This window comes from Oncorhynchus keta, chromosome 34 (genome assembly GCF_023373465.1).
Source record: "Oncorhynchus keta strain PuntledgeMale-10-30-2019 chromosome 34, Oket_V2, whole genome shotgun sequence".
Taxonomy (NCBI): domain Eukaryota; kingdom Metazoa; phylum Chordata; class Actinopteri; order Salmoniformes; family Salmonidae; genus Oncorhynchus; species Oncorhynchus keta.
The window spans coordinates 35,833,456-35,977,634 of NC_068454.1; the positions used below are offsets into that span (position 1 = coordinate 35,833,456).

Sequence of the window (144,179 nt, forward strand, 5' to 3'; positions counted from 1 at the left end):
GGCCGGGAGTCCGCACCTTGGGGGGGATTCTGTCACGCCTTGGTCTTAGTATTTTGTGTTTTCGTTATTTATTTGGTCAGGCCAGGGTGTGACATGGGTTTATTTTTGTTGTGTTTTCGTATTGGGGTTTTAGTAGGCATTGGGATGGCGGCTGAGTAGGGGTTTCTGGCATAGGTTGGCTGCCTGAGGCGGTTCTCAATCAGAGTCAGGTGATTCTTGTTGTCTCTGATTGGGAACCATATTTAGGTAGCCTAGGTTTCACTGTGTTTGGTTTTGTTCCTGTCTCTGTGTTTGTTGTCACAAGATAGGCTGTATAGGTTTTCGCGGTTCATTTGTTGTTTTGTATATTATTGTTATTTCATGTGTCGTTTAATTTGATTAAAGAACATGAGTAACCACCATGCCGCATTTTGGTCCGACTCTCTTTCAACAGACGAACGCCGTTACAGTGGGATTGACCCCAGCCGGGACCTGTTGAGAAGGGCCTACTGCAGACAACTGCATTGCACAATCAGTGGGCCATGTATATGTAGTAATATATTTATATGGTATCCAATACTATATAGATCATGTAGGCTGAATAAGCATTTCTGTACAATGAAATATCTTTGTGAAATAGCATCATTAAACTTCAGTGGGTGGCTAGATGTTCTTACCCTCAGATCGACCACAGCATTTGAAAACTCCACGGAAGAGGAGCGCCAGATCGATGTCAAAGACTTTGACAGCCACAGCAGCTAGCAAGAAGAAGAGCAGTAGCACCACACATAGACCCATAAACATAAACCCTATTGGGGGGGGGAGACAGGGAGAACACAACACCAAGAAAGTTACAGAGTTTGCATGTGTGATTTTGTGTGTTTGTGTGACATGTGTCTGTGTGATGTTTGTTTTAGAGTGTGTGCACTTACCTCTTAGCTTGAGAGTAACCACTGCATTATCCCATTTCTGGTCGTTCATTGCAACACATGTGAACTTTGACTGGAGGTCCCTCATAGTCACTGTGTTTATGGTCAGGATAGCTGTGAAGATACTTCGCATTGAAGATACCTCCACCTCGCTACAGTAACACATACACACAAAACATTCACACAGCAAATTCTCAATGTTGAATCTGGGGTCTTGCTTTCAAGGAAATGTGGTAATTCTGTTACCTTGTTTTCAAAAACAAGTGTGTGTGTGTGCTTGTGTGTATGCATGAATCCATGTTTGTGTGTGTACATGTGTGTACCTACCTGGTGGTGTTCACTGAGTAGCCTTGCTGCTGCCAGCGCACTTTCACTCCATTTATCTCCCACCACACGTGACAGTTGTCTTCAATGTTCTGCCCACAAAACGCTTCACACCTCAACTTCTTACTGGTGTCTATGAAGAACAAGAGATACTATGAAGACAGAGAGATATACCGGGCAAACCATACCAAGCACAACACAAGTATTTGAGCCAGGTTTGATCCCTACACAGGTCAGTGGTCTCTGTGCTTCCGTTTCTAGGCAGGTTGATCTGAGGAGGATGCGAGGCAGAGGGAGCTGAAGGAGACAAACACACAGTTTAGTCAGAAAGATATTTTTGGATATATTCAAAACGTTGTTATTGATGATTGTTGCTGCCACAAAGACCACATGTGATATGAGGGTCACTTTTGATGTTTTTGATTCTGTTTGTTTGATATGAATGGAGCCTAATGTACCTAGTGTAGCCTAATAACCCGCTGTAATGTAGCCTAGAGTTTCCATGTTTTCTGACCCTGCTGCCATCTTGGATGAGGTTTCAGCAAAGCTAAAATCAAATACATAAACTGCTGAGAGGATTGACAGAGCTGTCATCAAGTCACAACCTACATACCTTGGATCTTTAGTCTCCTGGATGCAGAAGTGTTGAGAACCGTCCCATTGTGCTCCCACGTGCACACACACGTATAGATGCCCTCATCTGCTTTGGAGGCGCCATAGACCCACAGATTTCTCTCAGACTCGTTTGGAATGAGACTGAAATTCTGAAGTTAAAGACAAACAATTTGACAAACTTCTTTGCTGAAATAGCAGTAACACTCCTGATTCCACTAATCAAGAGCCGGTGCCACCCTTAGGAGCTTTAGGACAGGAGTTGAGAACCAATGTTGAATAGTTTTACAGGCTTGAGGTTTGTGTTATTCTGGTCATGTTCAGTACCTTATACCAGGCTAAGTTTTCTTTTCCATCCCGGCACAGTTTTTCCACGGGTTCAGGACATGGGATAGCAATGTTGTCTGCTGACTCTGAGATATCGTTAAACAGGACTGAATGATCGAACGGTTGGGCTTTGACCACAATCACCTCTGTCACAAAAATTAGGCAGGTGTCTGCTGCCTTTCTCCTGGAACATAAGCATATACAGTGTACCAGTTATCCAAAAGGGAACCAACAGGGTTCTAACTGGGGGCCAGCTGAAGAACCTTTTAGGCTGTAGAGAGCAAATGTTTTTTTTCTAAGAGTATATATAGCCTGAAACTAAGCAGTATAAAAACGTGGAAAGTTTCCTTATAAGCCAGAATGTTGAATACAATTGTATTACATGTTACCCTACCAGCTCTCTGTGTGGTTGGTCCTTCAGTGGGTCAAATATTGAGACAAAATATCCACAGGAAAGTATTATTTACCCAACTTTTTAGAGTGCCAGAACTGCCGTTGAAATTTCTGTCACCTGGCACATGCTCAAAACCATGTAAACACCTGCAGAATTTCCGTCAGTATGCATCATTGTGCATGTCCTTCCGTCTTGTGCTTGGTCAGGAGCAAACATCTTTATTGCCACACACAGAGTTCCGCGTTTTGAAGTCGGTAATAATAGTTTTCTGTGGATATTTTAGGTTTGTTCTTTGTAAATATGCATGCCTACCCTAGCCCTATGTACACATCCAGGTTCAACACTAACCCTAGACTCAACCCTCACCCTCCCAAACAGGGCTCCCTCGCTCTCAATTACCAATGTAACCCCTAAACACACACACACAGTTGTTGTATTACCAGTAGGTGTAGTACTGATCAGAGTCGTTGATTAAAAGGGGGAGGAAGAAGAGCACCGGTCCATGATGATGCACACGCTCTTCCTTAGAGGACGGGAGCTCTTGGGTTCTGTTTCTGTACCAGGTAAACTCAGTCACGCTGGCCCAAACCAACTCACTCAGGTCATAGTAGGCTGGCAAACTAAGGGCCTCCCCCTCTGTCACAGTAGTTTCATACTTGTCAAATAGTTGACATGGGGATTCTGCCAAAACATGAACATACATTACCCGATTAAGTTGCATGTGAAGGAAAAGAGGTCTATTGTTCAAGGTACAATATATTCACTATGCCTTGTAATAATGGGATGTAGAAATGTGTGAAATCTGAAGATGCTGCTATACCTGTGTAATGACCTATTGTAGTGGGGTTTAAGGACATTTCTCTCTGGGCAGAAATCCTAGTCAAACTGAAGAGCAGGAACATGAGACCACCATCCACCAACTACAAGACAAGGGGAACAAAAAAAAATAATGTTACCTTATTGTAAAGTCGGACAGGAACTATCATTCCACACAAGACCCTATAACAAAACATCAGGACCATGCTTTACTTGTTTTTACAATAAATTACATACTTATTTTCAAGAGGGAATAAAATACATATGCAGAAAAAAAAATTAGGTTCAGAGTGAAGAATTACTGAAAGAACTTACTCTGAATGTGAAGGAGCACATTTTCTGCAAAACAGGAACTTGCATCCACTGATAAGAATAAGAGTCATATATCTCATTCAATATCTTTTTAGGATATCCTGTTATTGATACTGCAGAAATTATGAAAACTAAAATGTTGACATAATGTGGATTATTGAAATGGCCATGTAACATATTAAGCTTGAATGAAGAAACCATGACATGCAACAAGATTATGGAAAATAACCTGTCTTTGCTTAAAAAATTTTGTTCAAATCGCTTTGGTGCTATTTTCACAAGCATGTGGTACATTTTCAAAACTCTTAGTACAAAACTCCAAACTGGTAACACTTTTAATGCAGAAAGTACTATATTCTTACACTGTTTTCACATTAGAAAATACACTTGCACTACCCAACAAAATGTGCTGAAAATCTTATTGTCATCATTTCTATCCCATGTGCGATCAAAGGTGTGTTCACTGAATACATATTACACAATAATTGATGCAAAATAGAAATATATTGTTCAGATATAATTACAGCTAGAAATTAATATTTTGCCCCAAATCTACCAAGTTTTAGTACAGGGAATAATTCATATTTATCCAGTGACCATTTAAAGCATTTAAAACCAAGATATGGTCTCTATGCCAGGCTTCTCCCCAAATAAGAGAGCGCTGAGCCACCTTGTTGACTTGGCTGCGTCACTATGTAATGATTTCAGAGCAAATTAAACTGATATTTAGTCATGAGTATATCTTTGATCGCCAATGACATTGTTGTGAATTTTGAAACAGGCTGTTTATAAATTCAGAGTGTTATCATGTTCCTCAATTAATTCCATCCAGGTCACCCATGATACATGTCAGTATTAGACATAAAAACTTTGTAACAGTAGTCAAACAAAAGTCAAATGAGCAAAGTTGCTAAGCTTGCCAGCGCAACCAGGGGTGGTAAAACCTTGGATCATTGTTACTCTAACTTCCGCGACGCATATAAGGCCCTGCCCCGCCCCCCTTTCGGAAAAGCTGACCACGACTCCATTTTGCTGATCCCTGCCTACAGGCAGAAACTAAAACAAGAGGCTCCCACGCTGAGGTCTGTCCAACGCTGGTCAGACCAAGCTGACTCCACACTCCAAGACTGCTTCCATCACGTGGACTGGGACATGTTTCGTATTGCGTCAGATAAAGATATTGACGAATACGCTGATTCGGTGTGCGAGTTCATTAGAACGTTCCCATAGCAACGATAAAAACATTCCCTAACCAGAAACCGTGGATTGATGGCAGCATTCGCGTGAAACTGAAAGCGCGAACCACTGCTTTTAATCAGGGCAAGGTGTCTGGTAACATGTCCGAATATAAACAATGCAGCTATTCCCTCCGCAAGGCTATTAAACAAGCTAAGCGTCAGTACAGAGACGAAGTGGAATCTCAATTCAATGGCTCAGACACAAGAGGCATGTGGCAGGGTCTACAGTCAATCACGGACTACAAGAAGAAACCCAGCCCAGTCACGGACCAGGATGTCTTGCTCCCAGGCAGACTAAATAACTTTTTTGCCCGCTTTGAGGACAATACAGTGCCACTGACACGGCCTGCAACGAAAACATGCGGTCTCTCCTTCACTGCAGCCGAGGTGAGTAAGACATTTAAACGTGTTAACCCTCGCAAGGCTGCAGGCCCAGACGGCATCCCCAGCCGCGCCCTCAGAGCATGCGCAGACCAGCTGGCCGGTGTGTTTACGGACATATTCAATCAATCCCTATACCAGTCTGCTGTTCCCACATGCTTCAAGAGGGCGACCATTGTTCCTGTTCCCAAGAAAGCTAAGGTAACTGAGCTAAACGACTACCGCCCGTAGCACTCACTTCCGTCATCATGAAGTGCTTTGAGAGACTAGTCAAGGACCATATCACCTCCACCCTACCTGACACCCTAGACCCACTCCAATTTGCTTACCGCCCAAATAGGTCCACAGACGATGCAATCTCAACCACACTGCACACTGCCCTAACCCACCTGGACAAGAGGAATACCTATGTGAGAATGCTGTTCATCGACTACAGCTCGGCATTCAACACCATAGTACCCTCCAAGCTCGTCATCAAGCTCGAGACCCTGGGTCTCGACCCCACCCTGTGCAACTCGGTACTGGACTTCCTGACGGGCCGCCCCCAGGTGGTGAGGGTAGGCAACAACATCTCCTCCCCGCTGATCCTCAACACGGGGGCCCCACAAGGGTGCGTTCTGAGCCCTCTCCTGTACTCCCTGTTCACCCACGACTGCGTGGCCACGCACGCCTCCAACTCAATCATCAAGTTTGCGGACGACACAACAGTGGTAGGCTTGATTACCAACAACGACGAGACGGCCTACAGGGAGGAGGTGAGGGCCCTCGGAGTGTGGTGTCAGGAAAATAACCTCACACTCAACGTCAACAAAACTAAGGAGATGATTGTGGACTTCAGGAAACAGCAGAGGGAACACCCCCCTATCCACATCGATGGAACAGTAGTGGAGAGGGTAGCAAGTTTTAAGTTCCTCGGCATACACATCACAGACAAACTGAATTGGTCCACTCACACTGACAGCATCGTGAAGAAGGCGCAGCAGCGCCTCTTCAACCTCAGGAGGCTGAAAAAATTTGGCTTGTCACCAAAAGCACTCACAAACTTCTACAGATGCACAATCGAGAGCATTCTGGCGGGCTGTATCACCGCCTGGTACGGCAACTGCTCCACCCTCAACCGCAAGGCTCTCCAGAGGGTAGTGAGGTCTGCACAACGCATCACCGGGAGCAAACTACCTGCCCTCCAGGACACCTACACCACCCGATGTTACAGGAAGGCCATAAAGATCATCAAGGACATCAACCACCCGAACCACTGCCTGTTCACCCCGCTATCATCCAGAAGGCGAGGTCAGTACAGGTGCATCAAAGCTGGGACCGAGAGACTGAAAAACAGCTTCTATCTCAAGGCCATCAGACTGTTAAACAGCCACCACTAACATTGAGTGGCTGCTGCCAACACACTGTCATTGACACTGACCCAACTCCAGCCACTTTAATAATGGGAATTGATGGGAAATGATGTAAATATATCACTAGCCACTTTAAACAATGCTACCTTATATAATGTTACTTACCCTACATTATTCATCTCATATGCATACGTGTATACTGTACTCTACATCATCGACTGCATCCTTATGTAATACATGTATCACTAGCCACTTTAACTATGCCACTTTGTTTACTTTGTCTACATACTCATCTCATATGTATATACTGTACTCGATACCATCTACTGTATGCTGCTCTGTACCATCACTCATTCATATATCCTTATGTACATATTGTACATATTCTTTATCCCCTTACACTGTGTATAAGACAGTAGTTTTGGAATTGTTAGTTAGATTACTTGTTGGTTATCACTGCATTGTCGGAACTAGAAGCACAAGCATTTCGCTACACTCGCATTAACATCTGCTAACCATGTGTATGTGACAAATAAAATTTGATTTGATTTGATAACATCCTTCAAAGAATGACAGAATACAGTGCATTATTCAGACCCCTTGACTTTTTCCACATTTTGTTACGTTTCAGCCTTATTATAAAATGGATTCAATTTTTTTTTCATACAATACTCACAACACCACAAAATGACAATGCAAAAACCGTTTTTTAGAAATGTTTGCAAAGGTTTGCAAAAACTTAAATATGAGTCTTATTGGGTATGACAGTATGACACCAAGCTTGGCACACCATTCTTCTCTGCAGACCCTCTCAAACTCTATCAGGTGGAATGGGGTGCTTCACTGAACAGCTATTTTCAGGTCTCTCCAGAGATGTGTTCAAGTCCAGGCTCTGGCTCGGCAACTCAAGGACATTCAGAGACTTGTCCCAAAGCCACTCCTGTGTTGTCTTGGCTGTGTGCTTACAGTCATTGTCCTGTTGGAAAGTGAACCTTTTGCCCCAGTCTGAGGTCCTGAGCGCTCTGGAACAGGTTTTCATCAAGGATCTATCTTTCCTTTGCTCTGTTCATCTTTCCCTTGATCCTGACTAGTCTCCCAGTCCCTCCCACTGAAAAACATCACCACAGCATGATGCTGTCACCACCATACTTTGCCGTAGGGAAGGTGCCAGGTTTCTTCCACACGTGACGCTTGGCATTCAGGCCGCCAAGTTCAATCTTGGTTTCATCAGACCAGATAATATTGTATCTTATGGTCTGAGAGTCTTTTAGGTGCCTTTTGGCAAACTCCAAGCGAGCTGTCCTGTGCCTTTTACTGAAGAGTGGCTTCCGTCTGACCACCCAAATGCCTGATTGGTGGAGTGCCCCAGAGATGGGTTGTCCTTCTAGAAGGTTATCCCATCTCCACAGAGGAACTCTGTCAGAGTGATCTTTGGTTCTTGGTCACCTCCCTGACCAAGGTCCTTGTCCCCCGATTGCTCAGTTTGGCCAGGTGGCCAGCTCTAAGAAGAGTCTTAGTGGTTCCAGACTGATTCCATTTAAGAATGATGGAGGCCAATGGGTTCTTGTGGACCTTCAATGCTGCAGAAATATTTTGGTGCCCTTCCCTAGATCTGTGCCTCGATACATTCCTGTCTCAGAGCTCTACAGACAATTCATTCGACCTCATGGCTTACTTTTTGCTCTGACATGCATGATTAACGAGGGTGAAGAGTGAAAATAGTTTAAATATCAATCTATTTTAACGGAGACCAACTCTGTCTAAAAAAATATCCCTAACCTGTCATATTGTTTGATGATCACATGTTCTCTACCAAAGGTATCATATGGGCAACAAATATGAGACATTGCAGAGAAGCGTGGAAAATGTTATAGCTGTATTTTGACATGCATAGGCAAGAGACGTGATTTGATAATGCATCCTCCAGTAGGCTATATGGATTACAGAGTTATTAAATTAGGAATTTTAATGTGAGAAAGAAGATTTTGGGTGTCAGTGGGATTGGGACTGGATAGGAAAATAGCCTTGGTTTTAGGTCAGGAGAAGATAGAATCTTACCTCATGCCTCTCTGAATTGTTAACAGACTTTATGTCTGTGACAGAGGTGCCTATCTAACAAATTGTTTATGGGTCTGTGACTGTCTGTGACAGCTCACAATGACAGCTCAAAGAGGCACATGTTATTTTATAGGCTATACAGTGGGGGTTTCCAGTGGGGTTTATTAACTGCATGTGGGTCGCGTGTGGAGTCCAGGAGTGTCAATTATGCTTGTGCTTTCAATTAATGACGACTTTGTGTGTAAACACCCTAGGTTAAAGGCTTCAATGTGATAATCTGTTTGGAGAATTTGGCCAAAGGTTCTCATTGACACAGTAACTATCCTGTGTATATTGTTCATGAACCTGGGGAAAAACCTTTTGTCATGGCGAATCCAAGCTGTAGGTCTGGATTAATGTCATTACATGCTACATCCATGGCCTGAAGGAGGATGGCTCATGGGGATGGCAATCATACACCTACTACCTGTATTCCAATCCTGTATTGTATTTAACAATACCATTCAATTTAAAATAATAATGGATTTATAAGAGGGAAACTCACTTCATCTTCCACAAATGTGTGGCACCAATTTGGGTGATGATGCACAGCAATAATTTTGTGTCAGAACGCTCACCATACATTAACTAGCATTGTGGACAGGTGAGGCGTGATATACAGTGAGTTTCAAAAGTATTGGGACAGTGACACATTCCCTGCTGCTCTGGCTCTGCACTTCAGCACCCCAGAACCGAAACGATACAATGACCACCAGGCTAAAGTGCAGACTGTCAGCTCCAACCAGAGAGCATTTCACTGTAAGGTTTACAGCTGTTGTATTCGGCGCATGTAACTAATACAATTGGATTCGATTTGATTTTATCCACACCAGGCGAACCGGCCATAAACCACAGCACCGTCTGTACGTAGTCCCCCGACCCCAGGGGAGCAAAAGCACGGGAACAAATTCACCCATACGTGCACTAAAGTAGTAAAATATTCAGCACCTGGACCCACATTCCCAGCATTCAACATGGTGGTCCTGTGTGGCTCAATTACTGAGAGCATGGCACTAGCAACACCAGAGTTGTGGGTTAGAATCCCACTGTGGTCACATACAAACATGTGTGGATTCACTGTTGTCACTTTGCATAAAAGTGCCTGCTATGTAAATGGCATATATTACAATAGTACAGTACTGTACTGGCAATGACATTTCAGTAAAGCAGTGTGAAACCTTCCCTTCATAAAGAAAGGGAAACATAGAAACATGTTTACTGTTTAGGGGATGCATTTGTTACATACAATCAATATCATTTTTTAAATCATAATAGTTATCATCATAATAGTATATATATATATATATTTATTTATTTCATGCTTTATATGTTTATACCTTACATTTAATTATATAGTGCTCAAAATCTGCAGTAGACAAACCAGTTTAAAATCTATAAATTGACCAAACAGTGAAGTGATTATCAATTTTGAGCAGTCGGATGAATTAATAGTAAAATGTATTTGAACAAATTAGAAGATAATCATAATCAATAATGATGTGAGCATTGTATTGTAAAAACAATGACTTTATTTGAACATGTATTGCAATGTGAAACATATTCTAGATGGAACACTGATCAAGTTTGGTGAAAAGGTGTCTGTATTATTTTGACAAGCTTATTTTATACTTAGTCAATTGAAAATGTGGTTAGAATTTTGAAACAACTGCCTTTTAAATGATCTCTTTTGAGTTTTGTACATAGCGTTGTGAAAACTAACCACATTCGCAGAAAAAGTCATCTGACAAATAGCATATTTTACAATAGTTTTTCAAATGTTGTACTGCACTGCTGGTGCACTGTAGATGCTTGCTGATGAGACAAGCATGAACCATATTCTGATGACAATATTTCAAACATTGGAACCTAAACATCCCATAAACAGCACAATTTCAACATAGATGCATACATTTCCACATAGTGCTTGTTGAAGCATACTCAGCTTTGCACAGAAAAAACACACTTAAACTGATCTGTAATCTAATCAAAGAATTGCAAGCCTTACCTACGCAGCAATCCTCCCTCAGTCTAAAGTGGCATCTGAGTAGAATTTACACAGTAGGTGTATATCTGGAACTGGAATCTGCTAAATATGAGCAAAATGAGCAGTGTAAACTTCTATTGTAGGCCGGAGTATGGGTAGTGCTTTCTAGCAGGTATTTGCATATTTCCATTAGGGAAAGCCTATTCTGTGACGTTAGCTTGTGCAATAACTCAATTCTCCCTTGCAGTCTTTCTTAACAATGCAAGTTTTTAAGACTCTGGCAAAGGGTGAAATCTACAAAACTTAGTCCACTCTGTTCGTATCAGATTCCGGTTTGGGAACAGAAAATTTGTATTGAGGTCAAACGTTTCATCATTGAGACAATTAACATAATGTGATTCCATCTGACTCCATCTTCTCCCACTGCCACTGGGCTTCCTCTCATCACCATATTTGGTAGTGAGTGGAAACCCCAACCGGATGCTTCACACTTAAATATATATTTTATTTAACCATTATTTAACTAGGCAAGTCAGTTTTATTGCAATACTGACATTTGGTCATACTGTAACGCCAAAATTCAAGTGTGTTATTTTTCATATAAAATACACTCTTCTCTCTAATACGGGACCAGTATAATCTCCCTGAGCTAAGAATCATCCTCCTGGGTAGGGATTGGCTGGAGAAGAGACAAACAGGAAACACCATCCTGGACAGGAGGGACGTGGAGATGTGTATGAGGAGAAAGGGTTTAATAGACGGCTAGCAGGTCACTGTGGTCAACACATCAGACAGATGCATCCAGTACTCTGTGCAGGACCCTCTCCTTGTTCACCGTAACATAGAAGACAGCATATCCATGTGTCAACCAGGTCCCCATGCCTTCCTCATGGTCATCCCTTTGAACTCACGCAAAGGCAGGGAATGGACAGTAGAGGGCCCCCTCAACCTTCTCAACCACATACTCTGGAGACACATGATGGTAGTGTTTACCCAATGTGAGAAACTCAGGGGAATGTCACTAGAGGAACACATAGTGAGACATGGGTTTCTCCAGGAGATGGTGGAGAAGTGTGGGCATAGGTACCATGCTTTAAACACGAGGGCCAACACATGGGGTGATGATGTCACTCAGGTCCCAGAGCTGCTGAGGAAGATAGATGAAATGGTGGCAGGAAACAGGGAGGGGAGTGAACGTGGTTACCTTGTCATGAATGAGAGGTTTTCGATGGAGACTGAGGTGAGGAGGAGGAGAGGGTGAACCTCAGATAGATGAATATTCAGAGACATAGGGACACACTCAGATTTTGGCCAAAACCCTGGATAAATCTCGAACCCTAGAGGAACCAATACGGCACCGACCAGCAGTGTGACCTCTGCGGCCACAAATGGTACACGTGAGAGCCCCTCCTCCAGTCTCCCTGTGCGCAGTACCTCCTAACTCCATAGGCGCTGGGAAAATGAATCGACAGAGCCCTCTCTGGATGTCCGCTGGTGACCAGCAGGTCATCCAGCCGAATAGACATGACCACCAGCTGGTCGAAGGTAAGTGTGGTATCCCTGCAGGCCAACTCCCGACGGACATCAACGTTAATGGTCGATGAGAGCCCTGTCGTTCCATCCCGCTCCAGCGGCCAATGTCCGAAATTCCAGTGAGAACTCCTGGGCGCTCCTCGTCTCCTGCCTTAGGTGGAACAAACGTTTCAACTGCCGCTCTACAACTGCCGCTCTACAACTGCCGCTCTACAACTGCCGCTCTACCTTCGGGAGGGTGGTCGAAGAATGCCCGGAAGCGGCGGGTGAAGTCTGTGAAGTCATCTCCCTGTACAGCGTTGTCCCACTCCAGAGCTTTCCTTGAGAGGCACGAGACGAGGGCTGCCACCCTCACCCTTCCCGAGGGAGCTGGATAGATGGTGCTCAGGTAGAGGTCTGTAGCAGGAAGACCTGGCACCATCATACTCTCTGGGAAGAGCGAGACACATCCCACTGGAAACGGGTACAGGAGGGACGGTTAGTGAGGACTCCTGTTGTACTAGAGGAGGTACTGGAGGACCTCCTTGTCTCTACCAGTGAGCCATCATCTGAACTATGCGATCCTTAGCGATGCCGAGATGGTGAATCAAAGCCGTGTGCTCCTGGACACGCTTCTTGACTCCGCTACTATAGGTACCTGTCCCTGCTGACTCCATCATTGGTGTGGTATTCTGTCAGGTATGCGTAAGTGGCTGCAAGGGAGTCAGGCAGGTATTTGGTAGCACACAGACCCTTTTATTCAGGTGAACCAAAAGCACATGGCACAATGAACACGAAATACAAAACAGGTATACATAACCAGACTAACGTACTCACACATCAAAACAGATAAACAATACCACACAAAGACATGGGGGAAACAGAGGGTTAAATACACAACACATAATGAGGGATAATGAGAACCAGGTGTGTGGGAATGCGAGACAAAACAAATGGAAAATGAAAAATGGATCGGCGATGGCTTGAAGGCCGGTGACGCCGAACACCGCCCGAACAAGAAGAGGCATCGACTTCGGCAGAAGTCGTGACAATAAAGGGCACACTCACAATAAATATTGATATAGATTTTATTTCATTGACTCTTTCTGTAGAACATAACATTATACTATAATGTGTATTTATTAATGTTTTCTCATAGAAAAACATAGTGGAAGCTTAAAAGTCTGGGTCAGGGACAAGGGCAAAATAGTGAAATTGAGGTAAAAAATGCATCTGAAAAGTAGCTAAATACTTGATAGAGAGGTGTTTAAAAAAAGTATGGGGTGATTCCAGTGTGAACTTAACATACAAATATTGTTATGATTATTTTTTACATAAAATTCCCAAAATTGACCTGAGGACATGGAAGTGCCCGTAGTTACAGAATCACCCGTATATAATTGTCCAATGAGAAGAGATAAACAATGTAACATGTTTTAAAAGCAAATGCAGTTGCAGTGCCTGAGCCTAGTGTTGTGTCTTTGGCTATGCCGGATTAAGTGAAATGACATGCTATTCTATAAAATAATTTATCCGTAATTAATATTACCTGATTGAGCTAATCATGTAAATATAATTAACTAGAGAGTCAGGGCACCACAAAATAATATTTATAGAGTTGTTATCTTCCGAATAAATTCTTAAAGACCTAGTAATATTTTACATCAACAGTAGTCAATATTTATCGTCATCTTAATTCAGTCTCATCTGAAAGCTGTAAATTCTTGGTTATCTGCACGAACCCTGGCTAACAAGTTGAATCAGCAATGCAAAATTGGGTTTAATTATTTATTTACTAAATACCTAACTAATCACACAGAATTACACATACACATAATTAAATCATAACTTGATTACAAGTTACGTAATAAAGGAAAATGTCCCTAGCGGGCGGAACAGATATGACAGCTTGTTACACAAAAGAAAAGGGCCTGGGTTTGAGTGAAATAGCGGGAAGACTGCGGAACAAAGGGCGAAGCTGTGCTATCGGAAATACACTATCTTATGCATTCTAAATTACCGCCCATTTGGAAAAGGAAAATGCAATAAATATTTACTCATGTTGGAGCTGACAGTCTGCACTTTCACCTTGTGGTCATTGTATCGATTCGGTTCTGGAGTGCTGAAGTGCAGAGCCAGAGCAGCAGGGAATGTGTCACTGTCCCAATACTTTTGGAGCTCACTGTATATCACGCCTCACCTGTCCACAATGCTAGTTAATGTATGGTGAGCGTTCTGATACAAAATTATTGCTGTGCATCATCACCCAAATTGGTGCCACACATTGGTAGTAGATGAGATGAGTTTCCCTCTTACTATATAAATCCAATCCATTATTATTATTGTTATTATTATTAAAATATATAAGTGCAACACAATATTGTTAAATACAATACAGGATTGCAGTACAGGTAGTAGGTGTATGATTGCCATCCCCATGAGCCATCCTCCTTCAGGCCATGGATGAAGCATGTGATGACATTAATCCAGACCTACAGCATGTCAGGCTTGGATTCGCCATGACAAAAGGTTTCTCCCCAGGTTCATGAACAAAAAGGATAGTTACTGTGTTGATGAGAACCTTTGGCCAAATGCTAAAGACAGGCTTGACGCAAACTAGTGCCTGCTGAACTTTATGTTTGCTTTATTTTCATTTCATTTGTTTCATGTGATTACAGTACACCTATTCTGTAATTAAGGGTTAACATGGGTAACCAGGATTCCGGGGTTGTCATGGGAACCCCTCATTTTCCTCCCAAAAAAATGTAATGACAAGACTCAGGAAGACGCAACATTTCCCCCCGATGTCAGCAATAATGCAATAATACACAACATACGCAGCATCAGATTAGCAAAAATAACAGCACTTTCTCCAAACAGATGATAACAATGAAGCCTTTAACCTAGGGTGTTTACACACAAAGTCGTCATTAATTGAAAGCACAAGCATAATTGACACTCCTGGACTCCACACGCGACCCACATGCAGTTAATAAACCCCACTGGAAACCCCCACTGTATAGCTTATAAAATAACATGTGCCTCTTTGAACTGTCACAGAGAGTCACAAACGTGATAGGCCTATAAACAATTTGTTACATAGGCACCTCTGTCACAGACATAAAGTCTGTTAACAATTCAGAGAGGCATGAGGTAAGATCTTCTCCTGACCTATAGCCAAGGCTATTTTCCTATCCAGCCCCAATCCCACTGACACCCAAAATCTCCTTTCTCACACTAAAATGTCTAACTTCATAACTCTTTAATCCATAATCCATGTAGGTTGCATTATCAAAGCACGTCTCTTGCCTATGCATGTCAAAATAAAGCTATTACATTTTCTCCGCTTCTCTGCGCTGTCTCGTACTTGTTGCCCATATGAGAGCTTTGGTAGAGAATATGTGATCATCAAACGATATGACAGTAGATAGGCTATGGATATTTTTTAAGGGGTCTGAATAATGCACTGTGTCCTGTCATTCTTTGAAGGATGTTATCAGGCAAGCTTAGCAACTTTGCTCAATGGACTTTTGTTTGACTACTGTTACAAAGTTTTTATGATTCAACAAAGCTATACTCGGGATGTGTTCTGCACTTCCTGTGGGCATGCTGTGTTGAGATAGCCCACTGCTGAAATGCGCTGAATGCTGCAACAAGTATTAGACGTTCATTCATGTTTCTCATACGCCAATTTCGAAGTTGTTCCAAACGTCAAATTTCGAAGTGTTTAGGGTTAAGCTTAGTCATTAACTCCAAAATATTAAGGTAAGGTATTAGCTCAGAATGGTTAAGGTTTGGGATAGGCTTAAAACGAAATATGCAACCTTTTACACCAGAAGCAGATGCTTACGCCCATCCACAACACCCCAGCATAACTGAAACCTACTTGAAGGTAACAGCGCTCACTGTTGCCCCTAGTGGCCAGTTTCCACATCTCCCGACATCCTCAGACATTGATGGACGTCTAATACTGACATGTATCATGGGTGACCTGGCTGGAATTAATTGAGGAACATGATAACACTCTAAATTTATAAACAGCCTGTTTCAAAATTCACAACAATGTCATTGGCGATCAAAGATATACTCATGACTAAATATCAGTTTAATTTGCTCTGAAATCATTACATAGTGACGCAGCCAAGTCAACAAGGTGGCTCAGCGCTCTCTTATTTGGGGAGAACCCTGGCATAGAGACCATATCTTGGTTTTAAACGCTTTAAATGGTCACTGGATAAATATGAATTATTACCTGTACTAAAACTTGGTAGATTTTGGGGAAAAGATTCATTCCTTGCTGTAACTGTATCTGAATACATTTCTATTTTGCATCAATTATTGTGTAATATGTATTCAGTGAACACACCTTTGATCGCACATGGGATAGAAATTAGGACAATAAGATTTTCAGTACATTTTGATGGGTAGTGCAAGTGTATTTTCTAATGTGAAAACAGTGTAAGAGTTTGGAGTTTTGTACTAAGAGTTTTGAAAATTCACCACATGCTTGTGAAAATAATACCAAAGCGACTTGAACAAAAATTGTAGCAAAGGGGTTATTTTCCAAAGAGGTCTTGTTGCTTGTTATGGTTTCTTCATTCAAGCTTAATTTGTTAAATGGCCATTTCAATAATCCACATTATGTCAACATTTTAGTTTTTATAATTTCTGCAGTATCAATAACAGGATATCCTAAAAAGATATTGAATGAGATATATGACTCTTGTTCTTATCAGTGGATGCAAGTTCCTGTTTTGCAGAAAATGTGCTCCTTCACATTCAGGGTATGCTCTTTCAGTAATTCTTCACTCTGAACCTAAAAATGTTTTCTGCATATGTATTTTATTCCCTCTTGAAAATAAGCATGTAATTTATTGTAAAAACAAGTAAAGCATGGTCCTGATGTTTTGTTATAGGGTCTTGTGTGGAATGATAGTTCCTGTCCGACTTTACAACAAGGTAACATTATTTTTTTTTGTTCCCCTTGTCTTGAAGTTGGTGGATGGTGGTCTCATGTTCCTGCTCTTCAGTTTGACTAGGATTTCTGCCCAGAGAGAAGTGTCCTTAAACCCCACTACAATAGGTCATTACACAGGTATAGCAGCATCTTCAGATTTCACACATTTCTACATCCCATTATTACAAGGCATAGTGAATATATTGTACCTTGAACAATAGACCTCTTTTCCTTCACATGCAACTTAATCGGGTAATGTATGTTCATGTTTTGGCAGAATCCCCATGTCAACTATTTGACAAGTATGAAACTACTGTGACAGAGGGGGAGGCCCTTAGTTTGCCAGCCTACTATGACCTGAGTGAGTTGGTTTGGGCCAGCGTGACTGAGTTTACCTGGTACAGAAACAGAACCCAAGAGCTCCCGTCCTCTGAGGAAGAGCGTGTGCATCATCATGGACCGGTGCTCTTCTTCCTCCCCCTTTTAATCAACGACTCTGATCAGTACTACACCTACTGGTAATACAACAACTGTGTGTGTGTGTTTAGGGGTTACATTGGTAATTGAGAGCGAGGGAGCCCTGTTTGGGAGGGTGAGGGTTGAGTCTAGGGTTAGTGTTGAACCTGGATGTGTACATAGGGCTAGGGTAGGCATGCACATTTACAAAGAACAAACCTTAGGGTCCCTTGTCTTGCATGAACGTTGAATAAAATTATATTTGAATTGTCTCTGCCGATTCAAATTTGAGACAAAATATCCACATAAAAATATTATTACCGACTTCAAAATGTAGAAGTCTGTGTGTGGCAATAAAGATGTTTGCTCCTGACCAAGCACAAGACGGAAGGAAATACACGATGATGCATGCGGACGGATAGAAATTCTGCAGGTGTTTACATGGTTTTGAGAATGTGCCAGGTGATAGAAATTTCAACGGCAATTCTGGCACTCTAAAAATTTGGGTAAATAATACTTTCCTGTGGATATTTTGTCTCAATATTCGACCCACTGAAGGACCAACCACACAGAGAGCTGGTAGGGTAACATGTAATACAATTGTATTCAACATTCTGGCTTATAAGGAAACTTTCTAAGTTTTTATACTGCTTAGTTTCAGGCTATATATACTCTTAGAAAAAAAACATTTGCTCTCTACAGCCTAAAAGGGTTCTTCGGCTGCCCCCCAGTTAGAACCCTGTTGGTTCCCTTTTGGATAACTGGTACACTGTATATGCTTATGTTCCAGGAGAAAGGCAGCAGACACCTGCCTAATCTTTGTGACAGAGGTGATTGTGGTCAAAGCCCAACCGTTCGATCATTCAGTCCTGTTTAACGATATCTCAGAGTCAGCAGACAACATTGCTATCCCATGTCCTGAACCCGTGGAAAAACTGTGCCAGGATGGAAAAGAAAACTTAGCCTGGTATAAGGTACTGAACATGACCAGAATGCTAACACAAACCTCAAGTCTGTAAAACTATTCAACATTGGTTCTCAACTCCTGTCCTAAAGCTCCTAAGGGTGGCACCGGCTCTTGATTAGTGGAATCAGGAGTGTTACTGCTATTTCAGAAAAATAAGTTTGTCAAATTATTTGTCTTTAACTTCAGAATTTCAGTCTCATTCCAAACGAGTCTGAGAGAAATCTGTGGGTCTATGGCGCCTCCAAAGCAGACGAGGGCATCTATACGTGTGTGTGCACGTGGGAGCACAATGGGACGGTTCTCAAAACTTCTGCATCCAGGAGACTAAAGATCCAAGGTATGTAGGTTGTGACTTGATGACAGCTCTGTCAATCCTCTCAGCAGTTTATTTATTTGATTTTAGCTTTGCTGAAACCTCATCCAAGATGGCAGCAGGGTCAGAAAACATGGAAACTCTAGGCTACATTACAGCGGGTTATTAGGCTCCACTAGGTACATTAGGCTCCATTTATATAAAACAAACAGAATCAAAAACATCAAAAGTGACCCTCATATCACATGTGGTCTTTGTGGCAGCAACAATCATCAATAACAACGTTTTGAATGTATCCAAAAGTATCTTTCTGACTAAACTGTGTGTTTGTCTCCTTCAGCTCCCTCTGCCTCGCATCCTCCTCAGATCAACCTGCCTAGAAACGGAAGCACAGAGACCACTGACCTGTGTAGGGATCAAACCTGGCTCAAATACTTGTGTTGTGCTTGGTTTGGTTTGCCCGGTATATCTCTCTGTCTTCATAGTATCTCTTGTTCTTCATAGACACCACTAAGAAGTTGACGTGTGAAGCGTGTTGTGGGCAGAACATTGAAGACAACTGTCACGTGTGGTGGGAGATGAATGGAGTGAAAGTGGGCTCGCAGCAGCAAGGCTACTCGGTGAACACCACCAGGTAGGTACACACATGCACACACACACATATGGATTCATGCATACACACAAGCACACACACACTTGTTTTTGAGAACAAGGTAACAGAATTACCACATTTCCTTGAAAACAAGACCCCAGATTCACTGTTGAGAATTTGCTGTGTGAATGTTTTGTGTGTGTGTGTTACTGTAGCGAGGTGGAGGTATCTTCAATGCGGAGTATCTTCACAGCTATCCTGACCATAAACAGTGACTATGAGGGACCTCCAGTCAAAGTTCACATGTGTTGCAATGAATGACCAGAAATGGGATTATGCAGTGGTTACTCTCAAGCTAAGAGGTAAGTGCACACACTCTAAAACAAACATCACACAGACACACGTCACACAAACACACAAAATCACACATGCAAACTCTGTAACTTTCTTGGTGTTGTGTTCTCCCTGTCTCCCCCCCAATAGGGTTTATGTTTATGGGTCTATGTGTGGTGCTACTGCTCTTCTTCTTGCTAGCTGCTGTGGCTGTCAAAGTCTTTGACATCGATCTGGCGCTCCTCTTCCGTGGAGTTTTCAAATGCTGTGGTCGATCTGAGGGTAAGAACATCTAGCCACCCACTGAAGTGTAATGATGCTATTTCACAAAGATATTTCATTGTACAGAAATGCTTATTCAGCCTACATGATCTATATAGTATTGGATACCATATAAACATATTACTACATTTAGTTCTTAGTCACCACACTAAAGCATGGCCCACTGATTGTGCAGTGCAGTTGTCTGCAGTTGGCAGTAGGCCCTTCTCAACAGGCCCCTGTTGGGGTCAATCCCACTGCAAGAGTAGAAGTAGTGGCCCATTTATTATAAAATAACTCAATTTCAGTTCAACTAGAATTTAATAAAATATCTTCAATCTACTCCTTTCCTGCTGAGGTTTGACAGAAACCTCTTTTTCTGTGTTTTCAGATGGGAAGGTCTATGATGCTTACGTTGTCTCCCAGATGGATGGCGTAGACAAGGAAAGGGAGGAGAAAGTGTATCACTTTGTGAGCATTGTTCTGCCCACTGTCCTGGAGCAGAAGTGTGGCTTTAGACTCTTCATCCACGGCAGAGACGACTTACCTGGAGAAGGTTGGTTCTTTCCGACTGTGTCCTACCCTCTAAGAAGCAAATGTAACAGAAATATACATTTCTAAAGTCAAAAGTTAACTTCTCCCGCTTCTCTCTATTCTGTTGTCCCCAGACCGCTTGGAGTTGGTGGAGGCCTGCATGCAGCTGAGCAGGAGGCTGATTGTCATCCTGAACCCCAGCTCAAACACATTGTCAGGCTCAGGAGGTCAAGGGTCATGTGGCTACACGTCTTTGTTGACCACAGCGGAGGACTATGAATGTCAGGTGGGGCTCTACCAGGCTCTGGTCCACAGTGAGATGAATGTTATCCTCATCCAGCTGGGGGACATGGGGGAGGGTGGCTACACACACCTGCCCCCCGGCCTGCAGCACCTGGTCCGCAAGAGTGCCCCCTTAATGTGGCATGAGGGAAGGCGTGGGTTGATGCTGCCCAACTCAAGCTTCTGGAAGAGGGTGCGTTACATGATGCCTTGGCCGCGCCACTCGACTAGTATTGACAACCAGTTAATATGACTGTTCTATGTAAACAATCAGGTCTGAGGACTTGAAGTGCGTGTGGAGGTCTGGGTTCTCTGAAAATCCTTATTCCATTCATAGAAATATCATTAATTATTCCGGTGCTGTGCAGAGATATACACAGGTTAGCTGAGAACGTCACAAAAACGATGTGTACAATGTGGCAGAAGGCCGTGTGTTGTTGTGATTCTGGATGGCTAGCAACAATGACAAAGAAACTGCCATGTGGGGAATAGTAAGTGGCTAATTTCAGCTAGTTTTATCTTGTTCTTGATTCCATGTCTTGTTTTTAGGTATTTTGACTGATGTCACATCTATGCTAATATGGCAAAATGTGCTTGCTTACTAACCAACAACTGTAACAATGTATTTGTGAGAGAACAAGTGTTCATTGTGCAACTTTTTTATGTTTTCAATAAACATTGGAGACTAAACATAGTTTACATGTTGTCAACAATCTAAACCAACCCGTTCTGTTTTGCTCCATATTTTTGCACATGTCTGTTTTGTTGCTAAACAACCAACCTGTCTATGGTGCCATAGTGACGGGAGTGAGTGAGTGAGTGAGTGAGTGAGTGAGTGAGTGAGTGAGTGAGTGAGTGAGTGGTGAGTGAGTGGTGAGTGAGTGAGTGAGTGGAGTGGAGTGAGTGAGTGAGTGAGTGAGTGAGTGAGTCAGTCAGTCAGTCAGTCAGTCAGTCAGTCAGTCAGTGTTGACAATATACATTTTTTGTGAGTGAATTTAACTAATCTGATGCCCTGAAGATAGTCAGTCAGTCAGTCAGTCAGTGTTGAAAATATACATTTTTGAGTGATTTAACTAATCTGATGCCCTGAAGATAGTCAGTCAGTCAGTCAGTCAGTGTTGAAAATATACATTTTTGGAGTGAATTTAACTAATCTGATGCCCTGAAGATAGTCATTGAATAAACTGGATGGGGAAAAGGACACGACTGTAAATCTGAACAGTCAGCATTACAGATACCATGTAGGCTAATTATGAAAGTGATAACTGCTGCCACAGAAGATCATCAATCAACAGATTTATTGTTGTATTTTTCTGTGATGTTATATCAATTCCCGTTGTCATTTCATGTTGTTTTCGTGTGTATCTGAGCGATTACCTTTCAAGCAGGCAGAAATACAGCAGGTATGACGAGTTTTGTATTCCTGCCTGCTTGAACAGCAAACAGGTCAGATACACATGAAAACATGAAATTGAACACAGGAATCGATAGATCGCTCAGAAATGCACAAAAATGACATGACATTCAAAATGGGTGAATGTTCCCTTAAGGCACATATGTCAGAGTCAAGGCCCCGGGCCACATCCGGCCCGCGAGAAGGTTTTTGCGGCCCCTGGGATGATCTTGATTTATTATTAGAACCGGCCCGCAGACCGCAGCAAGCCGGCAGCCCGCAGATCTTTTACACGCACCAATACTACATTTCCCACAATGCAACGGTGACGCACCGAGCAGTAGGCTGCTTCATTTCAATATTTATTGGCACAGCAGTTGTCAGCATCACAGTAAAATTAACTTTCAGATACCCATCAAAAATGGCAAAACGGAAGGTGGACACTGAGAACCGGGGTTTCAAACAAGGTGGGAGTCGGAGTATTTGTTCACGGAGGTAGCTGGAAAACCTGTGTGTCTTCTGTGTGGAGAAAGTGTGGCGGTACTGAAAGAGTATAATCTGAGACGACATTATGAAACGAAACACGCGGACAAAAACAAGAATATGGACATGGAACAAAGGCAAAGGCAACTCTTTTTAAATGTGAGTCTGAGCAGAAACACCATTGCCGAGAGAGTAGACCAGTTGTCCATCAATCTAAAAGAGCAGCTTGTGAAAAAGGGAAAAGATTTCATTGCATATTCCTTGGCTGTGGATGAGAGCACCGACATTTCTGACATTGCCCAGTTGTCAATTTTCATCCGCGGAGTGGACTCCAGCCTAAGCGTGACAGAGGAGTTTTTGGCTTTACGTCCTATGCATGGCACAACTACGGGGCATGATTTGTATGAAGAGGTGTCAAGATGTGTAAATGAGATGGAGCTGCCTTGGGAAAAACTCGTGGGTTTGACAACCGACGGAGCACCTGCGATGTGTGGACACAGGAGCGGACTGGTGGCGAAGATACGGGAAAAGATGCAAGAGGAAAACGCGACAGGTGAGCTGACAGCTTATCATTGTATCATACACCAGGAAGCGTTGTGCGGTAAAGCCTTGAAAATGGAGCATGTAATGAGCATCATCACGCGCACAGTTAACTTTATCAGAGCCAAAGGTTTGAATCACCGCCAGTTCAAGGCATTTCTGACGGAGTTAGAAACGGAGCATGGTGATTTGCCTTATCACACAGAGGTGCGATGGCTAAGCCAGGGAAAGGTGCTTCAAAGATGTTTCGAGCTTCGTGAGGAGATTTGTCTGTTCTTGGACAGCAAAGGGAAAGACACAACACAACTCCGAGACGAAATGTTTCTGTGTGAAATGGCTTTTCTGTGTGACATTACGAGTCATCTGAATGCAATGAACTTGCAGCTGCAGGGTCGGGATCGTGTCATCTCTGATATGTACAGTACAGTGAAGGCATTTAAAACCAAACTGACTCTGTGGGAGACGCAGATGCGGAAAGAAAATTTGAGCCACTTTCCCAGCTGCCAGACCATGAAAGAGAAGCTCTCTACCAGTGCGTTCCCGAGCGCACAGTTGGCTGATAAAATAGGTATGCTTGCCGCTGACTTTCGACGCCGATTTGCTGACTTTGAAGCACAAAAAGCAGGTTGGAACTGCTCGGTAACCCATTTGCTGTTGACGTGGAAAGCTCACCACCAAACCTCCAAATGGAGTTGATTGACCTCCAATGCAATGATGCACTGAGGGCAAAATATGCGGCAGTGGGTGCTGCGGAGTTCGCCCGTTTCCTCCCGACACAATGCCCCAGCTGCGCATCCAGGCTGCTCAAACGTTGTCTATGTTTGGCAGCACATACCTGTGTGAACAACTGTTTTCTTTGATGAACTTGAACAAAACATCACACAGAAGTCGACTTACTGCTGAACACCTCCACTCAATTCTGAGGATTTCCTCAGCTCAGAGCCTTACCCCGAACATTGATGAACTTGTGGAAAAGATGGGACACCACCAAGTATCACCCTCAACCTCAAACAAGTGAACATTACTGTGCAATCACATATTTAGAGTTTTTACTCAGTTCAAGTTTAAAAGTTAAAGTTTAATATTTGTTTTCACTGCATGTTACTTCTCCTTAAACAAAGTGTTGTTTTTGATTAATAGATTTTTGCACTTTATTTTATTGTATTTCAATCCAATTATATTTTTAAAATATTTCAGTTGAGTGGATGATAGAAAATTGCTATTATTGTTTTTTTCTTTGAAGTAAATTTAGCCCACTTTTGCTAAAATAGAAAATATAGGCTACTGATGGTGCCTTGAATACCGGTTTCTTTCATTTAATGTTCATGTTATGGGGATTTTTATATAAAGGAAATTTGTCTTTTGTGTCTGTTGAAAATTAAAGATTACTGACAGAGCCATAAGAAAATATTGCTTTATTTATCTGATCATATTGGAATATATTTGTTAGGTTTTCAGTAGGTTCAATTAGGTTCACTAGACTATATGCGTCATTTAAAAAATTTTCAATGAACATTCGAACAGTCCGGCCCTCGGCTTGTAGCTAAATTTTTATTTGGCCCTCCGTCCATTTGACTTTGACACCCCTGCCTTAAGGTCTCATAGTAGCCTAGAACATATCAACGGTAAACGACTAAGCAGAAAACACAGGATGGAAAAGGAAATATAACAAACATATAGTTCACAACAACTGACTTGAGAAAGACTGATAATGTGAATATTTTGCTAATGGGACCACAAACGAATCATAAAACTAGGAGATCTACCAGCCAGTTTCTCCAGTTGATTTTCATTCCTTTATTACTGCTGATACAGTATGTGATTGAGGTAGAAATGTATAACCTTTAACTGCTTCCGGTGCTGCAGTCTTTAATCTTTTAACCACACTTTGGTTTGGGTAGAAAAGTCACTGCCAGGAAATGCTTATGTTTTCTTTTTTTTAATGAATAAAAAACATGATTTTATTCACCAGAGAGTGTGTCTGAAGTTGCACATCCCAATATTACAACAGTTTCACTGTTTTGAAATAAAATGTTCAATATATGTTCTTAAACATCCTCTTGTTATACGCTTTGGGGTTCGGTTCAATTTCCTTTTGGATTTTGTTTTGGATTTCAAGGTTGGTTCTCTTCGCGTGTTGCTTGCCTTGATTGGTGTCATCCACGTAGGTCAGGATGTGTTGCACCATCCTCTTGTCTCACCTGTTTGGTTTGTGCCACGTTTATTTGCACTCTCTTGCCTAAGTTGGTGTAGGTTTTCTTTTCCTTTAATTTGTCTGATATCAGGCAAATCTATTGGGCGTCCATGGTGGGTGTTAAGATCAGGCTTGGAAATAAGTCATTTCAAATCATTTCGTTACTGTAATTGAGTAGCCTTTCTGTGCAGGAAGTGCAGAATTACATAGAGCCTGACACCATATTTTATGACAAACAGTTTATATATGTCCTTTACCATTCTAAACTAATTTGATTTCTAAGTTAAGAGGTTAAATTAAATATGTAGACAAAATAAATATCTTTCTTCTAAAAAGTGGGCTAAAAAGTGGGGTTGTGTCTGCGACAAGGTCGTCATGGCAAAATAATAAACAAGGGACCGCAGAGTGGAGATAACTTCAGACTTCCTGTCTCCACTATCTTAGACATAAAGGCTGTGAGAACTGGTTAGAACCTAAGGAAGTTGAGCCAATTACCTATCTTTTTTTATATAGATACTAAAGAAAAATAATGCAACAAGTAAAGTGTCGGGCCCATGTTTCATGAGATGCAATAAATGATATAAGAACATTTCCGTACATTCAAAAAAGCAAATTTCTCTCAAATTTTGTGCACAAATTTGTTTTACATCCCTGTTCGTAAGCATTTCTCATTTGATAAGATAATCCATCCACGGGTGTGGTATATCAAGAAGCTGATTAAGCAGAATGATTATTACACAGGTGCCACTCATGCTAGGGCCAATAAAAGGCCACTTTAAAATGTGCAGTTTTGTCACAACACAATGTCACAGATGTCTCAAGTTTTGAGGGAGCAGGCAATTGGTCATTTTAATGTCATTTTAGAGAATTCATGTCCAAGGTCATTCATGTCCAAGGTCATTCACATCCGACTTCTTCACCTGTAGGATTGTCTGAGACCAGCCACCCGGACAGCTGATGAAACTGAGGAATGTTTCCGTCTCTAAAAGCAGCCTTTTTTGGGCTGCTCCCCTGCCCAGTCATGAAATCCATAGATTAGGACCTAAAGAATTTATTTAAATTGACAGATATCTTTATATGAACTTTAAATCAGTAAAATAGTTCATTGTTGCATGTTGCGTTTATATTTTTGTTCAGTAGGTTACCTCCCCTAGAAGGGGGTATATAGCTCCTTGTGTAGATGAGGTATATATAGACTGTAATTTGTGAAGGAGAAGTATATCTAAAGTTCCATGTATAATAGTTGTATCTTTTATCAATGTTTAATACTGTGAATTGATGTGGCTCTCTGCAAAATCACTGGATGTTTTTGGAACTACTGAACATATGCTTGAGGAATTTTAATTATGAGATTTTTGTTGTTTCGAATTTGGCGCCCTGCACTTTCACTGGCTGTTGCGGGGTGGGACGCTACTGTCCCAAATATACCAGAGAGGTTAAGGACCCGGGGACTAAACACCTCCCTCTATAACTGGATCCTGGACTTCCTGACGGGTCGCCCCAGGTGGTAAGGGTAGTTAACAACACATCCGCCACACTGATCATCAACACGGGGGCCCTCAGGTGTGCGTGCTCAGTCCCCTCCTGTACTCCCTGTTTACTCATGACTGCACGGTCAGGCACAACTCCAACAACATCATTAGGTTTGCTGATAACAACAGTGGTAGGCCTGATCACCGACAATGATGAGACAGCCTATAATGAGGTGGTCAGAGACCTGACCGTGTGGTGCAAGGACAACAAACTCTCCCTCAACGTGATCAAGACAAAGGAGATGATCGTGGACTAGAGGAAAAGGAGGACCGAGCATGCCCCCATTCTTATCAACGGAGATGTAGTGGAGCAGGTTGAGAGCTTCAAGTTCCTTGGCATCCACATCACAAAGAAACTAAAATGCAGACCAGCTGGTGTGTTTACGGACATATTCAATCAATCCTTATCCCAGTCTGCTGTTCCAACATGCTTCAAGAGGGCCACCATTGTTCCTGTTCCTAAGAAAGCCAAGGTAACTGAGATAAACGACTACTGCCCCGTAGCAATCACTTCCGTCATCATGAAGTGCTTTGAGAGAATAGTCAAGGACCATATCACCCTGAGACCCTGGGTCTCGACCCCGCCCTGTGCAACTGGGTACTGGACATCCTGACGGGCCGCCCCCAGGTGGTGAGGGTAGGTAACAACATCTCCACCCCGCTGATCCTCAACACTGGGGCCCCACAAGGGTGTGTTCTGAGCCCTCTCCTGTACTGCCTGTTCACCCACTACTGCATGGCCATACACGCCTCCAACTTAATCATCAAGTTTGCGGACGACACTACAGTGGAAGGCTTGATTACCAACAACGACGAGACGGCCTACAGGGAGGAGGTGAGGGCCCTCGGAGTGTGGTGTCAGAAAAATAACCTAACACTCAACGTCAACAAAACAAAATAGATGATTGTGGACTTCAGGAAACAGCAGAGGAGCACCCCTATCCACACCGACGGGACAGTAGTGGAGAGGGTGGTAAGTTTCAAGTTCCTCGGCGTACACATCACGGACAAACTGAATTGGTCCATCCACACAGACAGTGTTTTGAAGAAGGTGCAGCAGCGCCTCAACCTCAGGAGGCTGAAGAAATTTGTCTGGTCACCAAAAACTTCTACAGATGCACAATCGAGAGCATCCTGTCAGGCTGTATCACCGCCTGGTATGGCAACTGCTCTGGCCACAACCTTAAGGCTCTCCAGAGGGTAGTGAGGTCTGCACAACGCATCACCGGGGGCAAACTACCTGCCCTACAGGACACCTACACCACCCGATGTCTCAGGAAGGCCATAAAGATCATCAAGGACAACAACCACACTAGCCACTGCCTGTTCACCCCGCTCTGTCAGGAGGAATGGGCCAAAATTCACCCAATTTATTGTGGGAAGCTTGTGGAAGTCTACCCAATAACATTTGACCCAAGTTAAACAATTTAAAGGCAATGCTAATAAATACTAATTCTGTGTATGTAAACTTCTGACCCACTGGGAATGTGATGAAAGAAATAAAAGCTGAAATTAATCACTCTTTACTATTGTTCTGACATTTCATATTCTTAAAATAAAGTGGTGATCCTAACTGACCTAAGACAGGCAATTTTACTAGGATTAATAATAATAATAATAATATATGCCATTTAGCAGACGCTTTTATCCAAAGCGACTTACAGTCATGTGTGCATACATTCTACGTATGGGTGGTCCCGGGAATCGAACCCACTACCCTGGCGTTACAAGCGCCATGCTCTACCAACTGAGCTACAGAACCACTAAATTAAATGTCAGGAATTGTGAACAACTGAGTTGAAATGTATTTGGCTAAGGTGTATGTAAATTCCGACTTCAACTGTAGATGTTCCCATTTTAGTAATCAAGCAAGCTAGTAATATTTACTTTTGTCTTTCATACAGGTGAACTGGAAACCCAGTGTCAACAGGTGGGTTTGCAGCCGACATTTTCTTTTGGGAAAGAAAAATGGCCATGTATTTACCAGAAAAGGTAACTCATCCACCATGGCAGAAGAGGAGGATCCAGAAACATCAACCACGGCAGAAAAAGTTCCAGGTTCCTTGGCCGCTGAAGGATGTAGGAGGCTGCGGTCTTCACAGTTGCAAAATGTTCTCACTGTGTTGCATCTTGAGGAAAAATGAACGCAGTTCAATGTTCTACATGAGAATCAGCTGTATACCCGCAACAGGTATTTAGCATCACAGCTGACTGATGAAGTACTTATAATAATAATAATAAGTTTGTGTTATGATAAACTATGCATTTTCTGTCCAGATAAATATGGTGATATAGCATTGAAAAAGACCTACCACTGACCAAATGTCTCTTTCAAATGTTTCATCCCTTAGGCCATCCGGTGCATGGAGGCACCCAGGATCCCAGACCCCGTGACCCAAAGCCCTGACTCCTGCACATCCATCCCTGTAGCCATTTTGATTACCTTTTTATTATCTGTGCCCCACTTTACAGACAACACCCCATCCAACAACTATGATCTGAGAACCCTTTTTAGCAGCAATGGTGTAATGCGTTTGGCCCTAACCACTGCTCCATAATTGCTGTCCGTCAACCTCCTTCTCCTCATGGTGTGCCAGTTTGGGTTGGTGCGCTGTCAAACTGTTGCCTCCCGTATAGCCTCTTTCTGCTCAGATTACAGCACCAAAGGCACACTTTTTTAGAAGTCCTGAATGGCATGAAGCTTGGTACCAGTGATGTATTGGGCTTTACCCACAACCCTTTGTAGTGATTTGTGATCGGAGGCCGAGCAGTTGCCATAACAGGCAGTGATGCAACCAGTCAGGATGCTCTCGATGGTGCAGCTATAGAAGGTTTTGAGGATCTGAGGACCATTGCCAAATCTTTTCAGTTTCCTGAGGGGGAATAGGCTTTGTCATGCCCTCTTCACAACTGCCTTGGTGTGTTTGGACCATGATAGTTTGTTTTTACGGACACTTAGGAACTTGAAGCTCTCAACATGCTCCACTACACCCCCGTTGATGAGAATGGGGGCGTGCTCGGTACTCCTTTTCATGTAGTCCACAATAATCTCCTTTGTCTTGATCACTTAGAGAGAACCTGCACCGGAGACGGTTCATTAGCCACTCTGTGTGCTCTTGGGACAGAGACTTGTAGTCTTTGGCCGTTTCTCCACTAACTGCACCTGGTTGGACACGGCTGGCTTCCTCCACTTGCATTCCCCATCGTGCATCGGATATTGTAATCCGATGCATGGCTAAACTTGTGACCTTCATGGGGGCATTTGCATGTGGGAATCACCTGGTCACCTATAGATTCAGTGCCTTGCGAAAGTATTCGGCCCCCTTGAACTTTGCGTCCTTTTGCCACATTTCAGGCTTCAAACATAAAGATATAAAACTGTATTTTTTTTGTGAAGAATCAACAACAAGTGGGACACATTCATGAAGTGGAACAACATTTATTGGATATTTCAAACTTTAACAAATCAAAAACTGAAAAATTGGGCGTGCAAAATTATTCAGCCCCCTTAAGTTAATACTTTGTAGCGCCACCTTTAGCTGCGATTACAGCTGTAAGTCGCTTGGGGTATGTCTCTATCAGTTTTGCACATCGAGAGACTGAATTCTTTTCCCATTCCTCCTTGCAAAACAGCTCGAGCTCAGTGAGGTTGGATGGAGAGCATTTGTGAACAGCAGTTTTCAGTTCTTTCCACAGATTCTCGATTGGATTCAGGTCTGGACTTTGACTTGGCCATTCTAACACCTGGATATGTTTATTTTTGAACCATTCCATTGTAGATTTTGCTTTATGTTTTGGATCATTGTCTTGTTGGAAGACAAATCTCTGTCCCAGTCTCAGGTCTTTTGCAGACTCCATCAGGTTTTCTTCCAGAATGGTCCTGTATTTGGCTCCATCCATCTTCCCATCAATTTTAACCATCTTCCCTGTCCCTGCTGAAAAAAAGCAGGCCCAAACCATGATGCTGCCACCACCATGTTTGGCAGTGGGGATGGTGTGATCAGGGTGATGAGCTGTGTTGCTTTTACGCCAAACATAACGTTTTGCATTGTTGCCAAAAAGTTCAATTTTAGTTTCATCTGACCAGAGCACCTTCTTCCACATGTTTGGTGTGTCTCCCAGGTGGCTTGTGGCAAACTTTAAACGACACTTTTTATGGATATCTTTAAGAAATGGCTTTCTTCTTGCCACTCTTCCATAAAGGCCAGATTTGTGCAATATACGACTGATTGTTGTCCTATGGACAGAGTCTCCCACCTCAGCTGTAGATCTCTGCAGTTCATCCAGAGTGATCATGGGCCTCTTGGCTGCATCTCTGATCAGTCTTCTCCTTGTATGAGCTGAAAGTTTAGAGGGACGGCCAGGTCTTGGTAGATTTGCAGTGGTCTGATACTCCTTCCATTTCAATATTATCGCTTGCACAGTGCTCCTTGGGATGTTTAAAGCTTGGGAAATCTTTTTGTATCCAAATCCGGCTTTAAACTTCTTCACAACAGTATCTCGGGCCTGCCTGGTGTGTTCCTTGTTCTTCATGATGCTCTCTGCGCTTTTAACAGACCTCTGAGACTATCACAGTGCAGGTGCATTTATACGGAGACTTGATTACACACAGGTGGATTGTATTTATCATCATTAGTCATTTAGGTCAACATTGGATCATTCAGAGATCCTCACTGAACTTCTGGAGAGAGTTTGCTGCACTGAAAGTAAAGGGGCTGAATAATTTTGCACGCCCAATTTTTCAGTTTTTGATTTGTTAAAAAAGTTTGAAATATCCAATAAATGTTGTTCCACTTCATGATTGTGTCCCACTTGTTGTTGATTCTTCACAAAAAAATACAGTTTTATATCTTTATGTTTGAAGCCTGAAATGTGGCAAAAGGTCGCAAAGTTCAAGGGGGCCGAATACTTTCGCAAGGCACTGTACCTGTCAAAAGGAATGATTGTTACAGTGCATTCGGAAAGTATTCAGACCCCTTGACTTTTTTCACATTTTGTTATCTAACACAGATAAAAATAAAAATAAATAATCTTCTATCTACACACACTACCCCATAATGACATAGCAAAAACAGGTTTATACATATTTTTCCAAATCTATTAAAAATAAAAACAGATACCTTATTTACATAAGTATCCAGACCCTTTGCTATGAGACTCAAAATTGAGCTCAGGTGCATCCTGTTTCCATTGATCATCCTTGAGATGTTTCTACAACTTGTTTGGAGACCACCTGTGGTAAATTAAATTGATTGGACATGATTTGGCAAGGCACACACCAGTCTATATAAGTTCCCACAGTTGACAGTTCATGTCAGAGCAAAAACCAAGCCATGAGGTTGAAGTCATTTTCCGTAGAGCTCCGGGACAGGAAGGGTACCAAAACATTTCTGTAGCATTGAAGGTCTCCAAGAACACAGTGGCCTCCATCGTCCTTAAATGGAAGATGTTTGGATCCAACAAGACTCTTCTTAGAGCTGATCGCCCCGCCAATCTGAGCAATCGGGGGAGAAGGACCTTGGTCAGGGAGGTGATCAACAACCCAATGGCCACTCTCCAGATTTCCTCTGTGGCAATGGGAGAACCTTCCTAGAAGGATAACCATCTTTGGAGCACTCCCCCAATCAGCCGTTTATGGCATTGCCCAGACAGAAACCACTCCTCAGTAAAAGGCACAGGACAGCCTGGAGTTTGCAAAAAAGCACCTAAAGGACTCTCAGACCATGAGAAAAAAATATTATCTGGTCTAGTAAAACCAAGATTGAACTCTTTGGCCTGAAGCCAAGCGTCACATCTGTAGGAAACCTGGCACCATCCTGATGGTGAAGCATGGTGGTGGCAGCATCATGCTGTGAGGATGTTTTTTTAGAGGCAGGGACTGTGAGACTAGTCGGGAATGAAGGAAAGATGAACGGAACCAAGTACAGAGTTCCTTGATGAAAACCTGCTCCAGAAAGCTCAGGATCTCAGACCGGAACGAAAGTTCACCTTCCAACAGGACAACGACCCTAAGCACACAGCCAAGTCAACGCAGGTGTGGCTTCGGGACAAGTCTCTGAATGTCTTTGAGTGGCCCAGCCAGAGCCCGGACTTGAACCCGATCGAACATCTCTGGAGAGACCTGAAAATAGCTGTGTAGCGACGTTCCCCATCCAACCTGACAGAACTTGAGAAGAAGAATGAGGGAAACTCCCCAAATACAGGTATTCCAAGCTTGTAGCGTCATACCTAAGACGACCTGAGGCTGTAATCGCTGCCAAAGATGCTTTAACAAAGAACTGAGTAAAGGGTCTGAATACTTATGTAAATGCCCTATTTTAGATTTTATTTGATTCATTTTTGCAAAAAATTCAAAACACCAGTTTTTGCTTTGTCATTATGGAGTATTGTATGTAGATTGATGAGGGCAAAACAGAATGTAATCAATTTTAGAATATGGCTGTAATTTATCCAAATGTGGAAAAGGGGTCTGAATATTTTTTGAATGCATGGTATATAGTCAGAACTAGTGGGTCTAATGACTTGTCACGTCATTGAATACCAAATCTCAGAAATGTATCCGTGCAAAAATCCTAGTCTAACGTCAAGTAATTATTAGGATGGTGTGCCTTCATATCAAATGGACTGCAAGAAGAAAAAATATTCAGCTTCGTCAAAAAGCTTTTATTATTCAGATTCAAATTCAGAGTGAATGTAACAGCTGTTCCACTGCCAGGCTGTACAATAATCCCGGAGTGAGAATTAACTGATTGCATGCTGTGCAAAAAGTAATAGGGCCTTGGCTAGTTAACAAATCATGATTAATTACAGTCATTCTCGAAAAATGCTTAACAAGCTCTCTCCTCTCGCAAGAGTTATTGCAAGACTTTCTTGAGATACAGTTGAAGATTGTACCACAGCAGCATACCACCCTACATTCCCACTACTAGTTTGCTTCTGAAGCTAAGCAGGGTTGGTCTTGGTTGGTCCCTGGATGGGAGACCAGATGCTGCTGGAAGTGGTGTTGGAGGGCCAGCAGGAGGCACCCTTTCCTTTGGTCTAAAAATATATATCCCAAAGCCCCAGGGCAGTGATTGGGGACATTACCCTGTGTAGGATGCAGTCTTTCGGATGGGACGTTAACCCTGTTGTCCTGGCTAAATTCCCATTCTGGCCCTCATACCATCACATCATTCTGGCCTCCTAATCATCCCCAGCTTACAATTGTCTCATTCATCCCCTGTAATTATTCCCCAGGTTGTTGCTGCAAATGAGAACGGGTTCTCAGTCAACTTACCTGGTTAAATAAAAATAAAAACAAAAAAGGCCCACTCCCTTCAACCTGCTTGTGCAAGAGATCTGTTGTTTTCCCCCCTCCTTAGTGAAAAACGCCATTCAGTAAAATAACAGCATGAGAGTTGATTCTCAGCCTTGTCTTTCAAAAGGTTTATTATTGCCAAAATATGGAAGCAAAGGTTCTGCTAAATACAATTATAATTTAAGTCAATATAACATATTCAAAATGGATTCAATTGAATGTATTAAATTATTTATATTATATACAGCTTCTCAGAGTTTGGGACATACGTAAGTAGTCCAAGTCTATGGTAGGACTTGAAAATAAACCATGGGTATTTGTAACACATGGGTGTTGCATTGTGATATGGCTGTATGAAGGGGGTGACTGATATGTATATGTACCTGGTTAGTATACGGTCCTGAGGATGATGTTGGTGATTCAAAGAGCCTCCCCTGTGCATTGCAAAAAGGGAAATCTTAACAAGTCTACAGTTAATATCTTATATTTACGCAATAAGGCACCTCAGGGGTTTGTATAATATATGGCCAATATACAACGACTAAGGGCTGTTCTTATAAACGACGCAACTCGAAGTGCCCAGATACGGCCCTAAGCCGTGGTACATTAGCCATATACCACAAACCCCAGAGGTGTTTTAGTGCTATTATAGACTGTTTACCAACGTATTTACAGCTTAGAAAATTATTGATCGGCCCAAACACCAATCTCAACGTCTACAATGAAGAGGCGACTCCAGGATGTTGGCCTTCAAGGTAGATTTGCAAAGAAAACAACAGATCTCAGACTGGCCAATAAAAAGAAAAGATTAAGATGGGCAAAAGAACAGACACTGGACAGAGGAACTCTGTCTAGAAGGCCAGCATCCCAGAATTGCCTCTTCACTGATGACGTTGAGACTGGTGTTTTGCGGGTACTATTTAATGAAGCTGTCAGTTGAGGACTTGTGAGGCATCTGTTTCTCAAACTAGACACTCTTGCTCAGTTGGGCCTCGCACTCTTTCTATTCTGGTTAGAGCCAGATTACACTGTTCTGTGAAGGGAGTAGTACACGTTGTACAAGATCTTCAGTTTCTTGGCAATTTCTCACATGGAATAGCCTACATTTCTCAGAACAAGAATAGACTGACGAGTTTCGGAAGAAAGGACTTTGTTTCGGGCCATTTTGAGTCTGTAATCGAACCCACAAAATGCTGATGCTCCAGATACTAGTCTAAAGATGGCCAATTGTATTGCTTCTTTAATTAGCACAACAGTTTTCAGCCGTGCTAAGGTAATTGCAAACGGGTTTTCTAATGATCAGTTAGCTAATCCAAGTTTATCATTTTAAAAGGCTAACACAACATGACATTGGAACACAGGAGTGATGGTTGCTGATAACGCGTCTCCTTCCTGAGCGGTATGACGGCTGCATGGTCCATGGTGTTTATACTTGCGCACGATCGTTTGTACAGATGAACATGGTACCTTCAGGTGTTTGGAAATTGCTCCTTAGGTTGAAGCAGACTTGTGGAGGTCTACAATTTTTTATTCTGAGGTCTTGGCTGGTTTATTTTTATTTTCCCTTGATGTCAAGCAAAGAGGCGCAGAGTTTGAAGGTAAGCCTTGAAATACATCCACAGCTACACCTCCAATTGACGCAATTATGTCAATTAGCCTATTAGAAGCTTCTAAAGCCATGACATAATTTTCTGGAATTTTCCAAGCTGTTCAAAGGCACAGTCAACTTAGTGTATGTAAACTTCTGACCCACTGGAATTGTGATACAGTGAATTATAAGTGAAATAATCTGTAAACAATTGTTTGAAAAATGCAAAGCAGATGTCCTAACTGACTTGCCAAAACTATAGTTTGTTTATAAGAAATCTGTGGAGTGGTTGAAAAACTTGTTTTAATTAATCCAATTTAAGTATATGTAAGCTTATGACTTCAACTGAATGTCGTAACCCCCCAAAAAACTGTTAAACAAATCAAAATACATTGTTTATTTCAGATTCTTCAAAGTCGCCACCCTTTCCTTTGATGACAGCTTTGCATACACTTGGCATTCTCTCAACCAGCTCCTCGAGAAATGCTTTTCCAACAGTCTTGAAGGAGTTCCCACATATGCTGAGCACTTGTTGGCTGCTTTTCCTTCACTCTGCGGTCTCTCACAATTGGGTCGAGGTCAGGTGATTGGAGGCCAGGTCATCTGATGCAGCACTCCATCACTCTCCTTCTTGGTTAAATAGCTCTTACACAACATGTAGGTGTGTTTTGGGTCATTGTCCTGTTGAAAAACAAATGATAGTCCCACTATGTGCAAACCAGATGGGATGGCGTATCGCTGCAGAACGGAATGAGCAGGTATCCGTACTTCTTACTGGTACTGTATGTATGTGTGTATATGTATGTGTATATGTATGTATGTATGTGAATTATTATTCAATACAATATATAGGCTTGCTTAGATGTAACTTTTTGCAGTGTGTGGTTGTGCCATTGTCTGTATTGATAGTTCATGACAACCACAGGTCACACCTTAATTGGGGAGGACAAGCTCATAGTAATGGCTGGAATGGAGTGAATGGAAAAGTATTGTACACATTTAACATGGTTTCCATGTGTAGGATACCATTCCATTCATTCTATTCCAGCCATTATGAGCCGGCCTCCCCTCAGCACCCTCCTGTGATGACTTGGTCTCATTAGAATGACATCTGGATTCTGCTGCAAACTGAGAAATTCATTCAGACAAACTGACAGCATTAGAAATCAACTGTGATTAAATCCTTTAATATTCTTAATTGTTTAATTGAATAAACAGATATTTAGAAAAAGGACAAATAAGTGGCACATCTTGACTCAACTTTTAAGCCAAAAAGGGTCAGATTTCAGTGTCGTATTTCTAACGTTACCAAATTCTTAAGTTTCGAAAACTTGACCAAAAATGAGAAATTCAAAGTTAGTTGGATTTTTTCCCCAAGTAAAAACCCACAGGTTAACTTATCTGCATGTTCTGTTGCACTGAAATATATACACCTTATACACAGAGCTGGACTGATAGATACCTGAGGGAGAGGTGGTACTGTAGTTTGGAGTTATGGGAAGTAGACTGGAAGTAGACTGGAGATGAGAACATTATGCCCCAAAACGTAGAACATATATCTCCTAAACTACTGTAACAGTTGTATTGACAGATGTAACAGAGGTATCGAACACAGAAGCATCACGGGACAGTAAGTATTATTAAAATGGGGGCCTCTTAACTATTACTGTAACTAGGAGCAGATTCTCATGGGACCCTCATCTCTTCAGCTTTACAAATAGCTATACTTTAACTAACCCTAACCCATTTTTTCTGGAGTGAGAAATAAAACACGAGTTCCTCGTCATTTTAACAGAGGGCAGATTTATGTGAATCTTTCTGAGTCAGTGTCCCTCACTACTTGCCAATCAAAACCTAATACTACTGAGGAAGTGTTGTCTAAGTTCACACACACACAATGCAATGAAGCTGCACTCTGTCTGTTAAGGCTTGCATGAATCTGTCCTGGTTAAAAAAAACATTTAACGCAAAAAAAAAAAAAAAAAAAAAAGGACATCAACATAAGGAGAAAAGATGGTGACTGGGAAACAGAATGGTGTTCTTCAGACTAGTGATGACGTGTTGCTATCATGTTTGCATGTTGCACTGACAATCCTAGTTATAAAGGAGTCATCCGCCTCCCTATACACCAACCCCTCAGACCACAGATGGGGCGGGTCACCATTAAGACTACCATCACAGAGTGTAAATAATTGTCCAGTGTGTAGAGATAAACAATGTAACATGTTTTAAAAGCAAATGCAGTTGCAGTGCCTGAGCCTAGTGTGGTGCTGTGCCATACAATGAATTGCAGCAAAATAAAATGAGAAAAAAGAGAGAAAAAAAAAGAACTATTCCTTCCTGTGCAATTCAGGACTCATAAGTAGCTTTAGTAACTTCATGTTACTCATAGGTGGCTACTGATAATAAGATCCTATTGATCCTCGCATCTCAACATATACCTTGGCATAATAAACCCATAAACATGTCAGTACTACCCCGGAGAGAACTCAACTACCCACAGTGCACCATTATGGATGAAGGGTTGGTGGAGTGTGTCTGAATAGAAGACTGTAGTGGAGGGAGAGATGAGGTGGGGAGGGAACCTAGCAACCAATCAAACAATCACCCTAGCCTAAGCAAACTTGAATTAAGGCAAACATTACTACAGTCTAGAGCTGAAGAGCAGAATCAAAATGTCCTTTCAGTAATGAGGTTACAAGTGGACAGTAGTAAGTGCTGGGTTTCCGTACACTAATGCCACTACCAACCCCATCACTGTTTTAGGAGAGAACGGGGTGGCAGTGAGACCATCAGCCCTCAGCTTCATTAGAAAAACTAATTCATTCAGTAAGTACAGCATTTCAATTATAAAGGGTAGCTGGGGGTTATCATTGTCTGTTCTGACTGGAATTGGTGGTTAAGGTTATTATAAGAGGTCACACTAACACTGAGGGTGGTTTAGCATGTTTAAACCAGAGCAGAGATGGCAGGAGAACAAGTTCATAGTTCACTCGGGAACTGGCATGGTAATATGTGTGCAGATATCTACTGGTGAGCAAGCAATGGAGAATGCTGTAAAAACCTACACATACATAAAATAATTAGGGTCAGAACCCGGGGGCGTTGGAATAGTGGTGTGGAATATCATGGCAATGTTAATAAGTTACCATGAAGTTAATGAATACAGAGCCCTTGCTGTAGTCTTAACACACAGAACCCTGACGGGAAGTCCCATCTCTGCTGTTGAACATAGCTCTGTTAAAAATAAGTCCCTAAGTAATATTCAACAGCAGCCAAACTCTAGCTCACTGTCTTGGTAAGAATGCATAGACTTGTAGAATCATAGAACCACCCCATTATATTTGCTCATGAATAAAAATGGTTCCCACAACAGAGAGATGAAGCACAGTGAAAATAAACACCTTTTTTGCTCAGAGGTAAAAAAGCAACGTGGAAACCTGGCAGGGCTCTACACTGACCTTTTTGTACAGGGAGCATACGTGTGCCTAAGTTGACGAAAGTACACAAAGAAGGAGCACAATGAAAATTATTTGGAGGTAACAAGCCGTTTTCTTTGTAGTAATGGTGCAATTACAACGGTCATGAATTTGCGCTCGGTGTATTCCCCATGGCACTCAGGGGTTACGGTACAGTGAAATCATTGCAACGATTTTTTTCCCCTAGGCGGACAGCAACATATTTAGGCGCGTAGGCGAGGAAAATGGTCGCATTGTAGAGCTCTGCCCAGCTTTTCGGTAGAACGAGGGGGAGATATACTGTACTGTATGTTACAAGGTGAACACTGAAGTAACACCTCAACCTCAAATCAAAAACTAGATTCAAAAGAAAGTTATGGAAAGGAGAGCTGCTGATAGGCTTGGTTCCTAGGGTCAAAGGAGTCGAAGAGTGCGAGGTGGCGGGGGGGGGGTTTGACGGGGTTGGATAGTCCACAACAGTACCTCCTGTTCTCAGTCCTGCCCTCTCCTACCCCACATAGAGCTGGCTGCAGATGGTCTCCTTTCTCTCTACACTCCTCCCATGGTCAAACCCCTCCTTCTCTTCCTTCCCTCATCGTCCAGATCCATCTCTGGTGTAAATCGGTTTGACCCCCCCTCCCCGGAGTGCTTGCTCGCACACACCTCAGGACAACAGAATAGGTGGAAGGACCGCAGGAGGACCGTACGAGAGCGACCAACCGCGGTCGGGAGGGAGAATTCTAGTTCTGTTTCTTAGCCCCCTCGTCGCCGTAACTGGAGCCCGTCTTCTTTATCTCGGTGACACCGATCAGGCGCCGGATGGCTATGGAGGCTGAGGACCAAAAAGATAACAGACAGAGATTATGGACCAAATCTCAATGGAGGCAGAAAACATTAGTTGTCAGGAACTACGCACATTAGTCAACATCTCAGTCACATTCCCATGTGTTAAGAGTTAGCTATAAACCTCATGGTTATTGGATCGACGTCCCAGCCCCAGCCTAAGGTAAAAGAGTAACGAGGAGGCATTATGTACCCTCTACTCACCAATTATAAGGAAGAGGCTGAAGCCGAGGATGAGGAGGGGGGAGCCACTGACCACCACACCGCAGGCGAAGTTTATGAGGGGCGAGAGCAGCAGGGTCGCCCAGAACAAGAAGTTAAGTAGCGTCCACAACCGGCGAGGAGGGGTGATGGTAGGACCTGGGAAAGTGCCCTCTTTATGATAGTGTTCTTGCAGAGCATCCTGGAGAGGGACACAGAATGAATGTCAAGGTACTACCAAACCTGGGTAACATATTTTGTTGTTACTTCAAAATAAGGTATGTGTCAGTAACTCATCTCACATGGGAGTTTATCTGTGTGTGAGACTTGTACAGGGAACAAAACTGCATTTAACCATATACAGTTACAACTCAAGCACTGAAGAGCCCTACCTTCTCCTGGTAAAGCTTATGAAGCCAGTTGGCACACTCCTTCTCATCTTCTGGGATCTCATCTACAGGGAACCGTCTGTAGGGAGAAGGAGCAGGGGAGACAAGCAGTCAACACAATATCAGGAGATAGCAGGGGGAGCCTGCTATGGAGTGCAGTAGAGCAGGGTTTCCCCAAACTCGGTCCAGCCCCCCCGGGTGCACGTTTTGGTTTTTCACAAACCAGCTGACTCACCATCAAGCGTTGATTATTTGAGTCAGCTGTGTAGTGCTAGGGCAGACACCAAAACGTTCACTCAAGTCCACGTTTGGGAAGCCATGGAGTAGAGAATGAGTCTGGTATTGCAGCATCTAACCACCAGGGGGCAAACTCACCCAAAGTCCAGATGGGGCACCTCAAGACAGTGTTCATCTACAGTAAAACAGGGCCGTAAAACAGCTTTGGAATGTGTAGCATTATGTATCATTTGCCACAAGCACCTGTTTTTGCCACACCAGGCTACTCTCCCCGTTTAGACTCACAGGGGGCCCATTCACGCAGTGGAGCTGTTTTGATATGCCTCTCCGTGTAATCTAATTTAAAGGAAAGGCTTTGAAGGTCTCTCAATGTTCTCATTCAAATGGTCATTATGATTTGAAAAGAAACAGCCCATGTCGTAATTGACAAATGGCTCCCTGTAATCTTATAGTTTTACTCACCTCTCCCTAAGAGTTAGTTTTTTTTTTTTTTTTACTGAAGGCTGGTACTGTAACTCGTGATTGACTTATGGGCTCAAGGACACAAGGCCGCCGAGTCCTGTTTTTCACCGCAGGGCAAACCGTGATCTCTGTTGATGCCTTTCTCCCTTTACCTCTGCGGGTTGGGTAGGACAGGACTACCCCAGCAACACAAAGGAGTGTTAGGTAAGATTCTGGTTCTGAGAAGTCCACTGTCCCGCTTACTATTAAAAGAAATAGCGATGTGCTTGGAAGAAAGCCAAGAGGCTAACAGAACGTCATGGCTTTTCGCTTGAAACGGCTCAAGTAATAACCACAGGGTCACACATATTGATTAGTACCCACCTGATTCTCATATCTGCCATGTATTTCTTGCCGTTGATTATGCCCAACAGAGTGGGGACTTGGTGGTCTTTGAAATTCAGTGTGACATCATACACGGCAGACACTAAAAACAATGAAAGACAGAAGAGAAAACCTATAATAAATACGAGACCTTATTTTGAACTGCGTGGGTATGTGTGTGTGTGCGCGCGCGACACGTGCATGCATGCCCCACCTGTGCCCTTGAGGCATTTCAGTGTTGTGGTGAAGCCTTTGGTCCTGGGCAGCAGGTGGTATTTGAGCTTGGGCAGGCCTTTACTCTCTGCCACTTCCATACTGATCTGGTGTTTCTTCTCTGTGAAGCGAGTGCCTTCGCAGTACAGCAGGAACTTCGGAGACAGGGAAAGGAGCGTCAACAAACATGCACTCACAAGGGATTCACAGACGCGCGCAAAACGTTGAGCTTAGAGAAACACACGCAAAGAGAAAAAAAAACAGCGAGTTTAGAAATACACAAGATACTGGTTCAGACAGGCACACATCAGCTGAGGTGACCTCCGTTCCCCTATCCTCTTAAGACTCCCCAGCAGGGCCAGCTTGTGTTACAGATCAAGTGCACCTCCAGGAAACGTTACTCGAAATAAAGTTCTCATCATACCTCAAGGACTTCCATTTAGAGTGGGTGCAGCGTCAACAAAATATACATCCTCAGACAGACAGAAGACTGTTTAAAAGAAAACACTGCACATCTTGTTGTCCTCCTGTCCCCGAGGAGAGTTGGTCAGTCAAGCAACACCTAGGAATCGCATAAATCAGATCAGACGACCTGATTAGCCAAATCTCTGTCGTTCCCGGTAACCGTAACGAGAGGTGGAAGTGGAAACTTGCAGCCTGAGCAACAACATGTCTAAAGATCGTTAGGGAGGGCTATTAGGAGCCAGACCAGAATCCCAATGACCTAGATTGCCCTGTGGCATTTCAGCTTGATGAATAACACTAACCAGACCTACTCCAGACAAGACCAAACTCCTGGACCTAGACCAATGAGTTACAGCAGACTGAAGCTGGGAGCTCAAGGACCAGTCCTGTGTGTAGATTCACTGTACGAGCTGTCTGGGCCTAATGTGCGCTGCCAACAGAATGACAAGAAATGTAGTCATGTGGCCCAGGATAGAAAAATGTAGGCCTTAGTCCTTTACACTCGTACCCGTATTCGGGTGGAAATGTGCAAATTTGGGCACTGATAAGAACTCAAATTGGAACGGTGGCTGTACAGTTCAGGCTCTCCGCTTTACAGCGCTGTACGGTTTTTGACTGACAAGACGTTCTGAACTTGAGCAACACACGTGACAAGAAGTTGCCCCCATCCCTCCCGCTAAATTGGGCAAAAAAAAATTGTCGTCTGACTGAGGGAAGCTGTAAATTAAGAGGACTCGATGTATTTTGAAAGATGAGATGTTGAGGATTATAATAAAATACCGCTTCGATGTCACAGAGGCAAGTAAAACAGCCCAAATGTGCACTTCACATTTCCATGTCATACACCGTGTCAACGTTTATGGTCACCATGTTTGATTCAGAGTTCCAAGATGACACACGGCGTCATAACCTGGGTAGTCCGGAACACGCACCTGAAAGCACTCATGACTAGGGCCTGTGGCGGTCACCACATTTAGCCCGTTATTGTCAAGCAAATGACTGCCGTTCTCACAGTAATTGACCGTTAATTAAACATAAACATGTTTAGCATCTCCAGTTCATTTAGCTTATAAGTCACGTGCCATTATTTTATATGATTTCATAGTAAGACAAATATAGTTGTAATAATAATATAATATAATTATAATAATAACATCATACGTGTGCACTCGAATAGCGAATGGAGGCCGCTTTCCAGTTTGGTTTTTCATAATCATGCAGGGTAGGCTATTCCAGTTTTATAGTGGAGCAGGTGCTTAATACTAGCAGCTGAGAAATAAAGTCGCAGCTGGGATCATCCTCTTTTTAGTGGCAACCATCAAAACTCTTTCATAAGGGACTACATATAGAAGTATCTGGGCTGATCAGAACCCTTATTTCACTCCATGCATCAACCATTGAGAAGCATGCAGCCTTAACTTTGGAAACCAATTGGAATCTGTTCGGTAACATCAAAAAATACAAAAAGAATACTCAACAAAACATATATTTCATTGAAACTGTTGACAGCCCCCGTCTCTGCACGGGGGTGGGGGCTTAGGCTCAGACTTTATTAAGGCCTATCCATATTTTCAAAGCACTGTCCATTTCCTTGTGTTTGGCTTTGAAACAACATCCACAACCACCATGTTTTCCACTCAGTCTTGAACTTTTCAAAAGCACGATACTGACAAGTGTTTGATGTGATTTTCTATTGCATTTGCATTGCTGTCAGAGTGGTTAGAGGGACAATAGAGCCCTGAGAACCAGACCATTAGCGACCTGATGGCCGTTAGCGAGTAGGGTTCTAGTTCCAACGCACATACACAGTGCACTAAATGAGATGACCGTGATTCAACGGTCACGTGGAATTTGACTGCGATCATGACTCATGATGACTGGTGTGGCGGTAATATGGTCACTGCAACAACCCTACTCGTGATTCATTTCTATGCGCACCAGAATGATGATCCTTTTGTTGGCAAGAGAACAAGCTTTCAAAGTATGTCCACCTGACCCAGATAGCGATTTAAAAATGGGCTGCTTTTGGATTGCGTAAAGAACAGTAATTGTGTGACGGCGGGGATGCAGGGCTGTGTTCCAAACAAAACAACTACTAGTGTGCTTGCGCTATTTCCTCAACGGCACAGCTAGGAGAGCTCGACAAAAAAGCACCCTATAGTTTAAGACCCTTCTGTGAGCGTGGCAATTACTTAGAAACGGCACACTTTGGAAAGGTCTGTTGCCACTTTGAGACACCAGTTAGTCCTCTCACTCAAACTCTTGTTGCAACAACCCCACATTTTCTCATGCTACTGAATGTATCCAAAGAATCGTCAGATTCTGTTATCAACAAATGCGGTTGAAAAGTACAGTATATGTAAAATGCACATAAAATCAAGCATAATGTTCAGATTCAGTCTCGTGTCAGGTGAAATGTTGTCCCCTCAACTTCAGGTGTAATAATTCCCCATAATCTACAAACTGTTTCAATTGCTACTATTCTTATGTATATGCTTTTCATAGGTCTTCTGTAAGACACATTTTAATTTAGCCCTCGCCATATAGGCCAATTCCCATGAGTGTAAAGGGTTAACCAAAGGAGACACTCACCCACATAAACTCCGGGTAGTCTTTGAGTCTGTCCAGACCTCTGAACACAGTGTCTCTGTCCTCCTCCCACTTCCTCTTACAGAACACAATTTCCAGGAAGTACCAGGTCCATCCAATCAGAGGCACTTTCAGCAGCTCATGTTTGGCCAGCACCTTGGAACTCTGGGCAGGAAAAGAAAGAGTGGGAACGGTAAGAGTCCTGAAGTGCATCTCTAGGATCAACCTCATCTACTTCTCTTTATCGCTACGGAATCTGAAAATGCACAACAGTTGAGTGTAATATGGGAAGGCGTCATTTGGTTTCACATGTCTGATTCTTTCAGATCGGGGCTGATAATAGAAAGGCGGCAAAGTAGGGAGGCCGATGAGTTTGGACTATTGAGATGACCCCCATTTAGTGACTGATGAATAGTAGATAGTTGAGACGGAAGATATTTTTATTTATTTATTTATTTTACCTTTATTTTAACCAGGTAGGCAAGTTGAGAACAAGTTCTCATTTACAATTGCGACCTGGCCAAGATAAAGCAAAGCAGTTCGACAGATACAACGACACAGAGTTACACATGGAGTAAAACAAACATACAGTCAATAATACAGTATAAACAAGTCTATATACAATGTGAGCAATGAGGTGAGAAGGGAGGTAAAGGCAAAAAAGGCCATGGTGGCAAAGTAAATACAATATAGCAAGTAAAACACTGGAATGGTAGTTTTGCAATGGAAGAATGTGCAAAGTACAAATAAAAATAATGGGGTGCAAAGGAGCAAAATAAATAAATAAATTAAATACAGTTGGGAAAGAGGTAGTTGTTTGGGCTAAATTATAGGTGGGCTATGTACAGGTGCAGTAATCTGTGAGCTGCTCTGACAGTTGGTGCTTAAAGCTATATACTGACCCCTAGGACTCCGTATCGCTCACACATCGTCCAGCCGCAGAGGAAGTCAATCTCGTAGTTGTGGTTGAGGATGATGATGACGTGCTCCGTGCCAAACTTTTCCACCGTGGCCTGGTCTGTATAAAGGGTGCATTCGGTGCCCGACCACCACTCTAGCAGCATCACCAGCTCTGCAACAAGTCCACATTTAGAAATGAAACTACTGTCCACGGAGTCAAAATGATCAATATCGAAGCGCCAGATTCATTATTTCACAAGATCCCCTTTTGAGGTGTGACACAAGGTCTTATAATGCACACAGGATCTCACACACACACACACACACACACACACACACACACACAATTCTAGCGTGGGGGACTCACGGCTCCAGAGGGAGTAGGAGAGCCTGGTGTTGATCCTGCGGTAGAGCTGCTTGTTGAAGGGCCACAGGACACAGGTGAGGAGCTGGATGAAGTTGATGATGAGGCCGCTCACCACGAACACAAAGCCCAGGAGGAGCTGCAGAACAAACTGGGTCTTCAGATAGGCTAACAGACCCATGGCTGCTGCTACTGAGGAGCCTCCTCTCCTCTGCACACTACTAAGGACCTGTGGGAAAAGGGAGAGAGTGGGAGGGTGCAGGAGGAAGAGGGGGAAGCGAGGCAGGAAGGTGAAAGTAGGTAAGATAACAAGAGGGGTGGTGGAGAGAGGAAGAGAAGAGGGAGATTTAAAAGGACAGAGCAGTAAAAAAGGGGAGAGGAGGAAGAGTAAAAGGAGAAACAATGAACATGTTGTTACATTAGATGCGTTTGCTCAGAGAAGATCAAATCAATACATTTCAAACGACGTGTGCGGTTGAGCGAGCCGAGAAGACATCAATGTTTCATTCTCACCACGGTGGACTCCCTCTCTATAAGCCCCTCCTGCACGGCCCTTCACTCAGTATTACGGACCTGGGAAAGAGACAGACCGAGAGAGAGACAGGTCAACACAGGCAGAAAACAGAAAAGCCTACTGTAAACCATAGTGTATGGTTGCACAAAAAGTGTACAGTCAAGAAGAAGTGGTAGAGTAGAATCTGGTCTACCTCATTAACAACCAGAACCTACTAAACTCTAAGCTAGCAGACAGAGGGGGGCTCTAGCCTTTATCTAGATTCTGTATTACTGTGTGTGCGCGAGTGCCTGTCACAGAAAATAATGAATAAAGTCACAGACCGAATGAGCGTGACAGACGAGGAGGCTTACATGTGTTGTTACAGAAGGTGTGTCAGAGCACAGGGACTATAAGTGGGTCTCTGTGATGCATTTTCACTCACACAGACCAGTGAGTCACAAGACAGCCCTCCAGTCCACTGTGACCTCCATGCAGGAGCATTTTTAAATGTATTTATTTAATTTCACCTTTATTTAACCAGGTCGGCTAGCTGAGAACAAGTTCTCATTTGCAACTGTGACCTGGCCAAGATAAAGCAAAGCAGTTCGACACATACAGAGTTACACATGGAATAAACAAACATACAATCAATAATACAGTATAAAAAGTCTATATACAGCATGTGCAAATGAGGTAAGGCAATAAATAGGCCACAGTGGCGAAGTAATTACAATATAGTAATTAAACACTGGAATGGTAGAATGTGCAGGTAGAGATACTGGGGTGCAAAAGATCAAAAAATTATAATAATATGAGGATGAGGTAGTTGGGTGGGCTATTTACAGATGGGCTGTGTACAGGTGCAGTGATCGGTAAGCTGCTCTGACAGCTGACGCTTAAAGTTAGTGAGGGAGATCAGTCTCCAGCTTCAGTGGTTTTTGCAATTCGTTCCAGTCATTGGCAGCAGAGAACTGGAAGGAAAGTTGGCTAAAGGAGGAGTTGGCTTTGAGGGTGAACAGTGAAATATACCTGCTGGAGCACGTGCTACGGGTGGGTGTTGCTATGGTGACCAGTGAGCTGAGATAAGGCGGGGCTTTACCTAGCAAAGACTTATAGATGACCTGGAGCCAGTGGATTTGGGACGAATATGTAGCGAGGGCCAGTCAACGAGAGCATACAGGTCGCAGTGGTGGGTAGTATATGGGGCTTTGGTGACAAAACAGATGGCACTGTGATAGACTGCATCCAATTTGCTGAGTAGAATGTTGGAGGCTATTTTGTAAATGACATCGCCAAAGTTGTTAATAATAATTAAGATGCACGCATGACTAAATTGATTTTGGATAAAAGCATCTGCTCAATGGCATCTCTCGAAAAGGAGGCAATGGGTTGCAAAGTGTGTATTTGTGAGAGGAATAAGATGCGTTTTGTTCGCTCTCAGAACAGGCCAACCATGTCTCCATTGTTCGGGGCAAATGACCAGCGTTCCAGAGAGGGAGGAAGACAGAGAGAGAGATTGTGTGCAAGTGCAATGATGTGTGCAATGTGTATGTATGTGTGTAGAATCGTTTGGCAGAAAGGCAGCAGTGTAGACTACATTTCAAACACGACCTTCCTAAGTGCAAAACATTCTTAGTATCTCGTCTTGCACAGTTCTGAGAAGTCAAGTTTGTGTGCTGTATTGAACATCACTGAATGGGTGTTAAGCCAGCTCCATTTTGATTTTTGTCCACTACACAGCAGGTGATGGGGATATTTTAATCCAGACTGTAGCCTATAAACAAGATCAAACACCCATGAAAGCTCAAGGCTTATTCTATTCTCTGATTTAAAAGGACCGGAGGAGAATTTGCTCCTCACAATTGGCTTAGCTTAAATCATGGTGATAGGCATAGATACAGTAAAATGTACAGTAAAATGGCAGTGTCATATTAGTAGTGTGTGTGCTCTTTCCAGAAGTGGCTGCTCTTTGTTTAAACCATGGTTGGGCAACTGGTGGCCCCCCTTTTCCACGGATCAATTTCACACAAAAAAAATAGATACTTTTGAGAGTTAGAATAATATAATACACAACCAAATTTAGAAATTGCACTTTGTGTATCAGTCACTCAAGACCATGTCAGTAAAAAATGTTTTAATGGTAAATTAGTCTAGCGACCAGCTGTCTAAACTTGTAATAAGCATGGTCGAATTACCGACTGGGGTGGGGCCCATTGATCATCAGTTATCATATAAAAAACTGCAAACATTTTCCTCCACCCCATGGCAATTTGTTTTTAAATTGCATGAAATTAGCAAAAAATAAAATACAATTCTCTGCACCAAGGCAAAAAGCGTAGAATTTCAGCAAACTTATTTTAAAAACAGCTACATTTTCTATATGCCTCATGGCAAAATGTGCAGAAGATTAACTGAGGGGCCAATAGAAATAGTGATTGTTTTTTGGATATAAATTACACACCCTGCCGAGCTGTAAACTTTTCTAATAGAAGGAGCCTGTGTGGTTTTGAATTGCCTTCATGGAGGACTGGCTGAAATGTTAAGGATCCATAAAATATTATTTTCACCATGAGCAAAAGCTATTGGCTTTCTACCCAGTTGCAAAGGGTTCATTTAATAAACACAACAGGCCATAGATCATTTGCCAGGAACAGCGGCAGCAAGAACAGCGGCATCTAGTGAGCAAAACCTGGGACTTTCAAGCTAATTTATGTGCGAAAATGCAAGTGACTTCAATGTCTAATTTCTCCATTGGTGTCTTTTGACCATTTATTTGGATTCCTCACGTCTTAGTCTTTGTGACTGTGTTGTAATATTCCAGACCGGTCTCAGGACCACATTTTCAGTGTCTCGTGTCAGATACATTTGTAGTCCGTCTTGTCTCGGACATTGAGGACTTAATTTCTTCCAGAAACCAGCAGAGACCAGCGGATTAAAAAAAAAAACCTCAAGATTATCAGCCTCCATTCAGTAAAACGCACAAAACCACTTCGACAAGGCCAAATATACACACATTACTACCTTATTACAATATGGTGTTGACCGATACGGCAGCTCTGCTTCCAGCTTGCAAAAACATCTGCATGTGACCAATAAAATGTGATAACTATTATAGACATGTTTGCGCAGTGGCAAACCTATTGGACATAGGCTCAGTGTGGAGCATTGCATATACTCACTTCTTAATCCCCACCGATGTGTATCAAAGTAGCCTACATAAATCACAAAGCACGTCAAATATATTCACATGCATGCCCCACACAGCCTAGTTTCAGCGGAATACCATCTGCAGGCAGCAAGAGCGCGCAGCTCTCAGCTGGTTTAAGGCATGGAGCAGCTCACAGATTAATGTCATTGGCAGCCGGAAGGAAAGACATTTCAATTTATGTGATCTACCAGTAAACGGTAACTAAGGCAACAATGGGTATTCTAACCAGGTTTTGAAAAAGTTTACTCCGAAAGTCTTAGTTAGTAGGCTATTTATGAAGCTCAATACAGTCATCTTGCACCGTTTGCATCCGGGGCGTATGCATGAGTGGGCCTGGGTGGACACAAGCCCACCCCCTGGGGAGCCAGGCCGTGGCAGACCCACCCAATCAGATTGAGAAAAAAACGAAAAAAAGAACACATTAATATTACAGAAGAATACAGTTCCAATCAACAGATCATTTGAAACAACCATTTCCTGCAGTCAATGACCCAAAGCACCCTCTTGGACTCATGGGAAGAATGTTATTAATATTTTTCATAATTTGAAAACAATTACTACGAACATTCCGTTTTTCTATGTCAAACAGTTTATTTTTATTTTTTATATTTCAGTCTTCTGTGATGTATATAAAGTGTAATATTGGATTGAAAAAACAAAAATGTAATACATTTCAACTCTGTCTGACACGGTACAGGCGTCTTTTTTTAAATAACCATGTATGTGAGGTGTATACTTTTGTTTCAAAGTAGATTTGTTTAAGACTACCAAGAATCACTGTGGGACCCTGATTTAGCCCACCACAGCAAAAACGTATTCTTGTTGAAAGTTATTGAAAGGGGAGAAGCTAACAAATTAGCAACAGCATTCTCTTCGATTACACCTGCTGCAGCCGCTGCAAAACTAGCCTACAACAAAAGATAGCTAGCTAGACCGTGGGAAAACTACTGCTCGCTATTGCAGTGACCTGTTAGCATTTGTAAAAAAGGATCCATCCATTACAAGTGAAAATGTGATTGATTCCGCTGTCACTCAATAGTTTTGCCCTAATACAGTTCTGAATACTAGCTTCTGATGGCCTAGCCAATGTCTGACTTAGCTAGCTAGATTTCTCCCCCCAGAGACCACCCACATTTTTTTCTGATTGGATCTTTTTTTCTTCAGCGTTAACCCTTTCCAATGAACTGAATAGATTAAATCAGATCATTGAAAATAATATAATTAGAATGATCATTATTATTTTATAAATCCTTAGCCCTTCTCTCAAGGCGTAGAAGGCCCTCATTGTTGCCCACTGTATTTGGGTTAGTAATCATTTGTAGTGTGGCTCCAGACAGCCTACATTTTGACCATCAGAATCCATATGTTGTTCTGAAACATGAACACAGAAGTACTGGACATTTTCAACTCTTATTATGGTGGTGATTTGACTAAATTACAATCATGGTCTTGAAGTGGGCTCTCACTGTTCTGGTCTCGGTCTCGACTGTCTCGGACCCCTTGTCCTCCCTCTGATCTTGGTCTAGACTTGGATTCGATTTGCTCCAGTCTCGAGTCGGTCTTACTTTAGGTAGTTTCGAACTAGAGGTTGACCGATTAATTAGGGACGATTTCAAGTTTTCATAACAATCGGAAATCAGTATTTTTGGACGATGATTTTGCAGATACATTTTTTTTTAAATATATATTTTTTTACACCTTTAACTAGGCAAGTCAGTAAAGAACACATTCTTATTTTCAATGACGGCCTAGGAACGGTGGGTTAACTGCCTTGTTCAAGGGCAAAACGACAGATTTTTACCTTGTCAGCTTGGGGATTCAATCTTGCAACCTTACGGTTAACTAGTCCAACTCTCTAACCACCTTCCTCACGAGGAGCCTGCCTGTTACGCGAATGCAGTAATAAGCCAAGGTAAGTTGCTAGCTAGCATTAAACTTACCTTATGGAAAAACAAACAATCAATAATAATAACTAGTTATAACTACACATGGTTGATGATATTACTAGTTTATCTAGCATGTCCTGCGTTGCATTTAATCGATGTGGTGCGCATTCGAGAAAAAGGACTGTCGTTGCTCCAACGTGTACCTAACCATAAACATCAATGCCCTACTTAAAATCAACACACAGAAGTATATATTTTTAAACCTGCATATTTAGCTAAAAGAAATCCAGGTTAGCAGACAATATTAACCAGGTGAAATTGTGTCACTTCTCTTGCATTCAATGAACGAAGAGTCGGGGTATATGCAACAGTTTGGGCAGCCTGACTCGTTGTGAACTAATTTGCCAGAATTTTACAAAATCATGACATAACATTGAAGGTTGTGCAATGTAACAGGAATATTTAGACTTATGGATGCCACCCGTTAGATAAAATACGGAACAGTTCTGTATTTCACTGAAAGAATAAACGTTTTGTTTTCGAGATGATAGTTTCCGGATTCTACGATATTAATGACCTAAGGCTCGTATTTCTGTGTGTTATTATGTTATAATTAAGTCTATGATTTGATAGAGCAGTCTGACTGAGCGATGGTAGGCACCAACAGGCTTGTTAGCATTCATTCAATCAGCACTTTTGTGCGTTTGCCAACAGCTCTACGCTGTGCTTCAAGCATTGAGCCGTTTATGAATTCAAGCCTATCAACTCCCGAGATTAGGCTGGTGTAGCTGATGTGAAATGGCTAGCTAGTTAGCGGGGTGCGCGCTAATAGCGTTTCAAACATCATTCGCTCTGAGAATTGGAGTACTTGTTCCCCTTGCTCTGCATGGGTAACGCTGCTTCGAGGGTGGCTGTTGTCGATGTGTTCCTCGTTCGAGCCCAGGTAGGGGTGAGGAGAGGGATGGAAGCTATACTGTTACACTGGCAATACTAAAGTGCCTATAAGAACATCCAATAGTCAAAGGTATATGAAATACAAATCATATAGAGAGAAATAGTCCTATAATAACTACAACCTAAAACTTCTTACCTGGGAATATTGAAGACTCATGTTAAAAAGGAACCACCAGCTTTCATATGTTCTCATGTTCTGAGCAAGGAACTTAAACGTTAGCTTTCTTACATGGCACATATTGCACTTATACTTTCTTCTCCAACACTTTGTTTTTGCATTAATTAAACCAAATTGAACATGTTTCATTTATTTGAGGCTAAATTGATTTTATTGATGTATTATATTACGTTAAAATAAGTGTTCATTCAGTATTGTTGTAATTGTCATTATTACAAAGAAAGAAGAAGAATTTTTTAAAAAACAGCTCTTTTTGGTCCTCCAATAATCGGTACCGGCGTTGAAAAATCATAAATCGGTCGACCTCTATTTCGAACACACCACTACTTTGTTAAGAAGTTGTTTGGTCCAAATCAGATGTTGGGTATTATATTTAATTAATATTATATGAAGAGAATTGCACCCAAATTGGCCATCAGTTAAACTTTTTATTTTTTAAATGTCCAAATTAAGCTAGCCTATTGGTTACGCCTACATACCCCTTATCCAGTTCTCTCAGACCTACAAGAAGTGTCTAGACCAGAGGGGTCAAAACGTTTGGATTGTATGTGTGTGGGGCTGGCCTAGTCCTAGTATATTTCGTATTGGCAAAATGCATTCCAATGTGTTGCACAACCTGGGAGACAAACAGGCAATCAAACCCAGGGACGAGAAAGCAGTATGTTGGGAGTAGAGACATGTCTGGTACCACGTTGCCAAACTGCACTGGAAGGTTGCCCAATAATTCTCCCACCCATTGCTCAAGTAGTGCCTTGAGTGCATCTGAGAACACAGAGGAGAGGGCTACCAATCAGGGTTATACACCATTGGGGGAATATTCCCATGTCATAATCAGTTAAAAATGGAAAGGCATTCTGCATTATAGATTATTCAGAGTAATCCCCTACATGTAGACCATTAACCTGACTATCAGAATGACAGATTGCAGTGTACCTTTGTAGTCAAAGCTTCAAACAGGAGCCAAAAAAAAAACCTTTCCAACTGAGGTAAAGTAAAGAGCACGTACACACTTTCTCTCCCACATGCACAGCCTGTTCAGATGTGACCACGGGATCAATTTATTTTCCAGCTCACTGCAATAAATATTGGAAGAAAATGCTTTCGGTGTGCATCTGTGCACTTACAGTAGCAGAAGCGGGGGCAGAAATATTTGTAATTGTTTTATAAACAATTGGATCAACTGGGAGTCCTAAAAGAATTCTCCGCTTTAACATCCTCAAAGAAACATATGTTCAGAGTAGCCATGGTAACAGACCCAGATGTAACACACTAGGTAATGGGTATTATAGGTGCTCCTTCCGCATCCAGTTCCTCTCTTACTTTTCTAGCCATCTTAAAAAGCGACAAACCTTAGTTGAAACAATAACAAAACATGCCCCAGTTTCAGTAAAAAGCGGAGGGATGGGGCTGGAGAAATGTAACCACCCAAATTCATAGAAAGATCTCTGGGTGTAAGGACTGACCATCCATTACAGTGGTTACAATTTACAGTGGTTACAAACATTGAAGTAAAACAATCATATTTTTGGTTCTGATAGTGTACGACGTTTGAACTAAGCTCATGAGGCATTTAGAAGATAAATTCTTCAAGAATCAAATGGGTACATATAAATTCTACAAGTCCAGAAATGGATGTAGCAACTGCAGATTGCCCCTTTAAAGGCTTTCCAGACAAGCAGGAGTGTCCCATTCATTTCCAATGGAGCTAGGTGGGGAACAGAATTACATCCAAAAACAATCATTGTATTCTAATCTATTTTTGGGTTAATAATTGTGGTTGCCAGTAAATCATTTTTTATGCATGCTTACGGTATTACAGCAATTCACTTTTCAGAAGTCAAAAATGTTTGTCTGCTTTGTTGCTATGGTCACCAGCGGTCAGCTGTTGCCCTCATTGTGTGAAGGCAGTAGCTGCTTTGACAAGAGGGGTAAACCAGGCGAACCCCACTCTGCCCAGCGTTTTACTCTCTCCCGCTCCATCCCTTTCAACCAGAATCACCTCCAAGACCAAGGTTGGTGAGCATTACCTCAGACTAGCCCTCAAAGAATCATATAGTAGTTGCTTCTCCATGGGAAGCAAGACCTGGGGGACCCAACTCAAGTAAACAGGCAGCGTAAGCAGAGCTCCAGCCTAGCCCCAGGAGCCTGAGAAAGAAAGCCAGGCCCACCTGTGGCATCACACATTCCTGGGAGAGGATTACAGAGTACAGACACTGGGTTAAAGCTGCTTAGGAAAGGAACAGCTGCCTCTCCTCAATCACCTGGTTGCAGGTTCACTGGGGGATATGGTTATGTATGGCCATAGGAGCCATCTATTCTACAAACACCAGGAAAGGTCAAATTAGGATTTGAGAAAACCATTAGCCCACATCTGGCCAAAAAGGGACAAGATTCTCAAAGTCCATTTGATACAACTGCCTGGGTCATAACAAACATGTAGAACATACCAACGAGGGGATTAAAGATGGGATATGAGCTGACTACTCTTGAAGCTCCCCAAGCAAAATGCCAGGCACCCATTGAAGTCACAGAACTGGTCCAGATATCTACTGGAGGCCATCTGAACGGCCCTGGTTAGTGATTGGTCCACCCCTCTCCTTCCCAGTATGACTTACCAGTAGACGTAGTAGCCCATAGCCAGGACCACCAACGCCCCACAGATCCCGGTGAAGATCATCACCGCACTCTGATTCAGCATATTGACCTTTTGTGTATCCCACCAAAATAAAATGAAAAAGTTTAATCGGTCGGGAAGACAGCGGATTGTCACTCACGGCCTATTCTGCTGCACAGCCATGGTAATCCCTCAGAAGGAACTAAGGAGAATATGATGAAAGTTGTAACTCAACCAGATCCCACTGGATGAGGTGTAGGTAGGAGGGGGGAGATCCCACGGAAAACTGCCCACCCAGCGCAAGAGACGACACTGCCCTCTACAATGGGCCAAAATAACTGAATTCCAACAAAGATGACCCAGAGGAACAGTGCACTTCCAGCTACCAGTCCACTTCAATTCAGACTCACTGGATGAAGCTAATGAGAGCTAGGTAGGCAAGAATGGCCAGCGTCTCGCTTCTAGATGACAGGCATACATGTAAGCAGTATCTTACATGCCTTACTCATCTCTAATCCTCGGTGGATCAGATTAGCACTGATTAGGGAGCTACAGGCACCCTGGATAAGTCACTTCAAATTTCCATCAAACTGGAAGGGGCTGCATTCTCTTGGAAAGGGGTGGAGTTCGCATGGCAGAACGGTTTGACTACAAGTTGTTGGTTCTGGCTTTACTCTGCCGTTGGCTACCAACCAGTGCCACTCAAGAAATGGCTGGAGAAATGACCTCAGAGCTAGGTTAACAGCTAGCTCCTTAACCCATTTGCAGCAAGTGTCTTCTTGGTTTCTTGTTGCGGTTTGTTTTGTTTTGTTCTTTGAAGACATGGTGGGCTAAATAAACACTTGTCCAGATGGCAGCTATTTCAGCCACAACATTAACCTCTTGCTCCTACCTGACACGCAGGCGTCCCATCTAGACATCTGGAAATGCAAATGCGCTACGCTAAATGCTAATAGTACTAGTTAAAACTCAAACGTTCATTAAAATAGACATGCAGGGTATTGAATTAAAGCTACACTCGTTGTGAATCCAGGCAACAAGTCAGATTTTTAAAATGCTTTACGGCGAAAGCATGAGAAGCTATTATCTGATAGCATGCAACACCCCAAAAGACCCGCAGGGGACGTAAACAAAATAATTAGCATAGTCGGTGCTACACAAACCGCACAAATAAAATATAAAACATTCATTACCTTTGACCATCTTCTTTGTTGGCACTCCTAGATGTCCCATAATCACTATTGGGTCTTTTTTTCCGATTAAATCGGTCCATATATAGCCTAGATATCGATCTATGAAGACTGTGTGATAAACGGAAAAAAATAGCGTCTTATAACGTAACGTCATTTTTTTTTATTAAAAAAGTTGACGATAAACTTTCACAAAACACTTCAAAATACTTTTGTAATGCAACTTTAGGTATTAGTAAACGTTAATAAGCGATCAAATTAATCACGAGACGAAGTGTATTCTATAGGGGTACGTCTGGAAATAATGTCCGGGTAAATCTCAACCAAAATATCCGGTCGGAGACCTGAAGAAAAAGCCTGTCTTTTGTTCGTTTGACCAAGAAACAAAGACTAGGCAAATGACAAGACTGTTGACATTGTGTGGAAGCTGTAGGTACTGCAACCTCAGCCCCATTTAATGTTGTTCGCCTATAACAATGGGTTGAAGTGGCGGATGGATATATTTTTCCATTTTCAGTGATCAGATTTTACTGCACTTTTCGATGAAACGCACGTTCTGTTATAGTCACAGCCGTGATTTAACCAGTTTTATAAACGTCTGAGTGTTTTCTATCCACACATACTAATCATATGCATATACTATATTCCTGGCCTGAGTAGCAGGGCGCTGAAATGTTGCGCGATTTTTAACAGAATGTTCGAAAAAGTAGGGGGTAGGAGTAACAGGTTAAAATGTAAAGGCGGCTCATTCTCCTCACAAATAGCCCGACCAAGAAGAGAGGGCAAAACTGGCCGCCGAGGAAGCTAACATGAGCCCTTGAGTTGGACATACAGTACACCAGCAGTGCTCGACAATAATGGTGGTCCGCTTACCCAGGGCAAGTTTTAAAAAAAATGTTGGACAAGCAGATTATAGATTTCAATTTTCCGAATAGACAAGTAAAAAATGTATATATTTTTTTTAAATCACGCAACAACAAAAAATCACAATATCAAACAATTAGGCTGCTCCGATCGGAATTGGATCAAAGGGTCTTTCAATCATGCAGTTAAGATCAAAGCAAGGTTAGCTAACTCCTATGCTTTCAAGATCTCCCCTGAACATTTTACCCTTACATATAGATAAACATCTTAGGTACCTCACCAAACTTAGCAATTTGATACCAGGCTCATTGAATGGAATTATTTTACAAAAAGTTGTTGGTTGTAATTGTAATGTTGCAGGGTGGCCGACCATCCTCCAGGACAGCCCAGGAGAGCTACTGGGTGTAATTGTAATGTTGCAGGGTGGCTGACCATCCTCCAGGACAGCCCAGGAGAGCTACTAGGTGCTCAAACACACCACATTGTAATACATTCAACTACTGACTGGTGTTTGACACGGTTGGGTCAAAAGCCTGCACACTCAGTAGCTCTCCAGGTGGTGAGTTGATGAACCACATGTTTTATACATTTGCCTAACAGTGCAGTATTTTACTTTGTGGGGGGTTAAATGCCTTGCTCAAAGCCACAACGGCAGGTGATATACTGTAATTAAATGGGATCAGAGACCAGCAGCCTTCCATTGTGAACATTCATTATTATCACTGGTATTATTTTGTAAAGTGGTCCCTTGCATCATACAACACAATTTTCAGTCTCCTTTTGGCTCATGGTGTTAACCATTTTTATTTTTGGACAAGTGACTTGCGATTTCGGGCAAGTAAAAAGTCAAACAAAGTGGCTATAAAAGTTCAGTGTAGCCATAGATTCTGAGCTGTAAAGGAGAGATGACTGATAAGACATGAGGATCCAAGAGGTACTTCTTCCTGCAATCAGCAGAACGGGGATGGCAGCCGTTAGGGAACGGGGATGGCAGCCGTTAGGGAACGGGGATGGCAGCCGTTAGGGAACGGGGATGGCAGCCGTTAGGGAACGGGGATGGCAGCCGTTAGGGAACGGGGATGTGTGATATGGCGCCGACAGAGATGGTCGCCGCGCTTTGCGTTTTTAGGAAACTATGCAGTATTTCTTTTTTTTTATGTGCCATTTCTTACACTGTTACCACAGGAAATCTTAAGTCTTATTACATACAGCCGGGAAGAACTATTGGATATAAGAGCAATGTCAACTAGCTAACATTACGACCAGGAATACGACTTTCCCGAAGTGGATCCTCTGTTTGGACCACCACCCAGGACAATGGATCGGGTCCCAGTAGGCGACCCAAAACAATGGCACCACAGAAGGGGCAGACGGCGCAGTCTTCTGGTCAGGCTCCGTAGACGTGCACATCGCCCCCCGCTCCAGAGTATACTACTCGCCGATGTACAGTCTCTTGACAACAAGGTAGCCGAAATTCGAGCAAGGATTGCCTTCCAGAGAGACATCAGAGATTGAAACAGAGAATGTTACACGGAAACATGGCTCACTCTTTATACATTATCAGGGTCGGTACAGCCACCCAGTTTCTTCACGCATCACGCCAACAGAAACAAACATCTCTCTGGTAAGAAGAAGGGCGGGGGGGGCGTATGCCTTATGATTAACGAGTCGTGGTGTGATCATAACAACATATAGGAAGTCAAGTACTTTTGTTCACCTGACCTAGAATTCCTTACAATCAAATGCCGACTGCATTATCTACCAAGATAATTCTCTTTGATTATAATCACAACCGTGTGTGGACTGGGATATGTTCCCGAATAGCCTCAGACAACAACATTGATGTATACACCGATTCAGTGAGCGAGTTTATTAGCAAGTGCATAGGTGATGTTGTACTCATGGTGACTATTATTGTGGTCCTTCTGTAGCTCAGTTGGTAGAGCATGGCGCTTGTAACGCCAGGGTAGTGGGTTCGATCCCCGGGACCACCCATAAGTAGAATGTATGCACACATGACTGTAAGTCGCTTTGGATAAAAGCGTCTGCTAAATGGCATATATTATTATTTATATATTACTATTAAAACCTTCCCCAATCAGAAATCATGGATTGATGGCAGCATTCGTGCTAAACTGAAAGCGCGACCCACTGCTTTTAATCATGGCAAAGTGACCGGAAACATGACCGAATACAAACAGTGTAGCTATTCCCTCCGCAAGGCAATCAAACAAGCTAAGCGTCAGTATAGAGACAAAGTAGTCGGAATTCAAAGGCTCAGACACAAGACGTAAGTGGCAGGGTCTACAGACAATCATGGATTACAAAAAGAAAACCAGCCCTGTCGCATACACAGACGTCTTGCTCCCAGACAAACTAAACAACTTCTTTGCTCGCTTTGAGGAGAATAGTGCCACTGACACGGCCCGCTACCGAAACCTGCGGGCTCTCCTTCACCTCGGCCAATGTGAGTAGAACATTTAAACGTGTTAACCCCCGCAAGGCTGCTGGCCCGCCATGTGCAACTGGGTCCTAGACTTTCTGACAGGCCGCCCCCAGGTGGTGAGGGTAGAAAACAACATCTCCACCCCGTTGATCCTCAACACTGGGGCCCCACAAGGGTGCATTCTCAGCCCTCTCCTGTACTCCCTGTTCACGCACGCCTCCAACTCAATCATTAAGTTTGCAGACGACACTACAGTGGTAGGCTTGATTACCAACAACGACAAGGCGGCCTACAGGGAAGAGGTGAGGGCCTTCGGAGTGTGGTGTTAGAAATAACCTCACACTCAACGTCAACAAAATAAAAGGAGATAATCGTGGACTTCAGGAAACAGCAGAGGGAGCAGCCCCCTATGCACATCGACGGGACAGTAGTGGAGAAGGTGGAAAGTTAAGTTCCTCGGCGTACACATCACGGACAAACTGAAATGGTCCAACCACACAGACAGCACGGTGAAGGCACAACAGCGCCTCTTCAACCTCAGGAGGCTGGAGAAATTTGGCTTGTCTTCAATGCACAATCGAGAGTATCCTGTCGGGCGGTGGTAATGTATTGGGCCTATAGTTTACTGCACAAATCTTATTGCTACAGTACCATTTTGAATTGGTTAATGTTGCAGAGGTTTACATTTTTTAAGTCGTGATAAAAAAAAATCTGAGTGGTAGAGCTCGGTTTGCATTTTGACTCTGTGATCTTGACTCAGAAAGGGTTGGTGTCCACTGTTCTAGACTTTTCCCTGTTAACACTACCAATGTTTCCCTTTACTGTGGTAATTCCTATCGAATCAACACAATATTAGCCACTTTCAATGTAACATACTGAAACAAAACTAAGCAATAGGCAGAACGCATTGAAGTTGGCTTCTATTGCATTGACATGCACGACTCAGCCCGTATTCTACACAGACCTGTGTGACAAACAGTCAGAGCTGTAGTAGGCCTATATGCAAATAGACCTTTGCCATATATGGATCTGTGCTATTCACTTTGAACTGGACTGTGTTTACAGCATGAGTGGTCGTGAGTAGATGTGTTTGTTTTGTGATCAAAGCGAGAGCTGCATGTGGCCACGTGTGCACAATGTTCATATCCCTTGCTAGTTTGTGAGTCATTATCCCAGTTAAATAATTTGTAGTCAAAAATAGGGGAGCGATTGCTTCCTACAGGAGCACAAAACATGTACATTTCTAGACATCTGAAAAGCGAGTCATGTAAAAAGCTTTCATTTTTTAAATTAAAGGGGCAGTATTGTATTTTGAGTAAGGCTTGAATAAGCTAAGTAGCCAATAGGCAGAGGGTAGCATAATTTGTCTGATTCTCTATAATAATGGTACGGGAATAATAATGCATTTTATTTTTTAAAGTGGTTTCTTGCATCAAACAACATTTTCAGTCACCTAGTCTGAAGGGCAAGTGGATAACAGGTTAATGTCAAGCCCTGCATGTTTTTGTCTCATGGAATGTAGGCCTGCATTGAAAGCCACACATTGGCTGCTACTGTAGGCTGAATGATAGAACAGCTATTTCTAAGGTAAAATGTTATGGTATGGATTTTCTCCATTGTTCTTAATGGTAGGCCACTCTGGTAGGTTTACATTATGATCAAATAGCCACAGTAGCCAACTTGGGCACTGTTAAAACTAACTTGAAATGGGTACAGCCTTAGTCTTCACAGTAAACACGCGCTGGAAGTTGCACAGAATTTTCAAAAAGTTCAAGTTTGCACTCAGCATACCTGAAATCTGCTCAGTCCCCCCCAAAAATGAGGGAACATTGCTTTAGACTTAAACAAGAAGAGACATGGCCAGTCTTCCATCCCATTTTCCCCACTAAGGCAGCACTCACAATGACGAACAAGCACATGGTATACAAACACGAGAGAGAGGGATATATAAACAGGACCAGTCAAAAGTTTGGACACACCTACTAATTCAAGGTTTTTCTTTATTTTTACTATTTTCTACATTGTATAATAATAGTGAAGACATCCAAACTATGAAGTAACACATATGGAATCATGTAGTACGCAAAAAAGTGTTAAACAAATCAAACGAAATAATAATAAATATTAAACGGTAGTGTATATAATGGTTCTACGGTGGACAGTGCACATCAGAGCAAAAACCAAACCACGAGGTCAAAGGTGTACCAATATGACATTTTGTTCGATACCAATGTTGGATATTTAACTTGCCAAAAAAAAAACTATACCGATAACCGAATTTGAGCGGCCTTTTAAGCATTCTAGTACAGTTAAATAGTTAACACACACACATGGACGCAGCAGTCTAAGGCACTGCATCTCAGTGCAAGAGAGGTCACTACAGTGCTTTGTCATTAAGGGGTATTGTGTGCAGATATATAAAATAAATCTATATATACACATTTTAGAATAAGGCTTTAAGGTAACAAAACGTGGAAAAAGTCAAGGGGTCTTAATACTTCGAGTTCACTTTAACTACCTCTCTGGACAGGAAAATGTGCACCATATAACATAACGGTGAAACATATCTGTAAAGGCGTCCACAAACTTCTGAAACAGTTCAGAACAGTTTGTGCATATATTATGACATTGTGATATTTTTGTTTGTTTTGGCTTTCGGAAAGTTTTTTTTTTTTTTTTTCAGCTGTTCGTGCAGAAGTCTATGCCACTTCAGAGATTTTTCAGTTTAGTGTTTGTTGTCATTCAACAAGGGATAAATCGTTTTTATGCACATTTTTACAGTTGCGAAATACAAAAAAGAAACATCTTAGCTAAATGTACAATTGCGTGACTAAGATCTCAGCAAAAACGTAAATAATTATAGACTTCTTGAGTTCTTACGTTAATTCTGACTAATTTGAGGAAGTGTGTACTGGCTACGGCATCTCAAGATGGACAAACAGTACCATTGCCGCTTTCTAGTTATTCAAGCGAGGGTATTTTAGGAAGTATGTGAGCACACTTGTCCAGTCAAACCGAAGCATGCCGACGGCTTAAGTCAGAGCTCCCAGGGGTGTCATGCACCCCAAAAATCTGAGGGGGCACAAAGTACTTGGCTGTGGGGTAAGGCCCAAGTCTGTAAATTGGAGAATTTTGCCATGTCTATTTTTCTGTATACCTAAGCATACCTCTTGAGCTGTCTATCATCTTGACTGGTGGTTCTGTTTAAAATAAAATAAATATGCTTCTCTGCTAAAATCTGATATGAGTCTTATTTAGTTATTGCTTGCTTTTGTTTTTTTTAAGTCTACCAACCTTGCCAGCAGGCTTTCCAGCAAAGATAGTTGGCGAAGCGAGCTACTCTAACTTGATTGACAGCCTTGTGAGAACAGAAATGACAAGATTATGTTATAATACTGTTATTGCATCAAATGGTTGTTTTATGCAACAGAATATTTTTTTTTTACTCATCTGTGTGTAGACTGAAAGAGGGCCCCATGGGAGATTTAACACTGACAGTAGATTTACGATGGATTGATGATAAGACAACATTCCATTCCATGATTACATTTACATTTAAGTCATTTAGCAGACGCTCTTATCCAGAGCGACTTACAAATAGTGTCTGTGTGTCTGTCTGTCCGTAACAGGGAGAACCAATCTCCATCTTCTTTAAAGAAAGAATTTAGTACTATAGGTTGCGTTAGTATTTTGTATAAGCAAGCAGTAAATTAACTCGACAGATATTTGGCACCATGTAGGACTGGGCGATATGGCCAAAATCTCATATCCCGATATAGCTAATTTAATATCCCGATAACGATACATATCACGATATAGCAAATTTTCTGTAAATTCAATGAATAAATAGTTTATAAAAAATGACCACATGTAAAGGCCTATTTCTTACGTTATACTCAAAAAATAAAAAGGTACTTACTCATAATTTACTATTTATTTAGAACCTGTGCAAATTTTCAATTAAGCATGTAACAAAATATGAATGTATAAAATCTAAAAAAGGTAAATAGAAAACACAAAATAAATAGGTCTAAAGGAAAAAGTATATATTTGGGGGCTTAATACATTAATACGTGTCACATATCAATTAGCATATTGTACCTTGGGTCGAGTGTAAGCACCATTTCACATGATTCTTGCGTAGGTGCTAAGAGGTTAGTGGTGTTTGGACCTGTTGTCAGGACCGGCCTGTTTCACATGATTCTTGCGTAGGTGGTAAGAGGTTAGTGGTGTTTGGACCTGTTGTCAGGACCGGCCCGTTTCACATGATTCTTGCGTAGGTGGTAAGAGGTTAGTGGTGTTTGGACCTGTTGTCAGGACCGGCCCGTTTCACATGATTCTTGCGTAGGTGGTAAGAGGTTAGTGGTGTTTGGACCTGTTGTCAGGACCGGCCCGTTTCACATGATTCTTGCGTAGGTGGTAAGAGGTTAGTGGTGTTTGGACCTGTTGTCAGGACCGGCCTGTTTCACATGATTCTTGCGTAGGTGGTAAGAGGTTAGTGGTGTTTGGACCTGTTGTCAGGACCGGCCTGTTTCACATGATTCTTGCGTAGGTGGTAAGAGGTTAGTGGTGTTTGGACCTGTTGTCAGGACCGGCCTGTTTCACATGATTCTTGCGTAGGTGGTAAGAGGTTAGTGGTGTTTGGACCTGTTGTCAGGACCGTGTAGGTGGTAAAAGAGGTTAGTGGTGTTTGGACCTGTTGTCAGGACCGGCCTGTTTCACATGATTCTTGCGTAGGTGGGAAGAGGTTAGTGGTGTTTGGACCTGTTGTCAGGACCGTGTAGGTGGTAAAAGAGGTTAGTGGTGTTTGGACCTGTTGTCAGGACTGTGTAGGTGGTAAAAGAGGTTAGTGGTGTTTGGACCTGTTGTCAGGACCGGCCTGTGCCATATTTTGCAGTGGACGGTTTTCTGGTCCGTGTCAGACTTTTCATACCCAAACCACGTCCATGCGACCGAAGTTGCCCCTCTTTTAGGGACGAGTTCCGTGTCTCCGTCCTCTGTGTCACGTTCACTCTCTTCCATGTTTGTTTGTGTTGCAAATTTCCTTCCACAACACAAAGCGTTGTCCAATTGATGAAAAATATTGCCGTAGAGTGTGATTTGCGACAACAAAATAAACAGAGCATAATATGAAATTAGACGTTTTTCTATCGTCACACGATATATATTGTCATATCGCCCATCCATGTAAATTTGAATGTACATTTTGCTCTCATGCAACAGACCTTTGTATAAATTCTATCATCTGTGATTTGTCATGAACATCCAGGAGGATGGACTTCGCTATAAAATGCTGTGGCTTAGTCCTGCTGGTTGGCCTCAACGAATCCCCTACGGGTGGGTCCATTACTGCAGTAATTAAATAATAAAGTTGACTTGTTTTGAAGAAATGTAAAAAGTCTCCTTTTGATTATAATAATTCCACGACAGCATGAAATGGCTTATTGGTAGATAGTTATGAGTTTGGGAAACTATTTTGGCTAGATAAAGCAAACTTTATAAAATTGCTATGCGGCTAGTAGTATTAGAGAGAAACTAAAAAAAATACATGTCTTTTTGTTAAACAGGATAAATCTGAGGGGACACATGTCCCTTGGTTCATGTTAAGTCTCTGCCTTAACACTACACAGCTGGCTAAATTCCCAATCTGGCCCTCATACCATCACGGCCACCTAATCATCCCCTGCTTCCACACCCCTTCTCTCCGCTGTACCTATTTCCCAGGACAATGCCGTAAATAAGAATGCATTCTCAGTCAGCTTACCTGGTACAATAATGGTTTAAAAAATGAAATATCAAAGCTTGATGATTCATTGATTATGGTATGTAGTGCTAGGGCAAAAAACAAAACACACACCCCTTGAGGTCCCCAGGACCGAGTTAGGGAAACCCTGCCCTAAGTTGAACAAAAAGACAAAGTGAGCATGTGCAAAAGGTAACATCACGAAGATCAAACATGCATACATCATCCAGGTAGCTCGCGATAATCTCAAAGAGAGGCTTTAAATGATTAATTTTAGTACTGGTGCAATTTAATAAACTGTACAGTACAGAATCGCCAAGGCACGCAGAGTCGGTCATCCCATCGGGTTACATTAGTGCAATGTACACATGCCAAGTCAGCTGTACTTGCCTCGATCTGACCGATAGCTTGATTGCATGAATGCTGCATAATACATTCTGCAGTCAAACTTTTTTCATTATGTAATCATAAATGTTGTGTTGCACACAAATCCATTAAAGTTCGACATTTACCATCTGCTTATATTTATATAAGGTCTACACATACGGTTTAATCACATTTTCAATTAAATGTATTTATAAAGCCCTTTTAACATCAGCCGATGTGGATAAATCCAACGTATGCATCACACAGAACTGTCCCAAATGCTGCAAGGCAAACGCAGCGTTCCATTGGAAATATATGGACTTCTGGTGTACCAAAACGTAACTACGCTCTGTCTGATCGAGGCATGACAGAGAAACACATGCGGTGTCAAAGTCCAAAAGTGAGCGATACCCACATTTTCCAATGTAACGTTACAATTCCTGAAAATAGAAATCACAAAACCAAGCTAAATGTGCATCAGGAATTGCATATTACTAATATTTTTTACACAATATAGCTACTGTATGTTTGTGATATGAATTTTGCTAGCAACTACCTAACAAGATTGACGCTAACTACATAGCTTTCCCAATAAATACGTTGATTGCTCATTAAACTTACTGTTAGCGAAATACTGTTGGATAGCCAATTACACAAACACAATAGATGGGACCAATCCAGCTAGCTATTCGTCTGGAAAACGAATACGTGATTGTAATTACGTAAATTAGCATGTAAGGTATAACACTTAGCAATCAAGCTTTATGTTACCTACCTAGCTAATTGGTAGTTAAGCACACAACATCAGAAGATTCGTGCTTACTAGCACTAGCCAGAAAGCTAACGTTACCCCATGCTGTCACTCGCCGTGATAATGCTAACGTGTTAACGTTACCTGATTTCTGTGTGTGGTGAGACTCCGGATTTGTTCCAGTTTTGAAGATGCAAGCTTCTTAACTAGTTCACAACTAGTGCAGTCACTTTGGATTCTTCTGGATTCCAAGCTAAATTATTATCAGTAGCTAGCTAGCCAGCTAATTCGGTCATCAGAGTGGTTGCTATGCTATTGTTTGTCGCTGAAAGGACCAATTGAGGTATGAAAGAGCAGAGCTGAGACGATATCAAACTTCCGGTCCGGCCCCTCACCCATATTCAGAATGAAACAGTTCACGTCATTTGGCGGTTCCCGTGAAGAGATTTTTTGATTGAGTTTTATTAGGATTCCCGTTACCCGACGCCAATGTCGACAGCTATTCTTACTGGGGTCCGACACATAACGAAAAATACAATACAGACGAAATAATTTACTATTTACATACATTATTAAAAACATTAACATGTAGTCGGTGCTTAATTTGTGCCGGATACCGCACCTCTCAGTTTTGGACTGTTTCGTTCCGGAACCCATTTTCTAGAATCCGGTACCTCTCGTGGCATGAACAATACTTTTCACTGTTTGCAATGTAAACAATAAATTAATATAATAAAAGCAATCAGAGTTAGGCCAATTCAAGTTGACTCCTCTGTACTTCTCCTGGCTGCCCCATATAAATATAATTTGAATATATGATAGATAATTGATTCTTGTTGGGCCGGCCCGGGATTATAATTTGCGCAACATTGTAGACTATATAGACCAACGCGTGGACATTGATGTGGTGAGAGAGAGAAGCGTGCCTGTATCTTGCACATAACTAGAATGATATTCACGCTCTGTAATTTATCTCCCTCTACTCTGATAGACATGAGCCTGCAACTCTCATCTCTCCATCATTTATTTCCTCATAGAATCATAGACGCGGTTCTGGAGCTACGAGGGGGTACGAAGTAGTTGAGGTAATAACTTCATAAAAGTATTCACACCACTTGACTTTTTCCACATTTTGTAGTGTTACAAAGTCGTATTAATATTGATTACATTGTAATTTGTTAATGATCTGCACAAAATACTCAAGGTGGAAGGAACATTTTAACATTTGTAAACAAAATACAAAATAAAACATCACATATTTTTTAATTAACCCTTATTTTACCAGGTAAATTGACTGAGAACACGTTCTCAGTTACAGCAAAGACCTGGGGAACAGTTACAGGGGAGAGGATGGGGATGAATGAGCCAATTGTAAAATGGGGATGATTAGGTAACCATGATGGTATGAGGACCAGATTGGGAATTTAGCCAGGACACTGGGGTAACACCCCTAATCTTATGTTAACTGCCATGGGATCTTTAGTGACCACAGAGAGTCAAGACACCTGTTTAACATCCCATCCAAAAGACAGCACCCTACACAGGGCAATGTCCCCAATCACTGCCCTGGGGCATTGGGATATTTTTTTAGACCATAGGAAAAGGGGCCTCCTACTGGCCCTCCAACACCACTTCCAGTAGCATCTGGTCTCCCATCCAGTACCAACACTACTTAGCTTCAGAGGCAAGCCAGCAGTGGGTTGCAGGGTGGTATGCTGCTGGCCTATGTTTTGATTGGATAAGTATTCAACCCCATAAGTCAATATATGTTACAATCACCACAGCAATTACAGCTGTGTCTTTCTAAGTAAGTCTAAGAGCTTTGAACACCTGGATCGTACAATATTTGCCCATTATTCTTTTATACATTCTTCAAGCTCTGTCAAGTTCGTTGGTTGATCATTACTAGACAGACAAATTTTAAGTCTTGCCATAGATTTTCAAGCCAATTTAAGTCAAAACTGTAACTAAGCCACTCAGGAACATTGAATGTTGTCCTGGTAAGCAACTCCAGTGTATACTTGGCCTTTTGTTTTAGGTAATTCTCCTGCTGAATGGTGAATTTGTCTCCCAGTGTCTGTTGGAAAGTAGACCGAACCATGTTTTCCTCTAGGATTTTGCCTGTGAGCTCTATTCCGTTTATTTTTATCCCCCCCAAACAACTCCCTAGCACTTGTTGATGACAAGCATACCCATAACATGATCCATGCTTGAAAATATGAAGTGGTACTCACTGATGTGTCGGATTTGCCCTAAACATAATGCTTTGTATTCCGGAAAAAAAAGTTAATTTCTTTGCCACAGTTTTTACAGTATTACTTTAGTGCCTTATTGCAAAAAAGAATGCATGTTTTGGAATGTTTTTATTCTGTACAGACTTCCTTCTTTTCACTCTGTCTTTTATGTTGGCATTGTGGAGTAACTACAATGTTGTTGATCCATCCACAGTTATCTCCTTTCACAGCCATTAAACGCTGTAACCGTTTTAAAGTCGCCATTGGCCTCATGGTGAAAACCCTGAGCGGTTTCGTTCCTCACCGGCAAGTAAGTTAGGAAGGTGCCTGTTTCTTTGTAGTGACTTGGTATACTGATACACCATCCAAAGTGTAGTTAATAACTGCACCATGATCAAAATTGATATTCAATGTCTGCTTCTGTTTTTTACCGATCTACCAATAGGCGCCCTTCTTTGCGAACCATTGGAAAACGTCCCTGGTCTTTGTGGTTGAATGTGTGCCTGAAATTCACTACTCGACCGAGCGACCTTACAGATAATTAATTGTATGTGTGGGGTACAGAGATGGGGTATTCATTTAAAAGGCATGTTCAACACTTCTTTTCACCATGTGACTTGTTAAGCACATTTTTACTCCTGAACTTATTTAGGCTCGCCATAACAAAAGGGTTGAATAGTTATTGTTTTTGTAACCTTTATTCTATTACATACACCGTAATGTATACTTTTAAATTATACTGTGAGCTCAACATAAAAATACATTATTTTAAAAAGTATATAAAAACATTTTCCTTCAAGTATAATTTTTTTGAAAGTTCTGTTACTGTCCCCACTACAACAAAATACTACTAAATACATGTAATTTTGTCCTTTCAATGCTTAATTGAAATACTGTAGAATTGCATGAATTCTTGTGGAGGATATGGCCGATTGGTGGCTTCAAAGCCTCCCATTGGTCAGTACATGACATCAGCAATCCAGGGTTTATATACATTGAATGAGACACAGTAGCTCAGATACAGACACATTATGGCCTTTTTTTCACTCTGGGAATGTGGCATTGTCTTGCTTAACTGTTAGTCACAGTCATCATCATCATTCTCATCATCACACAGAGGTGAAAGAGACAATACATTGAAGTAGTACAGTACAGGGAACTACACCCACATAAGGCTTTTTTTAAACACTGCAGTGCAAGTCAACCCACTATACATCATGACTGCCAATATTCACACATGCCAAATAAAGTACTTTTCTAAATACCCATTCCAACAATCAATAAGATTAATGCTATCCCCTTATGGTTATTGATGGTCCTCTGTACAGTCATGTACAGCATGGGATGGGTCAGGCCCCCAGCCAGCCAGTAATTTAATTATCTGTAATATTCCACCAATCTATTTATATAACCTCTAACATTCACCTTCTGTGGCATATTATATCAATTATTTCAAGCACTAAACACAAAAATTCACTGCTGGCAGAAATAATTTATTTCCAGGCACCAGGCTCCAATACCTGTGGGATCAATTAATACTCCAATGAGAATGTCACTTAAAGCTAGTGTGGCCCTAGGACTCGAAGCGTAGAACATAAGAAAAAGAATAAGAAAAATAAACTACTGATCTCATTGTAATCCCACCCAAGGGAGCAATAGCAACAGGTGCAGAAGGACCTCAATTTAGAGACACTTGAAGAAACTACAGAGACCCATAGATTAATTAAAATACTAATATTTTATTATTCCTCATCATTTATTAGTCACTCCATCTCAGAGCTACAGCTTCAAGTTTGGCACTTATCTTTCTAACATTGTGTAAAGATTTAATTAATTACTTTTGCAGGCACAGACACAAAACACATTCCTCTAACAGACTCTGCTAAGGCCAATTTGTACTTTTTCATACCGACATAGGCCTGTGTTCTAGTAAGGATATGAAAATAGTGAGACAATCAAGACCATGAAAAACATTTAATGATTACAATTAATGATAAACATGTTTATCAAGACCATCTGTGCAAATATTGGTACCTCAGTTTGAAATGTGTTAGACATTTAGGAATTATATAACAAGTATTAGTATTAGGACAGACAAAGCACATTAATAGTACAAGTAAAATGAACATCTATGAATCATTTACATAATAAAAACATCTAGAATTGTCAAACTATCAAATTATATACTTTTTGCCTAAAATGAAACATTGACAATTGAAAATCCAACAATCAAATGTGCACAGATTAGTATTGCATAACATGATCATGGTAGCACAACTCGTGTTGATGCATCAATGTATCTGATAAAAGCCTATGATCTATCCCCAACCAATAACTGAGGCTCAGAGAATTCCCTGGTCAGCTCACATTGTCAGGGGAAACTCAGGGCCCATGCCATGCCAATGCCAAATTGAGGGCCAATCAGGTATCCATACCTCCACTTCTGTATTTTGATGTACGGTAATACCCACACCCTATTACCATCTACCATGTTTCCAATGGGTGACAATGCTCAGGTCATAGTAAAGACAAATGGCAGTGATTAAGTATAAGAGTGTGTGCGGTGCGCAGGGCAAATACTGAAAACATAGTGCTCTCTACAAGATCCTATAAGGCAAAGTCAAATGACATTTCATGGTGTAAAAATCCTATGTCTATTTATGAGGCATTGGGTTATAAGACGATGGCCTCCACTACAATGGCCGGGTACTCAATGTCCTTTTTGCTCTGGACCATCCTCAGCTCCAACTGAGCAGGGCTGGGTCTCTTACCAGGGCCGGCCATCTCTGATGGAGAGGAGAGATATTAGAAAGACCAATATAAATTAGACAGGCATACAGACAAGCAGACAGAGACTTCTATATCATCTTACTGTTGGCATAGGTAATGGTCCTCTTGATAACATGGTGCAAGACAGAGACAGTCTTCTCACAGGCAGCCTAAGAGAGATGACAAAGTAGGTAAGAAAAGAGACTAGTTCATCCAAACCACATTTATTACATTAGTAAATGATAATGGAACTTGGTTGTTATCTCTGCATTACTGACCTTCAGGTCTTTGGGGTGGTGGTGGGTCCAGGCCAGCAGCATGGCAGCGAACAGGTCTCCTGTTCCCACAAACACTGCATCCACCTTGGGCATTTCCATCCGAATCTTCTGGGTGGACGTAGTCCCATCTGCTCTCACTGAAGGACACAGTGCAAGTATAAGTCTTACCTTTTAACATGTCAAGTTAAACATTCACATATAATATCCAAAACCTACAGGGACACATTTCTTTACCAGTCAGAGCCTTCCTTCCAACCCTTGCCTTACCCATCTTCTGGCTTCCAAGGGCCACTAGGAACTGGTCCCCGTGAGGAGAGATCAGGTCTGTACTAGTGAGGACTACCATATCAGGGCCCATCTGGTGGAGCAGGTCCATCACCTGAGAGAGCAAGGACCCCTCATCAACATAATCATCATCTTCACCAGCAGTCAAGATTAAAACCATCATCATCTTCATCACCACCATCATCATCCTAACCATTATCATCTTAATGTGTATTAGCTCTACAAGATTTAAGTGATGGACAATGGAACCCACCTCAAGAGCGTCTTTTTCTGTGCTGATCTTCCTCCCCGTCAGCAGCCTAAGAGACACATTCTCATAGGTTATGCACACACAGTACACGCACAGAGGTTCAAGACATAAGTGCATAAATACACACATCAAAATGCCCTGTGTAAAAAATGGCCCCTTCTTTTGGCCAATGTTATTTTACATTACAGAGGGTGAACTCGTATGCAGGGCAAATCAAGTCAAGCGTAATGACGAACGCATAAACCAGGGCACAGTGTTCACTTAACGGGCTGGGGAAAGGTTTGGTCTGCTGCTCTACAAATAAAACCTAAGGGATCAAAGGTTTTTTTGACCAATAAGGGTTATTTTGCAAAGGGCTAAGAACAGCTACCATGATTTCTTTCTTGGGTAGTAATATTGCAGTAGGCATTCATTCTGTCGTTACTGTGATAACTACATTATGGCATGTTGTGTGGCACATTGACATAGCAACTTAATATATGCAACCCAATGTGTCCTAGTAGCAAGTGTACTCACTCTGCCTCAAACTGGTTGGGTGTGAGGATATCAGCCACTGCTACGACTTTGTCTCTGTAAACAGGCAGTATATTCTCAGGCACATACTGGAAAAGAAGAGGGTAGTAGGTTCACGAGTGCACATATTACATATTGCACATATTGTGAACATGTTTGAAGAGTAACAGAACTATATAATAATACAAGTAAAATGACTATTATAAGCAAGGATAAGAAATACTATAATAAAATGACTATAAGCATGGTATACTTACCATAGATCCTTGGTCTCCCATCACTGGATCACACACTGATAACACAAAGCTAACATGTAAGAGCACACCAACATCCAAGCTCTACATTCATCCCGAGCCTTACTGTGTGTAGCTATATGGGATACACGTTGTGTAGCAATGGTTACTCACCGTACACCAGTTTTGGGTTCAACCTCTTCAGCTCCTGAACAATGTCCACCACCGTCTCTAGGAAAGATGTGTCCCTGGTGTACCCTTGGGGAAGAGAAGATCTATGGGTAATGCAAAGGTCACACACCTCATGTGTAAACATGAAAGAAAACTAACTGATTAGAATCTTTACAGAACATAGGTTAAAGGTCAACACAGTTGTAATACTCCTACATACATATAATTGTTTTTTTTTAAACTGTTCAACTGGCAGAATCCATATTGACATTGGAAACTGGAATCTGTCTCACCTGTGAGGACGTAGTCATAATGGTTGACGTTATTGAGTTTGATACCCTCATAGAGAACGTTCAGCTCATCTGCCGTCAGCACTTGCCCTTTCCAATGAGCGTAACCTTGGAAACAAGAGGTCAATGGTCAGAGGTAACAGAAAACCTTAAGACTTCACTCAGATTGACAAGTCTGCAAGTGCCTGCTAATACCCGGAATGAAGAGTTCAGGGTATTAGCAGGCTATTGTTTATGGAAGGATAGTGTGGACTGGTAAATTGGCCAGACTGGGTTCTTTGAAGGTATTCCAGGGAGGAAGACTTGGTTGCTAAGGTGATTATAGAAACACTGATCTGCCAGTCATCAATCATTATAGTCCATGGCTACGGATACAACGTTTTCACCCACACCCCCCTCCAGGAACCGCTTTCTTAAAGCTAAGGATCCAGAACATGTTCTGTGCATGTGTTATTTTACACACACATTAGTTTTGTGCACAACATGCAGTTTGTAGGCAACACCATTGACCAGACAAAGGCGATCAAGGAAGGGGTAGCGGCAACGGAACACTACATAGTGGTGAGTGGGCACTCAGTAATGTAATAAAAATCTAAAAAAACCTGCACTTGCACAGAAACTTAAATGTTTTTTTAGAGCTTGAGTGATATGTTTTTTTTAGGTCCGATTCCGATTTTTGTGGGGACAAAATCGAACTATACCAATATACACTATATATTGCCAGCAGCATACCACCCTGAAGTCTTTGGCCTGAATGCCAAGAGTCACGTCTGGAGGAAACCTGGCACTATCCCTACAGTGAAGCATGGTGGTGGCAGCATAATGCTGTGGGGATGTTTTTCAGTGGCAGGGACTGGGAGACCAGTCAGGGTTGAGGGAAAGATGAATGGAGCAAAGTACAGAGGGATCCTTGATGAAAACCTGCTCCAGAGCACTCACAACCTCAGAATGGGGCCATGGTTCACCTTCCAACAGGACAACAACCCTAAGCACACAGCCAATACAAGAGTGGCTTCGGGACAAGTCTCTGAATGTCCTTGTGTGGCCCAGCCAGAGCCCGGACTTGAACCCAATCTAACATTTTTGGAGAGACCTGAAAATAGCTGGGCAGCGACGCTCCCTATCCAACCTGACAGAGCTTGAGAGGATCTGCAAAGAAGAACAGGAGAAACTCCCCAAATACAGGTGTGACAAGCTTGTAGCCTCATACCCAAGAAGCCTCGAGGATGTAATAGCTGCCAAAGGTGCTTAAACACAGTACTGAGTAAAGGGTCTGAAAACTTATGTAAATGTATTATTTCAGTTATTTTCCATACATTTGCAAAAATGTCTAAAAACCTGTTTTGCTTGATCATTATTGGGCATTGTGTGTAAATGGATAAATAGTTTTTTTTTCCCTCATCAATTTTAGAATAAGGCTGTAACATAACAAAATGTGAAAAAAGTCAAGGGGTCTGAATTCTTTACGAATAATTTTCGAATCTGCCTATATACTGTTTTACAGCGGGGAAATGAAAAAGTGTAATTTTTCCAAATTGAATTCCCATAAATTGCCATCCAAAAGAGCAATTGTCCAATAACTGTGCTTCAAATGTTAATTTCATACATTGTGACAATGACATAATGAGAATGGCCTCAAGTGGTCAGATAAGCACAAGAGTCCCTTTTTTCATCCTATTTATTGAAAATCGGTTATTGTTGGAATTATTGGCCGACACAGTGGTAAAAAGGCCAATATCGGTGAACCAATATATCGGTCGGGCTCCACTATTTTTCTACTACTCTACTATAGCCTGGGAAATTGTGGTACAGAACTATCTGTAGCCATTTGATTCATTATATAGTCTAGTTGTGTTGTTCTTATGACCAGCAGAAGGGAAAGTTAAGTGGAAGTTGTCGAGCAGTTAATCAGGGTTTGGATTTGGGAGATTGTTGGGAGACAAGAATGGAGGCTGAGACAACCAAACATTCTGACAGAGGAAGACTGATTACAATCTCCATTGTTAGAATTCAGTTACCTGCACCAATCATTCCTCTAGCATCTGTCTCTCTGACATTGCGCTGAGGACATAGCAGCTCATTTAAATTGTTTAAATTTTTTTTTTAACATTCACAACCGAGCAAGAAACAGGCTAGCAACGATTATAATCTCTAAACATATTCCAATAAACCACCTGCAAGGGAAGAAAGAGTATCGTCTTGGGTTTTTAGAGCTCAAACATATAAGGAATGTGTTTATTCACTTCTAACCCGGAACGTGAGTTGAACACATTCAAGGGAAATTATAGTAGGTCATGAGCATGGGCTAGTACTCAATAAACAATTGGTCAGTAATGTGATAGGGTGTGGACACAGTGGGCTGAACTCCAAGGTAACGCTGCACAGGCACTTGAAGCATCACATCATTCATTTCCATCAACAAATAATTTATATGCACAAAAACTCTATGCACGGGCATAGACCTTATTGAGGCCAGAGTGAAGTTATCGGGCTACAAAATTCTGTCTGCTTTTTTCCCCACAGTATCTCTCCCCTATCTACAGTCACTCCTTCCTTGTCCTCCCCACCAGCACTCTGTGTTTGTCTTCCCTGTAGGTAGTGAACATTCAGGTTTCACTTTAGAGAGATAACCTGATTACTCTTAACACTAACAGACAGGAGAGCAAATCACTGAACTTTTTTTAAACTGCACTGTACTTTCCTGTAAGTCAGATAACAAATATGGTGAATACAACCTTATACAGTTGAAGTCGGAAGTTTACATACATTTAGGTTGGAGTCATTATCAACCACTCCACAAATTTTTTGTTAACAAACTATAGTTTTGGCAAAGTCGGTTAGGACATCTACTTTGTGCATGACAAGTCATTTTTCCAACAATTGTTTACAGACAGATTATTTCACTGTACCACAATTCCAGTGGGTCAGAAGTGTACATACACTAAGTTAACTGTGCCTTTAAACAGCTTGGAAAATTCCAGAAAATTATGTCATGGCTTTAGAAGCTTCTGATAGGCTAATTGACATCATTTGAGTCAATTGGAGGTGTACCTGTGGATGTATTTCAAGGCTTACCTTCAAACTCAGTGCCTCTTTGCTTGACATAAATGGGAAAACCAAAAGAAATCAGCCAAGATCTCAGAAAAAAAATTGTAGACCTCCACAAGTCTGGTTCATCCTTGGGAGCAATTTCCAAATGCCTGAAGGTACCACGTTCATCTGTACAAACAATAGTACGCAAGTATAAACACCATGGGACCATGCAGCCGTTATACCACTCAGAAAGGAGACGCATTCTGTCTCCTAGAGATGAACGTACTTTGGTGCGAAAAGTGCAAATCAATCCCAGAACAGCAGCAAAGGACCTTGTGAAGATGCTGGAGGAAACCGGTACAAAGGTAACCTGAAAGGCCGCTCAGCAAGGAAGAAGCCACAGCTCCAAAACCACCATAAAAAAGCCAGACTATGGTTTGCAACTGCACATGGGACAAAGATCCTACTTTTTGGAGAAATGTCCTCTGGTCTGATGAAACAAAAATAGAACTGTTTGGCCATAATGACCATCATTATGTTTGGAGGAAAAACGGGGAGGATTGCAAGCCGAAGAACATCATCCCAACCACGGGGGTGGTAGCATCATGTGTGCTTTGCTGCAGGAGGGACTGGTGCACTTCACAAAATCGATGGCATCATGAGTATGGCAACTCATGTGGATATATTGAAGCAACATCTCAAGACATCAGTCAGGAAGTTAAAGCTTGGTCGCAAATGGGTCTTCCAAATGGACAATGACCCCAAGCATACTTGCAACGTTGTGGCAAAATTACAACGACTCAGTTACACCAGCTCTGTCAGGAGGAATGGGCCAAAATTCACCCAATGTCACGACTTCCGCCGAAGTCGGTCCCTCTCCTTCTTCGGGCTGCGTTCGAAGTCACGGACCTTCTAGCCATCGCTGATCCACTTTTCATTGGTTTTGTCTTCCATCACACCTGGTTCCAATTCCATCAATTACATGTTGTGTATTTAACCCTCTGTCCCCCCATGTCCTTGTTGGTAATTTCTTCTTGTAGTGCTTATGCACGGTATACTGGTATGTACCGGGTTTTGTTTGACCCATTTATTGTATTATGTTTACGGTGGTTTATGGATATTAAAACAACACCGTTTTAAATCAGTTTTCGCTCTCCTGCGCCTGACTTCTCTGCCGCCAGTACGCACCTCACTACACCCAACTTATTGTGGGAAGCTTGTGGAAGGCTACCTGAAACATTTGACGAAAGTTAAAGAATTTAAAGGCAATGCTACCAAATACTAATTTAGCGTAAATAAACTTCTGACCCACTGGGAACGTGATGAAGGATAAAAAAGATCAACCATCTCAACTATTATTCTGACATTTCACATTCTTAAAATAAAGTAGTGATCCTAACTGACCTAAAACAGGGAATTCTTACTAGGATTATGTGTCAGGATTGTATTTGGCTAAGGTGTATGTAAACTTCCGATTTCAACTGTATGTTAAATCATGAAGAGACATTCCAGGATCAAGAATGAATGAGGGGAATACATTTCCAACCAGGCAACACAGGCTTCCCACTGAGTTTAGAGGAGGCCCTCTTGGCCCAGACCCAAGATCAGAGAGAAGGGGGACTCTGGGGGGTGATGGGGAAAAGTAAAGGAAAAACAGAGCTCCGCTGTAGTAAAGGAAGATATCTAATTGGGCACCATAGTCCGTTCCTATAGCTTGTTTAATTAAACAGATTGGGCTGAGATCTGTAGGCTGTAGGTGTAACTTGTTTCACGGCAGAACATTTTGTCCACTTCATCCACTGCCTTCCCCCATATTGAAAGGTGAAGCATGAGCTACCTACCATAGCTACTGCAGCCTACTAGAAGTTTAAAAACAACCATCCCAGTGTTCAATCTCTGAATGAATGGTATGCACTCTACGAACCCGTTACTTAACAGTTCAGGATCTCCCTTTGTTCCGTACAGTTGCATTTAATTGATGGACTATCAATCGTTACCTGTAGGCCTATTTACAACACCTTACAGAGAACTTGGATTTCATGTAATGTATGAGATCCTTGTATCATCATTTACTCCAAAAGTTCAGTATTTTACAACCTAACTTTAGAAAAAGTGTTTTGGGAGACACAGTGGGTTTGTGAATTGCACACGTTTGAGCCAAAAACTAATTTTGGATAAGCACAAAGGCTTGATTATTCTTCTCTGAGTGAAAGTGGGACACTGTTGAGCTTTACAACAGAAGGGTATTCACCCTACAATTGGGGGAGGAGAGGTTAAAAAAAAGAGCTCCCCAAAATGTAGAAGATGAGACTAGTGTTACAGACCATTATAGCTAGGCTACACACTGTGCTTACTAAACACATTTACTGAAATCTTGAATGTGGGCCAAGACGATATTGGCTACTGATACAGACCTAAAAGGTTCCAAAGACATTCTTCCATTCCACATGGGTATATCCTATGGGGTTAATTGGTCTGTGGGGTGGGATAGGATTTGATTCTTGATTTCATTTTCTTCTGGTGTGCTTTATATAAGTAGCCGATTGTTGCCTCTGGTTACCAATTGTTTGTGTAAAATGGTATATTAGCGCATGGAATTACTGCACTGTAGGCCTTACATACCTGTGTGATTGGAGAATTGCACAGAGTTGATGGAGTCCACTTCAAACCCCAGCACCTGACAGGAGACAAACAGCTCATAACAATGCTTCACTTTTGTGGTCTTATGCCATTTTCTTAATGAACACACACACAATCATTTGAGTACAACATCATAAAATTCATTGTATTGATTATGCCTGAATGAACAGGTTGCGTACACTGTATCCTCTGTTATTCTGCATTACTATTTTGAGCTTTTCCTACCTCTTCTATTCGAATACAGTAACTGAATGCTAAAACACATTACTGTATGCACATGTGACTGTTATTCTGCTAATCTGACCAGTTCTGCGAATCTCTCCTGTACTCTCTCCCCTTTCTCAGAATCTTCAGTAGCCAGGCTAGTCGAGCAGAGCTGTCAAACGTGCACACATTGCAAACCCCCTGCAAGCAACGTAAACATATTCATTTCTTACCTGCAATGGGAATGTTGCCGATTTATTCCCGACGTATCCCCTGACCACATGACTCTGAACAGACAACACACGGCACTCCATTTCAAGAATTATTTTTTTTAAGATACGAGGACTGTTGAATAAGATTTCATTCGTGTCCGAGCCAACTAACTACGCTTGAGCAATTTTTTAATATATTTTTTTTATCCGGTACACGGACGTTTAGCTACACGAGAAAACTCAATGCAAATGAGAAAACTCCAGCAATATTCATTCCACTGGGCTGTGTAAACTACAAAAAACTAACACGATATCACATTGACACACTTCCAGAAGACTGACTGGCTGCAATATCTCAGGCAAATATATGGACACCTAAGTCAACGGCGCCTCAAGTGGATAATGATTTACAAGTTTATAATACAATAAATTGATCAATCAGACTATCCCAATGTAAACTGACATTCAAATTGATTAATGCATGGGTTGCATAGGGTCGGCGTTAGACAAACACAGTTTGTTTAAACACATTCAACTTTAAAAGGCGGTGATACGGAAGTGAGATCCTTTGAACTTGCTTGTGAAAATCACTGAGGTTGCAAGCTATGCAAAGAGCATAGAGATAGTTAGAGGACGCAATATTGAATGTGTCCCATTATGGAGTATGTGAGAGCATGGGCAGCAAGTATAGGTAATGGGAGAGCTACAGTATATTGGGTAGGGTGTCTTAACTGTTCTACATTCTTTCAATATGGGTGACATGTGATACACCTGCCCGTGAAGCAACTGCTGCCCAGTTGCAACAGCCAGAAACACCTCGATACAACACCATTTCACTGGTCATTCACTCCGCCTTGTCATTACGTTAACGCCTTTTTTCACGGTGACATCCAGATTCCAAGTGGTGACGAATAACTTACTAAAAGTAATTTCTCCCTTGCCCATATAAATAAACACACGTTATTTTACACGGTTTAACTAGCAACATGCCGCTGTTGTTGCCAGATAGCCAGCAGCATAAAACAGGATGACTGACTGATCCAAATATATTAATCTCCACTTGATTCTCAGCAGCACGACATACTTCATCATTTTGGGCACCAGGAATGTTCTTTAAGCCTCCCCCATGGGTAACTGCATACTCAGTCTGGTTTCACACTAGACGTAACATCGTAAATGTACATTTGTAACATATCATATGTTTCGCAATTATTATTTTTTACAAATTGCAATTGTAAACATATTATACGAATTGCATTTAAAAAAAAATATATCATACAAATTGTATTTGGTAACATACCAAATTAAATGAATGATGGCCATCCACATATTAATACTTGGAGCTAAAACAGAATGATAGAATCCTCGATCTCAATTGTAGGTGATGGCATGGAGACGTTGGCTAGATAAACTCGTGCACATTATCGGGTCTAACGGTCGCCTTGTGCCAAACTGCGCATGCCGTCGAGTCAATGGCACTCCTTTGATATAAAGTTGATTTTGAGAACATGTTCAACGTGTCACATTCACAAGGTTGGAGTAATAATATGTTCAACTACTTAAGAAATTGTCTCGAATCTAGGTTGCGCCTTTAGATTTCAAGAAAATAAAAACTAACTTGACTTCTCAAACCCCAAACTCCGGCCTGGTCTGTTTGGTGTGTTTCGCAAGCGTTCCCGGAAGTCTCGCGATGTTGCGCCTCTGGGTTTAGAAGTTCTGTACTCGGAGTGGGCCTGAAAGTGGGTGTGGCGAAAGAAGTGGGTGAATCAATAGCGATAGGTGTGACATCAGCACTCCGTTATTGGTTAGACGGTTACAGTATATGGGGTAGGGTGTCTTAACTGTTCTACATTCTTTCAATATGGGTGACTCTCTTAAAATAGACTGTTTTGTTTTTGTGCAGGCATCACCCTTACTTAATTAAACAAGCCCTCACCTGAGAAGTAGAAATTAAATGGAGAGAAACTGGGAATTGAATAACTGCAGTTGACATAGTTAAGTAAATAGAAGAATACTCTTATTGCAATGTGGGTGGCTCTTGTGGGTGTGCATAGTGTAGTCTATGTTGCCAGGCACAGCACCCTCTTCAAGAAGCAGGAAGTGAAGTTCTCCCGCACCTGGATTTCCTCCCATGCTGTGTTGTTGGCCCCCATCTGTGCAACATCCTGCATAGCAGACCTTACACTCGCAAACAATGCACCCAACCGTGCAGTGCCCTACACAGTAACTGTGGGCAATCGTTTTGAAGGAATCTCCAGTTGCAAGGTATCTGTAAGAATATGCAAGGTAATGTCATTATTAGACTTTACATCACCAGGCCATTGTGTATTACTAAAGAATAATATATCTTATAACAATTACATTTTTTTAAATTTAACTAGGCAAGTCAGTTAAGAACAAATTCTTATTTTCAATGACAGCCTACCATGGAACAGTGGGTTAACTGCCTTGTTCAGCAGCAGAACAACAGATGTTTACCTTGTTAGCGCTGGGATTCGATCCAGCAACCTTTCAGAAACTGGCCCAACACTCTAACCACTAGGCTACCTTCCGCCCCAAATCGTGATAACACTGGATCGATGGATGCATGTGAGTACATGTGCAGCATGTGACAACAGCAGGTTCATATCAAGGATAGCATCACAAATTATGTGAACCGCTTTGAGTCCGCAGGACCAAGACTGAGAACCACTGCTCTTCATTTGGGACCTGTTCCTCTGCAAACACACTGTCACAGCTCTTTATCTGAGGACATAAAACATCACAAGACACATACTTCATTACACTCAAATTAGACATCACTGAAAATTATGAATATTATGTTGCTATTATCTCAGTCCTCAGTTATTATTTCTACGGACTGGAACTACACAAAAGTTTTCAGAGTAGCCTACTCCCTCCCTTCTTTGACAGCTAATGCTGCTATCCTTTCATGCTCTTCCATGGCTGTTAGCTAGCTACCTACAAATACATTTGGAGTTTGTGTTTAGCTAGTTAATATGAAGTTAGGTAGCTGGTGATATTTAATTCACTTACAGTAGTTAGTGTAACAGTATAACTTTAAATCAAAATCAAATCAAATCAAATGTATTTGTCACATACACATGGTTAGCAGATGTTAATGCGAGTGTAGTGAAATGCTTGTGCTTCTAGTTCCGACAATGCAGTAATAACCAACGAGTAATCTAGACTAACAATTCCAAAACTACTACCTAATACACACAAGTGTAAAGGGATAACGAATATGTACATAAAGATATATGAATGAGTGATGGTACAGAACGGCATAGGCAAGATGCAGTAGATGGTATCGAGTACAGTATATATATATGAGATGAGTAATGTAGGGTATGTAAACAAAGTGGCATAGTTTAAAGTGGCTAGCGATACATGTATTACATAAAGATGCAGTAGAGTACAGTATATACTGTACATATACATATAAGATGAGTAATATAGGGTATGTAAACATTATATTAAGTAGCATTGTTTAAAGTGGCTAGTGGTAGATTTTACATCCATTTCCATCAATTCCCATTATTAAAGTGGCTGGAGTTGAGTCAGTGTGTTGGCAGCAGCCACTCAATGTTAGTGGTGACTGTTTAACAGTCTGATGGCCTTGAGATAGAAGCTGTTTTTCAGTCTCTCGGTCCCTGCTTTAATGCACCTGTACTGACCTCGCCTTCTGGATGATAGCGGGGTGAACAGGCAGTGGCTCGGGTGGTTGTTGTCCTTGATGATCTTTATGGCCTTCCTGTAACATCGGGTGGTGTAGGTGTCCTGGAGGGCAGGTAGTTTGCCCCCGGTGATGCGTTGTGCAGACCTCACTACCCTCTGGAGAGCCTTACGGTTGTGGGCGGAGCAGTTGCCGTACCAGGCGGTGATACAGCCCGACAGGATGCTCTCGATTGTGCATCTGTAGAAGTTTGTGAGTGCTTTTGGTGACAAGCCAAATTTCTTCAGCCTCCTGAGGTTGAAGAGGCGCTGCTGCGCCTTCTTCACGACGCTGTCTGTGTGGGTGGACCAATTCAGTTTGTCCGTGATGTGTACGCCGAGGAACTTACTACCCTCTCCACTACTGACCCATCGATGTGGATAGGGGGGGTGCTCCCTCTGCTGTTTCCTGAAGTCCACAATCATCTCCTTTATTGGTTAGACGGTTTTGATCGAACAATGTTGTTTTTAGTCTTCTGACAACTACTTTACGGTGAGAGCATGGACTTTGAAGCCAGAGGATGAGTCTGATTTGTATTTCAATGTTAAAAATAATATTACATTTTAATTTAATAAAATTGACGATTGTTTAGTTTTTGTTAAAAGTACTGATGTTGGGTGAACTGTTGATTGAACTGCTTCGAGGATAGCGTACATCATAACGCTGATGTCCGGGAGGGCACTCGCCTGGGCCACGGCAGTGTGGGAGCGACAGTCCGTTGTCTGCCTCAGTCTGGAGGAGTTTGTGGAGGAAGTTGGGAAGGTGTTTGATTCACCATTGTCTGGGAGAGAGGCTGTGTGTAAGCTGCTCCAGCTACATCAAGACTCCCGTAGTGTGGCAGACTACACAGTGGCTTTTCAAACATTGGTGGCTGAGAGTGCTTGGAACCTGGAAGCATTGATCAACATATTCCTTCACGGATTATCAGAGGTGATCAAAGATGAGCTTGCAGCTGGGAGCTCGTAGGAGGGAGAGGGAGTCTGTGCCCTGTCGCCCTCGCTCACCCTTGATTCCAACCTCGCCTCTGAAGAATCTTGGAGTCCCCCGAAGTCTAAATATCCAAATGAACCCGACGTCATCCGAGTATTCTCGGGAATCACAGAGGGCTGCAGACTCACCTACTTCGGAGTCCATGCACCTACGCCGACTCCACACCCAAAGCTATCTATGTTGTGGAGCTACGGGACATTTTGTAGCTACCTGCCCAATAAAAACCCAGGTTTATCAAGAAGGGGCAATTACTCTGGTGGGCCAGAGTATTCATTATTCACACCCCTTTCCATGCCCTCCTGCTGTGGGGGAACCAATCAAAATCTCTACAGGTACTTATCGACTCTGTGGCCGATAATAGTTTTTTGGATGCTACCCTGGTGTCCGAGCTGGGCATCCACACTCAGCCCCTCTCCATTACCATGGACGTTAGAGCGCTGGATGGGCACTCTATAGGCTGGGTCACTCACAATAACACTCCCATCAACATACGAGTGTCAGGGAACCACAGCGAGGCAATCCAATTTATGCTGATTAAGTCTCCTCAGGTTCCCGTGGTATTGGGATTTTCTTGGCAACAGCGACACAATCCCATCATAGACTGGATTGCTGGTGCCATTATTGGCTGGAGCTCGTCCTGCCACGCCCATTGTCTGAAGTCAGTGCAGCCTGCCCCGGGACATCTTCTTGTGGGCTCGAAGTTGCCCCGGACCTCTCCACCATTCTCAAGGTGCACCAGGACCTCCGGGAGGTTTTCAGTAAAGCCCAGGCCACTTCACTTCCTCCGCACCGACCCAATGACTGTGCGTTCAACCTTCTCCCAGGCATCACACCGCCCCGGGGATGACTGTACTCTCTGTCGGGTCCAGAGACCAAGGCTATGGAGACCTAAAGTTGAAGTTGGAAGTTTACATACACTTAGGTTGGAGTCATTAAAACTCCACACATTTCTTGTTAACAAACTATAGTTTTGGCAAGTCGGTAAGGACATCCACTTTGTGCATGACACACATCATTTTTCCAACAGTTGTTTACAGACAGATTATTTCACTTATAATTCACTGTATCACAATTCCAGTGGGTCAGAAAAAAACACTAAGTTGACTGTGCCTTTAAACAGCTTGGAAAATTCCAGAAAATTATGTCATGGCTTTAGAAGCTTCTGATAGGCTAATTGACATCATTTGAGTCAATTGGAAGTATACCTTTGGATGTATTTCAAGGCCTGTCTTTAAACACAGTGCCTCTTTGCTTGACATCATGGGGAAATCAAAAGAAATCAGCCAAGACCTCAGAAAAACAATTGTAGACCTCCACAAGTCTGGTTCATCCTTGGGAGCAATTTCCAAATGCCTGAAGGTACCACATTCATCTGTACAAACAATAGTACGCAAGTATAAACACCATGGGATCATGCAGCCGTCATACCGCTCAGGAAGGAGACGCATTCTGTCTCCTAGAGTTGAATGTACTTAGGTGCGAAAGTGCAAATCAATCCCAGAACAACAGCAAAGGACCTTGTGAAGATGCTGGAGGAAACAGGTACAAAAGTACCTATATCCACAGTAAAACAAGTCCTATATTATCCTAACCTGAAAGGCCGCTCAGCAAGGAAGAAGCCACTGCTCCAAAACCACCATAAAAAGCCAGACTATGGTTTGCAAATTGCACATGGTGTCAAAGATCGTACTTTTTGGAGAAATGTCCTCTGGTCTGATGAAATAAAAATAGAATTGTTTGGCCATAATGGCAAACGTTATGTTTGGAGGAAAAGGGGGGAGGATTGCAAGCCGAAGAACACCATCCCAACTGTGAAGCACAGGGATGTCAGCATCATGTTGTGGGGTTGCTTTGCTGCAGTTCGACTGGTGCACTTCACAAAATAGATGGCATCATGAGGTAGGATTTTCACCAAGTATTTGGATATATAGAAGCAACATCTCAAGACATCAATCAGGAAGTTTAAGCTTGGTCGCAGATGGGTCTTCCAAATGGACAAAGACCCCAAGCATACTTCCAAAGTTGTGGCAAAATGGCTTAAGGACAACAAAGTCAAGGTATTGGAGTGGCCATCACAAGCCCTGACCTCAATCCTATAGAACATTTGTGAGCAGAACTGAAAAAGTGTGTGCGCGCAAGGAGGCCTACAACCCTGACTCAGTTACACCAGCTCTGTCAGGAGGAATGGGCCAAAATTCACCCTACTTATTGTGGGAACCTTGTGGGAGGCTACCCGAAACATTTGACCCAAATTAAACAATTTAAAGGCAATGCTACCAAATACTAATTGAGCGTATGTAAACTAAGACAGGACATTTTTACTAATATTAAATGTCAGAAATTGTGAAAAACTTAAATGTATTTGGCTATGGTGTATGTAAACTTTCGACTTCAACTGTATCTATCTTTATGTGCTAAAACCACTGGCTCTCAGCAGGGGTAAGCATAACATACAAGTCATGTTCCCCTGCTCAGGAGAGGTGACGCAACAAGCAATTTGTGAATTCATCTCGGTTCATGCTGGGTTCACAGCCGGAACAAGTGTCCCAAATGTTCCAAATAATGAAGGCGCTGACGTAAGTGGCGTCAACATGCAAGTGCAAAATAGCTGCAAATTGCGCTGTGCTATAGTTGCTCGCCGCCGCCAAGTCCAATTAAAGAAAATATGTTTCAAAGTTGATACATGTGCATCCAGGTACATTACTGTTCAAAAGTTTGGGGTCACTTCGAAATGTCCTTGTTTTTGAAAGAAAAACACATTTTCTGTCCATTGAAATAACGTCAAATTGATCAGAAATACAGTGTAGACATTGTTAATGTTGTAAATTACTATTGTAGCTGGACACTCTAATGTACTTGTCCTCTTGCTCAGTTGTGCACTGGGGCCTCCCACTCCTCTTTCTATTCTGGTTAGGGCCAGTTTGCACTGTTCTGTGAAGGGAGTAGTACACAGCTTTGTGTGAGATATTCAGTTTCTTGGCAATTTCTCGCATGGAATAACCGTCTTTTCTCAGAACAAGAACAGACTGACAAGTTTCAGAAGAAAGTTCTTTGAGCCTGTAATCGAACCCACAAATGCTGATGCTCCAGATACACAACTAGTCTAAAGAAGGCCAGTTTTATTGCTTCTTTAATCAGAACAACAAGTTTTCAGCTGTGCTAACATAATTGCAATAGGGTTTTCTAATGATCAATTAGCCTTTTAAAATTATAAACTTGGATTAGCAAACACAACGTTCCAATGGAACACAGACGTAATGGTTGCTGATAATGGGCCTCTGTACGCCTATGTAGATATTTCATAAACAATCTGCCGTTTCCAGCTACAATAGTCATCTTCAACATTAACTATATCTACACTGTATTTCTGATCAATTTGATGTTATTTTAATGGACAAAAATGTAGCTTTTCTTTCAAAAAGAAGGACATTTCTAAGTGACCCCAAACCTTTGAACGGTAGTGTATACTCCAAGTCACAATTCACATCATTAACAAGTGGTTCAACCATCTGCACCCATTCAATTTATCCTAGATGTACGTAGTTATTACTTCTAAACAAAAAACATTTTTGGGGTTCTCATATACTTCCAATTTTTGATTATTGCTTGAAAGGTCGCTAGGATAATAATATTTGGTTGTGATCATTGCACAATACATATTTTGGATGCAGCAGTAGCAAAGACTGTAGCAAAGCTACCTATAAAGAGACATTTTACGGGTTGAAGTTGATGCATTGTTTAAGTATAATGCAGTTGATTTACAACGATAACACTACCATTATATTAAGCAGGACATTTATACTAGCCGTACAATCTAATTATTATCAAATAGTAGTGTGAAATTCACTCCAATCAAATGTATTTATAAAGCCCTTTTTACATCAGCCAATGTCACAAAGTGCTATACAGAAACCCGTCAAGATATCCAGGATCCAGTAGCAGAGGGAGGTGTTTAGTCCCAGGGTCCTTAGCTTATTGATGAGCTTTGAGGGCACTGTGGTGTTGAACGCTGAGCTGTAGTCAATGAATAGCATTCTCACATAGGTGTTCCTTTTGTCCAGGTGGGAAAAGGCAGTGCAATAGAGATTGCATCATCTGCAGATTTTTTGGGTGGTATGCAATTTGGAATGGGTCTAGGATTTCTGGGATAATGGTGTTGATGTGAGCCATGACCAGCCTTTCAAAGCACTTCATGGCTACAGATGTGAGTGCTACAGGTCTGTAGTCATTTAGGCAGGTTACCTTAGTGTTCTTGGGCTCAGGCACTATGTTGGTCAGTGCATGCTCGCAGTAAACGTCCTGGTAATCCGTCTGGCCCTGCGGCCTTGTGAATGTTGACCTGTCTAAAAGTCTTACCCGCATCAGTTATGGAGTGCGTGATCACACAGTCTTCTGGTACAGCTGGTGCTCTCATGCACGTTTCAGTGTTATTTGCCTCGAAGCGAGCATAGAAGTAAGTTTAGCTCATCCTGTAAGCTCATGTCACTGGGCAGCTCTCGGCTGTGCTTCCCTTTGTAGTCTGTAATGGTTTGCAGGCCCTGCCATATCCGACAAGCGTCAGAGCCGGTGTAGTGCGACTCAATCTTAATCCTGTATTGACACTTTGCCTGTTTGATGGTTCGTCGGGGGGCATAACGGGATTTAGTTAGAGTCCCGCTCCTTAAAAGCTCTAGCCTTTAGCTCAGTGCGGATGCTGCCTGTAATACATGGCTTCTGTTAGGGAATGTACGTACGGTCATTGTGGGGACGACATCATCGATGCACTTATTGATGAAGCCGATGACAGATGTGGTGTACCCCTCAATGCCATTGGAGGAATCCCGGAACACATTCCAGTCTGTGCTAACAAAACAGTCCTGTAGCTTAGCACCTGTTTCATCTGACCACTTTTTTTTATTGATCTAGTCACTGGTGCTTTCTGCTTTAATTTTTGATTGTAAACAGGAATTAGGAGGGTAAAATTATGGTCAGAACTGTGGCCCCGTCCGACGATACCCCCGGACAAGGCCAACCAGGCAGGATATAACTCCACCCACTTTGCCAAAGCACAGCCCCCACACTACTAGAGGGATATCTTCAACCACCAACTGAGACAAAGCCGAGTATTGCCCACGAAGATCTCCCCCACGGTATTAACACGAGCGGGGTGCCAACCCGGACAGGATGATCACGTCAGTGACTCAACCCACTCAAGTGACGCACCCCTCCTAGGGACGGCATGGAAGAGCACCAGTAAGCCAGTGACTCAGCCCCCGTAATAGGGTTAGAGGCAGAGAATCTCAGTGGAGAGAGGGTAACCGGCCAGGCAGAGACAGTCGCTCCAGTGCCTTTCCGTTCACCTTCACACCCCTGGACCAGACGACTCTCTATCATAGGACCTACTGAAGAGATGAGTATTCAATAAAGACTTAAAGGTCGAGACCGAGTCTGCGTCTCTCACATGGGTAGGCAGACCATTCCATAAAAATGTAACTCTATAGAAGAAAGCCCTGCCTCCAGCTGTTTGCTGAGAAATTCTAGGGACAGTAAGGAGGCCTGCGTCTTGTGACCATAGCGTACATGTAGTTACAGTATGTACGGCAGGACCAAATCGGAAACATAGATAGGAGCAAGCCATGTAATGCTTTGTAGGTTAGCAGTCTTTGAGAACTCCCCCGTGTTTTCCCAGAAGGTGGGGAAATTGTGGGTGTACTTATGTGGGTGAACTTATTTGAATGACATTATTTCATATGATTTAATATATGTTACTACTGATATTAAGTCTGCTCCATTTGAAGTAGAAATCGAATATGAAGTTTATTACATGACACAAAACATTTAATAATTTTTAGACTACAGGAAATAGGCTGAATTCTGTGTTAAACAACTGCAGTCAGGCTGCTTTGATTGTCAACAGCCTTGTGGCTATTGTAGTTTTTGACTGTAGAAAAACAGGAATCTCTATTGTTGCCCCAGTTGAGGCAGGCATGCGAGAGAGGGGCATCTGTGATGGTGCAATGAACTGTCTGAGCAGGGGAACATTCAGTATACAATTTTCATGATGATGATGAGGATCATCGTTTTGATCATTTTTATTGATAACAAAAAGCTAAATGGTACATAATTGTTTATCATCAGTAATTATTTCACCTGCTATTTAAAATGACAATAATTCAAAGAATGATCACAGGACCACCTGTTTACTTTTCTTTATCAATCGACCTTTCACTTATCTGAACGATACGATTTGGCTCACAGACAGACAGACGTCAGTCTCATAAAGATAAAGACGAGATGGGGTTTTCCTTGCTTTATCTCAATGATCAGTCTCACATTTTTTCAGACTCAAAGGTCAGGTGAGGGTCTACTCAACAAACGTATCACCACCAGATTTGAATCTTGTTTGAGACATGTAATAACCAGCCTAAATGCACTTAATCACACTCTCTCTCTCTGTGTCTTTGATTGCAGACCAGCACAGACCAGTGATTAGGCCTGCCATGCAATCTCACCGATACTGTAGGGTACAGTAGCCTTACGCATGCATGTCTGGTGGGCAGAGAATGAGGATGAGTTTTTATTTCATTTTTATCTGATAAAGCCCTCAAACTCAACTCTGGACCTCGAAGCAGTTGCATTTTTCTAATCAGGGACCGATTAAGACCCGGGACACCCAGTGTGTGCAATTAATTATCAGGTAGAAGAGAAAACCAGCAGGCTCCGGACCTCGTAGATTAAGTGTTGAGTACCCCTGTGATAAAGCATGCATATTTTGTCAGAAGCAATATTGCTGTTTATTATAATGCCTATGTGTCTTAGAATCTCAAACACTGTATGTCAAAAGACTGTCAAAGACACACACGCATACCCAAACAACAACGTCATTAGGTTTATCTGTGTCTGTACTTTTCCCTGATAAACTTATTCAAAATAGTGATAGTATGCCAACTCAAATCAGGTTAGTGTTACAGCATTCTAATGGTATATCTTTTAGAACAAAACTCTTCATCAGGTTAATCTGTATTTGAACAATTAGTGACATGGGAAGGGCATGTACTGTAAGTCTAACCAGGGCCACCTCTCAAAAGAGACATAGAGCAAAGTGTATATTATAAATGTGATGGCATACGGACAGTGGTGTGTATGTGTGTGTGTGTGTGCAGTGTCAAAGCAAAATGAGAGGGGAGGAAGTGGATAGGGCAGAGAGAAGGCACACTGACCATGAGGAGCAGGGGTGTTTATTTTGACTGGAGTACATCTCGTTCAGCAGCATTGGTTGGAGGAGGATTAGGAAAAGTATCAAGGGTTGAGTGCACTTTGACAGCCGCAACACCACAACTTGACTGGTGGGTCTGGTGACAGAGTGGGTCGAATGGAAGGACTGTGTTCTTAACGTCACTGTATTAGCCTTTGCAGTCAACATGGCAGAATGGAACTGGTGCCCATTGATTTGTATCTAACAGACCAGGGTTCAAGTACTATTTCAAATATCGCAATTACTTTCACATACATTCAAAGTAAGTATTCAGATCTATTTTATTTGAATAGGCAAGTAGTTGAATGTTTCAATGTATTTGTAAATACACTTGGAGAGTATTTGAAAATAGTCAAATACACTGACTCAAATACACTCCCATGCATATTACCCAGGTATTTGAAATAAGTATTAGAAAATAATCTCAAATACATTTTGGTAGACTATTTGGTTTTTACAAATAACCATTCACTCAAATAAAAGTTATTGTTTTGGGCTGTGTATTTGAACATAATCAAATACACAGAGAAAAGTATTTGACATAACAGATACTCAAATACACATGTATTTGAACCCAGGTCTGGCATCTAATGCTGATCACTATGGATGCCTACCTGCTGTTCCCCTGCCTGATGATGCTACTGGCCATGTGTATGGATTATCACTGTGCAGATGCAAATGAAGACCAGGGAAATCAACTGCGAGGCCTCTGGATGTTGTCAATGAAAGACCCAAAGCAGAAAGGTGAGAACAACATGAGAGGAAATGTTGTGTCTTCTTGCATCATGCTGATATAATATTACTAGGGCCCAGAGGTTTTCCTATATACTGTTGGCCCTACATACTGTAACATAATGACCTCCCAACCGGCTGCTGGTGTTTGTTGGATGTTTGTTCATTAGAAAGTTAAAGGTAAAAAAAAACACCTGTTGTGAAGTTCCTATGCCAGACCGCTTTAAACTGTTGTGACTGAGGTTCTGGCAGCTCCTGACAGACGTGCGGCTCTGGCAGCTCCTGACAGACGGGCGGCTCTGGCAGCTCCGGACAGACGGGCGGCTCTGGCAGCTCCTTACATACGGGTGAACTTGGAGGGAGGAGACGGAAAGACAGCCTGGTGCGTGGGGCTGCCACAGAACCCACCAGGCTGGGGAGACCTACAGGAGGACTGGTGCATGGGGGAGGCACCGGATGGACCTGGCTGTGGGGGAGCACTGGAGCTCTGGTGCGCAGCCTTGGCACCACTCCTCCAGGCTGGATGACCACTTTAGCCCGGACCCTCCAGAGTGCAGGCACAGGTTTAACCGGGCTGTGGGTGAGCACTGGAGCTCTGGTGCATACCACTCACACCTCTCCCTTCGGCTCAATACCCACATTCGCCCGGCACGGGCGGAGCGCAGGCATAGGACGCACTGCACCCTCCCAGCGCCCCGGAGACACAGCACGCAGAGCCAGCGCAGGATACCCTGGGCCAAAACGGCGTACCGGAGACCAAACACGCTGGGCCGGCACAATACGCCCTGGCTGGATGCCCACTCTCGCATGGCACTTGTGGGGGGCTGGCCTATAGCGCACCGGGCTATGAGCGCGTACTGGTGACACGTGGGCTTGACAGCATAACACGGTGCCTGACCAGTAATGCGCTTCTTCCGGTAAGCACGGGGAGTTGGCTCAGGTCTATCGCCTGACTCCGCCAATCACCTCGTGTGCCGCCCCCCAAAAACGTTTTGGGGGCTGCCTCTCGTGCCTGTTGCGCTGCCTTACCTCATATCACCGCCGCTCAGCTCTCGCTGGCTCCAGATCTTCCTTGGGACGGTGATATTCCCCAGCCTGTGCCCAGGGTCCCTTGCCTTCCAGTATCTCCTCCCAAGTCCAGGAGTCCAGAACCCTCTGCTCCTGGTTACCACGCTGCTTGGTCCTTTTTTGGTGGGTAGTTCTGTAACGGTTTTCCTCCTCTTCTGAGGAGGAATAGGAAAGATCAGACCAATGCGCAACCATCCTTAGGCTGTCTAAGGATGGTTCTCAATCAGAGACAACGATTGACAGCTGCCTCTGATTGGGAACTATACCAGACCAAAATCAGAAATACAAAACATAGAAGAAAAACATAGAATGCCCACCCCAACTCACGCCCTGACCAAACTAAAACAGAGACATAAAAAAGGAACTACGGTCAGTACGTGACAAGACCTTTAGCTCCGCTGATAAGATGCACGTGTCCACAGTTTTATTTCTTACACCCACGCTCTTTCTCTCTCTCTCTCTCTCTCTCTCTCTCTCTCTCTCTCTCTCTCTCTCTCTCTCTCTCTCTCTCTCTCTCTCTCTCTCTCTCTCTCTTTCTCTCTCTCCCTCTCTCCCTCTCTCTCTCGCTCCCCCTCTATCTATCTCTCACTCACACCCCCTCTATCTATCTCTCTCTCTCTCTCTCTCTCTCTCTCTCTCTCTCTCTCTCTCTCTCTCTCTCTCTCTCTCTCTCTCTCTCTCTCTCTCTCTCTCTCTCTGCAGGTGTGCCACCTCCTCATCCAATCAGAGGATTGGTCAAACAACAGCTGCTGTACTGCCGTGTTGGGATAGGATACCATCTCCAGGTCCTGTCCAATGGAACTGTAGGAGGAGTGCATGAACCAACTGAACATAGTATGTTCTGCTGAACTCCCTTTAATTGATGACAACAATATACAGTATATCAGTTGTTCTGTATATCAGTTGTGTCAGAGGAACTGTCCATTTCAGAGAACAGATTTGAAACAGACCTGGAAGCCCTTGATGTAAGATCATTAACCTGTTGTGTGTGTGTGTGTGTGTGTGTGTGTCACTCTGCGTTAGACTGTATCTCACCATCCCTTGCATCCTGCAGGCTTGCTGAAGGTGTTTGCCATGAAGCGTGGTGTTGTGGGCATCAGAGGCATCAAGACTGGCTTGTATATCTGTATGAGCCAAGAGGGCATCGCACACGGAGCAGTGAGTACAATTGAGTACATCTAACATGACTCTAACGTGACTGTTATAAATGGGGTATAGTAATGAAACAAAGACATTTGCTTTTCTGATCATGTCATCTTGTCCACCCGCAGGTACAGTTCTCATCTGACTGTCTGTTCAAGGAGAGCCTGGAGGAGAACCACTACACCACCTTTTCCTCCCTGTCTCATCCAGGCATCTACTTGGCCCTGTCTCATAAAGGAGAGGCCAAGAGGGGGACCAGCGTTGGGAGACTCCAGCCCTGCACACACTTCCTCCCTCGCAGAGCTCCATAAGTAACCCCTGTGCAACCCTTTTACAACCTTTCTACAACCACTGACCCCAACCCAGGGGTCACAACTGTAACTGTGAGGAGAATCCTGTAAATCCCTGCAACATTGAAATAACCCAAACTGTTGGGCATTTCACGCTTTTACCCAGTGTGACTGATATACTTGAAATTACATTGGAAACAGTGTAGCAACTGAAGAAAAGCAAATTGACATATAATGGTAGACTAACTCTAAGGGTCAACACACACACGGTCCTTGTGATGCTCTGTTAGCATAATTGGATGTAACTGGACTGGACTGGATTTCGAACATGTGTTCGAAATATGAAGATATTTATGGACAAAAATATGAGTTTTTTAAATCTACAGTTTCAGTCAGATTGAGTTGTGGTCATTACACTTGCCTTTTTTCAACTTTTCACATTATTTATTATATTTATCAGGGTTGGCCCTAGCCTTTTGGGGGCCCTAAGCGGGATTTGTTTGGGGGGCTCCCCAACTCACTGGGCAAAACATTTTAGTGGCCCCCCCATGATGGTTGAAAGAAAAGTGATGGTGGTTGAAAAGTTAATTTCCTGCAATTCTACACATTTTGCCATCAGAAGTAGAGAACATGTTACCAAATGTTGCCATTTTATTTTTTTAAATTATGTAATTCTATACATTTTGAGAGAACAAAATAGCAGTTTTACAGCACATTTCCTGAATATCTACCCATTTTTCCGTGTCTTATGCCATGTTGATAATATCTGAGTGAGTGTGACTGTCAGTGACGGACATAACAAGAGAAAAACTGCTGATGTACAACCCAATTTTGGGGGTTTTGGGAAAGGCAGCCCTATGCGACCACTTATGTTCATATGCCTGCAGCCAGCCTTGATATTTATTACAATCTACTATGAATATACACTTCCCTCTGTATGTATTTGGACAGTGTTGCAAAAATAAATATTTGTTTGGTTCTATACTCCAGCAAAAAATGTCACCCTCCCCGCACACACACACTTAAAAAGTAGTCCGAAGTTTAGTATTTGGTCCCATATTCCTAGCACGCAATGACTTCATCAAGCTTGTGACTACAGACTCGTTGAATGCATTTACAGTTGGTTTCAGTTGTGTTTTAGTTTATGTTTTTGCCCAATAGGAACTGAATGGTGAATGATGACAGCAGTAATTTAATTCTATGTGAGAAGATACAGTAAGATAATTCTGAACATTTCTACATTTCTAAATCTGAGGTCCTGGCTGATTTCTTTTGATATTCCCATGATGTCAAGCAAAGAGGCACTGAGTTTGAAGGTAGGCCTTGAAATACATCCACAGGTACACCTCCAATTGACTCAAATTATCAGAAGCTTCTAATGCCATGACATCATTTTCTGGAATTTTCCAAGCTGTTTAAAGGCACAGTCAACTTAGTGTATGTACACTTCTGACCCACTGGAATTGTGATACAGTGAATTATAAGTGAAATAATCTGTCTGTAAATTTTTTTAGGAAAAATGATTTGTGTCATGCACAAAGTAGATGTCCTAACCGACTTGTCAAAACTATAGTTAACAAGACATTTGTGGAGTGGTTGAAAATCGAGTTTTAATGACCCCAACCTAAGTGTATGTACAAAGGGAAGTGTACATATACATAGGTTATGAGGTCTATTCCTCTACTTATTCTACACACACTCTGACCCCCGCCCTCTACCCCTCTCTCTCAGGGACTGATGCACACCTCACTGAATAAGACATACGTGCTTGCCAGAGAGACGTGGTGAGGAGAGATAGATTCACCACCCAGGATTTCAAGTCACCTCAGACCTCTCACTGGACCTCCAATATGAGAGAAAGATTCCACCACAATACGCAATATAAAGAACAAATTTACTTGGGGTCGGTTTCTGTTAATTTATTGTCATATTCCTTCTTCATTCTCGTTCTTTTTGATTTTGTACATTTTTTTTTACTACGTCTGACACATTTATTATTATTTAAAGCCATATTAATACACTGCTCATGACTTAATGATACATTATTAATAAGACTGACTATATTTTTGTTGGAGATTGCTTTTCTGGGAACATCTGAGTGATCTAAACCCTATAGACTAACAGACTGTCAGCTGGCCGTTATGTTCGGCCTAGACTGTAAGGACAGGTGACCACGTCACCCTCTATTTCCGTGTGCTGTGGTCCGGTACAGGGAGAGACACACACCCCGTGCCACGTGTAACCCTACCCCTGGAGGGGGAGGCTTGGGATCATTTGATCCCCTCGCTGAGTGGCAGGCCTCTTCGATCAGAACTCGCCTGCTCAGGTGTCCCTTTGTGTCTGAGCGGTGAGCGTGGGTTCAGGCAAGGCAGTAGATATAAGACCTCCCATTAAGGGAGAGAGAAAGGGATAGAACTGTGTTTTCATTTGGTATCGGGATTGGAAGAAAAAGACTCAATGGTGGAGAGGATCAAGATAATTACTACCGGCATCTAATGGTCACTAGGTTGGCCAGAAAAGTAGCTGGTCATCTTAGCGGCAATCTACAGATTGGTTTTCTCAAGCCTTTCTTCTTTTATCTATTTGGGTCTTCGCCTTTTCACCTCTTTTCTTCTGTCTTTCATCTGGTCTATTCTGTACTTTGCGCTCCCATCCGTCTTTCTTCTCCTCTTTCTCCTCCGCTCTTTCATTCCATGCCGTGTTTCTGTCAACTGCTCTGAGATGGACTGTACAATAGATGACAGGGTGTGAGCGAAGACATGGCAGACCAAGAGAACACTGAGGAGCTAGCAGCTCCTGCTGCTGAGGAGAGCACAGCCACTGTCACGGTAAGAATCTTACCAGCCTGTGTGTGTCCATGGTTAGTATAGTGAATAGTTACCTACTTCAGTTCAGAGAAGTGAATGAGCTTAGTCCTACACTCTTACAAAAACAAGTTATATCTAGAACCTAAAATGGTTCTTCTACTGTCTCCATAGGAGAACCCTTTGACGAGCTCTTTTTGGTTCCAGGTAGAACCAATTTGAGTTCCATGTAAAACCCTTTCCATAGAGGGTTCTAGCTGGAACCAAAAAATGTTACCCTATGGGGACAGCCGAAGAACCCTTTTGGAACCCTTTATTCTAAGTGTGTATGCATGTTCAGAAATTACTTCCGATTATGTTAAAGTTATATTAGCAAGCCACATGGTCAAGAGCTTTGTCTTACATGTCTATGTTAGCTATTCGCGTGGCTCTACACTATAAGTCGATGAGTAGTATAAGCGTTGGGTCAATATCCATATCATCCCATAGGCCACTGAGGCAGAGCAGACAGACACATGGAGGATAGAGGTGGTGTCTGTGACTGATGACGACCTTCCGACGGTCGATACCCCGACCACATTGAATGTCAGTTCCCTCGACAGCCCCAATGACACCCCTCTACCCGACACTGCCAAACCTGAACCCACCACTGAGCCCAAAGCCCCGCCCCCTGCCCCACCAAGTCCAGCCATGCCAATCACTAAGGTCCAGCCTTTCATGAATGGTAAGAGACTGGGACTCCTTTACCTGTACATTTGCTGACGGTCTCTCAAAGAGAGGAGTGTGAGATGTAATAGGTAAGAGTTCACCATTGTGGATTATAGGATTCTATGCCGACATTTGAATGAACATGGGAAAAGTGTTCCAAAATGGTTATTTACGGAGGGTGTTCAACCAAGAACCGTTTTGATCAGAAGAACCCATTTTGGAAGACAAGGGTTCTTGTAAGGCACAGGGGTCTATCTAGAACCTTTAACATCATAAGAAACGTTTTTGGAAGAAAGGGTTCTTTGATGATTCTTTGGAAAGCAAAGAAGGATTATTTGAAAAGCAAGAAGGGTTCTACATAGAACCATATATAACATTTCCCGTTATGGTCAATTGCAGGGAGATTTTCATAATTGTTTGTTTTACTGTAATATTTGTGTTTTTGCATGTACATTGATTGGTTGATACATTTTATGCTATACGAAGACAATTAATATACTGTTTTCTAAACTAATCCAATCTGTCAGTCTTTGGATTTATTGCACCTGTTACTGAGTTGGTTGTTCCAGTTTAGATGTTTGAGTTGGTCTCAGTATTCAATCTTCGGTACACTGGCAGTCATTCTGAATGCAGGTTGCGGGTGACTAACATTTCCACTTGTTGGATATCCTAACTCTGGCTGGATTCCAATTACACATCACTTTGCAAGCCAGCATAATGTGACTTGCAGGCCTGATTTGGCCTGTAAACCAGGATATTCCTAACACCACTGTGTTAGGGTATAACTTGGCCCTCAAAGAAAGGCCTTATGATATATGCAATGTATTGTCTTAAATAATTACATTTTAAAGGCTAATAAGTGTGGTAGAACTGTTTATAGAGGGTTCTAGGAAGAACCTTCCAGAGATAAAATGGTTATTGGTAGAACCCTTCATAGAGGTTTAAATGCAGAACCCTACATAGAGGGATCTAGGTAGAACTATATACAGGGGTTCTTTGAAGAACCCTACATAGAGGGTTCTAAGACAGAACCCTCTGCAAAGGGTTCTACCCAGCACCAAAAAGAGTTCCCCTATGGGGACAAACCGAAGAACCCTGTATGGTTATACTAAACACGTTTTTCTCTAAGAGTGTAGTGGTTGGCCCTGGAAGGCTCTTTAAATTCTAAATTCCTTTGTCATGATCCCTCAGAGGAGAAGACATGGTGTGGCCGGTTGGTGGCTCGCAGGATGGAGCTGCTGATCGGAGCATCGGTCCTCATGGTGGTTATTCTCACGTTGGGCATTGGGCTGGGAGGTGAGCACTAACGAACATAGTCCATTTGTAATTAATTAATTGTACCACTTTCCTCAGCTCTTTAAATAATTAATGTACCCTATCCAGTTATACAATTTGGGTCCCATCCTGCTTTAAAGTCAGTCATTGCCTGGAACCCCGGTTGCACAATAAAGACAGAAACAAAGTGTTGTTGCCTGGTGTCAGTTTACAACCAACAGCATGTTAAGGGGAGTTTCATGTCTCCACAGTGGGTCTTAGCTGTGTGGGTAAGTTCCGCTGTGGTACGTCTTCCCGCTGCATCAGTGGCTCAGCCCAGTGTGACGGGGTGATGGACTGTGAGAATGGGGAGGACGAGCTTAGCTGTGGTGAGCAGAGCTAATGTTTTATCTCAACATATACAAGGACAAGCACACATTAGACTATTGAGACGCAGCTGGTCAAGGGACTCATTCAGTAGAAGCCTTTATTCCTCACTCTCTCTACCTATGTCTCTGCTTCTGTCTCCTTCTCGGCCTGACTGTTTGTACAGTGCGTTTGAGTGGAAAGAGTTCAGTGCTCCAGGTGCTGAGTGGAGGTGTGTGGAGGACTGTCTGCTCTGAAGACTGGAACCCTGCTCTGGGCCTTTCTGCCTGCAAGCAGCTGGGCTACTCCAGGTACGACTAGGGTATTTAACATGATATGCGTTACTGGCTTTCTTGAACCCTCTTTTTCATTGCCCTTGCGTGTTCCAGGATAAAGCTACGCCTTGTGATAATAGATGCATTTTCAGAGGGTGTTTCTGATTGATTGCCAATAACTTATTCTATTCACCCCTCAGGTATGTGGAGTCCCGCTCCCTCCCCCTCTCTGCTATAGAGCAGGACTTCCAGCAAAACCTGGTGTCAATCAACCTGAGCCAGTCGGGCCAACAGGCCATCAAGATTCACAACGCCACCAGCCTCAGGTAGCCCACTGTCACCACACCAGAACAAGAGAGTTGATAGGGACTGCTGCTGAATTATTTTTCAATCAATATTCTGACCATCTCTGTCTTCTGCTCTCTCTTCGTCTTGCTCACCATTTACTCTCTTTCTCCAGTAAGACTCAATGCAGCTCAGGGACGGTGACCACAATCAAATGCCTGGGTGAGTGGATATTTAAGGAAGTGGGAAACTATACACAAAGGTAATACTAGTATTGTAAGCGCATATTGTACATGTGTCTGCAGAGTGCGGCTCCAGACCCCAGTTCAGCAGTCGTATTGTTGGGGGTAATGTATCAGCACTGGGCCAGTTCCCCTGGCAGGTGAGCCTACACTTCCAGAGTGAACACTTGTGTGGAGGCTCTGTCGTAGCAGACAGCTGGATACTGACAGCTGCACACTGCGTGTATGGGTGAGTCGAAAGTGAATAAACACACACACACACAGAATCATATGCAACACACACACACACACACACACACACACACACACACACACACACACACACACACACACACACACACACACACACACACACACACACACACACACACACACACACACACACACACACACACACACACACACACACACACACACACACACACACACACACACACACACACACAATCCAACACATCTCATACTGTTCCTCCTTTCTCAGGTTTGCGTTCCCCTCACTGTGGGCAGTGCATGTAGGGTTGACAGAGCAGCCGGTGAATGGGGCTCAGGCTCTGGCAGTACAGAAGATTATTTACCATGGCCGCTACCGGCCCAAAGCTCTAGACTATGACATCGCTCTGATGAAGCTGGCTGAGCCACTCACCTTTAACGGTAGGTAGGGACACCTCTGTCTTTTAACATACTGTACATCTCTGATCTCCCTCCGTTTGTCTTTATGAATGGAGGGAGGGATGGAGGCAGGTGCGAGGCTCATAGTATATCCTATGCTTTGTTTCTATAACTATTTTTTTATCCACCTTAATCATCTCCCTCCATTCCTCATTTTTTCACACTGTCCACTCTTTCTTTTCACCCCGATACACCCCTTCTTCTCTCTGGTCACCTGGCTGTCTCTCTCTCAGGTTTCCTGGGCTCTGACAGCGAAATGTCATTATGTGTATGGTCTGTCTACTACTCTTGTTTTCCTGCAGTCCTGTATCTCTACTCTAGCTCACTTTTAATTATTGAATGCGTTGTTTTCTCGCCATTTGTTAGTTGCTCCAGGAATAAGAATCAGGTCAATTGTAGATTGTCTCAGTGAACTCTTACTTTATCACTATTTCTAACCCAGGTGTTTCTGGGAAGTGTAGTTTGTTTCTGTGACCTGTCCTCCTTTCCTGCTTCAGGTCTAGTGGAGCCCATCTGCCTACCTAACTTTGGGGAGGACTTTGAGGATGGGACCATGTGTTGGATCTCAGGCTGGGGGGCCACTTCAGATGGGGGTGAGTCTAGGGTGTTAAGCATCTCACATGCTGTTTCTCTATTCACACTAGTAGTCAGTCTAGGAGTCATATAGTTTTAAAATGTTCTTCTTTGTAAATGCATACTTTGTCTGAGTGTAGTCTGCTCTTTGCCAGGTGATGCTAGTGATTCGTTGCTCTCTGCCCGGGTCCCACTCATCTCCTCTAAGGCGTGCAGCACGCCAGGCGTCTACCAGGGCTACATCTCCCCCGGGATGATCTGTGCAGGATACCTGGAGGGAGGAACAGACTCCTGCCAGGTACTGTAAGCTGATGGTGGTGAGCCTTAGTATAGAGTGAGACCTTTTGTGATTGTGTAAGTCTACATATACGTTAAATATACATGTGCTGATATGTTTTCACTGCTGTTAAAATATTAACTGTGTCTAGGGCCTTTCTGTGTGAGCCTGGGGTTTTACTGTTGTGTTTGTGGCCCCCAGGGAGACAGCGGGGGACCTCTGGCATGTGAGGACTCAGTGTGGAAATTGGTGGGGGCCACTAGCTGGGGCCAGGGCTGTGCTGATAGGAACAAGCCTGGGGTCTACACCCGCGTCACCCAGTCCCTGAAGTGGATCCACCAACAGATGGAGGTTAGGAAGGGGAGCAGGGGTTGGGGATTGGGGCTGGCAGTGATTGATGAGCAAGTATTTTAGGGTTTATGAGAAGGGCCAAGAGTTTGGTTCTGACCAATAAAACTTCTTATCATGGGGTGACATTTAACATGGGAGTTAGTGGAGAGAGAGTCAGAGAGTTAGAATGAATGAATGAATGAATGAATGAATGAATGAATGAATGAGGACGTAATTCCTCAGTGTGTGTCCAACAAAGCAGAGATGATTACAACCGCAGTGAAGCAGAGAGACTTGGACACATGGTGACGGAGAGAAAGGGTACGATGCTTGAGCCTCCCCTTCTGTCCCTCGTGTCTCTTTTCTTATTCTGTTTCACAAGCCCAGCTGTTCTCCTGTCCATCGATTCACAGAACTAAGACCGACAGCAGTACTGTGCCTCCCCTTCCCCCAAATCCAGCAGCTGGCTGTACAGTAGAGTACAGGGTTGCGTTCAGATAGGAAATATGACATGCCTCTCTGACACAGAGAGGGAGAAATCATTTCAGCTCTATTCATCACAGTTGTGTCTGCAACATTCAGTGTGTTCACTCTTGTGAACGTTACCCTGTGCTTTACGCTATGCTTCCTCACTGACACCTAGTGGAGATGAAGTATAACTCAAACCCGTGTCAATGTTTCTCTTCTCGTGTGTCTGTGTTTCTACATCTCTAGAAAGAAGAGGAGCTGAACCCCTCGGAAGTTAGTACGGACAACTGAATTAGTGGCAGTCTTTTTATACATGCTACTTCTATCAAAAGTTTATCATATTGTACATTGCCTGGGACTTAAGAGTACTGCCAACGAACCAAATGCTGAATGTGTAGCACAGGCCAGGGTTGGATGGCCTAACAGTGACAGCAGCCCTCACAGGACAGGCAAAGGCAAACCACCCACCAGAACAAGACACATTAACCTTATAGACATGTTGGATGCTCAGAAAAGGCTAGAAAAGCACCTGGATCAGAGTACGGTAGAGTATAGTACACTAAACCTTTGTCAGTTTGTATCCTACATGGCTACAACCAAGCACAATGAAGGCAGTGGCACATTCAACAGTAGAGGTAAGGCATTGTTTATTCCAAAATAACAAGCTCTAAGGCAAACAGAGAAAAGTGAACAACAGTAGATAACAAGCGACAGCGATGGTAGAGATGTGAGAGACAGAGCGTGCAGCTGAGACCCACCTGAACCCGAGCCAGAAACACTCAGTGGGGATCTAAGTGCATCTCAGGTTGTCTGAATGACATCACAAGATAAGAGGGAAAATTTGATGAAAACTATACAGTACGTTGGGGCAGCTTTTCCCAACAACAAAGGCCCTGACTTGGGCAATGATATTAGAATAGAAGATGGAGAGTTCAGAAAACATTCTTAAAACTGTCCCTAGATCAGCCAGAGTACAAGTCCTCCAGTTCTCCAGTCCTTCTCAAACAGAGGACCAACATGCTGCCTGTGAGGTCTGAGGATCCCAACTGCTCTCTCCACTTTTAATACAATTCAATGTATGTGTACATAAATAAAGATTAACGTGTGCAAAATATAGTTTTTAGACTGTGATCTACTTTGTACTGTATCTATGTATTGTTGATCTGACTGCCTAAGTACTATTTCAGTTCCTCGTGATTGTGTTATAATAAACATTGTACACTTGAAAGAGTGATGTCTGTGCTATTATTATAAAGGATTTACAAAGTGTGACATACTGTGTACACTGTGGCAAAACTGGACATGTTTGTATAGAATCAGGGTACTGCAATCAATTAGCTGTGCAAGACCAAGTATATCTCAGTATATTTGAATTTAAACCCGAACTGTGATTGATAATGTAACATATTACTATGTCGTAGCTACTGTAAGTCAGTGACCTGCTGTTTAGCGTCCTTTGACTAATTTAACTATGGGTTAGTTAGGCTTTCTGTGATTCTTGGCTATAGTTAAAGGGATAGTTAAACCAAATTACAAAATGAGGTATTGATTTCCTGATCCTGTAAGCAGTCTATGGACAGAAATCTATGTAAGCAGTCTGTAAGCAGTCTAGGTGTGACAGCAATTCATGTAAGCAGTCTGTAAGCAGTCTAAGTGTGACATCAATCCATGTAAGCAGTCTGTAAGCAGTCTAGGTGTGACAGCAATCCATGCTTTGGTGTTGTTTACCTGGCCAGCATTACAAATGCTAACATTGTAGCATTTGTGGCACAAATCAAATGCAAATCAGTGGTACCTATAGCATTTTCGCGCCTCATGTCCAAATCATCCTAAAAGTATATAAAAATGTATTGTGTAACTCAATGTTACTTATAGATGATTTTTACATGAAGTGCATCATTGCTGATATACTGTAGGTAACATTGACTTGCATTGGATTTGTGCCACAAATGCTAAAAGTTTGCATTTGAAACAGTGGCCAGATTAACAAAACCAAAGAATGGATTACTCTCATACCTTGTCCATAGTTTTTAAAGCGTAAGGAAACCCATAAGTTATTTTGTAGTTTCAAAGTAAAATAAATAAATATTTTTAGTATCTTTTGTTAAAACCAATTGACATATCAATTTGTTTCTTATTTGTCGTCTTCAATATTTAGAAAACTTAAATGGACCATGGAAAACAGGGCCACTAACTTTAATAACAAACCTTTTATACATAAATATTTCATACAAAACAAGAGAACATAAAACAAACAACACATACTTCTCATGTTTGTATGTAAAAATCTAGTTTCTTATTTTTTTCTCATGGGGCCATATGGCCATGTGTAAGCCTTGGAGTCAGTCATAATCAGAGTGGGCACATTGTGTGTGTGTGTGTGTGTGTGTGTGTGTGTGTGTGTGTGTGTGTGTGTGTGTGTGTGTGTGTGTGTGTGTGTGTGTGTGTGTGTGTGTGTGTGTGTGTGTGTGTGTGTGTGTGTGTGTGTGTGTGTGTGTGTGTGTGTGTGTGTGTGTGTGTGTGTGCATGCATGCGTGTTAGTGTGTGTGCGTGCGTGTGTGTGTGTCCACAAGATGCAATTGAGTTAGTCATCATGCCAAGTTGTTGATTGGCTTAAGCTTGAAATAAGTCCTATTAGCTACACGTAGAGTGAGATAATTATCCTGTTTACCAGCAGCATCCTCCTCGCCAGCAAGTTGATCCATCTGACCTAACACATAGATCAAATGTGTCTGTAGACTAGACTATTACCTAACAACAATTATTATAGTTACTGACTGGGATCTGAATTCCCACTTGTGAAGTAGGCCTAACTGTCTTTTAAATAAATGTTGATACAGTTAAACCTACTTTTAAATACAACAAGCATCGATTTGTGTCATGTACAACTTACACATGAGCCAGGGATTGTGTGTCTGTGTTGTCAGTTGAACTCCTAACATTTACTGAAAAATGCATAACTTGTAGCATTTATCATATCAAGAGGCACAGTTGGTTCTTTAGATGGGATCAGAGAAGGGCAGAATAGTTTGTTTTAAATAGAATTCATACTCATTAGGCAGTTATGGTTGTATCCAGCAGAGGGAAGCACATGCAATGTTAAAATTGTATTTGCAGCTTCAAGAGACGTTTCAAAAGAACCTCAATAACAGCTTCAAGTAATGTACCTATGCTTCATTCTGATGGTTCAAAACTGATAAGACAAAGATATCATACATTTTCTAATAGGCCTACTTTTCTGGCAGTGTTGGAAAAATTACCCAATTGTCATACTTGAGTAAAAGTAAAGATACCTTAATAAGAAAATGACTCAAGTAAAAGTGAAAGTCACACAGTAAAATACTACCTGACTACAAGTCTAAAAGTATTTGGTTATAAATGTACTTAAGTATCAAAAGTAAATGTAATTGCTAAAATATACTTCTGTTTCAAAAGTAAACGTATAAATCATTTAAAATTCCTTATATTAAGCAAACCTGATGGCATGGTTTTCTTGATTTTACATTTATGGATAGCTAGTGACACTCTTCAACACGAATACATAATTTACAAACGAAGCATTTGTGTTTAGTGAGTCTGCCAGATCAGTGGCGGTAGGGAGGACTGGGGATGTTCTCTTGATAAGTGTGTGTATTAGATCATTTTCCTGTCCTGCTAAGCATTCAAAATAGACTTTTGGGTGTCAGGGAAAATGTATGGAGTAAAAAGTACATTCATTTGTTTAGGAATGTAGTGGAGTAAAAGTAAAGGTTGTCAAAAATATCATTAGTAAAGTAAAGTATAGATACCACAAAAAATGACATAAGTAGTATTTTAAAGTATTTTTACTTAGGTACCTAACACCACTGATTTCTGGGCACATCGCTTGAATCTGTTTTATAAAAATGGTAAAGATCCTGATGTGTCCATGTTTTCCTCAAAATCCAAGGCTACAATGTGTGTGTGATTGTGTTATTATAATGTGATTTGATACAGATACTGCCCCAGGATAATTGGTGGATGGGGACCAAATCCAACAGGAAGTGACAGTACAGCACTTGGGCCCTTAAGAAATAACTACCCATGTAGACTCATCAAATCTATTTTTGTCACTTAAACTTTCTCATTGTTTTTTCCATTGTGGTTGACTCATAGAGAATAAGGTTTGACAGCACTCATATGGTAATACTATACCAGCACAGCTTGATTGGTATCACAAAGGACCCATATTTCCATTCCACCATTGTGACAAAATACCACCCCTAGTTTCCCCAAATCTTTATGACCATCTGAGTTTAGTCATCTTGTTATTTTAATGTTAAAGTTGGCAATTCCTATGGTGACAAAGCTGACCTGTACACTGACGTTCTCACTTCTCCCCAATTCTGACCTTTACCTGACAGCCAAGATAAGTGAGAAGCATTCAGACACAGGACTTGTACTCAAAAATGAATTTCTGTTTGTCAGCCTATGCCGATCGCTCACACATCCTCTATTTACTGTGATGTGATTTTGTCCCCTCTTATACTATTTTTACAAATGAAATTGGTTCAAATCAATTCCCACTTTATTCTTCCATCCTAATAAGGTTGAACTCAGTCTGTTCAGCCTGCTCTCATAGACTAGACGTAACATACTAAACACTCAAATTAGAATGACATGTTATTACATTTGGTATGCTCACATAAGACTGAAGGTATCTTCCGGCAAATAACCCGAACGTCTAGCAACTCAAAGGTTGCTTGCTTGAATCTCATCACAGACAACTTTAGCATTTTCTCTAATTAGTTACTTTGCAACCACTTACTACTTTTTAGATACTTTGCAACTACTTAGCGTGTAGCTAAACCTTTCCCTAACCCTAACATGAACCATTTAACCTATTGAGTAGCTTGGATGAATAAGGTGCCCAGAGTAAACTGCCTGCTACTCAATACCAGTATATACATATTATTAGTACATTTGGATAGAAAACACTCTGAAGTTTCTAAAACTGTTTGAATGATGTCTGTGAGTATAACAGAACTCATATGGCAGGCAAAAACATGATAAATAAATCCAACCAGGAAGTGGGAAATCTGAGGTTGGTCGTTTTTCAACTCATTCCCTATTGAAGATACAGTGGGATTTTGGTCATGTTGCACTTCCTAAGGCTTCCACTAGATGTCAAAAGTCTTTAGAACGTTGTTTGATGCTTCTACTGTGAAGTAGGGGAGAATGAGAGGGGAACGAGTCAGAGGTCTGCCAGAATGCCTTGAGCTCGTGACGCTTGTTCACGTTCCATTACATGTCTACAGACAAAGGAATTCTCTGGTTGGAACATTATTGAAGATTTATGTTGAAAACATCCTAAAGATTGATTCTATACTTCGTTTGACATGTTTCTTCGAACTGTAACGGAACTCTTTGACTTTTTGTCTGCTCCTAGTGAACGTGCTTCGTGACTTTGGATTTGTTTACCAAATGCGCTAACAAAAGGAGCTATTTGGACATAAATTATGTACATTATCGAACAAAACAAACATTTATTGTGGAACTGGGATTCCTGGGAGTGCATTCTGATGAAGATCATCAAAGGTAAGTGAATATTTATAATGTTATATCTGACTTCTGTTGACTGCACAATATGGCGGATATCTTTTTGGCTTGTTTGAGAAGCCATACTCAGATTATTGCATGGTTTGCTTTTTCCGTAAAGCTTTTTTGAAATCTGACACAGCGGTTGCATTAAGGAGAAGTGTATCTAAAGTTCCATGTTGTAACGGTTCTCCTCATCATCTGAGGAAGAGTAGTCAAGATCGGACCAATGCGCAGCGTGGTATATGTCCATGTTAATATTTAATAAATCAACTGAACACTAAATAACAAAACAACAAAGAGAGTGAACAAAACAGTCATGTAAGGTGCAAACACACAAAACAGAAAACAACTACCCACAAATCAAGTGGGAAAAACAGGCTACCTAAATATGGTTCTCAATCAGAGACAACGATTGACAGCTGACACTGATTGAGGACCATACCAGGCCAAACACATAGAAAACCAAAATTAGAACACATAGAATATCCACCCCAACTCACACCCTGACCAACCTAAACAAGAAATATAACAAAGGAACTAAGGTCAGGACGTGACACATGTATAACACTTGTTTTTTCATCAACATTTATGATGAGTATTTCTGTAAATTGATGTGGCCCTCTGCAAAATCACCGGATGTTTTGGAACTAGTGAACATAACACGCCAATGTATACTGAGATTTCTTTATATAAATATGTACTTCATCTAACAAAACATACATGTATTGTGTAGCATGAAGTCCTATGAGTGTCATCTGATGAAGATCATCAAAGGTTAGTAATGAATTCTATCTCTATTTCTGATTTTTGTGACCTCTCTCTTTGGCTGGAAAAATGGCTGTGTTTTTCTGTGACTTTACTCTGATCTCTCACAAACATAATTGTTTGTGATGCTTGATATTTGAAATTGGACACTGTGGTGGGATTATCAAGAAGTGTATCTTCAAAATGGTGTGAAATACTTGTATGTTTGAGGAATTTTAATTATGGGATTTATGTTGTTTTGAATTTGGCGCCCTGCACTTTCACTGGCTGTTGTCATATCGATCCCGCTAGCGGGATCTCAGCCCTAAGAAGTTCCCTAACCCCTAGCCTAGCTAACATTAGCCACCTAGTTAACGTTAGAGTTAGCTACCAAGCTAACGTTAGCCACAACAAATTGAAATTTGTAACATATCATACGTATTGTACATTCATAACATATTGTACAAATTGCAATTCTTAACATATCATACCAAATGGATGATGGACATCCACAAATTAATACATACCCTACGAAATGTAACATACCATACATACTAAATGGAGGGAGACAGATTTGTTTTTAAATGTGCTCCTTGCAGATGTCAAGTAATTCAAAGGCACAATTAAGACTTGTCTCTTCCAGTACAATGGAGGCTGGTCTCTGTTGAGGCAATGGTGCTTTCCGCTCTGCAGCTAATTGTGTTCACCAACCAACAGACATCTGTATTCCCTGGAGCCCCATCTGCACTCTCTCTGCAGCTTCATTACCTTGAAAGGTGATTGTTGTAACACTCACAAATTAGTATTTTTCACTCATTCCTCACCTCCACTCCTCTCTCCTGTTGAGTAATAACACAGCTCTAATATGACAAAGATCCATACAGTGGGGAGAACAAGTATTTGATACACTGCCGATGTTGCAGGTTTTCCTACTTACAAAGCATGTAGAGGTCTGTAATTTTAACATAGGTACACTTCAACTGTGAGAGACGGAATCTAAAACAAAAATCCTGAAAATCACATTGTATGATTTTTAAGTAATTAATTTGCATTTTATTGTTTTAGATTCCGTCTCTCACAGTTGAAGTGTACCTATGACAAAAAAATTACAGATCTCTACATACTTTGTAAGTAGGAAAACCTGCAAAATCGTCAGTGTATCAAATACTTGTTCTCCCTACTGCATATTTTCATGGCTCGTATATTCTCATTGATTGGAAAATACACGCTGTCACGTTCTGACCTTAGTTCCTTTGTTCTGTCTTTGTTTTAGAATGGTCAGGGCATGAGTTGGGGTGGGCAGTCTATGTTTGTTTTTCTATGTTGGTTACTGTGTTCGGCCTAGTATGGTTCTCAATCAGAGGCAGGTGTCGTTAGTTGTCTCTGATTGAGAATCATACTTAGGGAGCCTTTTTCCACCTTTGTTTCGTGGGTGTTTATTTTCTGTCTTTGTGTATGTCGCCAGACAGGACTGTTTCAGTTTTCAGTTATTCGCGTTTATTGTTTTGTTCCAGTGTTCTGTTCAGTTTGATTCATTAAATATTACATCATGAACACTTACCAGGCTGCAAATTGGTCCTGCGATCCTTCTCGCTACTCCTCCTCAGAAGAGGAGGACGAGATCTGTTACACATGGTTGCATCTTAATTCGGGGTTAGCCTTGCTGCAAAGTCCAACTCCGTTCAATTACAAATAAGATTTGTCAAGCAAGAGGATAGATGCTGTAGTTTAGACGTTCTTGAAATTCTGTAAATATAACAACTAAAACATTATGTATGGAGAACCTCTACCCCCAGTTTTACAGAAGATAAACAGTGATCCGTTGTCTTCCTATCTCTGTAGGCCTAGATTCTTGTTCTCTTTCAAGGTTAATACTGCAGCCTTTTGAGAGTGCAGGCCACTATGGCAAAGCCACTAGTTTAATTGGAAAAAGAGACTGCACGAAACTTCAAACCGAGACAAGACACAAATTCAGTATTATAAAGTACTTAAGTAAAAGACTTTAAAGTACTACTTAAGTACATTTTTGGGATGTCTGTACTTTACTTTACTATTTATATTTTTGACAACTTTAACTTTTACTCCACTACAATCCTAAAGAAAATAATGTACCTTTTACTCCATACATTTTTCCTGACACCCAAAAGTATTTTTGAATGCTGAGCAGGACAAGAAAATAGTCCAATTCACACACTTATCAAGAGAACATCCCTGGTCAACCCTACTACCTCTGCTATGGCAGAGTGCCCCTGAATATCCCCTGAATATCCGTGAATTTAAAAAACGAGATAATCGTCCCATCTGTTTTGCCTAATATAAGCACTTTGAAATTATTTATACTTGTACTTTTGCGTTTGATGCTGAAGTATATTTTTGCAGTTACATTTACTTTTGATTCTTAAGTATATTTAAAACCAAATACTTTTAGACTTTTACTGAAGTCATAATTTACTGGGTGTCTTTCACTTTTACTTGAGTCATTTTCTATTAAGGTATCTTTACTTTTACTTAAGTATGACAATTGGGTACTTTTTGCACCACTGCACAAATTCAACAACACTCAACCTTATCTCTACTCAAACAGACTCATTTACTGACTCAAGCACACATCCTCATACCCACAGAAGTTGTACCAGATGTCTTTGTCCCAGGACTGCACAATAACACATCAGTCATGATAGTCTCACAGTATGACAGGTATGGATTTTGCATCCTGAGGTGACTCGCAACCCAAAGAGCTCTATATCACCAGAGATCATTGTCATGTACTGGGTGTCCATAGTTATCAGAGTGTCATTGATTTTGTGGAGATGTGGTTAACTCCTGTTATTTTTCTCCATGGCCTAATTAAAGATTCAGAAGGGACCTTGTCTCTGTGTTGATGTTGTGTCCCAGTGGGTGGTGTAATTCTGCTAACAGACAGGAAAAGGCCCTGTGTCAACCAGGATGCTGAGGTGGCACTTCAATGCTGGCATCCATACAGACGAGGGTCGCTTCCTTCATCTGACCGCTGTGAGTTAACTGTACCCCCATCTCTAGGACTCCACACGACCTGTAAATGAACTCACCGCTTTACATGCATATGGCACACCCCAGCTGTCAATTTATGCTAATGCCCCTCGAATTAGCCATGGAAAACAATTAATTCTCTCAGAGAGTTGATGGGGAGTTTTCAGAAGGAGCCTTACCACAGTCTTTTGTGTCAGAACACTTACTGACTTTGTGGATAGTGAGGCAGAGGCATGGATAGAATTCAAGTGAAAAAGTGCCCAAAATTAAAGCAAGGTCTTGCAAGCGTAGTTAATATTCCAGCAAGTAATCACTGGAGTTGGTTAGTTCATTGATCTGACAGTAGTTTGTGTCTTTCTTTTGACACCTGTTTGCAGAAATGGTCTGGCCATAGGGCAGTTTGGGAAAATTCCAAGTGGGCCGGTCCATCTCATGGGAGATTTTGTTTTGTTAAAAAATGGTCCTGTTAAGAAATATTCTCTTTTTTGTGCGGAATTATCATAATTTGGGTAATGGGTTGCCGTTCCATTTCACAGCCACCGGCCCAAAGTAGTTTAGTGGGCCGACCCATTTGCCCCTGGTGAGCTGGTGTGTCAAAAATGCCCAGAACGATGTATGATCCCAGTCCGCCCCCTGTTTGTGTATCTTTAGCTGGCTGTCAATGTGTTTGTGCTTGGTGGTTACCAGAAAAGTATTTATTACTATTTTATTTGTCTACTACTTGTTTTACATTATTATAGCTTCTCATAACATAAATCTAACATAATAAGGGATTTTAAAACACATGTGATGTGTCTTATTTGGTATGCCTTGCTGTGCTTTGGATGACATTGCATCTTGTGTGAGATGAACTGTAACAGCCTATTGCTCTGCTAACTTCTGCAGGTAAGTGATTGCTCTGGAATAAGCTTTTTGCTGAGTCTTAAAGTCCTACTACAGTCTCCTTTTCAGCTCATTATCACCTGATTTACTTAACAAAAGGCACATCTCAATAGGTGTTCCAGGTATCCTCATGATATGGCACACGTGGAGGGGTGGGCCTTTCCTCTTGTGTTCTCTATTGCTCCTCCATTATTCGTTGAGCAAGGTGAGAGGCCGATGACCTCATGATTCCCCATCAAATCAAATCAAATCAAGGTTTATTGGTCGTGCACACAGATTTGCAGATGTTATCCCAGGTGCAGTGAAATGCTTGTGTTTCTAGCTCCATCAGTGCAGTGATAATACCAAGCAAATACAAAACAATATGCCCATAATCCCAAAAGGAAAAATAAATCAATTAAGAAATATCAGAACAGCCTCCCGGGTGACCCAGTGGTTAAGGGCGCTGTACTGCAGCGCCAGCTGTGCCACCAGAGACTCTGGGTTCGCGCCCAGGCTCTGCTGTAACCAGCCGCAACCGGGAGGTCCGTGGGGCGACGTACAATTGGCCTAGTGTCGTCTGGGTTAGGGAGGGTTTGGCTGGTAGGGAAATCCTTGTCTCATTGCGCACCAGCGACTCCTGTGGCGGACTGTAAATAGGGGATATGGAGCGAATGAATATGTCCATAAACACTCCAGCCAGCTGGTCTGCACATGCTCTGAGGATGAGGCTTGGGATGCCTTCTAGGCCGACAGCCTTGTCAGGGTTAACACTCTTAAATGACTTACTCACGTCAGCCACGGAGAACGAGAGCACACAGTCCTCGTGTGCGGAGGGGCTGGCTCAATGTTGTCTTCCTCGAAGCAGACGAAGGTGTTTAGCTTTCACCTTTGTAATCTGTGATTGACTGGAATACCTCCCACATACAGTATGTCTTGTGTCTGAGCCATTGAATTCCTTCTCCACTTTGTCCCTGTACTGTTGTTTGCCTCTTTGATTGCTTTTTTTAGACCGACTCTTTGAATGGCCTACCCTAGTTTGCAGTTATGTCTAAAAACACAAATTTGCTCAAAACATATTTGTTTACCCTTTAGTGTGTGTATGTTAATGTATTTCAACTTGGAATATAGTTTTCCAACAGTCAAAGTAAAACCAATTGCCGGAGGCGGTCTTTAAGTAGAAATCAAGGCACGTTTATAGTACCTTTTGACAGCCTCCTCATACCTGGAGTTGCCTCTTCATCTAAACTACGATTAGAACCTCTCTTAGATCAGCAACAGGCACGTCAGGTTGAAAATATCAAGCTGCTTGACATGCCTATGATTAAGTAAATATGTTGTTATGTTACTTGTGATCTTTTTCCTTTTCTGATTTGTCAAAGATAAGCAACATGGGATTGGGTTTCCATCCAAAGTAAATCTTGACTATTCTTTGTGAAGGGTTCTTTCTGCTCTCAATCTATTTTCTGCGCCATTCTTGTACGTCTTTTGTGTCTCACAAAGCAGTCATACCCACAAAGGAGATTCAAAACCTGTGATTTTTTTTGTCAGGAGAGAAGTAACTGTCTCTTTTGTATGGTGTGCAGTGTTGCAGAGCAAAAAGCAATTTGGAATTACAGAGGCCCAGGTACTGATTAGCAATGGTCGGTTGGCTAAAAATGACTTTTTAATGACCAGAATATCACATATTTATGATTTTCTGTTTGTAGCATATTTTGTAATTGCAAGTAAATAGTGAGTGTGTTTGTGTGTGAGAGAGAGTGTGTAAGTTAGTAATGATAATACACTGTTGCCACTATATTAAATCAGATGACTGACTGGGGTTCTACTGGTTGTAGCTCCTACTGTCACCTGTCTCTCACACCCAGCTAGGCTCTGTAGGGAGACAATAGCTGTCTATCTCTGGCTCACTAACCTTCCTCATTCTTTTTCATCTGTTCAACTGACTTCCAGTGAGCCTGACAGTATTCCTAGATCGAACTGGCAGAGATTCCAGCTCTGTTGATGCACCAACTGCTCTCAATTGCTATCTGGCCTGTGACAGTCAGGAGGGAGACAATTCCAGCAGGAGTATCCTAGAGATGATGGCGGGGTTTAGCCTGTGAAATGACTGTCCCAGTAAGTCCAGAAACCCTATGAGATGTTTATATCCACCATTGGTAATGTAGATCCTAAACAGTGGATTTTCAACCATATCAAATAGCTCTGTACAGGATCTAATACAGCAGCTGTCTCTGTGGAGCTGTGCCTGGCTGATGCACAGTGTTAGGGAACATCAAGTCTTGTCTCCTGAACGATTTCTAAGAGGTTCTCTGGTCGAGATGAAATTGGCTATTCGCTCTGGACTGAATGCTGGAGAGGCCACGTGGGGCAAATGACGGGCAGACATCTGTGTGCATTTTATCTGCATTATACGGGGTAAAGCATTCAAAATGTACCATCTGGGCTTGTGCTCAGCTTTATAGAAGATAATGACAGGGAGTTGTGCTGATATTCCAAAACCATGGCTTGGTGGGAGTAATATTTTCCTCTGCAGGTAACATGTAGAAATACTGGATAAGAGACATGAAGGTGAGGTTAAATCTCTAAACCATGACAAACATCTCTCAAGTCAACCTGACACTCGATTAAACTGACAAATATAGTTTTACAATGCATTTGAACGGATACACTTCACCATGATACACATTTCCTCTGCTAAAACTTTATTGTGCATTTCCACACCACTGCCACTCTCTGTTGTCATCTATGCCACTTTAATTAACTCCACCTACATGTACATACTACCTCAACTAACCGGTGCCCCCGCACATTGACTCTGTACCTGCAACCCCCCCTGTATATATTGTTACTTTTATCTCTTATTCTCATCTGTATTATTTATTTATTTATTTTTCGGTTCGGGGCTCGTAAGTAAGCATTTCACTGTAAGGTCTGTTGTATTCGGCACATGTGACTAATACAATTTGATTTGATTTGATTTGATTTGGTTCATATTTTTATACACAATTTAGTGTGTACTAAAACATTGTTGTGCTGGTTGATTAGCTCTACAAAGCCCACAGCACAATCATTTCCAGACTCTCCATGTCTCTCAAAGCAACAACCCAGTGCAGTCAAATTAGTGAGCTTCCCTTTGCCACATTCTCATTATTCATTTGAGCTCCCCCAGAGAAACTAACACTGCCAGAGGACAGCGCAGCTGGAGCATCAACAGCCAGAGGGTACAACCATTATCATGAAACCCAACTAACACCTCGAGCAGCACAGTGTGTGTTCCTTGTGAAAATTGCTAAACACGTTCTGTTGGCAGAGTGTGTTATACTATTTGATTATATGGTGAGGCTGATAGAGCAGAGGACAGCTGGCATGAAGAGGATTGAGAAGAATCACTCTTCACAGCTACAAGGACATAGAGTGGTCCTTCCCCCACAGGGTAAAGACGTCAGATAGACATTCAGTTTATGTTGAGATTGAGTTGTCAACTAATGGTATTTTGTATAATTGTGTTACTTTATCTATCAATGATATGTGATATCTAGGTTATATTTGTGTTGATGTTGATGATTAATTAGTCATGTTGATGCAAAGTGATCATATTAAAGTATGTTGGAATTAGATAAAAAAAATTCTCCAGAGGTAATCTCAGAACAAAATCAGGTCAAAATAATTAACCAAGTCTATCAATAACAGGTTGAATTAGATTGAATGCTTGTATTTTATGGAAAACATAAGTGTTATGTGCATGTACATAGAGTAGATAACATGAGTAAAAAAACATATTTTGTTTGACCAAGCATCATTGTGTTTACCGAAGTGCTACTCAAGAACTCTGTTTTACAGCACAATGAATTATACCTTGGGCAAATGAAGGGTGGTAAAAACCACTAGGCTGCTCAGTGTAATCTGTGCCATTAAATAAAACAGATGCTTATTTGTTTTCCCTTGTACGGAAAAATAGATTAGTACAGGATTGACATGATAAAGGTTACCTTGAATTACAGAAGCAATTTTCCAGCCTTTTTCCAACTGTTTGAAATCTGTTAGGCCAATCGTCAAACACAAGCAACAAAAATGTTATTGGGCAAACATTAGAACAGGTATTGAAGTGTCAGTAAGTTTTGGGAAGCATTGTCCGGAACAGAATGATATCACATCAATAAACTTGTTGAAAAGTAAAGCAAGCCATTATTCTCTATTATTTCTTAATGACATTTATATGGGTATGAAAACACAATGGGTTGAAGTGCTCTAGTTTGTAAGTGCTAGGGAACAGATTTATGTCTGTGTGCCCCCGTGCTAGATTACTTTTTCGAAAGCCATCAAATTAGTCATAATGTTGCGTTTAGAATTTCCATGAACACCTGCCAAACCATCACAGCTTAGCAACTCAGTGGGCTTACCATGTTTATAAGACATTGCCTTTGAGGCATTGCCATCAATCACAGCTGCTGCAATATATTGTCATGTAGCCTACCCAAGCCCCCTTCACCCATTCATGGTCTAGTCTAGAGAAAGACATGAGCCAACAGAGCATTGAAGAGTAACACAAAACGTTCTCCAAGAAAAGGCATGGCAAAACTGAAATGTACAATATACTTTATACCTCTGGTGAGGCATCTCATTTCAGCATAGTGGCTGTTCCATGATTGAAGCCTCAACGATGGGCTTAGCTTTATCTCACTGGAGGCAGATCACAACTCTAGAGCTAACTTGAATCAAAGGACTGAGGAAGTGGAGCTTGCTTTGCTGCTGTACTGAGCTCCAAAAAAACGTCCCTTCCAGGACGTAAGCCCTCTTGAGACAGGCTCTTTATTTTAATTCAATCCCAAACTTCTCTAACAGCAGAATATCATCTGCCTGCCACATTGTCACAGGGAAGTGACAATGTGAGTAAGTATACAATCCATAGGCCTACTCCCCAACCAGCTCAGAATGTTGCTGGCATCTATGTTCAAAAGCAGGAAGTGAAAAGACAGGAAGTGTTTCATAATCCTCTGACAGTTTCAGCTGTTTTAACTCAGCACTGTTTACTGTAAGCCTCTGACTCACTGAGGGTTGGGATATAATAAAAGTGAGATATAGTGTCAGCTAAAATTACATAATATTGATTTCCTGCATGGGAATCCAGGGAGAGGAAGAAGTGTGGGGCCTCTTAGCAGGTTCTTGTTAATTAATAGGTTGTCTCAGGGGGTGAAGAAGTTATGTAACACCATGGTGATTCAGTCCCATGGCAGAGACAGGAAAGCACTATAGGTGTCTCACAGGATGAGCCTAACTAGTGTGTTCTACGATGAAATTCTTCACTCAGATACTGTACGTATAGCAAAGACCATCTGCACAATAACAGCAATGAATCATGTGGCTTCAATTGAATAACATTGGATCCTGTCACCAGAGCTGCTCAAAGGCCTACAATTGATGTGATTTTTTATTTTTTTTAATTTTTATTAGGATCCCTATTAGCCGACAGTTAGTCTTTTCGGGTTCCAACACATAACAACAATACATTACAGACAAAAATACTTTACAATTTACATACATTTAAAACATTAACATAGACATTACAGACTTACATATAAAAAATAATAATAATACAACTAAAGACCAAAAAACAAAATTGAAATAAATTTGAAATAATACAACTGAAGAATAATAATGTGTTTAGTGTTTAGTGTGTGTGTGTGTGTGTGTGTGTTTGTGTGTGTGTGTGGAGAGGCGTTGTTCTATGAGGTGTTGCTTTATTTGTTTTTGAAACCAGGATTGTTGTTCATTTGCACTATGTGAGATGGAAGGGAGTTGCATGCAATCATAGCTCTATATAATACCCCTGAATGCATGTCTGGCGGGGTAAGTATATCTGTCAGAGCTTTATGTAAGTAGATTATACATATAAACTTTGAATTTTCAACCCATTACATTTTCTCACAACAACAAAAATAATTAATGCAGTCAATATCTCCTCTACTTTGAGCCAAGAGAGACTGACATCCATTCTGTTGAAATTAGCTTTCTGTGTACATTGAAGGGCAAGAAGTGTTGCTCTGTTCTGGACCAGCTGCAGCTTTTCTAGGTCCATCTTTGCAGCACTTGACCATATCACCGGGCAAGAGTCAAGATTACATAAAACTAGAGCCTGCAGGACTTGGTACTGTGATTAGAATGTTGAGCATCTCTTTATCACAGACAGAACTCTCCCCATCTTTACACCAATTTAATTAATATGCCTTGACCATGACAATTGACAGTGTAAGGTGACTTTATTTCAATACAAGAAGGAAGATGAACATGGGATGTACATAGGGGTGAAACATGGTAAAGGTAGTGGAAAGGTAGCAGTTCTGTAATAAATACACACATGCCAAATTAATACACCAAGGCACAAATGCACAGATACAGAATCTTACACAATACGGCAGTAATAAATGGCAAAGGACTGTATAGATTGCATATGCCACCTGCAGAGTATGTTTCCCCTGCAGAGCTGGCAACATACAAAAAATGTCTCACAATTCACTTTGGGCATGCACACAATTCCACAAGAACAGAGATATGAGTGAGTCCAGTTGTTGATGGGCAGCGACAAACATGTTGCTCTCTGTCACTGCTTGATGGAGACTGCAAATATTGTGCAGAGTCAAGAGGATGGGCAGATGTCTGGCTCCCTAGTAACCTCCCTAGCAGCCTATCAGGGCATAGGTCACACAGGTTAGGGAGAGTTTGAGAGGCAAGTTTATGGTACCCTTTAGACTCTCAGGCTCCAGTCGTGGAGGATGGGGAGTGGAGTGTGAAGCTTAAGGTTGTGAGGTGCTGATAACTGTCACCGGCAGATCATTTGTAACAGTTACACCAAGAAGTGCAATTTCCTTAACTTGCTCAACAGCAACATCATTCATTACCAGATTCAGCTGAGATCTAGAACTTAGAGACGGATTTTTACCAAATAGAAAGCTTTTAGTTTGAGATACAGTATGTTCAGGACAAGTTTATTAGTAGCTCTTTTTTTTAGGGTTGCAGTGAGTTCACTAGCTGTGTTTGCTGACGTTTATAATGTTGAATCCTCAGCATACATAGACACACAGGCTTTGCTAAAGGCTAGTGGTAGATCATTAGTAAAAATATAGAACAGAAAAGGACTAAGACAGCTGCCTTGCGGAATACCACACTTTACATGTTTTACATTAGAAAAGCTTCCATTAAATAAGACCCTTATGTGTTCATTTGGATAGATAACTGTCAACCCATGATATAGTAGAGGATGTAAAGCCATAACACATACACTTTTCCAATAACAGATTATGGTCAATAATATAGAAGGCTGCACTAAAGTCTAACAATACAGCTCCCACAAATCTTCTTATTATCAATTTCTTTCAGCCAATCATCAGTCATTTGTCAGTGCAGAACATGTTGAGTGCCCTCTATAAGCATGCTGAATGTCTGACGTTAACCTTTTACTGCAGTGGGCTAAATCAGGAACACACTAAGTGATTCTCGGTAGTCTTAAGCAAATCTATTTTGAAACAAAAGTATACACCTCACACACATAGTTATGGGCAAAACAAAAATAAGACACCTGTACCATTTCAGAAATAATGTATTACATTTTGAGTTTGCAATCTCAATATTATTACACTTTATATACATCACAGAAGAAATATACAATTATTATTGTTATTGCTAAAGGTACTGCATAGGTGTAAACATGTTTTTTTTTGTTGCAAGAGATAGCACTTGTATAGCCTAAAAAGGTAGCAGAAATGTGCAGAAAGTAGTTTTGAATGCATTTTATTGAAGGGAAACAATAACTTTTTTGCCAACATTGTGATATATTCTTATATACTGTACAATGAAGAATTCAACTACAAAATACTAGTCTTCTCCCATTGTATGAACTATTGCCCCCACCCACAAGGTGTATAAACAACAACAATAAATATAAATGAAATAAGATAGATACAAAACAAAAACGTGAAGAATATAAATCAATGAACTCTAATTAGCAGATGTAGGACAGTATTCAAGTGTGTGTGCATGGACATTGCAGATGTATTTCTCACATGTGCAGCACATAGTATTTGTTTTCTACAATCCTTCTTTGGTGGGGCAAAATTGGCATCTCCTCCTCTTGCCTGCCCCAGCTGCAGCCTCAGGTGGATCAGGTCAAGATTCAGCCAAATCTGATCTACGACCTGTTGGGCACTGAAACGTGCACACATGGCTTCAGCAAAGAGAGAACTGGGGAGACTGTTATCTGCAGCACCTTTATAGCCTCTGACTGCAGTCCCCAGTAGTAAACAATGCTTTCAATAATGTTTATTTTGTCTGACATTTTGTTTATTTTGTCTGAAGTTGTTTTATTTTGTCTGAGAACTTGAGTCATGTGTGGGGTCGTGGAGGGGAGATACTGCACATGCACAAGAACATTTTAGTTTTGTCTGAGTTCAATCAGTAGCACACATAATCTCAATTTCTCATTGTTTGTGTGTGTGTGTGTGTGTGTGTGTGTGTGTGTGTGTGTGTGTGTGTGTGTGTGTGTGTGTGTGTGTGTGTGTGTGTGTGTGTGTGTGTGTTTGCGTGCGTGCGTGTGTCTTTGTGGTTTTTGTGGTGTGTAAATTATTTAATAACTGCCAGGTCAAAAATGACCCTAAGACAACCTTTGTGCCCTGGTGGTTTACAGCTTTCATGGAAATATGAACAAAGGCGATGTTTCACTTTTTCGAATGTTGCAGACTCTCTAGGAAAAGTAATCAAATTTCAAGTTGAAAAAAATATAATTTAGTGGATTTTCTCTGCTGTTAAACATGGTGGCGGGTCATTTTTTACCGTTAAGACAACACAAGGGTTAAGTTGTCAATACCAGGTGGTTTCTCATTAATGATGGACAACAATAATTATTCCACCTTTACCACACTAAAACAAATATTTCATTGTTACTTATTCAATGCATGAATATGATGGCTCACAGTTTTTGTTGGCATTTCATTTCTGAGCTATTCCTTTTCACTTCATTCCTTTTCATGGTGGTGAAACTGTGATTTAATTGAAGTGTCAATGCGATTTTTTCTAGTTCTTGCTCATTAAAAAAAAAATCATATTTGAAGCAGCTTGAAGAAAGAGAGCAGCACAGCAAATCAGATCTGAAAACTGCCAAGGCAGAAAGTCAGTCCCATTAGACCACTTTCTTCTCACACTGAAATCAGAGCTAATGACAACTAATGTATGTTATCCAAATTTGTTCATGCATAAACAATCCGGCTAATGGACTATATGAAACCTTTGTGATACTCCTCATTCTATCTGTGTCATCATCAGACCCTAAACTCCACCAAGTTAATCACATAATTCCCACATCAGCGTGTAGTCCCCCTCTGAGCCAGTATTACACGGATTACAATCAGATGCTCTGTCTAATTACTCAGCATTAATTTGAACATCAAACTTCAGTCTTATCCTCTCTGGAAATTGACAAAGTAAAGCTGCAAGCAATAATCAGTCAAACTATCTTTATTGAGGTGGTGAAGTGACGGTCTGACCCTGTTTGTCAGATCACATTTCTTGTACTCCTGAAGGCAATGTCGAACATGACAGCAGGGGCAAACCCCATTTAGAGAGCCCTGTGAAGGTGGGAGACGGGGCCTACTGGTCTCAGACAGTTTTGACACTGAACATGGGATGGCTATCAGATTGGATGCTGGAAGGAGTTCAGTCTAGTCCTTGAGTTCAGTCTAGTCCCAACCCATCACTGTGGATTGGGTCAGTTTCTGTGATGGCTGCTCAAAGGGTTACCTGGCTGTGCCTGTTCCAGGTTTGGATCTTTGGCTGTGTCCCAATTGACAAGGACCCTGGCTTTTGAGGCATAATTTGAAATGTTTTAAAATAAATAAATATATAATTAATATCTAAGATATCTAAGATAAATGTATCTTATACTGTATCTCTTATATCTCTGGTGTAGGATATCCTGTAACTTAACAAAGATATTTTTTAACAATACTGTTAAATTAATTGTCCGCTTCAGAGACTATTTTTCAGAAGAATGAGGAATAACTTTGTGAAATGTGAGTGTTATGTTTATTTATTCACAAATTTTGGACATACAACGCTATGTCAGCTCGTGCGGCCTGCCCAATGCATTACCGGGGCAAACTTCCCGCCCTCCTGGACACCTACAGCACCCGATGCCATAGGAAGGCCAAAAGCATCAAGGACATCAACCACTGCCTGCTCACTCCGCTATCATCCAGAAGACGAGGACAGTACAGGTGCATCAAAGCTGGGACCGAGAGACTGAAACACAGCTTCTATCTCAAGGCCATCAGAGTGCTAAACAGCCATCAATAGCACATCAGAGGTGGCTGCCTATAGACATAGATTAGGGATCAGTGACCACTTTTAGAAATGGATCACTAGCCACTTTAACAATGTTCCATATCTAGCATTACTCATATCATATGTATAAACTGCACTCCACACTATTCTACGGTATCTTAGTCACTTTAAAATTGTATTTACATATTGCATCACCCATTTCATATGTATATACTGTATTGTATTCTATACTACACCACTGACTGTTAAACAGCCATCTCCAGCACATCAGAGGCTGCTGCCTATAGACGTAGATAAGGAATCACTGGCCACTTCAAGGAAATGAAACACTTAATCACTTTAGTTGTGCGCAAATATTGCATCACACATCTCATATGTATATACTGTACTCTATATTATGCCACCGTATCTTAGTCCAATGCCGCACTGACATATATGTATATATTCTTAGTCCATTCCTTACTTAGATTTACGTGTATTTTGGGTATATGTTGTGAAATAGCTAGATATTACTTGTTAGAGATTAATGCACTGTCGGAGCTAGAAGCACAAGCATGTCGCTACGCCCGCATCTACTAAACACGTGTATGTGACCAATACATTGGATTTGATTTGATTTTGATTTCCATACGCACGCACGCACACACATAACACATAAACACATGTCGACCAAACACACATTCATACACATTACACACACACACACACACATACACACATGTACACTCACACACTTTTACGCTCATCATTTGCTGCTGCTACTCTGTTCTTTATTTTACTGTTAGTACTATTTACCATGAGGCCTAGTCACTTTAACCTGCCTTCATGTACATATCTACGTCAAAGTACCTTGTACCTCTGCACATTGATCTGTTACTGGTACTCCCTGTATATAGCTCTTGTGTATTTAATTGTATTCTTCTTGTGTTCAAGTTTTAAGCAAGCATTTTGCTGTAAAGTCTGCACCAATTGTATTTGGCGCATGTGATTTGATTTGATTAGCTAGCCAACTATTGACATGATCTGGTTAGCTAGCTAGTGATTTCTTCCAATCAACAATGAAATAAATGAATTGTGAATTCAGCAATGTGTAAATTATAAAGAACCGGACAGTTTTTAAATCCCGAATTGGTGAACTTGCTAGTCAGCTAATGATCAATCTTGCAATGTATGTATGTACTTACTCTGACTGTGATATATGGTTTTCTTACTCAGCTACAGTATCTTAAAGTAACTATCCAGTGGAAATCTTTTAAAAGTTAATATTCTGTTAACTCATACCCAAATAATGTTGTTAACTCATCCTATACTTGTATTTGTGACCAAAGCATAAATTGGAGAAAAAGCACACAACCCCCCCCACCTCAAACATGTATCTCAAACAGACCGTTTACAAAATGCTTGCTATTTCCTCATATAGGATGATGTCATCATTCTGTGGAGGATAAGCTGGCCAATTAGCAGTCTACTTGCATTAATGTTTTTTTTACGCCCAGTATACAACCACACCACTCTCTTTTTTGGGTATGCCCACACCATTTAAACAGACTTTTTAACAGATTTAATTTAAATTTTTTGGAAGGAAAACTATTTCACTCATATTGTAAATAATTACAGGTCATATTTCATAGAAATCTGGAAACACTGGACCGTTACTGGTAACACTTTACTTGACACCCAGTCATAACCATGTCATAATATGTAAGAACAGCTGACATAAGTTGTCATAACCTGTTATAATATGGTCATAGCACTATCCTGACACATCTATTTAGACCTGTTGTGGCATATATTGCATTATTTTTGTGGCAGGTTACGATACCGACAAAACCTACAATGGCTGTTTTTTTGACAGCTACATAAAACTGTCAAACCCCACAAAAACTACCACACAGGGAAACACATTCCATTACACCATAGCCTACCCGTCAACAGTATGTTTGTTATCTAACATTTTTTTATTGACCATATTAACTTATCATTGTAATTGCGCACACAGTGATGTCAGACATGTACCTACCCAATGCTCTTTTGTTGATGACTGGGATGAATGCAGGAGCAGATTTCAGGAGCATTACGTGATAGGCCTAGCTTTCCTATATGATTATGAAGGTCATGATGCTTCTTGACAATGTCATAAAATGTATTTTCTACAAGTTATTTAGAATATGATGAAAAAAACATGACTGTAAATAATTAATTACAACAACAACAAGGGATTTAAGAAACAAACTTTCAATCGAAAGGAAACTTCTTGGCAGGGAAAAAAAACTACATTGAATTAAAGCGGGTTTTGACACTCTTATGTAGGTGTCATAACCAGCCATAAAATAACGCAAAATAAGTCACAACAGATGTAAACATATGGGTTATGACCGTGTATGACCATGTTATGGTCATATGGGTTATGACAGGTGTGTTACCCAGTTATTTAAAGATGAATGCACTTTTTTTTCCCCCTAATGTGCTTTCAGGTCTAAAAAGGGCATGTGTTAATTTCACTCTTTTGGCAGGACACTCTTTTCCAACTGGCTTGGAGGTAAGTAATTGTAACATTAGCTATCTGATGAAAAACAAAATGCAGCTTGCTGCGTTCTGCTCAATCTTGGCTTTCCAGCTATTCAGGTAATTTGTGCATTCACCTAAAGGGCGTAGGTATTCCTGACGTTATGTATTACCTCTAGGTGTAAACGGAATCATCCCAGCCGCAAATACACTCGTTTCCCCCGGCGACCGGTTTCCTCCTTAGCTTTACTTAACGGGGGGCAATATGCGTACTGTCTTAATAAAACACAATTTTCACACATGCTAGGGTGACTAGCTACTTCTGGACGTTGTGTACAGTAGCGGTAAACAACAGAGTGGTGCAACCTGATTGGCTGAACGCTGTACACAATGCATTAGCCACCCTAGGATGGTGGTGGAAATAGTGTTTTATTAACCGTTTTTATCCGGAGGTCATTAAAGCTAGTTAAGAAAGTAACCAATGCCTTTGCAGCCTGAATGCAGGATGTTTTATGTACTCGATGGTCACAGTGGTCAGGAATGTATTGTAGACCTCCATGATCATGAGTTTTCCTCAAAGTATTGAACATTTTACACTCTTAGAAAAAAGGGTTCCAAAAGGGTTATTCGGCTGTCCCCATAGGAGAACCCTTTTTGGTTCTAGATGTCACTTTTTTTGTGTAGACACTATTCATATAAAAAAGGGGTTCTCCTATAGGGACAGCGGAATAACCCTTTTGGAACCCTTTTTTCTAAGAGTGTAAAATGTTACTCAACTGATCAGAGGGAAAAGTACCAACAACAATAGACCAGCCAGTAGACCAACCAGTGATCCGGGTCAACACATCAATGTAACAGTATAGACTTTACGTCAGTCATCTCACCCCGACCTGGGCGCGAACCAGGGACGCTCTGCACACATCAACAGTCACCCTCGAAGCATCGTTACCCATCACTCCACAAAAGCCGCGGCCCTTGCAGAGCAAGGGGAACCACTACTTCAAGGTCTCAGAGCAAGTGACGTCACCGATTGAAACGGCACTAGTGCGCACCACTGCTAACTAGCTAGCCATTTCACATCGGCTACAGTAAGAACACATATAGAGATACATCAGACTAGTATTTTTCACCATAGTTATTCTTAATTCTCTCTGAGGCTCCAGGGCTAATAATAATAATAATAGCAATTAAATAATAATCATAAAAAAGTACATTGACAGCATAAAAAAGTTGTTGTACAACTACTAATATGCCTATAACTGATACAAACTACTGCTACAACTACTAATACTGTAACGGTTTTCATGTGGTGAAGGAGAGTCGGACCAAACTGCAGCGTGTAGATTGCGATCCATGTTTAATAAAACAAACGTAACACGAATCAAAACACAAATTCAACAAAACAATAAACGTAATGAAAACCGAAACAGCCTAAACTGGTGCAAACTAACACAGAATAAGGACATCAAGACACTAAGGACACGAAGGACAATCACCCACAACACAACCAAAGAATATGGCTGCCTAAATATGGTTCCCAATCAGAGACAACGATAAGGGGGGCTGGTGTGTGGAGGTGGCATAGGATGGGCTAGACCGTGAAGGCGTACTGGAGATCTTGAGAGCAATGTTGGCACAGGACGTGCAAGGCTAGGGATGTGCACAGGAGGCCTGGTGCGTGAAGCTGGCACCAAATTCACCAGCCGACTAACACGCACCTCAGGACGAGTATGGAGCGCTGACCCAGGTGCCATCAAATCCCTGACACGTTCCGTCGGGCGAATTCCATGCAAAAAGCACCAACACAGCAACTCCCTCATTTCTCTCTCCTTCAATTTCCCCATTAACTCCTTCACAGTCTCTGCTTCGCTCACCTCCAACACCGGCTCTGGTCTCCTCCTTGGCTCCTCACGATAAACAGGGAGAGTTGGCTCAGGTCTGACTCCTGACTCTGCCACTCTCTCCCTGAGCCCCCCAAGACATTTTTGGGGCTGACTCTCAGGCTTCCTTGCCAACCGTGTTCCCTCATATCGCCGGCTCCTCTCTCCGGCTGACTCTGCTCTCCTCGCTGCCTCCACCTGTTCCACCTTTGGGCGACTACACTCCCCTGGTTTAGCCCAGGGTCCTCTCCCGTCAAGGATTTCCTCCCATGTCCAGAAATCCTTATTTCGCATCTCCTCTTTGGGCTGCTCCTGCCTGTTGACACGCTGCTTGGTCCGTTTACGGTGGGTGATTCTGTAACGGTTTTCATGTGGTGAAGGAGAGTCGGACCAAACTGCAGCGTGTAGATTGCGATCCATGTTAAAACAAACGTAACACGAATCAAAACACAAACTCAACAAAACAATAAACGTAATGAAAACCGAAACAGCCCAAACTGGTGCAAACTAACACAGAATAAGGACACTAAGGACAATCACCCACAACACAACCAAAGAATATGGCTGCCTAAATATGGTTCCCAATCAGAGACAACGATAAACACCTGCCTCTGATTGAGAACCACTTCAGACAGCCATAGACTTACCTAGAACACCCCACTAAGCTACAATCCCACTACATACACACCACATACCAAAACCCATGTCACACCCTGGCCTGACCAAATAAATGAAGATAAACACAAAATACTTCGACCAGGGCGTGACAGAACCCCCCTAAGGTGCGGACTCCCGAACGCACCTCAAAACAATAGGGAGGGTCCGGGTGGGCGTCTGTCCATGGTGGCGGCTCCGGCGCGGGACGTGGACTCCACTCAACCACTGTCTTAGTCCCTCCTCGCGTCCTTGGATAGTCCACCCTCGCCACCGACCATGGCCTAGTAGTCCTCACCCAGAACCCCACTAGACTGAGGAGCAGATCGGGACTGAGGGGCAGCTCGGGACTGAGGCAGCTCGGGACTGAGGGGAAGCTCAGGAGTGAAAGGAAGCTCAGGAGTGAGAGGAAGTTCAGGCAGGTTGATGAATCTACTAGATCCTGGCCGACTGGCAGATCCTGGCCGACTGGCAGATCCTGGCCGACTGGCAGATCCTGGCCGACTGGCACTTCTGGCGGATCCTGGCAGACTGGCAGCTCCTTGTAGACTGACAGCTCTTTGCAGACTGGCAGCTCTGGCTGCTTCATGCAGACTGACAGCTCTGGCTGCTTCATGCAGACTGACAGCTCTGACTGCTCCATGCAGACTGACAGCACTGACTGCTCCATGCAGACTGACAGCTCTGACTGATCCATGCAGGCTGGCAGCTCTGGCTGCTCCATGCAGGCTGGCAGCACCTTGCAGACTGGCAGCTCCTTGCAGACTGGCAGCTCCTTACAGACTGGCAGCTCCTTGCAGACCGATAGCTCTGGCTGCTTCATGCAGACTGACAGCTCTGGCTGCTTCATGCAGACTGACAGCTCTGTCTGCTTCATGCAGACTGACAGCTCTGGCTGCTCCATGCAGGCTGACAGCTCTGGCTGCTCCATGCAGGCTGGCAGCTCCTTACAGACTGGCAGCTCCTTGCAGACTGGCAGCTCCATGCAGACTGACAGCTCTGGCTGCTTCATGCAGACTGACAGCTCTGACTGCTCCATGCAGGCTGACAGCTCTGGCTGCGCTGAACAGACAGGAGACTCCAGCAGCGCTGTAGAGGACGAAGGCTCTAGATGCGCTGAACAGACAGGAGACTCCAGCAGCGCTGTAGAGGAGGAAGGCTCTAGATGCGCTGAACAGACAGGAGACTCCAGCAGCGCTGTAGAGGAGGAAGGCTCTGATAGCGCTGAACAGGCGGGAGGCTCCGGCAGCGCAGGAGAGGCGAGGCGCACTGTAGGCCTGATGCGTGGTGCTGGCACTGGTGGTACTGGGCCGAGGACACGCACAGGAAGCCTGGTGCGGGGAGCTGCTACCGGAGGGCTGGTGTGTGGAGGTGGCATAGGATGGGCTAGACCGTGAAGGCGTACTGGAGATCTTGAGAGCAGTGTTGGCACAGGACGTGCAAGGCTAGGGATGTGCACAGGAGGCCTGGTGCGTGAAGCTGGCACCAAATTCACCAGCCGACTAACACGCACCTCAGGACGAGTATGGAGCGCTGACCCAGGTGCCATCAAATCCCTGACACGTTCCGTCGGGCGAATTCCATGCAAAAAGCACCAACACAGCAACTCCCTCATTTCTCTCTCCTCCAATTTCCCCATTAACTCCTTCACAGTCTCTGCTTCGCTCACCTCCAACACCGGCTCTGGTCTCCTCCTTGGCTCCTCACGATAAACAGGGAGAGTTGGCTCAGGTCTGACTCCTGACTCTGCCACTCTCTCCCTGAGCCCCCCAAGACATTTTTGGGGCTGACTCTCAGGCTTCCTTGCCAACCGTGTTCCCTCATATCGGCTCCTCTCTCCGGCTGACTCTGCTCTCCTCGCTGCCTCCACCTGTTCCACCTTTGGGCGGCTACACTCCCCTGGTTTAGCCCAGGGTCCTCTCCCGTCAAGGATTTCCTCCCATGTCCAGAAATCCTTATTTCGCATCTCCTCTTTGGGCTGCTCCTGCCTGTTGACACGCTGCTTGGTCCGTTTACGGTGGGTGATTCTGTAACGGTTTTCATGTGGTGAAGGAGAGTCGGACCAAACTGCAGCGTGTAGATTGCGATCCATGTTTAATAAAACAAACGTAACACGAATCAAAACACAAACTCAACAAAACAATAAACGTAATGAAAACCAAAACAGCCTAAACTGGTGCAAACTAACACAGAATAAGGACACTAAGGACAATCACCCACAACACAACCAAAGAATATGGCTGCCTAAATATGGTTCCCAATCAGAGACAACGATAAACACCTGCCTCTGACTGAGAACCACTTCAGACAGCCATAGACCTACCTAGAACACCCCACTAAGCTACAATCCCACTACATACACACCACATACCAAAACCCATATCACACCCTGGCCTGACCAAATAAATGAAGATAAACACAAAATACTTCGACCAGGGCGTGACAAATACAGCAAAAACAAATGACAGTGCCTTCAGAAATATTCACACCTCTTGACTTTTTCCACATGTTGTTGTCCTACAGCCTGAGTTAAAAAATGATTATTATTAAACATCACAGGCAACTTCCTGTGGCGGGTGTCACAGGTCCTTGCTCATCAGCTTATCACAGGCTTCCAGGTCACCTGGGATGAGGTCACAACTGAGAGCTGACAAAGCAGCCAGCCCAACAGTGTAATCTCTTAGTCCTAGATTATGCCTCCATTAAATGTGTTAAATTCTATTTCATTCTATTCTATTCAAATATCAAAATGTTCCTGTGACGGAACATGGAAAGGTATGCAGTCACTTTACGTGGCTACTGTGATGTGTTTGCTTTCAGAAAATAACCACAAATGCATTTTCTCAGTACTGCTAATATTTTAACAATAATACAATTCAAAGATGGACTAAGTATGATTAGAGAATGGTAGTAAATCACCAGTATTTCCCACTAAACAACTATCATGTGGATATCCCTCTTAACCTCTGTATTTCTCGAAGCACTTTAGTTTCCAACCTATAAAGGTAGCTACTCTGATATAACCTTGGTCCCTGTCAGTGTTCCAGGCATTGACTTAATGAGGCTGGGTGCAACTGGCAGCATCATTTTGGTAATGGACCAAGTACACATCATTCAGCTATCGCTTTTAATAAACCACAGAGCCGTCATATTTTAGCCCCACAAACACGAATTTAGCTGGATATTAGTGTAAAAAACACGAATAGAAGATATCCCTTCAAAATCCTCTCGGCCTCTCACTTGTCTTGGGCTATGTGTGTGTGCTCACTTTAATAAATAGTGCTGCTTCAGTCAGTGAAAGTGTGTTGCTGACCACTGGTCAGACTCACACCTGTGTTCTGGTTTCAGCTGTATCTGAACCCTAAACCTGGTCCCAGCCACTTCTCCAATCCATACTGAAACCCATGCCTGGTACGTAAGCAATTTTGGCAATGGCTAACACAAGTTATGTGTTCATTAAGCATTATCCTTCCAGAACTGCTTTTTAATTGACATAGCCTAGTTAGTGCAAATGCTGAGCTGAAGGTAATGTGACTATTACGCATTCATCCTGTTTCCAGTCAGCAATTCCTTCCAAATTCATTTGGCAGAAATACTGTCTTACATTTTCAAGAGTGGTATGCATTTCAAGTGGGCTATACTTCTGAAGTATAGAGTAGGAAAAAAAACTACAATTTGTGTATTCTATGGTCTGTGTTGTTTATCTGCTACTTATTACAAAAAAAACGAATTTGCATCTGAACTCTGTGATGTGATATTGAATGTTGTTTAAGTTTTTATCTGCCTGGTGAGAGGACAACTGATGACATTATAATAAACCACTATATAAATGAGTCAACAAATCATGAGGATAACACACAGTGTAACTTCTGAGCCCCGCACTTAAATGCAGGGTTATGTACTGTAACTAAAGAAAAGCATGAGTTCCAACCATCCTGATACACTTAAGTATACAAAGTCTTTGGCCCTATTTCTCTGCTTGGATAAAGATGTGGAAAGGACAATCTGATTGTTTATGTATTGCTTTGTTGTTGTCCAAGCCTGGATGAGTGTGTGTGACTTCTGAATTAAACATGAGGCTATTTTATTCATTTCCTACAATGCAACGAATATGCCCCAGAATAGGGCCCCTCAACCAATTAAAATGCCTGACCATACACATACGCTTAGAACAGTGGAGCTGACAGTGGCTTCAAAACTTGTCAAACAGAATCAAAGATTCCTTGAGTTTTTTCACATCATTCTTTTCTTTCATTCTACGTTTTTTTATTTTTATGTATGATGCAAGCAGTCTGAAGTCTGAAATTGGATCTGTTATTGATGAGGGAAACTGTAAATTATCCAACTGTCAGATCAGCGCTATTATCTGCCTTTAGGTTTGAGGCAAATTAGACTTGGGGTCTCTGAGGTGCTGGGACCCTTACAGACTGGCGGTGCGGCACAGCACTCACAGAGCCTGACACTTCCTTGATGGAATTCTCTTTAATCGGGAGAAGTTTCAGCGTCCCCTCTTGACTTGTTCACGTCAGTTTGATTTGTTTTTCTGGGCAGACAAATGGCTATATTTCACAAGGCATACTGGCAACAGCTCCAGGTTGGTCAACAACAAACTGAAAAGTTATGCATATTTACTAAAAATTGTTTGTTTAGGAAGCTTTTGGAGCATGCAAGGACCACTGTTATGAAGAAGGAAACATTTGTAGAAATAACAATCCCACCACGAAAATACATGTCTAACACTAAGAAATATACTATAAAAGTGTCAAAATGCGTAACTTTGGGTTACAATAGCAGTCCAAACCTTTTCCGTACTGGCTTTCAGGGAGTGGTATTTTTCTGACCTTTTGTGTATCAAAAAAGGAGAAAATCTTTACACCAGTGTCTTTAAAAAGAAAATCAGCCGTGAAGTTGTTTTTGTTTCATGTTGTTTTTGGTTCAGTGTAGCTAGCTAGCTTCATTGGGTTTCATTTCCCACTAAGGTAAACAATTGTCTCTTATTTTCAGATGATTAGCCCAGGTTTGTATGTTCACGGAAATCTAGTCATCTCACTCAACTTCTTGAACTTGAACAATCACACTCATGGAGGCATGTACGTACTCACATACACACACAACCATATGCCTGGGCACCTTTAACAGCACCCACGGATGGCAATTCTCTGCTCCTGTGGGCACTCTCCCCCTGAACCACTTTGATGATGCCTTGCATAATATATCATCCACATCCGGTTTACAAAGCAGGGGGCAATAGGCACATCCTCTCCTGCAGGGTTTGGAGTTAGTTATTGGATCACAGAGTTAATCAACCAAGGAAGGCACCTCTACAAAGTAAATGAGAGGAGAGCTCCATTTGACTGTTATCATTTGAGATTACTGGATCAGACACAGCATTTTAAACAACCCCAGTGATTCCTGCTCATTCCCTTCTGTCAGATATACTCAACCGCTATTACAAAATAAAATAAAAGTTGATTGGTCGCATACACAGTTCAGCAGATGGTATAGCGGGTGCAGCAAAAATGATTGTGTTACTTGCTCCTAACTGTGCAGCAAGAAAAATAAAACAAGTACACAAATAGTAATTAAAAACTAAAAACAAGAAATCACGAATGTCAAAACAAATCCGGTTAACATCCCAAATAACACTGTGCAAGTGGAGGCTGCTGAGGGGAGGATGGCTCATAATAATGTCCGGAACGGCGCAGATGGAATGGCAATAAACATCTGAAAAACATGTGTTTGATACCATTCCGCTGATTCCCCTCCAGTCATTACCACGAGCCCGTTCTTCCCAACTGAGGTGCCACCAACCTCCTGTGGAGTGTACAGTCATGACCAAAAGTTTTGAGAATGACACAAATATTAATTCCCACAAAGTTTGCTGCTTCAGTGTCTTTAGATTTTTTTGTCAGATGTTACAATGGAATACTGAAGTATAATTACAAGCATTTCATAAGTGTCAAAGCATTTTATAGACAATTACATGAAGTTGATGCAAAGATTCAATATTTGCAGTGTTGACCCTTCTTTTTCAAGACGTCTGCAATCCGCCCTGGCATGCTGTCAATTAACTTTTGGGCCACATCCTGGCTGATGGCAGCCCATTCTTGCATAATCAATGCTTGGAGTTTGTCAGAATTTGTGCGTTTTTGTTTGTCCACCCGCCTCTTGAGGATTGACAACAAGTTCTCAATGGGATTAAGGTCTGGGGAGTTTCCTGGCCATGGACCCAAAATATTGTTGTTTTGTTCCCCGAGCCACTTTGCCTTATGGCAAGGTGCTCCATCAGGCTGGAAAGGCATTGTTCGTCACCAAAATGTTCATGGATGGTAGGGACAAGTTGCTCTCGGAGGATGTGTTGGTACCATTCTTTATTCATGGCTGTGTTCTTAGGCAAAATTGTGAGTGAGCCCACTTCCTTAGCTGAGAAGCAACCCCACACATGAATGGTCTCAGGATGCTTTACTGTTGGCATGACACAGGACTGATGGTAGCGCTCCCCTTGTCTTCCCCGGACAAGCTTTTTTCTGGATGCACCAAAACAATCGGAAGGAGATTCAGCAGAGAAAATGACTTTACCCCAGTCCTCAGCAGTCCAATCCCTGTACCTTTTGCAGAATATCAGTCTGACCCTGATGTTTTTCCTGGAGAGAAGTGGCTTCTTTGCTGCCCTTCTTGACTCCAGGCCATCCTAGAAAAGGTTTCGCCTCACTGTGCATGCAGATGCACTCACAACTGCCTGCTGCCATTCCTGAGCAAGCTCAAGCCTTTTTCACAACAATTGAACTGCTCTCCTTGAAGTTCTTGATGATCCGATAAATGGTTGATTTAGGTGCAATCTTACTGGCAGCAATATCCTTGCCCGTGAAGCCCTTTTTGTGCAAAGCAATGATGACGGAATATGTTTCATTGCAGGTAACCATGGTTGACAGAGGAAGAACAATGATTCCAACCACCACCCTCCTTTTGAAGCTTCCAGTCTGTTATTCAAATTCAATCAGCATGACAGAGTGATCTCCAGCCTTGTCCTCGTCAACACTCAAACCTCTGTTAACGAGAGATTCACTAACATGATGTCAGCTCGTCCTTTTGTGGCAGGGCTGAAATGCAGTGGAAATGTTTTTGTGGGATTCAGTTCATTTGCATGGCAAATGAATTAATTGCAATTCATCCGATCACTCTTCATAACATTCTGGAGTATATGCAAATTGCAATCATACAAATTGAGGCAGCAATTGTGAAAATGTATATTTGTGTCATTCTCAAAACTTTTGGCCGCGACTGTACATACCAAATAGCTATACTCAAAATTATATGCACAGCAGTAGCGTAGGAGGCTGGTGACACCTTAATTGGGGAGGACGGGCTCGTGGTAATGGCTGGAGCGGAATGGGTGGAATGGCATCAAATACGTCAAACACATGGTTTCCCTGTGTTTGATTCCATTCCATCAGCTCCGTTCCAGCCATTATTATGAGCCGTCCTCCCCTCAGCAGCCCCCTGTGAGCAGTAGATATATTACAGTGAGCTAAGTAGAGAATCCTGGGGATAAATAAACAGTGTAACAAAATGCAATTTACTGTAGTAGATATATTAGAATAAGCTATGTAAAGAATATAGCTATGTGAAGAACATTTTTAATGTCTCTATATACATGGGACAACAGCATTGACTGTGTGTGTGAGTATAGGCATATGCATGTGTGTGAATGAGTATGTGAGTACAGAAATGTGCGCGCATATGAGGTGTGTGTGCATCTGAGCTTGTGTGTGTGTTTTGTGTGATTGAGTCTCTTACTATAGGAGATTTTGCGGTGCATGTTAAACAGTCTGATGGCCTGGAGATAGAAGCTATTTTTCAGTCTTTCGGGCCCGGCTTTGATGCACCTGTACTGTCTCTGTCTGTTAGATGGTAGCAGAGTGAACAGACCGTGATTCGGGTAGCGAGAGGACCTTGATGATCTCCTTGGCTTTCCTTTGACACAGAGTGCTGTAAATGAATGCTCTCAGTGGTGCATCTGTAGAAGTTTGACAGGTTCTTAGGAGCCATTCCAAATTTCTTCAGTCACGGTGAGGTGAGGGAGTACAACCACTCACATGACTGATTGATATTACTGCAGTTAGGTACAATTTTGCTGAAAAATACCAGTGAGTTCTATGGAGAACAATAGGTATTTTCACACTTCCACTGTACTGTTCACACATGGATTATTATTTAGGGATTGTAGGTCACTTTTGGCTTTTCAACACACAATAAGGTCTCCAGTACAACTGAGCATTACAAGTCTGTATGGGTGTATACCTATTCTGACTATGTCAATAGTATTACTCCTTAAATGTCTGCATCATCCATCTTCCCTTATCAGTGTTTACACGCCATCAGGTGTGCAGTGTCCTACACAGTCCCTCTGGTAATTTAACTTGCAATATGTTTTCAGAGTATTTTCTGAATGCTCCAAGTCATTATTGTCTCTGGCGGGTACCTAGAGGGAGATTAAACTAGAGTGGAGAGCCAGTGAGGATGTCAGGTGAGGGTCTGCTGTTTTATTTACCATCTCCCACTGCCTCCAGTAGCAGAACCAGAGCGTACAGCCCAGCCCCAGCCCCAAGGATAGAAGAAGACTGAGGGATACCAGCAGCAATGCCAACCTGATCCTCTTCCTCCTCCGCCTCCCGTCCTCATCTGCAGGCTCTCTGTGTCCACCATGGCAGAGTGATTGACCACTGGCTCTAGATTAGAATTGATTGCATCGGCAAAATAACAAAAGAAGCCTATTAGTATTCAAGCAGCGGACAGGTAGTGTGTGTCACACTGTGGGATCTCTGCTGACAGCAGACCTGGATCCATTATTAACAACACATTGTCTAGCAAGCTGATGCTAAAGATGAGAGTGGGGCCTTTTGATTTGAGTAATGCAGCGGTTCTAATTGGGTTGTATCGATCCATCCACACGCTCCTGTTCATGACTGAACGAGCAGGATGTATTGGTTGAAGTGAGTTGAAGGGTAAAATACCGGGGAAACCTGAGGAAAGTTTTAATGTGCTGTTAGCTCATGTAGTGTGTCTGTGGAGGTATTGGAAATGTTTTTGCTTAAGTTGCCATGAGAATGGATTGGAAGCGGTCATGGTCTCCTTTCGAGGACAGTAGAGGAGAGCAGGCTGCTCTTGTATATGTGTCTCCGTGGGGGATTGGGTCTGGCAAAATCATGGCTGGTCCTTAATCCCGTCTCTTTGCCTAAAAAGGGATTGTGAGTGTGTCAAAAAGAGACATACAATAAAGTTATCATTGCTATGTATTGTCATGGTAAAATCTGTTATTGTATTGACACTGCAAAATTCAACGGTATTTTTTATTCCAAGTCTATACAATGTAATAAAGTGGCTGACATTTTCTCTGGGGTTCTTCCAATGGCTACAACTGTTATTCAGCCATTTTGCAGTATATAGGTCTCAGGTGCATCTTAACCACTTGGCTACTCGTCCTTGCTCTTGACTGGGAGACGCCAGAAGCTTTGCCTTTCTTACAACCTGATGTTTTTAACATTTACCTCTACATGCATTGAAGTAAATGGGCTACATTATGAGTCATTTCCTGGACTTTCACTCTGTATTGAATATGTCGTTAATCACTAGTTATCACAGCTATAGATGAAATTCCAAATATAGTCTCCCTCTTACAGCAAATACCATTTTTACATGTTCTTTCACCTCATGTGGCTCAGTTGGTAGAACATGGCGCTTGCAACGCCAAGGTTGTGGATTCTATTCCCACGTGGGGACCAGTACGAAAAAGTACAAAAAAGGTATGAAAATGTATCCACTCACTACTGTAAGTCACTCGGGATAAGAGCGTTTGCTAAATGACAAAAATGTCCATTTTAAAATATCGTAGCATACTCCATCATTCCCCTTTTCCTGGTGTCTATTTGAATGTGAATGACTGTAAAACAAAAAATGCTGACCACGCGTGCCAGAGCATGCATAGACAGATATGACAGAGAAGGAAATAGCGTGACGAGGGAAAGGGGGGGGATCAAGCCAATCTTTATCTAAAGCCTATTGATCTTAAACACCAATCCGTTCAGGATTATTACAGTACTGATATTCTTGTTGCTGCTTTAAGCAAATGACCTTAAGCAATCAGTCGGCTGGATAACATGTCGGCGTCAACTCAGATGACGTTTAAAACAACAGCTTAATCCATTAATACACAAACCACATACTGTAAACTGTAAATCTAGAAGAAATGTGGACAACTGTTATGAGCAAATCACCCAATGGCAGTAGAGATTCATTTGACTGTGTTGTTTGATGCCAATGTGATAAGTTAAACACATTGGCATCAATGTGGGGAGACCATGGTATTCACAGCTTAAAGGCTCTGGTCTTGCTGCTTGAACCTTCTACATGTTAAACCTGTCCTGTTAAACATTCATGCAAATCCAATGGCAGAGACAAAGATATCAAAGAATATGCCACCGTTTGAATGTTCACTGTCCATTACCTCTATCCATGTCTGGAGAAAGCGAATGACACAGCGGTTCAATGTTATACTGCGGGACAGGTAAAGGAAGAATACAATGTTAATTCCCAGTAACTGAGGATATAACTCCAGGACCATAATCTTTCTTTTGATCATGCATTGAACAGGCAACCTGTTGTCATGCCTACGATGTCAGACACGTCACCCGTCCGTGACCCTCCACTGCTCACCAGATGGATTCACACAGTTGAAGCTCTTTAAAGTAGTGTGCAGAGTGCCACTACTTGAACAGGCCACCCCTCAGAGTCTAGATCCTCTCTAGGTTTCTTCCAAGCCACCATGCTTTTACATCTGCATTGCTTGATGTTTGGGGTTTTAAGCTGGGTTTCTCTATCGTACTTGTGACATCTGCTGATGTAAAAAGGGCTTTATAAATATATTTCATTGAATGATTGATAATGCCTCTTCTGCAGGTTGTCTATCAACATTGTAATTACATCTGCTCAATGTGATAACTGCCTGTAACTGCCTTAAGGGCGCTCATCAAGAGATTGATCCCAAGTACAGTGTATTCGGAAAGTATTCAGACCCCTTCACTTTTTTCACATTTTGTTATGTTACAGCCTTATTCTAAAATGGATTAACCCTAACCCTAACCCATAATGACAAGGCAAAAACAAGTTTTTAGAAATGTAGATACCGCCTTTACATAAGCCTTCAGACCCTTTGCTATGAGACTTGAAATTGAGCTCAGGTGCATCCTGTTTGCATTGATTATCCTTGAGATGTTTCTACAACTTGGAGTCCACCTGTGGTAAATATAATTGATGAGACATGATTTGGAAAGGCTGTCTATAGAAGGTCCCACAGTTGACAGTGCATGTCAGAGCAAAAACCAAGTCATGAGGTCGAAGGAATTGTCCGTAGAGCGCCGAGACAGGATTGTGTCGAGGAACAGATCTGGGGAAGGGTACCAAAACATTTCTGCAGCATTAAAGATGCTCTAATCGCTGCCAAAGGTGCTTCAACAAATTACTGAGTAAAGGGTCTGAATACTTATGCAAATGTGATATTTGACAAAAACCTGTTTTTGCATTGTCATTATGGGGTATTGCGTGTAGATTGATGAGGGGGGAAAACATTTGAATCCATTTTAAAATAAGTCTGTAATGTAACAAAAAGTGAAGGGGTCTGAATACTTTCCCGAATGCAGTGTCTCACGTCTCACGACTTCCGTGCTTGTAAAAACCAGCAACACTTATCCTGTACAAGCCTTGCAAATGTTCTCAATTCCCTGAAAATAGGGTCCCCGTCTGGATCATAGCTGTTAGACGCGATGTAAAATGGCTATTGTTTTGAATAGATCAGGTGGCTACTTCATTTGAAACCAGAATAAATGCATTTAGGGTCTGAAATGAACAGCGCCACAATGTTTCCTGTATATTAATTCAGCAGATTGCTTACATTGCCGTTTCCCTCGCACTCTGCCCTGTGTCTGATCCACAGGCATCATTCACAAGGCACTCAGAAATCCCCCAATGCCAGAGGATGAAGAGGTTAGTAGTGCATATTGACCTGTTACGTATTAACATTGCAGTAGAGTACAATGAACGCTTGGTCCTGGCTTTAATCCTGGAGGACTGAAAGTGAAACATAACTAAATTAAATCTAGACATTTGCCAGAGTGAGATACGTTTGGTCCCACAGCTTGATTAAACCAACCAGGATGTTATGTTGATGGGCTGATTAAGTCTGTTGAGATCAGGGTATCATCCATCTACTGAAGATCTTAATCAATTATGTACAGTATATAAACCCTGGATTGCTGATATGCATTGACCATTGAGAGGCTTTAAAGCCACCGGTCGGCCATATTTGTAGAATGGTGCCGGAGGGAATGGCTGACTTTTTAAGTGCTCCTAACCAACTGTGCTATTTTGTTAATTTTGTCGCATTGTTTGTAACTTATTTTTAAACTTATTTTGTACATAATGTTGCTGCTACCATCTCCTATGACCGAAAATAACTTATGGGCATCAGAAAAACGATTACTGACCACGAACTGGAAGAATAATTTTTCTTAACTTCTTGCGTCGAGCCAACCCGGATCCGGGATCGTGACTACAGCCTCAAGCCCATTACCATAATGCAACGTTAACTATTCATGAAAAACATTCAAATAAATCATTTACCTTTGAAGAACTTCAAATGTTTTCAATGAGGAGACGCTCAGTTAGATAGAAAATGTTCAGTTTTTCCTGAAAGATTATTTGTGCAGGAGAAATCGGTCCGTTTGGTGGGTCACGTTTGGCTACCAAAAAAAAACGAAAATTCAGTAATCAAAACGCCAAACTTTTTTCCAAATTAACTCCATAATATCGACTGAAACATGGCAAACGTTGTTTAGAACCAATCCTCAAGGTGTTTTTCACATATCTCTTCGATGATATATAGTTCGTGGAACTGTGCTTTCCCCTCAGAATCCCATGGCAAAATGCCTGCAGCTGAAGATTACGCAACAGTTTAGACAAAGGACCCCTGGCAAAAATAGTCTCTTATGGCCAATCTTCCAATGATATGCCTACAAATACGTCACAATGCTGCAGACATCTTGGACAAACGGCAGAGAGCTTAGGCTCATTCATGGCACATTCACAGCCATATAAGGAGACGATGGGAAACAGAGCCTCAAAAATTCTGCTCATTTCCTGTTTGAGGTTTCATCTTGGTTTCGCCTGTAGCATGAGTTCTGTGGCACTCAACAGATAATATCTTTGCAGTTTTGAAACCGTCAGAGTGTTTTCTTTCCAAAGCTGACAATTATATGCATAGTCGAGCATCTTTTCGTGACAAAATATTGCGCTTAAAACGGGCACGTTTTTTTTATCCAATAATGACATAGCGCCCCCATAGGTTGAAGAGGTTAAACGAGGCCGACGGTAAGGATATACTGCTTTCTCGGGAAAGGGCCCAAATCCCCATCATTTGCGTGAAGAAAAGACAAAGAAAAAGGGGGCGGATGTCGGGCTGCCTTCTGAGAATTTGTAGAGTAAACTCCCACTGCCATCCATTCTATTGGCCAATGTGCAATCATTGGAGACTAAAACGTTTGACCTACGATCAAGAATATACTACCAACGGGACATTAAAAACGGGAATATCTTATGTTTCACAGAGTCATGACTAAACGAAGACACAAATAATATAGAGCTGGCAGGATTTTCCATGCACCGGCAGGACAGAGAAGCTACCTCTGGTAAGACGAGGGGCGGGGGTGTTTGTCCATTTGTCAATAACAGCTGGTGCGCAATGTCTAATATTAAATAAGTATTAAGGTATTGATCGCCTGAGGTAGAGTACCTTATGATAAGCTGTAGATCATGCTATCCACCAAGATAGTTATCATCTAAACTCAGCAAAAAAACGATGTTCAATGAACCATAAACAATTAATGAACATTCACCTGTAGAACGGTCGTTAAGACACTAACAGCTTACAGACGGTAGGCAATTAAGATCACAGTTATGAAAACTTAGGACACTAAGGAGGCCAATCTACTGACTGTGAAAACCACCAAAAGAAAGATGCCCAGGGTCCCTGCTCATCTGTGTGAACATGCCTTAGGCATGCTGCAGGAGGCACGAGGAAGGCAGATGTGTCCAGGGCAATAAATTGTAATGTCTGTACAGTGAGACGCCTAAGACAGCGCTACAGGGAAACAGGATGGACAGCTGATCGTCCTTACAGTGGCAGACCACGTGTAACAACACCTGCACCGGATCAATACATCCGAACATCACACCTGCAGGACAGGTACAGGATGGCAACAACAACTGCCCGAGTTACACCAGGAACGCATAATCTCTCCATCGGTGCTCAGACTGTCCGCAATAGGCTGAGAGAGGCTGGACTGAGGACTTGTAGGCCTGTTGTAAGGCAGGTCCTCACCAGACATCACCGGCAACAACATCGCCTATGGGCACAAACCCACTGTCGCTGGACCAGACGGGACTGGCAGAAAGTGCTCTTCACTGACGAGTGGCAGTTTTGTCTCACCAGGGGTGATGATCGGATTCGCGTTTATTGTCGAAGGAATGAGCGTTACACCGAGGCCTGTACTCTGGAGCGGGATCAATTTGTAGGTGGAGGGTCCGTCATGGTCTGGGGCGGTGTGTCACAGCATCATCGGACTGAGCTTGTTGTCAGTGCAGGCAATGTCAACGATGTGCATTACAGGGAAGACATCCTCCTTGCTCATGTGGTACCCTTCCTGCAGGCTCATCCTGGCATGGCCCTCCAGAATGACAATACCACCAGCCATACTGCTCGTTCTGTGCGTGATTTCCTGCAAGACGGGAATGTCAGTGTTCTGCCATGGCCAGCAAAGAGCCCAGATCTCAATCCAATTGAGCATGTCTGGGACCTGTTATATCGGAGCCGTGAGGGCTAGGGCCATTC

The 144,179-nt window shown here is 42.2% G+C and overlaps 7 protein-coding genes and 1 long non-coding RNA gene across 11 annotated transcripts in view; 5 read left to right on the forward strand and 3 right to left on the reverse strand.

Moving 5' to 3' along the window:
* The window catches only part of LOC118367012 (interleukin-1 receptor-like 1), a 15,955-nt gene extending 5,075 nt beyond the window's left edge, over nucleotides 1–10,880 (reverse strand). The window contains exons 1-10 of one of the 3 annotated variants that reach the window (XM_035749933.2): nucleotides 10,767–10,847; nucleotides 3,697–3,744; nucleotides 3,386–3,485; nucleotides 3,006–3,246; nucleotides 2,172–2,355; nucleotides 1,846–1,996; nucleotides 1,461–1,529; nucleotides 1,236–1,365; nucleotides 912–1,060; nucleotides 657–788 (exon numbers count right to left, since the gene is read on the reverse strand). In XM_035749933.2, the coding sequence (XP_035605826.2) occupies nucleotides 657–788; nucleotides 912–1,060; nucleotides 1,236–1,365; nucleotides 1,461–1,529; nucleotides 1,846–1,996; nucleotides 2,172–2,355; nucleotides 3,006–3,246; nucleotides 3,386–3,485; nucleotides 3,697–3,741 (1,201 nt within the window). In that variant the 5' untranslated portion in view covers nucleotides 3,742–3,744; nucleotides 10,767–10,847. Of the gene's footprint in view, nucleotides 1–656; nucleotides 789–911; nucleotides 1,061–1,235; nucleotides 1,366–1,460; nucleotides 1,530–1,845; nucleotides 1,997–2,171; nucleotides 2,356–3,005; nucleotides 3,247–3,385; nucleotides 3,486–3,696; nucleotides 3,745–10,766 lie in introns of those variants that run through there. The other 2 variants (XM_035749937.2, XM_035749936.2) reach the window with 2 other exon arrangements.
* An 8,574-nt stretch (nucleotides 10,881–19,454) lies between these two features.
* LOC118367014 (interleukin-1 receptor-like 1) lies at nucleotides 19,455–21,665 on the forward strand. Its single transcript, XM_035749940.2, has 5 exons — nucleotides 19,455–19,584; nucleotides 19,758–19,904; nucleotides 20,026–20,157; nucleotides 20,528–20,692; nucleotides 20,805–21,665. The coding sequence occupies exons 2-5, from the start codon at nucleotides 19,820–19,822 to the stop codon at nucleotides 21,203–21,205; spliced, it is 783 nt and encodes a 260-aa protein (XP_035605833.1). The 5' UTR covers nucleotides 19,455–19,584; nucleotides 19,758–19,819; the 3' UTR covers nucleotides 21,206–21,665.
* Nucleotides 21,666–35,652: 13,987 nt separating this feature from the next.
* Nucleotides 35,653–37,974, forward strand: LOC127915105 (uncharacterized). Its single transcript, XR_008090207.1, has 2 exons — nucleotides 35,653–35,989; nucleotides 36,385–37,974. It is a non-coding gene; the product is annotated as an uncharacterized LOC127915105 (long non-coding RNA).
* Nucleotides 37,151–67,575, reverse strand: LOC118367015 (1-acyl-sn-glycerol-3-phosphate acyltransferase gamma-like). 2 transcript variants are annotated; one of them, XM_035749941.2, is made up of 10 exons: nucleotides 67,304–67,575; nucleotides 46,977–47,036; nucleotides 46,467–46,692; nucleotides 46,102–46,271; nucleotides 45,203–45,364; nucleotides 42,147–42,300; nucleotides 41,933–42,035; nucleotides 40,874–40,949; nucleotides 40,485–40,683; nucleotides 37,151–40,269 (listed from the first exon to the last, which is right to left on the reverse strand). In XM_035749941.2, exons 3-10 carry the CDS (start codon nucleotides 46,642–46,644, stop codon nucleotides 40,178–40,180), a joined length of 1,134 nt encoding a protein of 377 aa, XP_035605834.1. In that variant the 5' UTR covers nucleotides 46,645–46,692; nucleotides 46,977–47,036; nucleotides 67,304–67,575; the 3' UTR covers nucleotides 37,151–40,177. The 2 variants fall into 2 exon arrangements, with proteins under 2 accessions (XP_035605834.1, XP_052349708.1); XM_052493748.1 differs by lacking the exon at nucleotides 67,304–67,575 and adding an exon at nucleotides 55,801–56,155.
* A 3,537-nt stretch (nucleotides 67,576–71,112) lies between these two features.
* On the reverse strand, nucleotides 71,113–81,404 carry LOC118367016 (pyridoxal kinase-like). Its single transcript, XM_035749942.2, has 11 exons — nucleotides 80,293–81,404; nucleotides 79,838–79,892; nucleotides 74,186–74,290; nucleotides 73,896–73,979; nucleotides 73,746–73,780; nucleotides 73,492–73,577; nucleotides 72,979–73,024; nucleotides 72,708–72,819; nucleotides 72,441–72,577; nucleotides 72,266–72,332; nucleotides 71,113–72,179 (listed from the first exon to the last, which is right to left on the reverse strand). The coding sequence occupies exons 1-11, from the start codon at nucleotides 80,371–80,373 to the stop codon at nucleotides 72,067–72,069; spliced, it is 921 nt and encodes a 306-aa protein (XP_035605835.1). The 5' UTR covers nucleotides 80,374–81,404; the 3' UTR covers nucleotides 71,113–72,066.
* A 10,849-nt stretch (nucleotides 81,405–92,253) lies between these two features.
* On the forward strand, nucleotides 92,254–96,387 carry fgf9 (fibroblast growth factor 9). The gene is made up of 4 exons (XM_052492615.1): nucleotides 92,254–92,954; nucleotides 94,713–94,844; nucleotides 95,065–95,168; nucleotides 95,282–96,387. The coding sequence occupies exons 1-4, from the start codon at nucleotides 92,801–92,803 to the stop codon at nucleotides 95,462–95,464; spliced, it is 573 nt and encodes a 190-aa protein (XP_052348575.1). The 5' UTR covers nucleotides 92,254–92,800; the 3' UTR covers nucleotides 95,465–96,387.
* A 1,432-nt stretch (nucleotides 96,388–97,819) lies between these two features.
* Nucleotides 97,820–99,091, forward strand: LOC127914893 (junction-mediating and -regulatory protein-like). The gene is made up of 3 exons (XM_052492646.1): nucleotides 97,820–98,271; nucleotides 98,737–98,971; nucleotides 99,072–99,091. The coding sequence occupies exons 1-3, from the start codon at nucleotides 98,203–98,205 to the stop codon at nucleotides 99,089–99,091; spliced, it is 324 nt and encodes a 107-aa protein (XP_052348606.1). The 5' UTR covers nucleotides 97,820–98,202.
* Nucleotides 99,092–100,203: 1,112 nt separating this feature from the next.
* Nucleotides 100,204–104,883, forward strand: LOC118366488 (transmembrane protease serine 3-like). The gene is made up of 11 exons (XM_035749112.1): nucleotides 100,204–100,251; nucleotides 100,482–100,598; nucleotides 100,763–100,886; nucleotides 101,051–101,176; nucleotides 101,311–101,357; nucleotides 101,441–101,606; nucleotides 101,859–102,028; nucleotides 102,544–102,639; nucleotides 102,775–102,917; nucleotides 103,098–103,247; nucleotides 103,941–104,883. Exons 1-11 carry the CDS (start codon nucleotides 100,215–100,217, stop codon nucleotides 103,983–103,985), a joined length of 1,221 nt encoding a protein of 406 aa, XP_035605005.1. The 5' UTR covers nucleotides 100,204–100,214; the 3' UTR covers nucleotides 103,986–104,883.
* The last annotated feature ends 39,296 nt before the right edge of the window (nucleotides 104,884–144,179 follow it).

What these genes read in the sequence shown, in the direction of transcription:
- LOC118367014 (XM_035749940.2), top strand. Translation starts at nt 19,820, where the DNA reads ATGAGGGACCTCCAGTCAAAGTTCACATGTGTTGCAATGAATGACCAG. An exon ending in GGTTACTCTCAAGCTAAGAG is followed by an intron (nt 19,905 to 20,025) that starts GTAAGTGCACAC and finishes CCCCCCCAATAG; the next exon opens with GGTTTATGTTTATGGGTCTA. An exon ending in AGACGACTTACCTGGAGAAG is followed by an intron (nt 20,693 to 20,804) that starts GTTGGTTCTTTC and finishes TGTTGTCCCCAG; the next exon opens with ACCGCTTGGAGTTGGTGGAG.
- LOC118367015 (XM_035749941.2), bottom strand. Translation starts at nt 46,644, where the DNA reads ATGGGTCTGTTAGCCTATCTGAAGACCCAGTTTGTTCTGCAGCTCCTC. An exon ending in CTCCTACTCCCTCTGGAGCC is followed by an intron (nt 46,272 to 46,466) that starts GTGAGTCCCCCA and finishes GACTTGTTGCAG; the next exon opens with AGCTGGTGATGCTGCTAGAG. An exon ending in GAAATGCCTCAAGGGCACAG is followed by an intron (nt 42,036 to 42,146) that starts GTGGGGCATGCA and finishes CATTGTTTTTAG; the next exon opens with TGTCTGCCGTGTATGATGTC.
- LOC118367016 (XM_035749942.2), bottom strand. Translation starts at nt 80,373, where the DNA reads ATGGAGTGCCGTGTGTTGTCTGTTCAGAGTCATGTGGTCAGGGGATAC. An exon ending in CGGCAACATTCCCATTGCAG is followed by an intron (nt 79,893 to 80,292) that starts GTAAGAAATGAA and finishes GTCTCCTGTCAG; the next exon opens with GTGCTGGGGTTTGAAGTGGA. An exon ending in CCTTGGAAGCCAGAAGATGG is followed by an intron (nt 72,578 to 72,707) that starts GTAAGGCAAGGG and finishes TGTGTCCTTCAG; the next exon opens with TGAGAGCAGATGGGACTACG.
- fgf9 (XM_052492615.1), top strand. Translation starts at nt 92,801, where the DNA reads ATGCTGATCACTATGGATGCCTACCTGCTGTTCCCCTGCCTGATGATG. An exon ending in GCATGAACCAACTGAACATA is followed by an intron (nt 94,845 to 95,064) that starts GTATGTTCTGCT and finishes TGCATCCTGCAG; the next exon opens with GCTTGCTGAAGGTGTTTGCC. An exon ending in AGGGCATCGCACACGGAGCA is followed by an intron (nt 95,169 to 95,281) that starts GTGAGTACAATT and finishes GTCCACCCGCAG; the next exon opens with GTACAGTTCTCATCTGACTG.
- LOC127914893 (XM_052492646.1), top strand. Translation starts at nt 98,203, where the DNA reads ATGGCAGACCAAGAGAACACTGAGGAGCTAGCAGCTCCTGCTGCTGAG. An exon ending in AGAGCACAGCCACTGTCACG is followed by an intron (nt 98,272 to 98,736) that starts GTAAGAATCTTA and finishes ATCATCCCATAG; the next exon opens with GCCACTGAGGCAGAGCAGAC. An exon ending in GGTCCAGCCTTTCATGAATG is followed by an intron (nt 98,972 to 99,071) that starts GTAAGAGACTGG and finishes TGTGGATTATAG; the next exon opens with GATTCTATGCCGACATTTGA.
- LOC118366488 (XM_035749112.1), top strand. Translation starts at nt 100,215, where the DNA reads ATGGTGGTTATTCTCACGTTGGGCATTGGGCTGGGAG. An exon ending in TGAGCCACTCACCTTTAACG is followed by an intron (nt 102,029 to 102,543) that starts GTAGGTAGGGAC and finishes TTCCTGCTTCAG; the next exon opens with GTCTAGTGGAGCCCATCTGC. An exon ending in GGGGGCCACTTCAGATGGGG is followed by an intron (nt 102,640 to 102,774) that starts GTGAGTCTAGGG and finishes GCTCTTTGCCAG; the next exon opens with GTGATGCTAGTGATTCGTTG.